Consider the following 106381-nt stretch of genomic DNA (forward strand, 5'->3'; position numbering starts at 1 on the left):
AACCCTAACCCTAACCCTAACCCTAACCCTAACCCTAACCCTAACCCTAACCCTAACCCTAACCCTAACCCTAACCCTAACCCTAACCCTAACCCCTAACCCTAACCCTAACCCTAACCCTAACCCTAACCCTAACCCTAACCCTTACTTTGCTATTTAGCTTTAAATATATTATATTAAATATAATATAGCTAGAATAGGTTTATTTAATAAAGTATACTTTATTTAATATAAGGGAATAAAGGAATAGATATAAAAGCAGTCGATTAATATATAACTTTTAATAAAGTTGCTTATTTTATTAGGTTATTTATATATTTATCTTTATATACTATTATATCTATTTTATTAAATATAGGTAGGGCTTATATATAGTAACCTTTAATGATTAATTTATTATTATTATTTATATTAATTTACTTTTTATTATTATTGGTAATATGGTTTAATGTTCCGTTAAATTTCTTTAAGTTGCTATTTTTTATATCCTTTATAAATATATTTCAACTTTCCTGGTTTTATTATATTATATCTATTAATAGAATTAATTATATTTCGAAACCTTTTTGCTATATTATATATATTTTAAGCAATTTGTTCCCTTTTTATATAGATGTTTAAATAAGTTAAAGATTTAGTATTAAGGGGTTTATATAGGTTTTATAAAGGTTTAAGATTATAAATATATTAATAAGCAATAAAGGTATATTAATACTATTTAAAAAGATGTAGAACTATTAATTATAAGGTATAGGTAGTTTTAAGATTAAGTTCTTATTTAGGATTTAAAGCTATTAAAATACTATAAAAAATTAACTATTTTTATTTAGGCATACGAGGAATTGTATAAAAGGTATAAAATTGGAATAAAGTATATAATATAAGTATATCCCTATTTTTAATGTTTTTCTATATATATATATATATTAATATACCTCTTTAGCTTTTACCTTTAGCTATAGTTTATTTATTAGTATTATACTTTTAACTTTTTATAATAAAGCCTTTTATAATAAATTAAATATTTTAATATATAATAGTTATTTAATAAGGATTTTTTTATAAAATATATTAAAGTAGTAGTATATTAGGGTAAAGAATTTAAACTTTGGTAGGATATTATACTTTAAGCTTTATATATAAAGAAACTTTAACTATTTAAAACTGGAGGTAATAAATATATATAAACCTATATAAGCTTTATTATAATTTAATTAATTATTTATTAATATATAATTAATAGCCCTATTATTAAAGAAGCTTTTTTATATAAAGTATATATAGTTATACTTTTATATAAATGTTTTTATAGCTTAACTCTTTATATTATTTATATTATTTAATATAATATAAATATAAATAGATTAATTATAAGAACTATTTTTATTAAAGTCCTTATTTATAGAACCCTTTTTTAGCTTTTGCTGCTGGGCTAATATAGGCATTAGAATAGCCCCTCCTTTAAATAGCTTTATATGGCCTTTAATTAATAATATTACCTTCCATTTACTTATATATATAGAAAAAAAAGTAAAGTAAAAAAAAAAAAAAAAAAAACCCTACCTTATTTAAAGTATATAAAAAAACCTTACCCTACTTAAAGTATATAAAAAAACCTTACCCTATTTAAAGTATATAAAAAAACCTTACCTTATTTAAAGTATATAAAAAAACCCTACCTTATTTAAAGTATATAAAAAAAAACCTTATTTTATTTAAAATATATTTATGTAGGCTCTGGGTTAGGGTTAATAGCGTCGCCCGCGTTGGACTTAAAAAAAAAAAAGGTTAAATTCTAGCTACTAAAAGCATATAGGGCTAATTAAAGCGTTGGATTTCATATCGCTATCCTTACTATTACCCACTTCTTTTGTATTGCTATCCTTACTATTTTATATCGTTATTCTTATAACATATATACCCTTAAAATGCACGCTTTATAATTTAGCCAATTAATTAATTTAACTATTATAATTATTTTATTTAACTTTATTTTCTTTTTTACCCCCTTATTTAATAGCTATAATAGTTCTTTATTATTAATTAATATATTAGAAGCATTATTAATTAATTAAAATTAATGCTATCCTTACCTTTAAATAAATAACTAATAGGTTAAAAGTAGGCTATTAATTAACTATTTAACATTTAAGCCTTAATATTTATATAAGTTAAATAATTAAGGTATTATATTAATATTTTTAAGTTTTAAATCTTTTAAATATATAAATTTATTTATTATAATTATTATTTAATATAGCTTTAGCTTTAACTTTATTATAAAGTCCTTTAATACTTTAAATAGAAATAAAAGATAATAATATAATTAAGCACTATATATATACTATTTTTCTAATTACCTTTATAGGTAATCTTTATTATTACTTTAATAGGTTTTGTTATTTAACCTGTATTTAATTGTAAAAGGCATTATAATAAGGGGTAATTTTAAATATAGTAAAAACTTTAACCTTTAAATAATTTAACCCAAATAGAATAAACTAATTATAATATACTATTTATCCTTATAATTAAATAATTAATTTTAAAATAATATAATTATTTTAATATTTAAATCCTATATAAATAACTTATAATAAAATAAACTATAATAGTATAACTCTTTTAACATTTAAATTATATATAAATAATTTATTATTAAATAAAATAATACTACCTTTTTATTAATATAACTATTTTAAAATATAAATCTTAAATAATAAATTTAAAAAGGAATATATAAATTATATTTTTCCTATTTTAAAAATATAATATTTATAAAAGCGTTTTATATAAATTATTATTATTAAGCTATTCCTTATTTACTTTATTACCTATTTAGTTTAATATAAAGAATATTTTTATTATATTAATACTCTTTTATAAAATTCTATTAATATAATTCTTATTAATAATACCTTTAATTAATATTAAATAAAGCTATTAAAAGTAAAAGAAAGTATATTTAAAACGAAAAACTATATTAAAAGCAGAATCCTTATAATTTAATAACGAATTCCGTTTATTAATACCCCTTAATTCTTAACGGACATTTAATAACTTTACCCCTCCTATAAAAAGCTTTATTAATATTACCTAATTAAGCCTAATAGTAAAAGCTATTAAACTTATATATTATTTACCGCTCCCTTTTAATAATCTTCTTTATTATTATTATAATATATAATAAAGGAAATAAATATTAATAAAAGATTAACCGTTAAATATTATTACTTAACTATTTTTATTAAAGATTAGTTAAATAAGTTAAATTGCTGCCCCTTTAAATTAACCTACTTAAAGATTTATAAACCCTAGCCCTTATTAACTATTTAAATTGCCTAAATTTAAAAATAATATTTCTCCTATTTATAAAGGATTTATATTATTAATAATTAATAATAGTAAAAAAAGTAATATAAAATAAAATAATATTATAACGAAGAATAAAATAACTATAGCTATTAATATTAAAATAATATTAATTATTATATATAATCCTATTATTACTTTAAATATTAAAAATATAAATATTAATATAAATATAAACGATAAAGTTTTTAAAATAAATAATAACCTTAATATTTATACCTCCTATAATAAAATATATAATATAGGATATAAATAATAATATCCTTAATTAAATTAGCATTTTTTTATAATGCCTTATATAAAATAATAATATATTAAAAGTTAAATATTTATTATATTTAATTAAAACTATTATTATAATAAGCTTTAATTCCTTTAAAAAATAAATATTTAATTTAAATTAATATTTATTTTTTTAAAGTTATACTTATATTTAACGTCCTTTATTAACCATCTTTTTATTTATAAATAAAAATAAATATTTAAAAGGTTAAATATTAAAGTAAATTATTAATTTTATTTTTAAAGGGCATATTATTAAATATTTCAACTTATTAATTAACGTTAATATTAGGAATATTTTATCAAACTATATTAATAGCTATATATTAAGCTACCCCTTTTAATATTAATTTAATAATATTAATAAATTAAAACTCTTCCTATTAATTATATAATAAAAGTATAATTATATTATAAAACAATTAAGCTTTATAAAAATATATAATATTAATAGCTTTATATTTAAATTCCGGTTATTAGCTACCTTTCCTAATAATATTTTTTCCCTTTTATATTTACCTTTTATTAAATTTATAATTATAAATAACCTTTATTACTCCTTTAATTTTATTATATTATATAAAATATATAATATATTCTTTAAAATATTTAAGTTTAGCTATAATAATATTATTTACTTTATATTCCTATATTTAATACTTATTTAAAAAAACATATCCTTATATCTTTTATTTAAAATATAATAACAATTTATAAATAATTATATAATCCCAGTATTATATTAATTATATTTATTAAATATTATTATATAATACCTTATAAGCTTTATTTAAGTTTAAATTAAAGTTAATATATTTTAATATATTTATTAAAATATTAATAATACCTTATACTTTACCTATTTATAATATAATATATTATATAAATATACTTTATTATTTTAGGAGCATTTTAAATTATTATATAATAAATATAATTTTAAATATTTTAAAAACTCTATTTTAATCTTATAGGAATATAAATTAAAAAATATTATATTAAATCTATTAGTAAAGGGGGCACTATATAAATTCTATATTAAATATTTTACCCCTATAAAGGTAGACTACCTATATATAAAGGATATATAGATAAACTTTGCTTTTTACGATATACCTTATATAATTAAACCGTAACCGCTATTAAACGTTAGAAACCTATTATTTTTACTATTCTTTAAATCTAACTGCTTATTAGAAAATATCCAGGGTACCTCCCTTATGTTTAAAGGGTTTATAACTTACCACTATATATAATACCTATTATAAAATATTAGGTTAATAGAACTTATTAAAAAATCTACCGGCTTAAAGGTAAAAAAACCAGCCCTATATTAGGTAAAAGCTTACAATTCGTATAAATAATATATATAAACTCCTAATAAAAATGTAAAATTGTTTAATATATTATAATTTAAATTATTAATTTTTAAACTAAACTTAATTAAAACCTACTATTTAGGTAAAAGTAATAACTTAACCTATAAAAGATTACTACTTATAATACCTTTTATCCTATAAACCTTTTAAGTAAAAAAAAGTAAGCTATATAATATATTAATTAATATATTAAATTCCATTATATTAATTTATTATAACATTTATTATAAAGTATAAGTTTTATAATCCTATCTTATTATAGCTATTAACTTTTATAATATTATTTTTTAAAAAACTATTTATCCATTTATATTAATGAACCTATTTATATATAACCCATTTTTTATTATATTAATATAAAATATAAATAACTTTATTTTAACCTTTATAATATAGTTTATTAAACTAATATAATAATTAATAATATTTATACTACTTAATTTAAAAAGCTTATTAAAACAATTTAATATAAAAAAGCAAGTAAGGAAAATATATATTAATTAACTATTTATTATATTCCTTTATATTAGCTATACCTTATATATCCTATTATATATACCTTAGGTATAAAATATAATATAGAATAGCTATAAATAAGCATTTAATAAAATTAAAAAGCAATATAGCTTAAGTTTAAAAAGCGTTATATAAAAATATAATATATTATAATTTTTAAATAAAATGCTTAAATAATATATACCTAAATTTATAAATAATATATTAAAAAAAATATTAATATTATACCCCTAATTATAATATTATATTAAAACGTTAGCCTATAGCTATATAGAAGGCATTATAAAAAAAGATATATTAATAAAGATAATTTTAAATAATAACCTTTAAATTATTAAAAAGTATATTAATTTACCTAACCTTTATATATAAGCTTAAACCCTTTAAAATAAAACGTTTAAATTAACGCTTTAATAAATAATATATATTTATAACTTTAAATTCCTTAAAGCATATAAGTTATTTATAAAAAAATTAAGCCTTAATATCCTAATATATAAAAAAGCATTATATAAAGGGCCCCTTAACTATATAAATAAATATATAAACATTTTTATATCCCTTACCCTATATATTATTTACTTTAAAGTATTTATATATATATAAAAACTTAACCCTGCTTTGAAAAAAAAAAACTCGACCCTACCCCTTCGTATGGGCTTGGCATCGCTATTTGTATGGAACGGAATTCCGACCTTGCTGTACGGTCGGGTTCTCCTAAAGGGATAGCCTAAACCAGTTTGCCCTAGCTGTAAATTTTAAAAGGACAAGGCTAAACGTATAGTAGGTCCTACATTAAACGTACAATACTTAAGTAATATCAGCTATACTTTAGCTACCTATAACATTTATATATTATATATATTAAAAAATACATTAAAATTAAGGTTTAAGCTATAATAAATTATTAAAGGTTATTAACTACTCTCTTTTTCTAGCTATATATTTTAAAAATATAATATTAATAAAATTGCTAAGTTTTACTTTTCCTTAAGTTTAAAAATCTTTATATAAATAATTTTATTACGTATAAATGTTAAAGGTAATAAAGTTATTATAAAAGTAATAAAATTAAAGAATTATAAAAGTTAAAGGTTAAAAGTTAACTAACAGGGTAGGTATATAGGTGTAGGTAGGTATAGGTAAATAGTATAAGAAAAACGGCTTTAATGGCGCGCTTTAGCCGTTAACAACTGGTAATAGCTGAATACTGCACGTTTAGTGTGGGACCTACTGTACGTTTAGCCTTATCCTTTTAAAACCCACCCCTAACGTATTTTTATATCTCACTTTTTGCCTTACCTATATAGCGGCAAATGGTATTAGCATATAGATCTTAATATTTAATCCTTTTAACTTCAAGCTTAAATAATTAACCGATGCAATCACCGAAGCGTATCCATTTCCTAAACCCAGGTTGTACTATTCTTCTCCAAGCTAAAGCATCGCAATGCCCTAATCTTCACTGGCGGTTTTGATAATTCTCTCCCACACTATTCGAGATGTCTGAAAGTTCATCAAGTAGTACAAAAGCAAAAGGCTTATTGATTTCTATCTCTCATATTGCGTCTAAAACCTCAGTTCCTCGTATAAGAGGTCGAAACCCGTCTTGCAATCAAGTCGGTGGTGCAGCTGTAGCATGGCTGCCTTACACCCTCCGTTGGCCCTGCCTTGTCGCCACCTTCGTCTTTACCTGCCTACTGGGAATAGCGGTGACGGTTGTTCACTCTATCTCGTGGCGAAACTCAGGGCTTGTGACGGACGATGGATCTGGCATTGTGCAAATCGGCTCCAAATTTGCGCCTACACTCCTCGCTACCATATACGTTTTCCTTGCATCGATACTCCTAGACGATGTCAAACGCACGGAGCCCTTTGCTAGACTCTCTTCGCCGTTTGGTGCGCAGGCAGATCTTTCCATATCCTGGACTGCTGATGCATGGTGGGACGCATTGTTCAGCAGCTTGCCCAGTCGTCGTAAAAACACGAGTTGGGCGATGCTTTGCGCAACACTAGCTTTCGTACTTGGCTTCCTCATAATTTCGCCTCCCTCTTCCTCTTTGATCGTTTCACAAACTATTGTCTTGACTCAAGAGACGAAACTACTGCAGCTCAACATCAAGCCCAGCATACCGATACATGCGAAAGCCTCGTCAGAAACTTTCTACCGCACCATTGGAAGCGTTCTGCAAAATGTGACTACGTCTGCTCACCTATACTATAAACAATAAAAATGAGCGGGACGTTACCCATTTCTGGGTCCGCTAAATTCGAATCTTTAGTATATTTTAGATCAAATAATAAGTCTTTCGCGAAGTCTAAGACTGATGTACTAGACTTTCGAAAAGATGCGTCATATCCAAAAGTTAGGACGTGCGAGAGGCACAAGTCTGGCTCTAATGGGAGGAATGTTAAGGGCCCAAAGAGATGCGGATCTCTATCTTTTGACTATGTCCACTTGCTACTCCCGCCAAGACCATGGACAAAAAGTATATCGGCCTTGTGCGCATGGTCTGGAGTATACACGATATTTAGACCTAGAGGCCCTGGATCAGTTGTGATGCCCAGATTTCCTGTGGAGATGCTGGTCAAGGAGCTTGATGCAATTAATGAGGAACGGATAGAGTCCTGAGTAGATTCAAGTGCTTGTCGATTTAGACTGGTATTTCCCGCGTTCTTCTTCGATTTCCATGATACCACTTTCTTGAACTATTGGTCCTTGTCGTCAGCGCCGGATTGTTTGCAGGGCCTATACAGGGGGGTATACCATCTCCGCGAGCCGTTTCAGATTTCTTACGATGATGCTCGTTTCTACTTATGCACGGGAAGGACTGCTGACTGGCTTAGCGCGAAATAAAGGGAACAATAGAGGAGATAAAATCATTCTCAAAGTCTCGTCCTACGAGGACTGGTTAGAACATGTCTCCTCCTAATTGCTAAGCCATATCACATCAAGAGGCGGTTAAAGAAGAATGCCGATTGGATGTACGATGTACATCATACACCCGTAATGATCGTGTTAGCTGCATCATCTCCTAACTGCAGATCTAGCCTCACTCTAAAGATAATTATAAGAACCCGATCGGTGAGGGGATTACTAGCATGGATTTAATAAATGGCGGGGTAGTAGTCATATTCAGCAATATTCACGGTTCTGAGAATATCCCCGTTTCATCACATGCCTATTTAGAATTTTGCTCCGGGACCCGTAGCAAATGATAGCTCCGATTGAATCAAAGCAAGGCGACTTCGCGCTGGATGAAGCAATATTAGAAGGTCCCACTCATCACCTCAATGGTGTGTGCCCCTCTCTAACTATTTCAGTATTACCAAAAGGAACAAGCGTCGTATCGGCAGAGAGTTGGGGTCTTTCTGCTTGCACAAAGACTGCTAAGATAGAGGCTGTACTGGAAGATGGGACTATTAAGAGATACTTCCTTAAAGTAGGTAAATAAGAGAAAATTGCCTCTCGATACATACCCTCCAGATCCTGCAGGGCTTGCTACCACCATAGCGACACTCCACAGAAACTCGAAGTCGCCAAATGGAATGTTCGGGTATCCTATCATTACTGGGCGCGGGACTTTGAATCGAACTAAGCATTGGCATGAAAGCTGGGCAGTTCAACTCACCTATTTACTGGAAGACCTACTCAAGCTAGACAACCAAGTCAATGGTCATTGGCCAGAGTTTGACATAGCATGTAAACAGCTTATAGAAGGTGTCATCCCCAGGCTTTTAGGGGTACTACAGTCCGAAGGCCGTACCATCAAGCCCACATTGGTCCACGGAGATCTCTGGGAAGGAAACGTGGCAACAGACATGAACACCGGCGCTGTGATTGCATTCGACTTTGACGAGTGCATCTACGCGCACAATGAAATCGAGCTAGGAACCTGGCGTTGCCGATGCGCCACTCACTTCAGCTCTCCCATATACCTACAAGCTTACCAACAAGAGATAGAGCCTTGCGAGCCCGTCGAGGAGTTCGATGACCGCAATAGACTTTACGCTATCAAAGCAGCGATCTGCGACTCTGCTGGCCACCGCGGAAGTATCTCTCGGCAAATGTAAGTTTTCTTTCATCTTTGGACAGTATCAAAGCTCAATACTAATCAGTGAAATACAGTGCATATAACGAAATGCTCTTCTTATGCGAGAAATATGTCACGGAACGACATAAGGAGTGCAGTACTATGCCACTACGCCACCAAAAGGTAACGACGAGTTATCAAGTCGAAGGCTTGACGTCTCTGCACTCACTATATAGTACTGTACTGTGACAAAATATGCACCGCTATCAAACTTAGAAAAGTACGATCCGATGAGAGACATTAGTGTGACAGGAATTCAGGAAGCTTATGATGTGATGGCTGGTGTGAACTAGCATGTCCAATTAAGATGTACTCGGAGGAACATTGCACAAATTTCGCATTAAATATATTCCAAGCCGTAGCCTGTTCTATTATCAAATCCCAATGCCTAATTTTCCCGAGTGAGGTGGTGCTTGATTAACTACCACTTTGCAGGTAATAGAGAGAGTTGGGCAGCATAATTGCCGACCTCGCGGCAGTTGATAGTCAGCCATTCGGAGCTCAATATATATATAGTGCGCCAGTTCGTGAGCATACTACAGTGTACGGTAGGTATATGCCGGATAATTTACCCGGTTACTAAATGAGTAACAGGCATGTAGAGAGTGCATACGTTTTGTCTCGTATGAAAATCATATAAGCTGAAAATACGCATATGTATGAAACCGCGTCTTGGTCGTGTTCAATAACCTATCGTTACGGTTTTCATGTGTTTAGTGTGAGACACAAACCACCGTTGCTATTGCTCTCAGATACAGCATCCCCTAGTTTCTTAGCTCTATTATCGAAGAACGGCTACGACGAGACAATGCTCTGGAGGACCGTCACTCTTGCTGTGCTCTTCGCGAAGAATGTGTCCGCGCAAGTGCAAGGGTCAGCGGATTTCTTGAGATTTGGCTGCTCCCAACTTGTCGTCGAGAGGATCGACCCCCTGGTAACCCCGGGATCAAATCCCTCTCCACATACACATCAAGTTGTCGGAGGGAACTCTTTCAACACTACGGTATGACCACATGCCATTTCATGTGTGATGATATCGCTGACAATATCCCAGATGGACCCCGATACTATTGACCCTCCCGCCCAATCAACCTGCACCTCTTGCAGCTATGTCGAAGATACCAGCAACTATTGGACTGCTTCGATCTACTTCAGGTCCCCTGAGAATGGGACGTTGAAGCGAGTACCTCAGATGGCAAACGGGCGTCTGAACGGGACATTGTTAGAGCAGGATGGGGGGCTTACAGTATACTATATGAGGCCGTTCGGCGGCCGTAATAAGAAGACGGTTGTCCCTAAGCCTGTAAGTGCTGATTTCTCACATCTCTCACGCATAGACTCCTAAATTTCACTTATGAAGGGCTTCCGGATGCTTGCGGGAGACCCTACACTTCGCAATAAAGCAGGGAATTTTGCAAATATCTGTCACCGTTGTCTGAAAGCCAGCGAACGCATTTTGGGAGGCAACGGCGCGCCCTGCGACGCTTCCGATACAGCAGCCTTTCCTAGCAAGATGTGCCCCGGTGGCATCCGCGCTACCATCATTTTCCCCTCCTGCTGGGACGGCAAGAATCTCGATAGCCCTGACCACAAAAGCCATGTCGCATACGCAGCTGGGTCAGCGTTGGCAGGTGACAAATGTCCGAGTACACACCCGGTCCGCATCCCCCAAGTGATGTATGAGATCATGTTTGATACAACTCAATTCAACAACCCAGATTACTGGAAAAATGGGAAACAGCCATTTGTCTACAGTTTCGGTGATCCGTGAGTCTATGCAGCCTTTGTTTTATTATCGGGAGCTCTGGCCAGCACTAACATGCGTGCGCTTGCGTGTAATTAGAACTGGGTATGGAGCACATGGAGATTACCTATTCGGGTGGAAAGGAGATGCCCTACAGCGTGCCATGGATGCACTTGGCTCCAAATGCGCAAGTGAGGACTGCACAAAAGTTCTGAAGATACAATCTGGAAAGGATGCTATTGCGTGTACCAAGGCACAACTTGCCAAAGAGGACGTCGGCTCTTCCACATGTATGCCATATCGATCTTCTCACACTTTACCAGATTTGAAAACTAATATGTGCTACAATCTAGGGCTCGAAACTCTGCCTGGAAATATGCCTATCAGGTAATGAAGCACTAAAAGTGACAACTGCTTCCTAGTTGTATGTTCGGTGAGTTATCCTTTGGGTTTCGCCGAGTAGTAATTATACAATAAAGATGCTTGATAACGCACTGGATCTCAATGTATTGTCCCTTTTCCAGCCGGTGCTGCTTATGCGCGCATGCATCCCCGCATGTCTACCACGATCGGGAAGCAGACTGGAGGCAGAGTTGGGTTCTTCCTATCCACTCTACCTTCTTCACGCAGCCAATCATAATGCTTTCAGTTTTCTTTGACACAGCGTGATATTATTCGAGCCTGCAGTGAGTAGTAAATAGAGCGACGCAAGATAATTGCTGTAACCAGTAAGGAAGGATTGCTTCAAACAGCACACAGGTGAGATGATGCTGAAATTTGACCCTGCAGAACCCTGATACCAATTGAGGCTAGAGTAGACCCTAATTTCTGACAGCCGCTGCTGTCTCCACGGTCCCCCCCTAGCTTGGCGATCGCCTGCCAGTGACGATGTTTACTTGCCTCGCTTGCGTCGTTCGCAACGTCAACCAGCAGCTACGGATCCTGTAATGAGTGTCGATCAACGGATTTCGCCTAGAGGAGTATTCGTAAACATCTATGCAGGCTATGCAAGTAGTATATAAACGTCATGTAAACTCCTATGAAGATGTTTTTAGGCAACAGGGGAGAATGAGATCATATTTCCAGGTTCTGCCCAGATGATGGCTCCCCTACCGTCAGTGCAGATCTGGTCGCACGAACCCTGTTTTGCTTGGCATCTCACCTGACGTCACACTTCGTTGCGACATTCAACAAGTAGGTATAAGACTATACTGGAGAACCCCAGCAAACAAAATAATATCATTGACGCATTCGATTGAATGTATTCATTCCTCATCCGGGATTCACTACTTTATTTATCATCGCTCAAGCTACCGATATGCCTCCCAAGAAAAGAACCAGATCTGGTAAGGCAGGCGGATCTAAGAAACAGAAGACAGCCGAAGGGGCCAAATCTTCCCAACCTACAATCCCAATTGATGAGGGATTCAAAGAAGGCGGTAGGTGACAGCGCTTTTGTGCCTTCGAAATCAGTGACAAAGCAGTGTTAACTTGCGTCGCAGGCGATGTACAGGTTCACATTGACGACGATGGTACCATTTGGGATGCATCTCTAAACCTCAGCAACGTTTCTGGCAATAACAACAAAGTAAGCCAATTCCGTCACTTCGAAGACGCGGGTGGTAGTTTTACTCATTTGGAAATGCAAAGTTTTATATGCTTCAGCTCCTCGTTGATGAGAGTAACGGCACGTACTATGCACATAATCGATGGGGAAGGTAAGATAGAAAATCCCATCTATGTATAAAACACTCGGAATCATAATTAAGTTTTCTAAATTGGCTTAGGGTCGGCGAGACTGGTCAAGTGAAGACGATGGGCTTTGATGATTTAGAGTCTGCAAAGGAGGAGTACGACAAGAAGTTCAAGAGTAAGACAGGTCTCAAATGGGAAGACAGGGGCCAGGAGCCTAAAGATAAGAAGTACACCTTTGTCGAGCGTTCCTACGATGATGATGACAATGGGGAGGCTGATGCTGAGTCTGACGAGGGCTACGGCAGCAGTGGCTCTGCTAAGAGCGAACTGGATATCTCAACGCAGAGACTCATGGAGCTCATCTTCAACGAAAATCACTTCAACTCAGTGCTAGAGGAAATCGGATACAACAAAGATAAGCTCCCGCTGGGAAAGCTGGGGAAGTCGAGCCTGCAAAAGGGGTTCGAGCAGCTGAAAGAATTATCGAGTTTGATAAAGCATCCCAGTCTGGCTAAGAACAAATATAACAGGGATCGAGAAGAGGTTTGTGGTTTCTACCTGACGTGTGAAGTATATCTTTATTAACTGAGACTGTCGCAGGTCATTGAAGAATGGACAAACAAATACTATTCTACCATTCCTCATGTCTTTGGTCGCGACCGTCCACCACTCATCAACAACGACGACATCCTACGGCGGGAGGTGGCAATGCTTGACACGCTGACGGACATGGAAGTTGCCAACACAATCATGAACTCAAACTCCAAGTCCAAGGACGCAGCATCAGTGCATAAGCTGGATGCACACTTTCAGAGTCTTAAGCTTAAGGAGTTAGCAGTGCTCGAGCACTCGTCACAAGAGTACAAGGTGATTCAGAAATACCTGCTCGACTCGAGTGCTCAGCAACACAGCCTGAAGTATCGACTACAGGATATCTTCAGAGTCGAGCGGCCCGGGGAGAGTGATAGATTTGAAAAGAGCACGAAGTCAATCAAGGATTCTCGGAGACTCTTGCTTTGGCATGGGTCTCGAACCACAAACTTTGGTGATATTCTATCACAAGGTCTGCGTATCGCACCTCCTGGTCAGTAACCCCCCTTCGATCATCTTCCGTCTATTCCCATAGCCGCTCTATTGGGTATTGGGTACGGTTCTAAATAACAATTTTCTATAGAGGCGCCAGTTAATGGCTATGCTTTTGGCAAGGGTGTATATCTTGCCGACTTGTCCTCCAAGTCGGCCAACTACTGTGTATCATCGCTCAGTGGCGGCGTTGGTCTCTTAATGTTGGTTGAGGCTGAGCTCTCTAACCCGATGTATGAGATTACATCCGGAGACTCAGATGCTGCTGAGAAAGCAAGAAAGAAGAACTGCATTGCGACCAAGGGCGTAGGTCGTACTGGGCCAGCAGCATGGAAGGATGCCAGTTGTGTAAATAAGCAACTGGAGGGTGTCATAATGGTACGTCTGCTTCTAAGTTAATCCCAAAACTTACTTTAATATCATGTTAGCTAACTGCGGAGGACTATTCAGCCCGATGGAAAACCAGTTGACTCGAAGGATCACAAGGGTGGATATCTCATGTTCAACGAGTACATCTCTTATAACGTGGAACATCTAAAGATCCGTTACCTCCTAAAAGTAAGCATGTGATTTAGGGTGCTCTTACATTTAAACGCATTGGGTGCGCGAATCCTAAATAGCAGAATAATCTGATTTGCTCCCACTTCTGGTGCAACTCTAAGGTAGTCTAATTGCGAATGTTCATAATATGCTTGCACATACACCTCGATGAACGGCCTTCACATGCATAGCTATATTATAGTCGCACAGTTGGACATGCTGTTCGTCGTCTAAAGCTACAGGCGTAGGCCTTGCAAACTTTTCGTATTAAGATTAGATAAAACGAGGTTATACAGACTTGGCCAGCATGAGATTGTCACAAAACCAAGGCTATTTAATCAGTAAAGTACTTAACTGTTTAGCGATAAATGGTTAGATACGGAGAGTTACATAGTCTCTTTATAACCCTGGGATAGAAGACAGCGTATTGTAAAACGTGCATCTTTAATACTATCCGGAACAATCGATGAAATGGATTTCAAATGTGCACTGGTTACGGGCGGTGGAGGTGGGATCGGTAAAGCGCTAGCCCATGAGTTGATCTCACAGGGCAAAAAGGTTATCATAGTCGGACGGACTGAGTCCAAGTTGAAGCAGGCATGCAAGGATATTGGAGCGGCTGCGGATTACGTCCTTGACACAGGCGTCGTGTCAGAGATCCCAGCCTTTGTCAGGTACCTGATCTCCGAGCATCCCGAACTTGACTGCCTAGTCAATAATGCAGGCGTGCAGCGTTCACTAAGCGTTTTGGACATGGCACCTGAGGAATTATTAGAAAGGGCCGATCAAGAGATTGATATCAACGCACGCGGGCGTAGGTTCACTTACACCTCATCCAAATCATCGAAAACACTAACTATAGTATACAGCGATGCATCTTACACTTCATCTTATGACTCACTTCAAGCAGAAGCCCCAGGCTATAGTCATCAATGTCTCCTCAGTATTGGGCTTTGCGCCGTTCTCACTCATCAATCTCGTGTATAACGGTACGAAAGCTTGGCTCCATTTCTGGAGCATTAACCTCAGGTACGAAAAAGCCCCTCCTATATAGGAACTTGGGGTGCTAATGGGGAATATTTTCTTCGTAGAGCCCAGTTGGAGGAAACGGGTGTCAAGGTTGTTGAAATTGCCCGGCCCACCGTAGAGACAGACTTTCACCGGGAGCGGGAGAACCCAGATGACAACAAAAAGGACAACAATCCCAACGCCCAAAGTGTAGATGAGTTCATTGCTGAGGTTAGAAGACGACTTGTGAACGGGGATGAAACAATTGGGACTGGGATGAGCATCAATATTATAAGACAATGGGATGAATCAATGGGCAGCGTCTTTACAAAATTAAGAACATAGAGGCAACATATCCCTTATATTCTCATGTATGTAAGTGAGATATCTATTAGTATATCAACAATGACTTGTGATCACGTGTGTAAAGATGCCTAGACTAGTATGCAACCGCCAAGACCGATGATTAACTCTGATTCACTTGGTTGTAGGGGTCTTAGCATGTGGTAGATGCCCGACCTTCCTAAGCTGCGGAATTCGCAGAATACTCCACAGCTGATCGCCTGCGGCAGTCGCTCGAAGCCAAGTTGAACCAATTACGTATAGCGGATTAAGGATTGCCTGGTGACATCGGTATTGAGTCGACAAGGATGCCACAGCAAGTTCTCGGGCAAAACCTGGAGATTGAGTCTAATCGTTGTTCTAGATTACCATAAGACGCGTCGCATATCAACGAGCGATAAGAAAGAAACATTTTCATCTGCTTGAATAGAGTGTATAAGGTGATGCAATCGTTGTTGTTCCCGAATCCTCAAGCACATGTTGGGTTCCTACTAGGTCAAGTACGTTATTGGCATATTTAAACATACAGGGTAAAGCGTGATTCCACACAACTAGTTGCATCATTACTGGAGGAGTGTGTCCACTTGTACGATACATGCATCGCAAGATAGCATTGGGAATGGATACAAAACGCTCTTCGGCCATGCCCCCTGTCGTAATGCGATAGTACGTGCTCAAATGACTGGGTATGTTCGGGGAGACCACCAGATCCCTGAGCGTCTCCGGCAGCCGGAAATGGGGTTTTGTTACTAAGCTCAATTTTGATATGAATATAAGTCCTCAGCGCGCCATCAAAATAGGACAATCTTGCGTGTCTGCCTTAGCTACACCTGTGAAGGGAGTTGTTCCATCGCCCAAGGTTTATGTCAGAATGTCTTCACTTCCTTTCCTCACGGAGCTCCATGCCTCCACCTTTACCCAAGCACAACAATATGTCGTTTTCTTCATTGCGCTCATTGGAGCAGCGATAGTATACTCAAGCTTAAATAAACGAAAGCATCCCCCAGTTATCAACCCACCAAAGCTATTCGACTTCACAGGCGGGTCAAATAAAGTCGACTTTCTCCAACGAAGCTATGAGATAATAAACGACACTTCGAGGACAAACAATGACAGGCCTTATACCGTCATCGCTGATGTGGGAACTGTGATTGTACTACCTCCGAAATTTGCAGAGGAGATAAAGAACCATCCCCAGCTAGACTTTATGAAGAACGTAGAACAGGTGAATCGCCAACCTCTTTAGCATATTATTATTATCTCGGCTGCTAACAGCTGGAGATAGGAATTTCACGGTTCCCTTCCTGGCTTCGAAGTTTTCAATAAGGGCCTAGTGAGCGATGTTCTCATTCAAGTAGCGAAGAAGCAACTCACCAAGAGTTTGAGTACGTGAGGTCATAGTACATTATCATACACAGTCCTCACTTTTCATGTTCTAATACTTTCACAGATAAAATCACCGCTCCTCTCAGCAAGGAGGCAGCCTATGCTTTATATAGAGTCTTGGGAGACCCCTCCGGTAAGTAATATCAAGACATGCGTACTATCTGCTTTAACCATCATTGACTATTTCACTACAGAATGGAAAGAAGTTGGCCTTCAGGGTATGACTCTTTCTCTTGTTGCCCAACTATCCTCGCGCGTGTTCCTAGGGGAAAAGCTTTGCCGTAATCCCGAGTGGCTAGACGTTACCTCACAATACCCGCCGACCGCCTTTAACGCTGCCCAACAGTTGCGCTTATATCCTAAGCCACTGCAGCCTCTTGTGAACTGGTTTTTACCAGAATGTCGGCTTCTGCGTCGTCAACAGGCTCGGGCACGCTCTATGATCGTACCCGTCATTGAAGAACGCAAGGCGGAGAAGCGCAGAGCCATAGAAGCTGGACAGCCGGTTCCAGTTTATGACGATGCGATTGACTGGGCCGAAGAGGAGGCGAAACGTTTCACATACGAGCCAGCCCACTTTCAATTAGCTATGTCGAACGCTGCTATTCATACCACAAGTGATCTGCTCTCGCAAACACTCCTAGAGATCCTAGCTCACCCGGAGCTTATTCAGCCCTTGAGAAATGAGATCACAGAGGTTCTTCGCATACACGGATGGACTAAAGTAGGGCTATACAACCTGAAGCTCATGGATAGTATCATGAAAGAGACACAGCGCATGAAGCCAATCCAAATGGGTAAGTGGACATTGGAGGTTCCAATCGTTGCTCAATATCATACTGACAATAGCCTCGTTTAGTCACAATGCAGCGCGTCGCAGTAGCTGATGTTCATCTATCTGACGGGTCCATCATACCAAAAGGTGCGAAATGCGCTGTTGCTAACACTTCACGGCTTGATGATGGTATATACAAGGAGCCTAAGGAGTTCGACGGCTACCGTTTTCTCAACATGCGCAACGATGCTGGAAACGAACACTCTGCGCAGTTGGTAACCACAAGTCCCGACTCTCTTGGCTTTGGACATGGTACTCATTCCTGTCCTGGGCGCTTTTTTGCTGCAAATGAGCTTAAAGTTGCGATATGCCATCTGATCTTGAAGTATGACTTGGAATTGAGTGCTGGTACCTCGCCTGAGCCATTCTGGTACGGCTGGAATCTAAATGCCAACCTGGGCGCAAAGATTCGAGTGCGCAGACGAAAAGAAGAAATCGATATCGATGGCCTATGAGACTTGTCATAGTGCTGTGCTTATTGCGTTGACCAGGTCGCTGCCAGCGTTGGACGAGCATACTTTGTAGGTTAGGGACATATGGTTTCAGTGGATTAAATGGCAAGCCAATGTAGGTTAAATTATAATATTTGGTTAGTCATCTAGGCTTTACTCTTATTTTGCCGCCCACTTCTTATAAAGTATTAAATTCTTAGATTATATCTAATATTAGTCTACTATCCTATTATTAATGCTGGATGCCTTAACATGAAACTCTTATAAGTATTGATCGTACAAATAATAATAACGTTAAATAGCTCGTTTTGATGTGAGTTTATTTAACCCATGCTTATACAGCCCATATTATTAAACAATATACGAAATATTATAAATAGGATATCAACTTTCGGTATATTATATTAAACTATAGGCATATAATAATTTAGTTTAAACTTTTCTCCTTTAAATATGATTACAATCTACTGGGGTTATTAAAAGTAAGTAGCGCCATTTTACTATATGGTTCAGTGGGAGCTTATCTTTAGTTGAATAGAACCATGCTATATTGGAAGAGAAAATTCGAATTTATAACAGTAAACCGCTCAATAAAGCAACTAACTTGATGTCATACGCATAAATGGCAACTCGGGTCAGCACTTGAATTACATATGGAGAGCTTCTTGTACTTCGGTGGGCCATGAGGCCCGCCCGGGCGCGTAACAGATCACGTCAAATGGCGTGTGCCTTATATACATGATCTTCGGCCTCAGTTGAGCCGCTATATGGTTCCACTTTGCTGTTCCAGAGCTTGTGGATATCTGTCAAGCCATCGGGCACGAAGTTATCCTCATGGGAATTTTCCCCCATGGTAGCAATTTACCATGCAGAAAGGCTGCGCCAACGAATACCTCGTATACTGAGCTAAGGATACTACTACGGCTAAGGGCGTTACAAGTATTAATCGCTCGTTTTATTGATGGACATCCTTAATGCGGTAGAGTGAAACGGTAGGTGGACCTATAAATACATCGTGGCAAATGACTCGAGCAAAAAATTTGACACTCCGCCTCAACCACTGAACTTGTAATATAGCTGATACAGACACCAAGACACTACCTATTTGCAACTAAATATTTTTACCCCATACAGCAATCCGTTACGAAACACGTGTACGCGCATGTGTATTTTTATATACAGTAACGGCGTTGTAATAGTGTATTAAGTATTACGTAATAGGTAATAGGTAGATCTAGGCGTTCTAGGCTGACCCACTAGAAAATCTCAAGCATCATCTGCCAGTCGGATCCTTTGCTCGTGTTTCCTCGGCTCCTGATGCATCTGCTCGTATGGAAATGACGTAGTACTTGATTGCCGCAGCTAACATCGCCAAAATAAGCTCATCACGTCTGTTGATGATATTCAACTGGTGTTAGAGCTGGTGTACCGGACCGATACTCATCAATACTTAACCGGGCAGCCGAATAGGTAAATATTACATACAATGATGCCTACAAGTAGCTTTTTTCGTCACTTCTTTGTTTGTTTTCCTAACGTCGTTGGGCATAGCGATCTGCGAATGCCCACAATGTCTAGATGGCCCGATGGGTCTGCTCCTCATCCAAGTCTAGTATGCTAGATCCCTGCATACCGTAAACGGCGCGTGAACGGAGATGTATTAGTGGGTTGTACTGGTTCCTGACGATCTGATTTCCAGGGACTAAATACAAAAGACCAAAGAGCCTGCCGTATGACCGGCTAGCCTCTGGTATTAGGATATTTTATATCTAATCTCAAAAACCCACATCCTCCAAGGTGTGTGAACAGTGAAAGAGACAGGACAATTTGAGTCATGGAACCTGGTAGCTCAGAAACCCCCCGTGAGCTTGACGACCTCTCACCACTATCTGTTGTGGACTTCGGCACGGAGAAGGCGAGTCCGGTGAGCCGATCCAGCACACCACAGGAGCGTCCCAAAGTCCGCTTCAACAGTAAAGTTGATTTACCTGCCTTGGCCGCAGAAACTGCCGCCGAGCCTTCAGGAGAGCAACGTCGGCCAGCCTCATCGAAACCGCAGGTTTTACGGCCAGCACTGTCAAGGAATCCAAGCTCTTACAACTCTGCTGCTAGCGATATTGGCGACGAGCCTCTCAGCCCGCAAAAACGAGCATCTGCAGCGGCCGCTGCAGAACGTGCTCGCGCTGTTGCTCTCGATACGTGGCATCACTCCAACAGCCCTAACAGCCGAAGATGGTCTATCGAGTCAGACGCAGTGACAGACGCTAGTTATTCCGAAGTACCCATCGCGAATTCATATGCTTCTCCTCAGGCACATGATCATGCGTCTTCGAATGACCAAAATGCTAAACCAGAAGTGGAGGCTGAAGGTCTCCTTAAAGCTCATACTCGAAATCTAGGAAACGTATGGCAGAATATCTCAGGTATGGTATTGAACTCCGGGCACCGTGCTCCTCTGATTACGTCAGTTTCACAAAGTAGAACTGTGCCTCACCAGACAAGTATGGGCTTTCTGAGCCACATCCGAATAAATCATATCTGGATGAAATCAGATCATTTCGTTCGCAATGGCCTTCTAACTCCATTTTAGCAGGTAATTCATCTCAACCGGAACTAGACACGGGTATCATAGATGGAGCCCATGTATCGTCAGGAAATGGAAGAGGTGGCGTTTTTTACCAACTCCTTCAGGCCTATCGAAATCCGATCTCTGATAACCCCCCGGTCCAGCACCACCGGTCATACACGGGTGAAGCTTCAGGCTCCTCGGGCGCAACAACCCCGACACGAAGGAAATGGTATGAGCATGAGAAAGCAAATAGATCTCAAGAGACTATTGCTAGGTTAGCCGGCGCATCTATGAAGTTGGCGAATCCCAGCGGAACAACATCAGCCGCATCCAGCCCCCCATCCGGAGTCCGAAAGCGACCTCCTCACAAGAGAACCACCAGCGGAAGAATAATGTCGATGATGGGCTTGAATCGCGAGGAGGAAGTAAAGATCACGATACATGTCGCCGACATCCTCAAGCGTCAGAAATACATTGTGAAAATGTGCCGCGCCCTTATGCTCTTCGGCGCACCCACCCATCGGCTGGAAGAATATCTCGCCATGTCGGCGCGAGTGTTGGAGATTGATAGCCAGTTTCTCTACATCCCCAATTGCATGATCATCTCGTTTGATGACGTCTTCACACACACAACCGAGGTGAAGATTGTCCGCACAGCCCAGAGCGTTAACCTCAGCAAGCTCAAGGATGTTCATGCCATCTATAAAGAAGTGCTGCACGACATCATAAGCCTCGATGATGCCCTTTCGAGGCTGGATCAGGTAATTTCTGCAAAGCCCCTCTATCCGGTGTGGGTTTGCGTTCTCATGTACGGGTTCGCGAGTGCCGCCGTTTCGTGCTTCTTCAGTGCTCGCCTCCTTGACTTACCAATTATCTTTGCCCTGGGTATTCTTTTAGGCTTTCTGCAACTTGTCGTTGCCCCGAGGTCGAACACATACAACACCGTCTTCGAAGTCAGTGCGACGATCTTACTGAGTTTCCTTGCACGTGCCTTTGGCAGCATCCGTAACGGGGAACTCTTCTGTTTCTCTGCCATTACGCAGGGCTCTATTGCTATGATTCTCCCAGGGTGGCTTGTATTGTCATCCGCGTTAGAATTACATTCTAAGGCGATGGTCCCAGGCGCGATCCGACTCGTGTATTCCATCATTTACTCCCTGTTTCTAATCTATGGAATTACCGTCGGTACTGCTCTATACGGTGCCATCGATTCAAATGCCGTGATGGAGACAACATGCCATAAGCCTCTGGACCCCTATTGGAATTTCCTGTTTGTGCCCCTCTACGTTATTTTCGTCACGTTTACCGTCCAAGCCAGATGGACCCAAATGCCAGCCATGGTTGTTATAGGCCTTGCTGGCTACACGGTCAATTTCTTCACTAGCAAGAAATTTGCCGCCAGTCCTTCTATTGCCTACACATTCGGAGCGTTCGCCATCGGCGTATTAGCAAACCTGTACAGCCGGATAAGACACGGAGTAGCGGCAGCTGTCCTACTCCCCGCTGTCTATCTTCAAGTCCCAGGTAGTCTCGCCTCAACCGGCGCCATCACTAGCGGGCTGGTAATCGCCGCCAACCTGACAAATTCAGATAAGAAATCTTCTGATGTAAGTGCCGTTCATCACCTGATCACGCCAGTTGAATCCGTATACTCAGTAGAGAGATCGAAGCTAACACAAACCTAGGCTGATAACACGGCGCTTAACGCCGCTGTAAGCATACCCCCGCCCAAACTCTTGTGCCTCTCTTCTCCATATGCATGATTATTAACAGCCTTGCTTTTAGGTCTTTAACGTGGCTGCGAGTATGATTCAAATTGCGATTGGCATCACCGTCGGTCTGCTCATGTCTGCCTTGATTGTATACCCCACAGGGAAAAAGCGAAGTGGCTTATGGACTTTGTAAAAACTACATCGCAGGAACACTTGATTTTGCAAGCAATATATAGCTAGCGCTATTCGGTATAACTATAAGATATTAATAAAACTGCATGATTAGGAGAACCAGCAGTTGATCCATGTCTAAAAAATTCGGCATCAGCCTTGAAACTGGTTAGTCTGTATAGAAAGTATCAACTGATAATCGACTCAAAACTCGAGTTGATTCTCTCGGGTCAGTGTAGCTGTGGTTGGACACGACATGATATCATCAAAGAGAGACCACGAACTACGAAATCTCGACGTTCTTGTCAAACGAACATAGTGATAGCTTTCACTATAACGTACATCATCATTAAGTATAACGACAACGTCTAGGGGAAACAAACGATTCCCTCTTTATACAAGTGCGATATCTCAAGCCGCGCGTGTGTTGGAGATTGTGGATCTCATATCCAACAACTGAGGGGAATCTCGGAAAGGTCCCTATTAGCTCTCCGTTTTTCGGCTCACGTCATTGGGTATACCAGTCTCTTCATTCGCGCACTTCAAAATCCGTAAAAGAGTATACATTTTCACGAAAACTCGCAGCTTTATTTCGGGATTATACTCATGCTCAAGTCGAATGGCGGGGCTCACAAACTACATCGCCTTCGTGGACCCAGAGACGGGCCTCGACCGGATTGGACACCTAGATATAGAGCAAGACACAATCCAGCCTCTAAGCTTCCATTCGGGAACTCCAGTAAAGAACCTCTATCAGGTAATCGAAGTCGGGTCTCGTAATGTGATAACCAACGCAGGATCCGCGATCCCAGTCTCTTCAGTCAAGATCCTACCACCACTGTCAGGCCGTGATGTCCTTGCCGTGGGTAAGAATTACACGGAGCACGCGAAGGAGTTCAACAGCTCGGGCTACGACAGTTCGGACAAGGTAGATCTGCCTAGCCATCCCGTGATATTCACGAAGAGGGCGACTTCAATCATTGCGCATGGCGAGGAGATCCAGCTCCACGAGGATTTCACCTCGACGGCGGATTACGAGGGTGAGATCGGTGTCATCATCGGGAAGGCAGGACTCCGCATCGAGCAGGAGAAAGCGTGGGAGTATGTCTGGGGCTACACCATCATCAACGACATGACTGCGCGAGAGAAGCAGCGGGACCACAAACAGTTTTTTCTCGGCAAGTCTGCTGATACGTATTGTCCCATGGTATGAAAGGCTGAACTCCCTTCTCATGCCACACTCACCCCTAACCTATTTTGCGCAAGAACTAGATTCTCACAACATGCATAGGGCCCCATAGCAGTGCCAAAAGAGGCACTTCCGCAGACCCTGCGAGTGCAGACACACGTAAACGGTGAGCCTCGCCAGGACGCAACGACATCGGACCTTATTTTCCCGATCCCGCAGCTTCTCGCAGTGATTTCACAGGGACAGACTCTGCAACCAGGCGACGTCCTAGCCACAGGGACACCAGCAGGCGTAGGTATCGGGAAACAGCCGCCAGTCTTCCTCAAAGCAGGAGATGAGATATCCATTTCCGTGACCGGTCTCAGCACGCTCCGGAACAGGATCTCGCAGCGAGCGACGAGCAATATCTCTAGATTTCGCTCATCTCCTCCTTCAGCCTTCGAGTTGACAAACAGCGCCAGAACAGCTGGTGCCACCAACCTAACTGATATGATTAACGGTAAACCAATGTCATATCAAAAGCGCGGATCGGGGAGCGATGAGAACATGATCTTCGTTCACGGTCTGGGCGGCACAAAAGAGTACTGGACACCACTCATCTCAACTCTCTCTCTGTCCGACCTTGCAAACCTACATCTCTACGACCTCGAAGGCCACGGTCTAAGTCCCACACACCCACTAAGCCAAATCACCATCGACTCGCTGGCGGTCGATCTCTCTGCCATATCTCGCGTGGCCGGTATTTGGCCTTCGCGGCCCGCAACATTCTTCGCTCATTCCATGGGTTGTCTAATCGCTCTAAAATTCACGCTCGACAACCCAGGTCTCGTGAAACGGCTGATACTCCTCGGCCCGCCGCCTCTCGCCATACCCAAGACAATGCGCAACATATTCCACTCTCGCGCGGCGCAGGTACGGAAAAAGGGGATGTCGGGCATCGTGGATGACGTTATAAGCAGAGGATTTTCTCTATCTTCTCTCGCGCATGATCCCATCGGCGTCGCAGCCGCTCGTCTAAGTCTAATAGGCCAGGATCCCGAGGGCTACGCGAAAGGGTGTCAAGCGCTCGCAGACGCCCCAAATTTAAATGTAGAAGATCTCCAGAAACTAGATGTGTCAGTCACATTGATCATCACCGGCCAGGACGATACATATTCGACGCCTGCGGTCTGTCAAGTGTACAAAGAAATGATCCGCAATTCGCGTGTAGAAACTTTAGATAATGTCGGGCATTGGCATATCTTCGAGGATGCAGTTGGTATTGCTGCAGTGGTCAAACAGGTGCTGGCAGAATAAGTTGGATAAGGAAAAGGGGTACCTTGGAATGTGCATGGGCGCATACATGAGAGATTTGATATACACACGATTGCACGACGTCGCAAAACGCTGGTCTGAAATATATTTTCTTCCTAACTGATCATAGAATACATACCTATATAAAATAGAAAGAAAAGTTAAAAGCACTACCTTGTAATCGGAAACTAACCCCCTATTCAGGCAGTACTACCACAACATCTCACAACAGCATCTTCCCCTGTAATCCGATACAACCCAATATAACCAATATTTATCCAATACAAGCAAGCACGTGAGCGTCAAAGTTATCACAAATAAAGCTCTTCTTCCAAATTACACCATGCGCTGCTATTCGAATATTCAATAATTATACCAAACCCACATTTCACGATGAAGCGCTCACATACATACATACATACCTAAGTATACAATCCCGCTATGAGCTAACACCCACACAAAAATTTACTCGCCCAGGTCAAGAAAGATACAAGTTATGTGATATTATCTAAGTAGGTATCAAGTGAAGGCTTAGATCAGTCAATCAGCCTTAAAACCTCCCGACTCTCACTAATCCAATCTCCTTTCGTAGACTGACCATTTTGGTCAAATCAAGGCCGATGGGGCAGAGGTCTCGGCCCAACGATCTGTCTCCTACTGGCGCCGATACCCGCCGAGCCCCTATTCTGGGAGTCGCCACCCGTATAGCCAGCCCATTGTGAAACGTCCCATCGTCCGCCGAGTCCGCCTCCGATGCCGTCGACGCCATCGCCAGAGCGGACAGCCTGCGCTGTCTCTTTCTGCGCCTCCTCCCATTCGCGCTGGCGTTGGCGTTCGAGCTCCATCTCACGTTCCAGTAGGGACTTGCTCGCCCACCCGCCGGCCTTGGTCTGGTTCTGAGACTGGGCGCGGCGTTTGTCTTCGGCGTCGTGTTCTGATGTGGCGTCTAGTTCGCGTGAGTACGACTGCTGCGGCGCCTGTCGTACAGGGGCTGGATTTGAAGCTAGGAAACGATCTGTTCGGCTGGCGGTCTGGGGAACTGGAAGTGGCCGCGCGAAAGGGGCGGGCCCGCTCGATGCCCCAGGAACGGGTAGGGGCCTAGCCTCCCCATTTCTTGGGATATCCGCGGCCGCCGGCGCTGATGGTGTCTCACCAGTACGATGAGATTTAACTGATACCGCGGTAGGGTCCGGCAGAGGACGGGGCGGCACTTGAGGTGCTGTTTCCTGCTGCTCTGCCTGCGCTTGGTGATGGCTCCATTGGGTGCGTAGATAATCCCTCTCGTCACGAGGTCTCCAGGAATCCTGTCGACTAGGTGGCCGCTCCGCTTTGTTGGGCCGACTGCGAGAACGCGCTCGACTCTTGGACCTATCCCGTCTCGGTGAGCGCCTCTGACGCTCTTCCTCGTACTCGTTTTCCCTTTGACGTGCAAGCTCTAGATCTCTCAGTTGTTTCACATAGTCTCCTTCTCCCGTTCTTTGGGCTGCTATCTTCTGCTCAGCTCGGTATTGGCTGAGGAACTGACCACGTAAGCGACTGTCGTTTGGGCTGCGAGCTCGCTTCCGCTCCTCGGCTAGTCTTGCTTCCGCCTCTTCTTCGTCTTTCCGCCGTTTCTCTTCTGTCATCCTCCACTGACGTTCCTCGTCTTCCCACTTCATTCTTTCCTCCTCTGCCTTACGCTTTTCCTCGGCCCGCAGTCTTCTCGTCTCGTCTTCCCACCTCTTCTCTTCGTCTAGTTGCGCACGTTTCTCCTCAGCTTCGAGTTCCGCTTGACGCCTGCGCTCTTCCTCCTCCATCTGTAGCTTCTGCTGTTCTTCTTGTTCTTTTCGCTTACGTTCCTTGTCTACGCGAGATGGTACGCTAGGGCTGGCACTGGTGATCTGTCGTCGTCCCCCAAAGGCGATGCCCAGATTGCCCTGACTGGCGCCACCCATGTATCCGTATTGGGCAATGTTCCATGCCGGGCTAGTGACACCCTCGTGGTCTTTCCTGCTCCAGCTAGACACAGTGGGCGAGCCAACTCGTTCGCTTGTGGGACTTCTCGCTGGACTCCACCGACCTGAGGATTCCCCTGTCCTCGTAGCTGCGAGTCCAGCACGTGAACCGTAAGTAGGCGACGTGGCACTCACGTTGGAGAGTCCTCGACTTCTGGGGGTGCTATAACCTCCGGTAGGTTGTGGGCTCAGCAGCCCACGACTCTTAGGTCCTATAGGAGAAGGGAAGACATCGGGCTTGGCAGCATGGGCGGCGCGAGAAAAGGCACCGATACACTGTAGGACCTGGGCCGGGTCCTTTTGTTCGTAGAGATCGACGGTGAGGAACATGTCGTGTTCCTGTAGATTGAGAGGAGGGGATTGACAGGCGCGGAGAAAGTGCGAGATGTTCTCCATTTGAACGAAAGGCATGGCGGATTGCTTGAATTTGACCCCTGATGGCGCCACGGCCAAGTTGACGAGCCTTTAGAGTTCTTGACGTTAGCAACTTATCAAGCAGCCTGACGGCTCAAACCATTGGTAATTTGAAGAAGAGCTGAGCATGCGTCATAGTGCCGATTCCTAATGCCATGATGTAGAATTGCCAGGACTTACTTGCATAGCGCGACACCATCCTTGAGACCTTCGAGGAGGTCAGAAGAGGGTAATTTGGAACCCAAGATACCTTCAATCCAGGATTGAGCCTCGGCCGCGGCGGCAGGGGTATATTTTTCGAGGCGCGCCTTTCGGAGGTCCTTATCCAAGGAGGTTACGGACGCCATCGTGGTTGAACAGCTACCTAAGCACCCAAGTAACGTAGGGCTAGACAAATATGGATTGACTAATGGCTGTGTAGCTATTCGGTCTCAGAGGCACCGATGCTGAGTATGAGATAGAGATGGGATAGAGAGTTGGTCGGTAGCAGGTGTATTCGGGGAGGAGTATTCGCACGAAGGTTGATGGTGATCGCATTGAGGTATTTACACACACTGGGTTTTATTTTACGAGAGTTGCAGAATTGCACGGGGTGTCGTTGTCGTCATGTCGCCGTCGGCGGTACCATCTTTCTCGGTGTTGTCGGGAATGGGAATGGGAATGGGAATAGGGGCTCTGGACGGCAATGTAAATGTGCCTGAATGGCCCGACCAACGAAGCAAGACAGCGAACAGCAGCAGCAGCAGCAGCTGATAATAAGGTGTACAATAGGTAGTTGTACGATGGTTGCACCACAGGGGAAGTGACAGCAATGCGTGGCGTCAGCGGCTGTCGAATCTGCACAAGATGACGAGTGTCGATTCTCTAGAATGATAGGTGATCGGCTAGGTAACGAGATTAGCGGCGCATATGTTCGAGAAACAGTTGTCAAAAGCCAAGTCAAGAGTCAAAGGGGGGCGGCCAGAGGATTTCGGGGATGTGTACCGTGTCTGACTGTGTAAGTTAAGTGAGTGGGTGAGTGAGTGGGGAGAGGGGAGAGGGGCCAGACAGAAAGAGAGAGAGGCGAGGAGGATGGGAGTATTTGCACCCCCAACGTGTCAATGCAGTACAGCTGTGCAAGATGATCTGCCAGATATCTGCCTACCTAACCTGCGCAGCCCAGGTGGGAAGATTGAGATGACGTCTCTCTCCGCCCGCCTGTTCCTCTCTTGTCTAGGTAGGTACCTAAGTACCTTAGGTACTCAGTAAGGAGCTCCTCTGGTAGCTACCGGTACCCGACGTGTACCCGAAGCTCATGTACCCGAAGCCAGCCGCAGCAGCTATTCGGCGTGGAGCTATCTAGACCAGATACCTCACCTCAAAGTACAATCTAGACACTGGCACATGATCGCATCACTCCCAAATTTCTACTACCAGAAATTCGCAGCTAGAAAAGACAAGACAGACAGACATCCCATTCCACGGTAAAGCGCAGTGACACACATACACATACAATGTCACAGCAACAATCCAACTTCGTCCTCAGGGCATGGTACCAGTGGAAATCCCTTCGCCTACCATGGCGGAAACGATTCTTCGTCGGTCAGTTCACTCTCAAAAAGACACAACACCCTACAGACCACCCTACACAACAATTCTCACCATCACTCCCACTCCCATTTATGTACTCAAGTGATATAACTAACACACGCCCAGGCAGTGACCCCCAAGGCAATACCTACTACGAGCTCCGTCAACCCCGCGGCGACGCTGCCGAAGGCTCGCCGCACAGACGTCTAGTCCACTATCCGCGCTCAACACAACACAGTGAGGTAAAAGTGCCGCCGGCATGGCATCAATGGCTACGCCACCAACGCTTCGAACCACCCACCATGGAGGAGCAAATCGCCGAGCTACAGCGCCAGGCGCGCATGAAGCTCCTCGCCGCCGACGCCGACGCGCGGTGGGCCGCAAAGCCGAGTTTGTTGGACATGCCGCCTTCTTCTCCTCCTCATTCTCCTTCTTATCCAACAACGACGCAAACAACACAAACGGCGGCGACGACGACGACGACGACGACGACGACGACGACTACGGATCAACACACGAAACCTGACGTACAGGGCCATGCACAGACTTCTAATGCCAATCAGGAAGAAAGTAGGGACCCCGCAGTGAAGAAGAAACCAAACCCTACTACGCAGACAACAAAATCCACAAACACCAAGGCCGAGATAGACAACGACCCGTGGAAACAAGCTCAGCAACAACGGGGCGCACCTGGCGAGACATGGCAGCCTCAAGCCTGGACACCTACATCGACGCCAGCTCGAAAGCGGTAGTAGACCAGCCCCGGCCTCATGCAATGGCTACCTAACCTATGTATGATAATAGTACATGTATGAAAATGATCCATAACATCTTGTAGGATAAAAAAGTCAAAAGAACAGCTTAATAGACTTGTATATTATCATGTATGTAATCCAGGTAGGTGCATAAGTTACCAGCACGACTTCAACCACCCCGATAACCATGGATCGAACTCTATACACCTACTGCAAACAGCACTCTTTATTAAGAAAACGCCAGGGTATACCCCTTTACTCCCTCCTTTTGAACATAACATGACGAGTACCTGCTTACCATGATGAACGCCACCAAGACTATACATAGATAGACCGCCTATAAACGACTCATTTCCACACATCCAGAACGCCGTACACCCCCCTTTAGACATAGCCAGTCGCACATAAGCAAGTATGCATCAACTTTTCATCCATCTTCATCCATAGCGTCGTCATCGTTTCCTGCTTCTGCAGCAGTGCTGGTGCTAACCACAATCGCTTCCGAAAGCCACGCAAGCCTAGCATCCGACGCCTCGAGTAGGGCCTTGGCTTCTCCCTCAACATCACTAAACCCCTTTGCTGCAGCTGCCCCGCGCCCACCACGCGTCTTCTTCTTATTAATCTTATCCCGTCGCGCCTCTATTCCCGTGCGGGCAGCCCGGGTAAGATTCTCGCTAAAGCATTCCTCTCCATCTCCATCATCTATGTGCCTCCAGACGAGCATCAACAGATTTTCGAGCAATAGGGACATTTTAACATTATCCTCCACTTCGATCGTATTGGCAGGATACGGTAGAAAACAGCGTTCTAGTATGGCGGGGGAGATTCCACCGTCCTCAAACCTCTCACGGTCGACCTTGCGAGGGCTCAACGCGCCGGGTGGCAAGAAGAGAAAGAGCACGCCTTGCAACATCTCGATCTGCTGGTCAACGCGCAACATAGAGGTCGCGTGATTGATGAAGGACGAGAAGATGGGCAGGGGAAGCTCCTTGACCTTTTGCTCGAATCTCTTATAAAGGTTCGAGAAGTCCATGGGAGACGTGTCGTTCAAGGTATAACACAAGTACGACATCTTGAATAGACAAAGGTAAGCTTAATAATAGTTGGGGCAAGGTGAGTGAGATTCTTGTGTATATATATAAACACTTACCAGCGAGAACAAACGTTGCCTTAACGGTATGGTTTCGCCATAGGCTGTCTCAAGGATATCTGCGTCTGCCAAGGTCGGCAAAGAGGATAACATGGCCTTCCTATTCTTTTGTGGCGTTGGCGGTTCCGAGGCTTGTGACGAGTGCACAGACTCATCATCCAGGTAGCCCCCATATTCGCCTTTGTCGATGTTGACATTTTCCCGTTTCCGCTTGTTCGGGGTACGTTGCTGTAGCGGAGAACGACTCTTGTGTTCTCGGGGCCACACCTCCTGAAAAACAGATGTCGAGGGTGTGTCGCCATCCGCAAAAAGCGCCTTCATGGCCCACATAGTAACGTCAGCTGTGCGACCGGATCGTTGAGCAATATAGGACGCAAGGATTGAGCTCTGGAGTAGAGGCATGTCGTCAGAGCCATTCTTCATGTCAAGCCTATGCCGCTCTTCGACATCTTTCTCCAGCAGGTCCAACATGAACCCGAGCCAACGAGCCCACCACTGCCAACGTTCAGGATACAAGACACTACAATTGAATGCCCAGCCTACGAGGCTGAAGAAGTCGCGGCCCCGTTGCCAGACACTATCGTTCCCATACCGAGGGGACAGGCGCACCAAGCCGCGCTCGTCTGCATCTAGGCCGTTGCCATCACCATCAGGTGCCATGACGTTCATGTCAGGGTCTAGATCCGATGTCGCATTGGTGCCAAAGAGGACGGACTCCTTGAAGCCGGCGTGAAGGGGGCCAAAGACGGCAAGCAGGTCGCGCAAGTATGCCAGAGATTGGAGACTAATCTGTGGCCAGTCCGGTTCTTTAGGTCGCGTAGTGAAGTCTGGGTGAACGATATTGGAACATATTAAGGAAATTTGGCTCGGAGGAGGGCAGTACGCTGGAACGTAGGGGTCCGTGGGCCGAGTCGATAGAAGACTGTCGAGGAGAAAGATGGCCTGTCGCGCTATCGGGTAGGATGGCGATTAGCAGGTGCAGTAATCATCCACCATAATACGATGATGATAATAATGATGATGAGAGAGAATAAGGCATGTCTGTTGTAGTCTAGGAGAATTGGAACATACGGAGCGCTTCTTCGAGATAGACTCGGCAGTGTTCCTTCAGCTCGGGTGGCAGGTTTTTTGCCTTATGGTACTGTGGCGGATCACGGCCTTCGTCACCAGTGCGGTCTCGGCCATTATCGCTAACAACGGTGGCTTCGTCCCCTCCAGACTCGATTTCATCTTCTGCTCCTCCACTTCCTCTGCTAGGGTGTCCATTAGTGGCGTTAGGGGAATCAGCTGTAGCCGTGGCGAAGGAGGAATCGGTAGGCAAAGATGAAAGAGGCGATGAGGTGGGAATCGGGTTTTGGCTCGGCGAAGGCGGCGGCGGAGTTGGTGTTGGTGTGCGGGTGTCCCGGGTGTCCCGGGTGCGGGTGCGCCGCGGCATGTCAGGCGACGAAGGGTTAGACGAAGGGGTAGACGAAGGGGTAGAAGTGGCTTCGTCGTCGCGACGCGTCCAACCTTTGAAGGCGTTCCGAAAGAGATTCATTGTCACGCCTTAGGTGCCTGTGCGCATAGGCAGGCAACCTAAGGGTGTAGATAGGTAATCAGGCAACATGAGACATTAGGCAAGGTGGGTAAGTAAGCACTGCGGTCGAGATAAGACACTATGCTCGCACCGAGCTGTATGTTCACCGGGTAGATTGGATGGTTGTAGCGTTGAAATGGTCGTGATAAAGTCAAGTCAAGCAAGCCCACTGTGGGGTTCGTCGTGCGTTCCGCGCTAGATGGACATTAGCAGCAGGGTGAATCCCCGCTATGCCCGCTATCCTTTAATAGGTACCTGCCCACCCAACTACCGGTGCTACTGTAAGTCCCTACACAACTGGCCGCGCGAGAAGGTGATTTGAGTACAGTCACTCTGAGTTGCAAGCTTGATCAACTTTATACCTTGGAAGCCTATATTATCCCTGTTCTCAACGTGTTACAGGGTCTAGGTTCCGCATGGTAGGCCTTGAGCGGATAGATTGTATGACGATGAAGCCCGACATGACTGACTGTTGTAGATACAAGCTGACTAGTCTGGGCCACTGTGAATCATTTCGACAAGTTCGAGATTCGATATTCCAGCCAGAAAGCATACATTTCTCGCCCAGAATATCTCATTCTAGGCAATTTCACGCCATATTCTCCTTATCGTCTTCGTCCTGCTGCACTTCGGGACTCTGCTGCTTCACCTTCCGCTCACGTTCATGTCTCGCCGTGAAATACGAAAGGCCTGCTGTCCAAATCACCAAGGCGATAGACACTGCGATCATGGCCCACATACCTCTCTAACAAACATGCGAATGTCAGCCAGTCAGTTTTTTCTAAACCCATAAACCGAATGACGAAGAGGTGCATCTTTTGTATCAACAGAAAGAACGCTAAAACAAATAGACAAGGAAAGAAGAGGAATGTGAGACGAAGGGGGGATTGCTCAGAAGCGAGAATGAGCGAGTTAACACTCATCGAGTTTCTTCCACTTAAGACATGCCAAAGAAAATAAAAGAAAAAAAAGAAGAAAAAACTTACCCTGAACCAGGGTGCCATCGAAGCTCCATAGAACACAATCGTCCACCACGCATTAATGACATTACTCCCAAGATTCATGCCCGCGAGCACGACAGCGCGAAACATGTGCTCATCATACCTCAAGGCATCATTCGCCCACGCAAAGAACGTCGCCTGACAAGCATACACGGCGCCCGCCCAATAATACGCGCCGAACACGGTAGGCGTAGACCGTGCAGGGTTATCACCGTGCGAGGCCGAGAGGATCAGAGCCGAAGTCACGATCCCCGTGATCCCGATGAAGTACCCCACAAGATACCTCTTTCCCCCCAGGAAATCCGTCAACGTGGCCCAGAAGAGCGTCGACACGATACCAGCCGCGGGGACGCCCGTAGGATAATTGTTGAGCTGGGCCACGGTGTAGTCGTATACGGGGTGGCTCTTCATGTACAGCGCCAGGAGGGCGTTGGAGGAGAACGATTCGGCCTCGCCCGCGATGATCCAGAGGATCATGAAACCCCAGAAGAAGCGCGACGTTAGCGCCTTTCGCAAGAATGACCAGGATAAAGGGGAGTGCTCAGGTACGGGCGGCACGCGGGATTGCGCAAGGGCTTTCTGCTCTGGTGTTAGGTAGAATGCTTTTGTGGTCGCTGGCGTGTCGGGGAAGAATATGAAGCCGTAGATGGCGATTGGTAGGGTGACGATGCCGTCGATTCTTATAGGGATGTGTTAGTGTGCTGACTTGGCCGTGTGGTGTGGTGATGGGGTTTAGGGGGGAAAGCCAGGCTGTGGCCTGGGATAGGCAATTCACTTCAAGAAGGTAGATAGGTATACAACCCTTGAAAATAGTAGAGAGAAAGAGAGCGGCAGTCAACCGCACCAAAGATGTCAAGACTTACATGAACAACCACCTCCATCCGCTCAGCCCATGCCGCATATGCAGAGACGACTGAATCCCCGTCTGGATATACCCCCCAATCATAGTCCCCGCCAACCCGGAAGCAGTGAAAATACCCGAGCGCTTCCCCAGCTCGCGCTCCGTGTACCACGACCCGAGGATGTAGTGTGTGCCGACAAAGGTCGTGGCCTCGGCCACGCCCTGGAAGAACCGGATGGCGGCGATGCTGGCGGCGTCGTGCGCCGACGCCGTCACCATGGTCAGACCAGCCCACACCACCATGCACGCCGGGAAGAAGATGCGCGGCCGCACATAGTGCAGCGATAGGTTCGCCGGGACCTGGCCGACTACGTAGCCCGCTGTAAAAGCGGCTTGGATCTGGTTCAGCTCATTGCCGACGAAGTTCAGCTCTTCCTTCAAGCCTGAGACGTAGGCATTGTTTATGTTGGAGCGGTCGAGCTGCGTGTCTTGTAAGTATGTAGGTAGGGGTAGGTTTGTTTGTTTATGACTGTATTGAGCATTTCATATTTTGCCCTCTCAGTCCTACAACGAATATGTCATTGGCAGGATTGATGAAGCTCATGGCTAGGATCTAGGTCCTCTCTATACACATAAATGATTGAATATTAGGGTAGGAGCTAGACTTACGTAATTTGTGAAATAGCTCAGACAGCAGAACGTGAGGATGAAAAAATCGATCTTGCGCACCAAAGCCTTTTCGCCCGGTCTGTACTCGGTATGGAAGTACTCGCGCAATTTTTCCTTGAGTGTCGCCGGCATGGCTACGACGTGACGAGTGTGTTCGCAGCTCTATATGGTGTCACCAATAATGGTGGTATTCATACATGCTTGGCGATGGATGATAGGATGACGGTGAGGGTATGATTGGTAGGATTCTATCTTTCCTCAGCTTGTAAACCGTGATTTGATACAGATGAGGAGATGGGAGCCATGCGAATAAATTTATCTCGGATTATCTACCTGACCTCGGGTATACTTTTGCTTACCTAGCGGTTGTTCTACTATAAGTAAGATACATATGCTCCCACTATCGTATCTTTCAATTATCTGTGCTACGGTCCACTAGACTCAGATAGTGTAGGTAGACAAGAAGTGTAGATAGGCTTTTGCGGGGTTGGGGACGGGGTACGAATCCCTAATCCTCGCCAGATCCCTAACTTGTTCCAAATACCTAAGTAATCGCACGTCTTGACATTTACTCTATCTACCTGTATGGAGTGTATCGGCTCAGTCGACGACGATTGGTCCCACGACTTGTCCATACAGTGACTTCACAGCGAATGGCAGCATATCCGTGTTCCGACAGCTTGGAGATGGATGGTTACAGTACTGATTTACCTACATACCTATGCTACCTTCTGCTCGACGGCCGAGCAAACCCGGTAATCATTGATTGATCATCTAAACCACGCCATCTCCTTCCGAGAAAGATATCCAAGCCCGTATTTGTTGATAAGCTCATCTGATCAAAGCGCAAGCTACATTCTGCAAGCATAAAGTCTGAGCAGATAACCGGCCAAATAGCCTACTCCATTCGTACTAGAATACTAACACTGCCATAGACACGCTATCTCCGCAGCCGGCAGATATCCTCTGTCATACGCCGCATACGCCGCACCCGCCTCTTTTCGGCAACGTAAGGGTGGGCTCGGGATTGGGGTGAGGTGAGGGGGAAGTGGATTTGGGGTCGAGTCGTTGGAAATAACAGAGACCGTCCAACACTATGTATTACATATATAAATAGTAAACAGATCAACAGACGAAGAAAGGAAGCTCGAATTTCACCGATCCCGGCGGACGGGCAGTAACGCCCTGTCCTCCGTAGGATCAGGAATGTAGGTAGGTAGGTACACATACAAATTAGACTGCGGGGGAGTCGGTCGATCTCGTTTATATAAGTGACAACTATTTACGTTTGTGTTCCTGGGCATGCATCGGTTTGTTTGCCCATGCATTGCTTAGGCCAACACGCCATGTCCCTACATTGAAACTACCGTATTCCGATATAAGAAGTTATTCCCTAAACTTACAACAATCAAATACATTCACGCTCACTTAAAGTGAAGAGGGAAAAAAAAAAAAGGAAAGAAAATAAATATGGGAGGAACGTGGGAGACAATCGCAGCCCAGAAGCGCCAAGCGTTGCTGAACTCGATTCCCGAGGAATGGCGCATCCCAGACCATCTCCTACCCCCAGAGAGCCAGGTCGACGTCACGGGGTTTCCAGAGATCTCTGGCTGGTTCACGCAGGAAGAGCTAGATATCACCAATGCCACCGCGCTGGAGCTGCTCCCGAAGCTAGCGAGTGGAAGTCTCAGGTCGGAGACGGTAACAAGGGCTTTCTGCAAGCGAGCAGCCGCAGCACATCAGCTGGTATGCGATAATCATACACATCAGTCTATACATATCCTTTCAATCTTGAATAAGAAACATAGAGAGCTTATACGCATTGTTAGGTAAACTGTCTTTCCGAGACATGTTTTGACCGAGCCCTCACAACGGCAAAGGCGTTAGACGAGCGTCTAGCCCAAGGGTTAGGACCAGTAGGCCCTTTCCACGGTCTGCCCATATCCCTCAAGGACAACTTTAATCTGCGAGGGCTTGATTCCACCGTCGGCTTCACGTCCCACGTGGGCGATCCCGCGCAAGATGACGCCGAACTTGCCAAGATTTTGGTCGCCGCCGGGGCTGTCGTCTACGTGAAGACGAACGTGCCGACAGCCATGATGATTGCCGAGAGCGTGAACAACACTTTTGGCCGCACCGTCAACCCACTCAATAGGCGGCTCACGAGCGGCGGGAGCTCGGGTGGCGAATCGGCGCTGATAATGTTCAAGGGCAGTCCCATGGGTGTTGGGACTGATATAGGGGGCTCTCTGCGCATCCCTGCCGCCGTACGCTTTGCCTCTAGGCCTCATTTCCTTCCTACCTCCTTCTCGTAGCCATTGAGGGCATAGTTGCCTGTAAAAGCCATAAGCGCGTGTCGTGAGGATACGGCGTCCCCCACACTCCCTCACAAAGTCCCTCGGGTTCCTGCTCGCTCACAGGAAATCTAAGCAATTGCTGACGCCATCCAAATTATCATAGTGCACAGGTATCTTCACTCTTCGGCCGTCGTTCGGCCGCTTCCCCACACTAGGTTGTCGCTCGGGCTTACCAGGCCAGGAGGCCGTACAATCGGTCAACGGCCCAATGACGCGCACGATCGAGGATCTGGAGTATTACAGCAGCTCGGTAGTCAGATCCGAGCCTTGGCACGCCGACCCGCGGTGTCTGCCCATGCCCTGGCGGCCTATCACGTTGCCACAACGACTGAAGATCGGGGTCATGTGGCACGACGGCATCGTGCTGCCCACGCCTCCCGTGACGAGGGCGCTACGACAGACCGTCGACAGACTGAAGGCCGCCGGTCACGAAGTCACGGAGTGGTCTCTAGAAACTCATGAAACGGGCCTGAAGATCCTCCTACGGATGTTCGTGGCCGATGGCGGCAAGTCAGTGGCCCGCGAGCTCGAGAAGACAGGGGAGCCCCTGAGGCCGGAAATGTCGTACTTTGGAAATATCCCCGAGCTGGGAGCCTTCGACTACTGGCAACTGCATCTGGAGCGCACGAAATTCCAGAAGGAGTACCTGGACCGGTGGCGGAAAGCGGGCATTGACGCCATCTTGACGCCCGTGTCACCCTTCAGTGGTGTTGAGAATGGGAAATTCAAACATGGTCAGTTCAACACCTACCTCGCCTTCGTTGATCATTCATCGCACCTTTTGAGTATCAGGGGAATGAAAAAGGAGGGGAAGAGCGCACGGGCTAACAGCTATTCTCAGTTGGATACACCGGGGTTTACAACATATTAGACTATTCTGCTATGTCGTTCCCCACGGGATTCACGGCAGACGCAGCGGTTGATATATACCAAGATGATGCACCGCCACCGTTTTCCGACGATGATAAGGCGGTTCGAAGCGAATGTACTAAACCCTTACCACGCCCCTTCCCACGTTAACTTGGCAGACCTTCTGACGTTTTGATTACTTAGATAATGGAGAAGCAGTTCATGGTATGCCCGTCAGCCTGCAGTTGGTAGCACAGCGGCTTGAAGAGGAGAAGTGTATAGAGATGTGCAAAGTCATTTTGAATGCCTTAGATTAGACGGCCTGCTCGGTCCTATGTAGAGAGTATCTATGAGAATAAGTAGTTTCGTCATACGGCTTGTCTATCTGTGCCTTCTTCTCCCGTGACGCCGCGTTCACAGTCCCGAAACGGATCCTGGGGCACATCTGACGATATTCTCTGCGCTGTCCTACGCTCCTCCATCCTCCGTCTCCAGGGGCGATATATGAGCACCGACCCAACTCCAGCTAAAACAAAGACGCCGACAATGCTCGCGCCAACGATTTCGAAGTGGTCACTGATCGCGCTGAGCCCGTCCCAGAATCTCCCCTGGGGCTCCGCGACGTTCTGCACCAGGGATAAGATCTGTATTATCCCGATGAAGGCCGAGACGACAACGGTGATTCCCGTCAGCACGATGGAGTAATACAAGATGGCGACCCTGTCGCGCGCGAATGCTTTTGAGGTGTATAGTGTCATCATCAGTGCGCCGTCGGAGGTGTCTACTAGACACATACCAGCTGCATGTTCGGTTAGAAAGACTTGATCCAATGTGTCCAGCGAAGCAGCAAATCCAGCAACGTAATATTGAAAACAGAAATAGAGCTTAAAAAGCTCCGACTTACCAGTAAACAACAGAGGGAAAATGAGAATTACCCAGAGACTAGTGCCCTGCGCGCCCTGCACGCTGGCGATGCCTAAAATGGCGATTTCCGAGCTCGTGTCGAAGCCGAGGCCGAACAGGACGCCTAGGGGATACATTTTCCAAGGCCGGTCGACGATGCGGAAGAAGCCGCGCAGCAACTTGACAAGAAACCCCGGTCCATCGAGCTGCAAGTCTCGCACGGCCTGGCCGTCGCTATTCATCGACTCGCCGTCACCGACTTCCCCAGGCTCAATGTGCGGTTCAGGTTCGGCGAGGACCTTGCGCAGGGTGCCGACGAGGCGATATAGCACCCACCCGTTGCCCAGGCATAGTAAGATGAGAACGGCGGCGCTCACACTCGTCCCGATGATGCCACCGACGTACTGGAAGCCTTCGAACCGGTCGCGCAGGGCGCCTGCCGTGGCGGCGACCACGATGCATGTTATGATGACGATGGTCGAGTGGCCCAGGGAGAAAAACGTGCCGACCGTCACGGGGCGCTGGCCTGCGGCGACGAGGCGCCGCGTCATCAGGTCAATGGCCGCGATGTGATCTGCGTCTAAGGCATGGCGGAGACCTAGGGTATACGAGAGCACTGCGGACCCGACGAGCGCCGGGTTGAAGTGTAGTACTACGGCTACGGCGGCCCAGATTGCCGCGTTGACGGCGAGCAGGAGCAGGATTATGTATACCACGGGACCCGGCAGGCTCTTGAGACGTCCTGGCAGAGCAGGGAGGCGGAAGGATCTCGACGATCTGAGAGGCATGATGTGTAGATGAGAGAGGTACAAGCCAGCGAGCGAGACCCGAGTTCTGTGTAGATAGAATGGATGAAGCGAACTGCTCGATATTCAACCAGACTGGTGACGGGCATAAATCTACATCTATCGACTGCAATAGTCACTCATCTATCCATTCCCGATTCCCATGGATTTATCTGCAAAGAGCACACTTTGGTGCATCTTGGCTTTTCCCTCGCAATCAACCCCTCACCACACACACACACAATAGTAAAGCACCCCGCGTTAGGTGAGAATTCCGCACCCCGCCTAGCCCCCCACTAGAGAGAGATAAGGCCTTTCAGACTTGAACTAAGGAGAAATCATGATGCTGATAAGACTTGCTTGCCTGGAGGACATACTTAGTAAGGAAGTTATTCAAGCCGTGTTGAATAAGGTCTTATATGATATACAGTGCAGATCATGGACGTGAAAGTGAGTCTGAGCAGCAAACTCACGAGTAAGAGCTAGAAAGGAAGCGGCTCTTTTGATCCCTAGGATGGAGAGGAGGGATAGGCAATCAGAGTGCTTTATTCTTTGACTAAGCGGAATAAGTCAGCCAAATCGATCAACAGATATTATTATCACGTGGGTCTGGGATGCTCCAAGGAAGACAGGTAGGTAGGTAGGTAAACGCAGGTCATCGCCCACGGCCAGCTCTCTATCATGAAAAGAATGAGCAGTGTTTGCAGCCTGATTAAGAGATGTTATGTATGCTGTGACAATCTTGTAAAACTCCCACATTCCGTTTCGTGTAAAATGCAAAATCGACGCACGCTACCAACACTCCGCTGCCCATGCTATATAATAAATAATCTCCCACTAAGCCTAGTATAATCCAATCCTTTCGTCTGTAATATTCTAAATGAGAAGCGTGGTATCGTAAAATCAATGCAGCAATCATGTCCCACTATGGAGCAGGGACTTAACGACGCGACTGGGGACTACACTCCGTCATCGAATCCGGTGTGTTGATGGGAGTCGAGTCTGTCGAGTCGGTGATGTCCGACTTGGCGGCGTCCACGAGATCGTCCTCGTCATCCTCCATATCATCAGCGTCGTCTTCGGTATCGGCAACGTTGCCGTCGTCCACAGTAGCAGTCTTCTGTTGTGTATCCTCGCCCTTTACATCCTTGTTGTCCTCCCCTTGCTCCTTCTGATCATCGTCTTTCTTCTCATCTCCTTTGTTGTCCTCTTCGATCACCACCTTCTGCTTGCTTACAGCATTGCCATCAACGATCTCAAACTCGTCAGTGACCTTGTCCGCCGCTTTCTTCTCTTCACGCTCGCCGCCTGCGTTCATCTGCGCGTTGTCAATGTCGGCGGCGCCCTTCTGACCCATACCGCCCTCAGCGAGATCACCGCCTTCAATGACCACGCGGAGATCCAAGTTTTCGTCTTTGGAATAAACTCGGAAGCCAACGATGCAAATAGCATTCCAAGGGTCTGGAAGGCCAGATTCGCCATCACTCTCCACTACCTCTGTGGTAGCAGTTGCCGCAGGTGCAGGCGTGGCCATCCTAGGCTTCTTCGACATGTCATCTGATGAGTAGAGAAGCTCCCAATCCTCAACCGGGCTATCAGATGAATCGCAATCAGACGAATAAGTCGGTGTTGCGACTTTCTTCTGCGTAACCTCGGATACTGGTTTTGTAGGCTGGTTAGCATCGCCCGTAGCCGATGTCGAATCCTTGTCGTTCTTTTCCTCATCCTTCTTCTCGTCAGTAGACGCAGATTTCTCGCTTTCAGCTGCACTTGATTTGCTGTCAGCCTCGTCCGACTGGGTGGATGAATCGGCTTCGCCAGCACCTGTTTGGCTGCTCTTATCCTCGCCGCGCGTTGGCGTATCTGTTTGCACAGCAGCATCTTTGGGTTTTTCTTCCTCTTCCTTCTTGCGCTCGACCTCCTCCGCTTCCTGCTTCTTCTTCTTCTCTGCTTCTTCAGCCTCTTCTTTCGCTTTTCTCTTAGTGTCCTCGACTTCTCGTCGCCGGTCTCGCTTCTCCTGGTTCTTTTTAGACTGTTTCTTGGTAATTTCTCTGTTGAGGTGGCGCTTCTCCCACATCTTACGGCGCTCCTCCATGCGAGACGTGCTGGCTTTCTTTTGATCTGACTTTTTGCGAAGTCTTGCAACATGCTCCAAATGGGCAACACCCTTGCTATGAGCCAAATCGTATGCGTAGCCGACTTGGGCGAACTTATCATTCTCTTCCCGCTTGCGGCATTCACGCTTTACGATATCCTCAACAGAGAGCATCTCGGTGTCTCTTTCAGCGATGATGCTGAGAAACACCGAATAATCACCCGGCTCCATGGAGGGGATCTCAATAGCAACCGAGCGGCTCATCAGATAGTTGCCATGAGACCTAACAATGTAGTCCTCACTGCCAGGCCGACCTTGCTCATGCACACGGAAATGAAGGCGGAAGGTGTACTGTCCGCGAAGGCCCTTAAAGTAGCGGTTGTCAAGCTGCTGAAGGACAAGGACAAGGGGTGATTCCTTAGTCAGCTTGAAGTGAAACTTCTCATTCCACTGTGGCTTCCACGGTACCTCTACACCAATCCAGCGCTGTGAGCACTGCCAGTCGACATCCCGGAAGAGACGAGTGCGGTCAAAGTGCAGATACTTTTCTACCATGTCTTCGAATCGTATCCAGAAAACAGAGTCGTTGCCAAACTGATGACCAAGCTCCTCCTTGACATCCTGGTTCCACTCCTTGGACCCGTCAGACCAGGGTCCCTCCCAGACACCTTTTCGAAGCTTGCCCCAAGGGTTTCTATGAGTTGTTAGCGAAGGAGTAGCTTTTCGTAGGCTTTCTCGTCTTACCGGAGCTTCACCAGTCTCTCACCACTCTTCAGTGTTCGGGCGTCCATGACGACGTATGCATGACCCTCACGAATACCATTCCGATCCCCATAACCACCATCCAAAAGGCCAGTAGAACAGCCAAAGAGGAACTCTTGGTTGACCTTGCTGACCTCCTTCTCCCAGAATTCATCAAGGTCCAAGATATCTGAAGCCAAAAGCTCAGTGGTAACACCGCCAGTGAGATCCTCGAGAGCTTCTCCAATCCAGCCTCCAGCTAGTGAACCGAAGTCACCATGAGCCTTAGCATAGGCCTTTTCGAACAAGGCCACCCATGTCTCGCTCTGGTTCTTGCACTGTCCGAAGAAGAGGGCCTTGGAGCCAGTCTGGTAGGTCTTACGATAATCCTTTTCAGGACTTTCGCGGTCAATCTGGTTCATAAGATCACGCTGCATGCTAGGAGAATCCCAATTCGGGGAGGTGAGATAGAGCTTGTCGTCGATAATTGAGTAGATCCATTCACCATCCCTATAAAAGACGAAGCCGTAGATTCCGATGCCTATGCTCTCATGTTAGTATGTTCCTTTTAATTCGGGTTTGGCTTTTAGGCAGATTCCAACGTACGAGTGTCATACTCGACACAGACGCGCTTGACGGCATCTTCAACGTTCGCTAGTGCACTGAGACCAGCAATGTACCAGCAATCGCCAAGGCCACCTTGTTTGATATCAGCCCCGTCAATATCTTTCAGGAACGTGGGCTTTTCAAAGATCTCGTGGACACGCTTCACCGCCTTGGGAACGGATGTCGTCGTGCTATAGCGAGTATTTAACATGTCAAACTTGCTAGAGCCTAGATAATTGAGGCAATTGCCCCGGCCCATCTTCAGGTCCCAATCCTGCGGCCTGTCGTTAGCATGCATTCAGAAAATGACGTCCCCAAAACTTGGGGAGCGGTTGCACATGGAACCTTACCAAGTCAAAGCCAGGATCCCTATATCGAGTATTGACTCGCTTGCATTCTTGGATAATTTTCTTGACTCTACGCGAACACTCCTCCCTAGCCCGCTCGTAGCCGGCCGAGAGCAGTTCATTGGGCCCTTCAGGGTTGCTGGGCAGCGGGACCGGATCAAAGGGCAAGACGGAAAGCGCCTTGGTGGACTTTTTCGTTGCAAAGCGTCTCCAAATCTTGTTGATACTCTGCTGTGGTGGTGGCTTCCTCTTCTTCTTTTTCTTCTGATTGTTGTTGTTGGTGGTGGTTGATTTTGTTTTCTGGGGCGGTTCGTCGGAATCGCTCGAGGAGCTGTAGCCAAATCTACTCAAATCTCGCTGGATGGCGGGGCGAGCCATAGTTGAGGGGATGGTGTCTTCAGCCATTTTTATGCTAGGGATGGCAGATCAAGACAGGATTCGACAGTTCAAGAACAGGCAATGTACTTTATTTCATGTATTAGCAGATTCCATTGATCGGGAGTTATGAAAGCAGAGGGCCACGGACAGCACTGAAGGCTGTCGACTGCTAGAATTCAGGCGAGGGGGGGTGAAGGGCAACACTCACAACTATATTGGCAATAAAACAGCACATAAGGCTATAACGACGAGGAGATCTAGCTAGGCTGAAGCGAAGAGGGAAAGACCATACTATAGGGGGGGTGTAGCGAGAAACGTGGAGGGAAGAGGGTTAGCTACAAGAAGAGCAGAGAGAGACGAGCAAAGGTCAGAGGTTTAAATATATGGCAGGACTTGCTGACACGGGGAGGCCAGCAAGTGCCGTATTATATACTCGGTATGCCATTGGCAGAAAAAGGCTTCAAAGGCGTGCAGGCGCTCCTTGCAGGAGAGGCTATCGTGCCGCGCACGTCGGTAAGCCAATTGAGGCCGGGACCGCCAGGAAACTGACTCCATTCCTGACCGTCTCGACGGTCAAGTGGAACACCCTGGGCCGTGGGAGGGTGAGTGGGGATAGTGGTACCCATTTCGAGCAGTCGATGGACCCTCGGATGGACCCTTGGATGGACCCTTGGAGGATCCCTTGGAGGGACCCCGGCCGTCCAGGTGAGTGGCTCAGGGCGGCTTTGAATCAGTCATGCAAGGTAGGGCCGTCCGTAGATAGGGTCTGATAGGGATCAAAGGAGCGGGCTGGGCGCGCAAACGAGGCTCGACGGGTTGTGGTGGTGATGGAGTCGTAGTCATGGTCATGCTGAACGGCGGCGCCAGCCAGGGATGGCGTGTTGGATGTGTGGGCGGAACTGTGGGCACCGAGGCTTACAGTAGGTAGGTACATACGAAGTAGTACATACAGAATACATGGCACTAACTTATAGCAGCCAATAACAGCTAATAACAGCCAGGAGGTACCTACACTGCCTACGGATTGTCCAGTACAGCGCTATACAGGGCCATTAGCAGCGCACATTCAGCTCGCCTAGCGTCCCCCGTGCCCTCCCCGGGGCTCAATCAGCAGGGTCCACGCATTCCGCACCCGCCTACCTACTCTTGTACCTAGAGAAATACCATCCCGTACATTACTACCTATGTAATACATCCAAATATACATGTATGCATGTAGCATTGGCATTGGCATGCAGATGCTCACCGCACCGGCCGTCGACGGCGAAGCATCAAAATACGTGAGTGCCGACAGGTCACCGTCAAGGTGCGTGACAAGGTGCGTGGACTGCTGAACATGTCGTGGTAGGTTGCACCGACATCCTTTACCTCTGCTCTTCCCTACTACCGGTATACAGGGTCATGATGGTATTACATAACTCGGGTTACCTACCGCAACTGTCGCTCACCTTCCACAACTTACTCGGTAGTTAGGTACCGTGCATGTAAGTGAGATAGGTAGATGCTCTTGTCAGCACAGGCTCGTATCCATATCGTATCCTGTCGTTTGTCTCCGAATAGGGGATCGTTCTCCCAAGAAAATTCGGCTTGCCTAGATTTCAAAGTGAGGCGGCAAACAAGAGTCAGTTCCCTCACATCCCACCCAGTACACGTGCAGTACACGTGTAAGTATATCAGCTACCCTAGGTACCTACTCAATAGCTAGTCAGCACAATTCGACCTAGACCAACTGTCAAACTTCTACTAATGTAAGCTAGGTAGGTATTCATAACTGGCCCCCCCCTACCCATCCTACATACTTAGATAGGCACCAAGATAGCTACGACACTATCTAGGTATTCTCGAGAATATATCTCTTACATACCTAGTAGGAAAGAGAATATCTCACTAACATCTGGGACTCTCTAGCCCCAAACAGCGATGCCGGAGACCGATCAGTAGACCGATATTCAGGGTCTGCCCCAGCTACACTAAATGGGGACGCTACGTTTACTACCTTAGACTACCTAGTGTGCTGAGGTCCCCTCCCCCTTCTTTCTTATCTAACCTAGGGTGGGCTCTGGGCGGACCTTAGGGCTGTGTTCACATTCAGGGTCCTGGGTCCAGCGAAACATTCTCTTATCCCGTGCTATGTGAAGCCTACTTAGTGTAGTTCCAGGCGTCTACTTGGTTATTACTGTGTGCTTACGCAGTAATAGGTAGGGAGGATGTTACTACCACACTTCTTCGGTGGTCTCCAATGGCAGTTGAGGTGTGGAATGGTAATGATGTATCAATTTGAGTTGTCATCCTAGCTTTGGAGAACGTGAAGCATTGTGAATACCTACATACATACCTAAGTATCTGCTAAGTAGGTAACGTAAATAGTTTCCCACCAACAAATAGTTACTTAAACCCCCGCCCTTTTCAACAGCTACCTATCTGATCAACAATGAGAATGGGGGCCAGATCGACACTCCAGGTTAATAAATTCCACACAGCTAAACTACACCCAGATATATATTCTGCATCCATCTAGGTACTGTACGTTACATCTCCCGCTGTCCGGAATTACCTAGTGTATGCAGGAGCTCAGTTGAAATACCCAGTTTGCGTTGAATGCAGGATGTATATAAGTAAGTGTCTTGAAGTTTGATCGTTAGACTTACTTATATTGTAAAGCTACCTACAGTAAGTACATATAACTACTCAAGTGGGCAATGCCTCAGCTGTTCATGGTACAAATCTCAACAGAAGCGTTGCCCTGTTCCACAGCTCAAAGGATTTAGGCCCCCAACCAAACGCCTTCTTGATCGGGAGAGCCGGCGATCGTTCCCTCGGAGCGGGCGAGCGTTATACGTTGCGAATCCCGGGTTAAAACAATTATCCTAGCAGTATAGAATACCGAAATAATTCTGCCTGCCTGCCGAGCCTGCTTACATAGTACACTAGGTAGGCAAGTGTACTTACTTACCTACCAACAGCCTGCTTGGAATCTTGCCAACCTACCGTATTAGCCTGGTTGCCTGATTACACTGCACAGCTGCTTACCTTTTACCTACACGGATACAGTAGTACGCACAGTTATCGACTTCATTCGGCAGTCTGTTCGCGAGACGGCTGGCTGATGAAGTGCCATGCGTCATGCGTCGGCTGCGAGGTAACGCCGAGGAGCCAATACTCAATCAGCATCGCTTTTGCCGGCATCACCATATAACGTAGGTATCTGTAAGTAGTTGAACCATCGTGCGTAGGAGATGGGGCGTCGCTAATGAAGCGTCTATCAGATCGACGCCACTGATAGCTAAGTACTGAAGAGCAGCGATATATCGTCATGCGACGCCCTAGCAGCAACGAGGCTAATCAATCGGGGATTGCCACAAGTCGGACGCGGGCGCTCAGAGATCTCGAGATGCCCATCTCGTAGTCAAGACCGGTAGCTAATGTCGTCGTGGCTGTCCTGCCTACTACCTTGGATGCATCAGCATGCGTTACTACTATGCGTCGTACGACAAGACAGTTTACATGTAAGTATAACCACAGACCACATACTTCCCGTACTTAGCGATTCGCATCACGAGCCCTAATATTCCACCATTATTCCGCCAATATTCTGCGAATACCACACATGGGCAGTCTGGATCGCTCATACCCCAGAATCCTCCTATCGCACGTCCCCACCATCCCGGCTCTCAGAAAAAGTCACGAGTCTCCAGTCTGCCTCGTCGGAGATACAAGTCGTCCCCCGAGAACTGCAAGCTGCTGAGGTGCCGCTGAGCAATAGCACGACGGGCCGCGTCTGATTGGAGCAGGCAGCAGTGCAATGCATACTCGGTAAGGCGGACAATTGGGGTAATGGACTGCGAGGCTCGACTGTCCTCGACGAAGTAGCTAGAATAGCACCATTGCCAGCGAGGTATTGCTCTAGGTATTGCTCTAACTCCAACGATCCGGCACACCGCCAAGGCCAGGCTTCTTCCTAGTCTACGCTACCATCTGCACTTGACAAGTAGAGTATCGCGTAATCTGATCAACAAAAGACCAAGCACTCCTGTGTAACCCACAGTACATGCTTAGCTCCTCGGGGAGATATGAAGGAGGGACCCTGAAGGGACCCTGATTAGACCCTGATCTTCATTCACATCCCTTATCCGTACTCTGTCCGTACATTTCGTGGCCGGAACACATGGGAAGAGGGGAGAGAACGACAAGACAGAGAACTCGAGAGACTGCAGGCGAGCAGGCTACGCCTCACGCTCTGTCGACACAGCTGGCACTGAGCTGGCTATCCATTCCTTCTCTATCCCCCAGCCAGGCAAGATCGGCAAGATCTGCTGCTCCTTGAACCCGAGCCTGAATCTGGAAGTACGTATATCAAGACAAGTCGATGGACATGCCAACTTGTGTCCCGTGTGACCCGAGCGGCAAAGTCGCCTCCACTAACCCAGGGTAGTAAGACATTACTTGCTACCCCGAACAGTTCCAGTCAATCTTACATTACTTACTTAGTAGGTACCTTGGGAGTGAGTGCAGTTTTCCGCATTCTGTTTGTACAAGCTCTCCCAAGAGCCCAAGCCAAATAAATTGGAGACACAAGAAATGTTGCCGACAACGGCGCATCCTATCAACCCTCCAGTTTACCAGGGTGGCCATTCTTACTCAGACAAACCCTCGAACGGAGTCATGGGCGCAGTCGCTGTCAGCTTATTAATGAATCCACTCCCGTCTCCTGTTCTTATCGATTCGTATATCGGCAGGCACCCCGAGGCCGTCTCTGCCAGACGACAATCCTCCGACAGATAATCATGGCCCGGTTTTGCTCCCACCGCTTCTACTGTGCAACCTATCGCTATAGATTCGCCACTACCTAGGGAGAGTCGCTATAGCGCCTCTACATGTACAGTATCCTTGCAATTCCTTTTCTGGACGATCAGTCCTGCAGACACTTGCCTGAACAAATAATCGTGCGGCGCTCTTGCATGCGCTAAGTTAGTAACTAACCCCCGGTCTCCTGTAAGGGGTCGAAAGATCCAAGTCAGACTACCGGTGGCTTAACAAACACTGAGTGGGTTACATACTTACTCAGTACAGCCTTCACATTTTCAATAGGAGAGATAAACATTTCAATACTCATGAATACACATTGGTAGATTCATTAGACACGCGAGGCACGATGATTGATTACGCGACTGTAATTCCTGAAATGCACGTCAGCTGCTCACCTTGCAATTAGCAAAAGCCCCTAGATCAGGGCTATATATGACCAAATCATCTCGAAACTGATATGTGATTCCCTTGTCCTCAAAAGGCCCGTATTCGAATCAATCTCGCAATTAACAAACAATCCGGAACTCCAATCAACAAGAAAAGCGAGTGAGTCTCTCCTGGGAAGGGATGAAAGCAGCCACTTTGTGTTTCTATTGATAAACCTACTTATGACCTGACGAACTGTATCTATGTTAGTAGAATGATCACTCGGTACGTAGTTGCACTATCCTCCATCCTTATGGAAGACATGATATGTTTGCGCAGGCCATGTCGTAATGTCTATACGGCCTATGTCCAGGTTGGGTCATGTAATTATTCTTACTTTGGCCTAAAGTGCGGTACATGGGGGACTTCTTGAGATCTATTAGTACGAGACTTCTGCAGATCGTCGATTTACGTCAGATTCGTATATCGAGAGCATCTAGTAGATGTTATAAGTTATTACATACTTCTACTGTAGAAATGTTTTTCACACATGTTAGACCAGAGTTGAGCTGCGTTTCACATAAGTGTAGACTCCTTCTGTCACAAAACTAATCGAGTTTAATTTCCAATATATAGGAATATTGTATATATCTTTATAAAAGCCAAATAAAAGGGTAAAGGGCAAGAGTTCGAATCTTTTCCTTGTGCGATAAGTCTACTTTGAAGTACAGCAGGGCAGCACGGTGACATCTTCGCTAGAAATAACTGCATAGATTGACTCGACCCACAAACAAACTACACCTAAACCCCAGTCTTAACCGATTCCCTATTCGCAATAACTTCAAATGATTGTATATATCTCCAATTCAGCCAACGTTTCAAATATCTTTTGATGGTAAAACCTACGAATAGCAGAGCGAGACAAACACCGCTTGCTGCGAGAAAGGCGGAAACCGTTCCGACTTGACGGGATAAGCGAATATAAAAACCAACAGCCCAGATGAGGACGTAGATAACACCCAAAATAAACACCGCAAGCGAGCCGAATTGTTTGAGCCACCTTCTGCGCGTTAAAGGCTTGAACTTGGGAAGAGGGTCTACGTCTAGGTTAGCTCCGCATCTGGTGTATGTTGAGATGTGTGAGTGTTACCATATTTGATAGTCAGTTCGCATGCGGCCGTCACAAGCTTTATTATATGAAACTGGGCTGCCCCTTCTGGCATCAGGTCTGTGGTTTTGACCTTTTCCAGATGCAAGGGACGAACGTATGTGAGCTCTGGTTTAGTCTGACACCATCCCAACCACTCTAGAGACGTGGCTTTGGGATTTTGGAGGTAAAACAAGGCTCCGCGATATTGGCCTTTCTTCATCCGGGATTTGGCGTTCTCGATTAATATCATTGTGGCACTGTAAAGGTCAATGTTCATTTCGTCTTTGATAGACATGGATGGGCCCACGACGTATGTGGTGCCGCTCGTGTTGCAACGGAAGTACACTTGCGACTTTAGCGACACAACTCTGTCTAAAGAGTAAACCAATAGCTCGTTTTCTTTGGGATGGTACCGGTAAGAAAGATGTGATCGATGAACTTTCATCCAGGGTTTGGCAGAGAGTAAATTCGCACCAACACCTCGTGGAATCCATCTGTTCTTGTGGTCGCAATCTTGATCGTGCCTAGGCCCGGTGTTGAAAAATATTGAAATGGGAAAACTCAGAATTATCACTTGGAACATTTCATGAGTTGTATGGTATTCAAGAAGCGGCCGGTTGCTTAGATCCATAACATTTGCAATGATCGAGGGAATGTCGTGAGGCTTAGTCGTTGATCGCCCTGAAAGCTCATTCCACGCTGTGACAAATTCGTAGTCCTTCGTGAGGAAGAATGTGGTGTAAAGCGACTCCTGGAGAGCTATGTCGACACACTCGCAAACCAAGGAAGAGCCCCTGTTAATTTGTCGCACTTCATACACATTGGTTGCTTCAATAAGTATTGCTTCTACACCATCTTGCCTAGTTATGATTGGCTGTCCAGAGGCTCCATAGACGAACAACCTTTCAGAATATGACCCATCAATTCTTCCCAATACTACCATACTGTTGATGAATGCTATCGCGAGCAAAGGCGGGAGTTGGCCCTCCTGGAATGTCCAACAGCGCGGCATCCAAACGCTGCAAGCGATCTGAGCACGCACCTTAGTACTCAAACTGATCCGGCCGTGGTCTGTAACATGCGTAGATTTGGGAAATAATGGCTTAGTGTTAATGGAAGTCGTCATAAGTTCGGCATCCAATACCAGGCTAGATGTCACCCCTTTAAATATAGAAGCCATATTGTTAATCTGCGTAAGACAAAGAGAAGTATCCTCTGGGCGGACGGGTATGCAAAGTGTATCCATCCAAAATAGCAAGGGACCTGAAGATTGATGAGAACTTCGAGACTGGAGAAGTTAGCATGAATTACCCCGGTAGCTAATGTTGAACGCCGAGTATATGCTCACCATGAAGAGTTTTAAACTTCTCTGCAATGATTTCAGAAGGGCATCAAGTCGTCGAACCTGGTGTCACGGAACGACATAAGGAGTGCAGTACTATGCCATTGCGCTACCAAAAGGTAACGACGAGTTATCAAGTCGAGGGCTTGACGTCTCTGCACTCACTATATAGTACTGTACTGTAACACCTGGCACAGAGGCAGGGCATTCTCTTTGGGGTTTCCGAGCCCATCTGCGCAGACATGGCTAATAGCAATGTATTCGGAATTTTTAGAACGAGAGAAGACCCGTAGTCGGGGTCTGGTGTTTAAGTCTGTTCCCTTTTCAATTGAAATGAGTGGTGTCTTTCCTTGACTAATGAGATCAGTGAGTTCCTTGTACGGTGTTGAAACCATGGAAAAAATACAGTCGGCATTGGTATGCCGAGTCGTATACGTATCGAGGTCGGTATTATAGGCAACGCAAGTTGGGTACTGGAAGCACTGTTGATGATCAACAAGCCGATTCTTAGACACGCCGACTGTTGCTAGATATGCAAAGGTCTCGATGTCACAGGCCTTTGATAGGTATTCGACTTGGTGACAACATCTACCTTTAGCGAGCATTTTCTCCTTTGCCAGCTGTAGACGTGTGTTCCAAATGACTTCATGCTGCAGTCGAGGGAGCAATGCCACAGAAGAAGTGACACCAACCCGGTTTTGACCCTGGTTTTTATGCACGGGACACGATCTCGAAGCAAGCTTCGGGGTGGGCTTAGAGCAATACCTAGAAATTAGTTCAATGGCAAAGTGTAAAGGAGCACTTGGAATTACATATTTTGGTGCAACCACCACGCTTAACAGAGGATTTTAAGCCTCAAATTTACACCCAATGGAGAATATGCGTAGCTGGGATAGAAGGTTATTTCAGAGCCTTCGTCATAAAGATCGATTATGTGACCGCTGCTCCGTGAGTATGAGTCTAGTATAGCACCAGTAATAGGGAAGTCTAGATGGTTGGGAAATATTTTGGAGGTGCGTGATGAAATAGTGTGCTGTTCAATTTCTTCATGACGGTTCTAATCTGCCTGCCTGCCACGCCATGGTAGCATTGTAGTTCCAGTGCGACTTGGCCCCAGTCAGAGTCAAACTGAATAACATCTAATGCGTAACTAGTTGCGCCCCCAATACAAGCAGCACCATCAATACACGATATTTTAAGCGTTTGGATGCTCCTACAGAGAGCTACGGTGCTATTAAGCCCCCATGTGGTGCGGCTAAATTACTCATAATATCTTTCTTATCCACACCGAAGTATATGAGCTGAGATATTACCTAATGTATAAAAATAGGTAATACAACCTATCTAGGGCAGGAGAATACAACCAAGATACGAGGCTGTCATGAGTGTGCCTTGCGTTACAAGGGGGAAATGTCACTTAAAGTGATAGGAAATGTATCCGCTAGGTAGGTTTGTTTCTATTAGGTCTCTCATTCCATGAAGACCCGGATCTCTACTAGCAACGATAGATAAGCAGTAGAAAGCGTCCGACCGCTTAGTTATCCGTTGATTGATTGAAGAGCTGATTTAACTTTTGTTATATCAGAGACCCCTGACATATCCCCTAATTACCCTGAGTCCTGTCGTCGTCGAAGGCGGTTGCGGCTTCATTGAGTCGCATCTAGTCAAGGGTCTCTGCTTCAGTCTGAACTCAGTTGTCGTATTCGCGTCATTGACTTCAACACTAACCAGAATCGCGTCACAGGTGCTTTCATATCACGTATACGACATATCGTTAGCGAACGAGGTTGATACCGTCTTTGCAGAGGCAAAGCTGAAGACCGTATTTTATTTACTAGCATGTCTCAACTTTGCTATAGCAGCTGATAGTATTACAACATGTCTTGATATTCATCTTTCAAAGGTTATTCGATGTATGTATCTTGTTTGTAGCGTAGATATTCATCCAGACAACCTAGTTTTTCACGCAAGAACAGGTCTCCAGCTTCAAGGTCAAGATACCCTCTTTCCCCTTGTCGTAGATGTGTCTTGATTATTACTTGCTATCATACCGTGAAGGCTGAATTCACCAATTATGTCGCACCTTGGAAACCAGTGTAGATGATAAATCCACGAAGTATGCTTTACTATTGCTCTACTTCAGATGTTCCAACTTCCTTTTAGAATGACGCTTTGAGTTCTGCTCAATGGTTAGCAAACCCAACGCCACCCAGGGGACATTTGTCTCCGCGAGTAATCGTACCGAAGCTACATTTCTATTTGATGACGTGCACTTTGGACCTAGAAACTATTCTCACCTATGAATGATCACAGTCCATTGTCTCAGCGATATACTGTAGAAGAAGGGAAACCTCAAAATAAATAAAAGAATATCGTAACAAAATAATAACGTACAACACCAAGGATTCGCCGGTCGTCACCGACCCGACTACTAATTTGGCGCTCTCGGGTTTATCTAAGGGAGAGCAGACGGGATCCCGAGTTCTCCAGAGGCTATGGTCGTACGTGACAGTCTTTTGTTCTAATGCAAGTTATGTTGAGCTACGCATGTAGGACACTATTACGACCTTAGTCATCAAGCTGATGGCTTAGGAGCAACAGGCTGCGGACTTGAAGGAAAGCCTTAACTAATTATAACTCAACAATTCAATGTTAGTGTGGACAGGTAATCGGTTAGGAATGGGGTGTAGGTAGAGTTTGTTAGTCGAGTCAATAGATATATGCTGTCGTTTCTAGCGGAGGAGTCAGCAGAGAGGCGAAACGAAGTTTAACTCTTATAAAGAAGTGATCTTAACATCATCTCACAACTCCAAAGCTACGGGTGGCTAAATCTGGCCTACTATTTAATTCCGCTACTAAACTAAGAGAAGAATGATCAAGTGTGTTGGTGCATGGCATATCTCATCTTCGACGGAGTATCGGCGAAGAGGCCTACGATTCTCAGAAGCTTTCGTAATTGTCGCTTTCTGCTCACAAAACGTCAATGCATAAAAGATCCTTTTACAACTTTCGAACTAGGCTAGCGGCTCAAGCTACCTACCCAAAGCTACCTGGTCCCAGTTCTGCCCGTCCAAGCCCAGCTAACCCGAGCTGATACTTCGGTGCATTAGTGTACCGTGGTCTACCCAAGTAGGACAAGTCCGAATGCCCAACCGTTTGGGTTAAAATCGTATCCGTAGGTATATAGGTATGTAGGTAGGCCGGTCGGTCGGTCGGTCGGGTCGCCATGTGGTGATACCAACAAAGTACCAATTAATCGTGAGATTCCGACATATTCAAAGTCCATCTTACTAGATTCGGTCGCCTACTAGGTGAATGCCTGCAGAGGAGGGGGGATTTAGATAGAGTAGGTACAACTATACGCTCTGTAAAAGTTACACATTGTGCATGCTGAGATGTCTGTGAATACGATGTCGCAGGCAAGACACTGACCACTCCTTACATCAGGCTAGGCGCTGTGAATGTGTGGGTATCACGCCGTTATACTAGTCGTAAAAATGCTAGAGTAGTCTAGGGCTTTGTAGGTAATCCGGGCATGGTGACGATTCTTTGCCGTGCTAACTTGGCAAAGTGAACCGCGTCATATTTACATAGCTTGAAGGTCTGGATCTCTTGAGAACCAATTCCCATGGACATGTCGTGGTGTGATTGGTCCCTGTGAGAAGTTGACCACCACCAATGTTCCTGTCCAAACCAATATGAAGAGGACCTTTCGAAGCGGGTCGGTGTTGACAGCGGAACGGAAGCGATCCTTTTGACGTTGACAGGACGAACCTACCACTTGCTCGCTAGCGCAAGTGCCTGCACTAAACGAGGGTCGAGGATGTTCGGCCACATCCGCACCGAGTTGTTGCGATTGGGGATTGGGGAGGGGGGACTCACCCCACGAATTCTCGGACGATTCAGTCAAGTGTCGAGGCCCAAATGCCATAGGCATCTTGCAATGGGGGGGGTCGGCAGAGAGTTGACTCAGGCGACCGGGATGCTCCTACAGGCATATCCATGCGAGAAAACGGTGTCTGTCTCGATGAGAACCTGTTCTTGCGGCTCTTGGCCAATCCGCTCACGGCGCTTGACTCGTCGTCTTTTCGGCTCCTGATAAACCACCACCAACCCCCGCCTGCGCCGCTTCACCACTCCTGTAGCGAGATCTGCGCTGACGATTAATCGAGGTCTCGCATGCTGGTTTCAGCTGGGGGACCTATGACGGATCGAGATGACAGGTCGATTGTTGGGACCTGGGTTCTGGCATGGTTGGAACTGGCTGCGATCCAACCAGCATTGTGCCGTACAGTGCCAGGGTGAGACCCGAACGGTACATACTTCGTAAGCTACGCTTTCCGGTCTGAAAAAAAGCAACGAGGCTTTTGTTGTACGGATTTTAGAAGAGGTTAGATCGGCTACACCACAGTATTGAGTCGTGTCATTACGAGCTTATCCACCCTGGAAGAGGCAACTGGGCTCCCGTGCCACAAATGCCAAAGCAGCCTTCGAGTGCTTGAAGCTGAAACCACCGCATTGGACCTCGCTAAGGTGCTGCGATGATACTATGTATACCTCTTCTCGTGTACGAAGTAAGCGTCACCCCTGGTCTATCTGCTCAGGCCGTTGATGGGTGAAGGAAGTGTGCGAATAGTAAGTTGGATCGTAGTAATTGAGCGAATACGGGGGATTTGCTATATCAAAACCATTATTAATATAGAATTCTACGAGGGTACCATGCCGCCGCTTCGATTTCGGCCGTCCCTGCATTGGCTTGGTCGCACATGGCTACTACGATCAGGATAAGAAAAAGCGCCCAGAGATCAGAGCGAGGAGCCCCTGAGCAACCCAGACACGCCCTTCCCCCCAACCCCTCATCATGCGATGCATTATGATGGCGCATGGGCAATGCGTGGCGTGTCCAATGAGTCTGGCGAGAGCAATAACTGGCCGAAGAAGTGAGTTGAACCAAAAAAAAAAAAAAAGAGAGACAGTGCTCGCCTGTTATCATCGGAGATTTCCTCGGCTCACAGCGTCGCACTCACTAAGGAAATCTCTCCGATGCCCATCGCCTTCATCCCATCATCACTATAGGTAATCACCATCGCTCTTATTATCTTTCTTCCCTTGGGACGCCATTCCGGCACATCTTCAGCAGACCAGTCTGAAGTGGCTCGACGACGTCATCAGCCTGGCCCCTCATCTCATCTCATCTAATCTCATCTCGCCCTTCCCGTCATCTTTATTTCCCGACACAATACCGGCACATGGAACTGTAGTAGCGCGAGGTACAGATCGTGGATAGATCTTGTATGACTACCACTTCCAAGGTATACCGTAATCCACTTTAAACCGGGATCTAGACAGGGCCTTGTCTGGTTTTTCATTGGCTACCGTTGGCAAAACAAGCACGTTAAACTAACTAGACCGGCGGAGCGCAGACGAGTCTAGTCCTGAGTCGTCTTGGAACATTGGAGTTTTGCTCGAGTCTACTTCGCTGGGCCCCTCGGCATATGGACCGGCGCCACAGAAAATAAAACGTTCGTGTTGACGTTTCTTTAGTCTAGTCTAGGATAGGCACCTAGTTTGTTTCAGCGTTGAGGAGCTTAAGACCAGGCGGGCAGGGCACACGACGAGCTGCCTATGCCTGTCCCGTCAACCTGTTTGCTTCTTGATTCTATACCTACTACCTGTATACGTATCTTCATCTTCTCCTTTTTTTTCTTCTTTCTTGCGTCTTGAGATCATATCCTAGTGTGCCTAGATTAGTCAGTTATTCGCGATCGCTTCCCCGGATTTGTTGCCGTGGACCAGGGTTGAGCTGGGACTGGACTGGACTGGACTGGCCAGGTCTGGGTTTAAACGCTGGAGATTGGAGATAGACTGGGAAGTGCCCGGAAAGTGACTGGGAAGAGACGGGAGGCTCTCACCCCCCTGCCTTCGCAATCTTCAGCCCAAGCCGGATTGAATCTCGCGCGACTGTCGCATCTTTTTTTCCACCGTCTCCCCCAGTCCAACTAATTCCCATCAAGCATTTGTCTTCGATACCCGAGATCACTAAGATCGCGTCCCCATCATACCCGGAACGCCGGGTCGAGCTCATCCCGTCGTCAGACTATATCCATCATCAAAATAGTAGTATAGGTGACGTATCATGGATTCTTACTTGCAGAGTGTGTCGGACCCGTCGTCGCATTCGTCGTCTCCCGAGATGTATGCGCCCGCCGTCCCTCAAACGGCGCCGACCATCTCACCACCGGGAAATCCCGACTCGCGGGGACCTACTCAAACCGTACCAGCAGCTTGTCTAGCTTGTGTAAGTTGAAATCATTCGTGACTTGTTGAAGCTTTTAACTTTTTTTCTTTTCATGCTTTTCTTTTTATAATCTTGTCATGTTTCTTATCCTATTCGCTATGTGCATTGTGCTGACGGGTCGTCTTCATGACCAAAGAGAGGCAAACATCTCAAGTGCGACGGCTCTAATCCATGCTCGCGATGTCTCTCTTCGAGTTCTGAATGTGTCTACATAGCTTCCCGTCGCGGGTACAAGGGGCCGAGGAAGAATTCCACAGCCAACCCGAACAAGCGACATGCTTCAGATTCGCCGCCCTCGGCTGGCTCTGAAAGCTGCCCCATGTTGCTGGGTGCTCAGGTTCGCACAACTGTACCGGCAAGTATGGCAACCTTCACTAGGGCCATGACCATACCAGATGCTCCAGTGTCGCCGTTTGTGGCGCCACCCGTGACCAACAGTCTCCAGGTATTTCGGACTCCATATGCCCAAGATATCAATGGGGTTGTGGCCACCGTCAACAGCCAAGCACCGCAGAGATCGATCCCAGAGCAATGTATCGACGCCTTCTACTTCTACTTTTACCCCGGACACCCTGCTGTTCTGCCCAAGGCACACATTATGAACATGGCCAAGGAAAGGAACATCGAACATCTCCTCGCGGCCATGAGATGGGTGGGGTCCTTGTATCTTCCGATTGGCCCGGCTCGTGCTACCTTCTTCGAGGAGACGATGCGACTCCTGTACGCCCCCGAGACCCCTAAAGATGGCTTCCTAGTGCAGGCTATGATTATCGCAATTATCGGCCTCGACGGTTGTCGCCAGAACGACAAGGCGAGAGATATCCTCTCCGACGCAGAACGAATAGCCATCGAGCTTGGTTTATACACTCGGCCCTACGCCACGACGCACGGGTGCGGAAATCCGAGACTCGAAGAAAGTTGGCGACGGACGTGGTGGGATTTATTCGTCGTAGACGGGATGATTGCCGGTGTCCATAGGCAGACTAACTTTCTCCTATATGATTTCACGGCGGATGTCGGACTTCCATGTGAAGAACATGAGTATCTTTCAGGGGTAAGTGTTTTTTCCCTCATGACGGGCAAGCCAGAGCTGATTCTCACCTTTTCTCTTTGCAGAAAATCCCCCGTCCCATGTATCTGGAAGACTTTGACGACCAGCTCTTCTCAGGTGAAGACCGAGAGTTCTCGTCTTTTGCGTATCGTGTTGCCTCTATTCGCAATCTGGGCCGTATGATGCGTTTACCAGGCAGTGGCTTCTCACCCGAGGAAAGCGTCGACAGAATCGAATCTCTTCTGTCGAACTGGAGACTCCATCTACCCAAGTCGAAGCGAGACTGTCTGAATAAAGACGGACAGCTCGACGAGATGATGTTCCAGGCATTTATGATCAATCATGCGTGAGTTTGACCGATACTTCGCAAAATGTTCAACGTGACCAACTGACGCAATCCAAAAGCTGCACCATCATCCTCCACCAGCCCCTCTCGCAGCTAGACTCCTCACCAACCCGCGACGTAACAGCCTGCGCGCCTCACCGCGCAGTGCAAAGCGGGGATAACTTCAACCTGCACACGCGGCACATCATCAGCGCAGCATGTTCCATCAGCAAAATGGTAACGTACAACGTGCCGATCACCAGCCACACGCACTTCTTCACCTGCGTCTTGACGCTATCGTCGATCGTGCATTTGAGCAAATGGGCCGCGGTCTACTTCATCCAAGACGAGGAAGACCTACGACAACAGATCCGGCTGAACATCGGGGCGCTGAATAAGCTGAGCAGCGTGTGGCGCGCGGCGGAGACAGCAGGTGGACAAGTAAAGGGGGTGGCGCAGGAAATTTACCGCTCGCGCAAGGCGCAGCAGAACAATCCTCAGTTTTGGGAGGGCCTTACGCACGAGCAGATCCGGAGTACCATGTCTGTTGACGAGGGGATCATGTCTGAGATCAATCTTTTGCCGTCGGCGCCTGAGCAGGTGATGCCCCCTCCGTAGTCGAGATTTAATCATCCGACTGAGCAAACGACAACATGCGAAGCAATGATCTGTGGCCATCGCACTCTCCACATACCACTCATTCAACAGCATCGCGTATCACTTCGATGTATCATCAAACAAGCAAAAAAGGGGTTTCCCTCCAGGCAAGGCAGGAAACGGGAAATCCCACTCGGGAGGAAGGAGTCAGGCTATTCATTTTCCTCATCTCTCTCCCTCTCCCCTTTTCCAATCTAACCCAATCAATCTAAAGGATCTTAAAAAAATTTTAAGAAAAAAAAGAGACATAAGAAAATCGGACTCTCAGCGTTGTCGACATAGATGCATGGACTGGACTGGCCTGGAATCGCGTTTGATATTATAAGGAGGAAAATCCATGTCGCTCTCTCTCTCTCTCTCAGGGCCCAATTAGCGGGCGGGCGGTACTCGTCTCTAGCAGAAAAAAGGACGATCTGCCCGGGTTAATAAACGAGAGCACATTTGGAGAGTGGTGCTTACGTAGCAGCGAATGACTTGACGTCGCCATATATTACTAATGATAAGAGAATAGACTTCTTTTGAAACTGGCCATGTTTCTCCCATTTGTGACACTTCGATCGATCTCGCGGGCGTATTAGACATCTAATGGTTATAAGAAGCAATTCATCGCTGTTTTTCCAGTTCTCACAGTCTCACACATTTAGTCTTGGCCTGCCATTTCTTTTCAACACGAGATAATCATTTCCTTTTGAGAGTAACACCAATACCCCTGTTACCCGTGGTCCTAAACTAATTTCACTGCATGACAATCTTCATTCTGCCATAGCCTCGCCATGCCGTCCTGCTAGTAGTACCTACTTGATAAAACCCCCCAACTAACGTGCTCCAAAAGCTCCTTTATTAAATATTCGCCTTAAGCACCTTGAAAGCATCCTCCCGACTCTCCGTGAACCTTGCCTCCGCCGTCTTCCAATTAATGACCTTCCAGATATTCTCCACGTACGCCGCCTTGCCATTCAGATACTGTAAATAATACGCATGCTCCCACATATCGACGCCAATGAGCGGGGTATCCCCCTGGACAACAGCCTCCTGGTTCGCGAGAGTCACGATACGCAACTGGTTCGTCCCGGGCTCCTTCACCAACCAACCCCATCCACTCCCCTGGATACCCAGCAGAGCCGTGCCAAAGGTGGACTTGAACTGGTCTAGGCTGCCCCAGGTGTTATTGATCGCAGCCAGGAGCTTCGGTGCTGCCGAGGGCTGTGCGTTGGGGGACGACGCGGGGGACAGACCCTCCCAGAATAGAGAGTGGTTGATGTGGCCGCCGCCGTTGAAGCGGATGGCGGAGAACTGGGCAGCTGCGTCGTGAAACTTGCCTGCGGCGGTTGCGGCTGCGGAGGCCTCGAGTGCCTTGTTCAAGTTGGTGACGTACGTCTGGTGGTGCTTGTCGTGATGAAGCTCCATGATCTGCTTGGAGATGCTTGGCTCGAGGGCCTGTCAAACAATACGTTACTACGTGTTACTATATGTATTCAAACTTACGACCTCTTCTCACGAGAGAGTAAAATGGAGGGCAGACATTACTTACATCGTAAGGGTAGGGTAGCGGAGGAAGCTTGTAGGTTGTTGCGACCATTGTGGAAGTCTGGCGTGATTCAACTCTTTTCTCTCTGTTCTTGTCTTTCGTCTAGCCTACGAGTCTGACTTATTTGAGTCTGTATCAGCGTGGTGAAGCAGGTTTCGTGGTGTGGGATTGAAGAGAGATGATGGGAGGTAGGAAATGAGAGAAGAGGGGACAGCACCGACCTGTTGTGTCATTAAACAGTCTCCCAAGTTTCTCCCCTCAAACAAATGACTGGCCCAAAGTTTCTTCCTTCCCCTCTTCGCCGGACTAAGCAGTTTCCCAAGGGGTTCTCAGCAGCGGCAGAGGCGCGCGTACCGGACCGTGCCTATCGCAAACACCGGCTACATCCGGCCGCCCGCAAGGTCCTCAGAGTTACGTCAACTGAAATGACGGTATTCGCCCCCTCGGGCTCTGTCATATCTTGTCACATCATGTCATGTCGCTCTCTGGACCCTGCCTTCTCATTAGCTGTGTAGCGTGGGGAGAGCAGCACTGTTGTGGTTTGTGGTGTTTCTTTGTGTGGGCCTCGATCGCGCAACAAGCGCAAACTTGCTCAAAAACCGCCTCGGAACCTCTCAAGAGCCTCTAATCTGCTCTTCGCTTTAGGTACTCGAATATGCATTGTCAGTGCCTATTGTCTTCCAGACGGGCCATGGATGCGAAACAATTGACTCGTTTCTTTCTTGGCTTCGATGTATAGGTGTATGGGTGTCCCAGGATAGGTAGCATAGAAGAACAAACGGGCTGCTCTTACTTAGGACCTTGATGGACACTGCAGAATACCAATGACACCACGCCAGTGAATGACAGAAACCGCGTCGTGGTTTTCTTGTTTCCTCTTTCTTGCCAGTCCAACTTGCGAGTTCCAGCACGAATTGCTCCTGTAAACAGCTTCGACTTAGTTTCCGTGGTCTACTTCTCGCCGAAGCCATCACCATTTCAGTGATGCTGAAAAAAAGCACCAACATCTGTCAACAATCAGAAAACTGCATATAAAACCTCTACCATGTGCGGAGACCATCACTCCAGGGACGTCGCGGGCGGCGCTTTGGCAGTAATGAGTCCGTCACCCTTCACAACCACTGCCTCCATACCAATGGCCGGCCGCCTCGTCTTCTACAACAGAACAGCCGAGAATCCAATCGCTACGCATGCCATGCTCACAGTCGACTCATCTCGGCCCAGTACCAAGGAATCCTTCCTAGTGAGAATACAGTAAGATCACACCAATCATCTGATCTGGAGCGATCACATTGAACCCCGCTTGTTAATCATGCCTTGTAGTGAGACCGGGGATTTGACAAAACCCGCGTCGACAAGTCCTTCATGGGCATCATTCACATTGCAGCCCGTCATTGGAGAGAGCACGATCGACGATAGAACGCATGCGGGGTTAGAATTAGGCCAGCCCTTCAAGATAGAGGTTGGGAGTGATGGTATCATTGGGCGCAGAGTATCAGTCTGGACGCAGAAAGGCGTGGGTCCCATCGCAGAAGGCATCGTTGGATACAACTAATGAAGCGACCATGTTAAATGAGGTTCGTGGAGGGATAACTAATGGTATTGAGCGTGTTAATTGATGTTTAAAAGGGAGGGACGTCACGCCCGCTCACTGGTGTGCTCCCCTGCACTCAATTCCAGAGTTGGCATACTCCCTCCTTAGGCACCCTTTCAAGAAAACCTCTTCCATTTATCATCTTCACGGACAGAGAGTCAGATGTGTGTGAGCACTCCATGTTTGGTCTATGGAGCAGGTGGTGCAACCTCGCACAGTTGAAACACGGACAACAGCTATATACCTACTATGTAAACATACGACCCGCTGCTTTATTCAAGGTTGAATAAATTAACTCCGACAACAATTCGCTTGACAGCAATCAGAGTCCATGCTGGCGAGAGCTCCGACTCGGAAGACTAGCATTAGATAGTAGAAATTGATAGAGAGAGTTCGCCCCCGAATACCTCACGCCCCTCGTTATTGGCAGACATCTAGATTAAAACATCCCTTGCAGCACTGCGTGATTGGACCTCACGCGACTATAGATATCGAAATAAGCACATTGTCTACAAACCCAAGGAAAGGAGACAAGTCACATGTTCCTCGCTAAGCACACCTGACACAGTCCAGGTTTTCCGCGAAGCTTCCTAACCCCCTCCACACATACGACAAGGCTGAACGCTAAGGCATATAGCTGGGTATTACTTTATCCAAGATAGTCAGTCATGTAATCGAACAATAACAACGACAACCACGCTAAAGAATCTACAATACCTAAATCATCAGAATAATCACATCATAAAGCCCTACTATCCTTACACTTGACATCAATCGCCGTTTTTCCCTCCCTCACTCCCTAACTGAACGGCGTAATACCCACCAACCAGTGTTATCCCCACTCCCAGCCAGAGCGCAAATAGTATGCATTCCTTAGTTCATTCACTCGTTATGGGAAGGTTGTTTGCTTCAGAAATAATACTGTTGCCCCGACTGCCCAGGAGCTGCACGGGGTAGAAAATCGAAATTCATATCCGCGACATTGTAAAAGGGGTCAGGTGATTCTGCGACTGTCATCAACAAATGCTGCGGGGTAACGGAGGCGAAAGAGAGCAACTCACCCCAAAAGATGGAGTCATACAGCTCCATTGGGGCGAGCGTCGATGGGTCGATCTGGCTCAGGTCCGGTAGACCAACGGGCGTAGCCATCGTTGTTGGCTGGTACGGGATCGGACTTGGCGATAAAATTAGCCAAGGATCATGCTGAGACCCATTAACACATGATGACTTACTTTGGATATTCTTGGATAGGATTGCTGTTTTGTAACTCCGTCATAGCTAATGCAGCATCTTGATGCCTATCATATCCAGGTTGTGGACGGGCCTGGGTGTTATTCACCATCTGGGAATTCTGTGAATTGGTGAAATTAACTGGCGTGCGCGTTCCTGATGCGCTCTCGCTCTTGATTCCAGTCAAGCCATGAAGGGTACCATAATCGTATATGTTTCTCAGCGCGGCCAAGGCTCTCGAAAGCGGCCCTGAAAGTTCAATGTCTTTGTCCGTCTTTCGGATATGCTCGGGTGAAGGGCTGTCTTGTTCCTTTGCGGTTGCTGCAGACAGAGCTGCTATCAAGTCGCCATGTAGCTGTCTAATCTCACGGTCTTGTTTAGTTTCGTTTAGAATCCCAAGAAGAACAGCTGACGACAGGCCGTGGTAAGTGAATGCCCAGCTGCGAGTCGGGATGAAGGACAGTTGGTGCATGGCTAGAAACATGCGCACTGTTTCTGTAAGATTCGCTTTACACTTGTCCGATAACGTCTTTTGCTCTTCAGCGCTTAGCCTGGTACAATCCCGACGAAGTGCAGGTCGACAGCACACTGAGACGACGAAAGAAGTGTGAAGACGAGTGGCATAATGTTGTAGTTTGTCAAGAACACTCTTGCAGGCCTCCTTACTCCGAAGCTGGGGGTATACCATATTACGAAGGCTTTCAACGGCTTCGCAACTGTTGATGATCGATTGATACGTGTAATCAGCTATGGCATCGGGGTTGAGACATTTAGAAATGAGTTCACACAGATGGTACATCATTTCGAGATACGACAGGCCTTCGACTGCGGCATTGGGTGAGATGGGAATCGGACAGCATGGTATGTTTGTCATATTGGGACTAAACCATCATAATGAGTCTCGGATCAATTGGATCTTCTGGAGAGCACTTACCGATCAAAGGACAGTGATGTCAAAGTATCATGCCATTGGCAAGTCCACCTAGAGCACTGTCAGGTCGATAATATGGGTAGATGGTCATATGGTCTTACCACAGCTTGCGGCGAACAAAGGATTTGAGAGCCGTCTCATTCTGAGCGGTATCATCTTGTGTTATGGTCCTGTGAAGGCCAAGAGATTGCGCCAGGCGACACGTCATTCCAATTATGGCCCACGAAGCCTCAGCTTTCATGTCATTGAGAAGTACAAAGCCCGTAAGGAGCAATGCCTGTATAGAGTCGAAATTCGGCCTGGGGACATGGGATTAGAGTTGTAGTCTAATGAGTGAAAGGCAAGGGCTCACCTCAGAAGAAAGTTCCCTATCCTTAGAAAATGAAATGATATCTGAACGTATTTCTGCGAGTCGCGTGTCCTTATATGGTAAGGCGAATCGCGATATTGAGATCCGACGGCCATTACAGCGAAAAGAATGGCTAGCCATGAGGCCGAAACAGGTCGACCAGGTTTGTTCGTGTCCTTGGCACTCTTGGCTCTCTCCTCAAGATAGATGATGATACGTGATTCGAGGTCGTCAATGTCCGCGACGAAGCCCCAGAACGGGTGCGCGATTTCCTTGTACGCATTGAACAAACTATCACCACCACATCAGCTTGTGCGAAACGACTGGGGAATGTGGTGAGCTAGGAGATGAGCACATACATCATGACCTCCCGATCAGGTGGAAGTTCGGAGAATATGTCTTGCGTCATCATATCAAGATGCTTGGCGGACATGAGAGGAAAAGGGGCAGACGTGTCAAGCCCAAAGATTGGGCGCATGTCTCGACGAATATCGATGCCGTCCTTGGTGTCTATCGGTGATGGCTGATCCCGTAACAAAGCCGGGATGCTGTTCTGACCGACATAACGGTGCAATTCACCACTGGATTCGGTTTGGTCTTGGAGAAGGAAAGCTAGTTAGATAAAAGGAGGCATATATAATCAGTTGATTCCATACCAATTGCTTGTCGCCAGCCGTCAGGCTGGTGATCCCCTTCATGGGCATGGTCGGCATTGGCATCGGGAGAATGGGCTCGCTTTCTGCCCAAAGCAGCGCCCGAGGAGATGGAGGTCTGCTTAGAGGCACTCGAGCGGTTTGGCTTATAATTGCATAATTGCGGGTGCTCTCTCTTGATGCAGTTCTCGCAAGGTAGATCGTTGGTGCATCTCACCTTGCGCTGCCGACACGGCCAACAGGCAGTCCCTTGTAAACTTTGTAAGCTATGTGGAGGCGATGACATTCGACAAAAGGAGAGCAAAAACTACATGGCAAACCCTGACACCACTCAAATGTCGCACCAAAGCCGCAGCATCACTTCATAAACAGCCAGGCTAGACAACGAAGCGATACGGCGAAGCTAAATCACGGGGCTAACTCGGTATGGTCGAGAGGTAAGGAACGGTGGTGGGGATTGGTTCACGTACCATATCTCACCTTGCGATGAGAATGAATTATATGACTAGCCTGCTCGGGCGTGAGGTCCTCAACAGGGACTTGGTTAATGTCCTGTTCCGACATTGCTGGTAGCAACAAGACAAGGCCCAGCCCCCCGCCTTGGGCTCATGGACCTGGGCGTCGAAGCTTGGCACGGGTGAGGAGGCCTGGGGAGCAGCGTCAGGGCGGGCCGGGCCGAGACAGCAGCAACAAAGCCCAGAGGCAAGGCGGAAAGGGACCTGGCGAGCCTGGGTGGACGCTACACAAGACAGCAAGGACGGTCGGTTGACGGCAAAAGCGGGCTGTGGTGAATGTCTGAATGCCGAAGCGCCGAAGGGTCCTGACGATTGGGAGGTAGGTAGGTATGCTATCCACCGGACTAGGTACGGCGCAAGTAGCTAAGGCTTGATTGACCTGACGGGAACCTGACCTACGGGTCGGTCGGTCGGTTGGTTGCACGCGTGGCAGAGGTGATGGGGATCCTGCTGGATAAGGACTCTGATAAGGGACTATAAGGCTGAGAACCAACGGTGCGTGTGTCTTGGCGCATGAAGGGGACTGGCGGAACCAGGACAGAAGCCGGCGAGGGCAGATCGAGCTTCTCGTGGAGAGAGACGAAGATCCCGAGAGGGCCGAAGTGCGAGAAGGGGTGGAAGTTCTCTTAAGCCATCATGAAGCATTATGAATGGTAGTGGGAGCCATCTGGTACTTAGTCAGACCACGAACAGACACGAAGAAGCCGGGGGAGGGCAGAGTGGCCCGCCGATTCTCCAATCCGAGATAGGTAATTGGATAGATATTAGAAGGGGAGGAGGCGAGGGTTCGAGTTTCTACATGTACATGGAGTGAGGGGTTTGTGAGGGGGGCGGCTGTGACGGATGTGATGGTTGTGATAGGTAGCCGTGATAGCTGCGATAGCAGTAACTCTAAAGGCTAGAAGGGGCTAGAAAGGGCTTGGGATTCAGCATGCGGATAGGGGACTTTACAGGCTGCCTACAGCATGCAGGTGGGGATCTGGGGTTCTAAGATAGCATCCCCAACGCCATTAGGTACCTACCTACCTAACCTACCTACCTACCTACTTGAGTATGTACTTACTTATTTCTACATATGTCCCTGAATCAGCTAATGCAGGTAGATGGGGGACTTGACGAGGGGAAAGCAGATGTGGAAAAACAGTAACTACATGCAGATAGGTAAGGTACTTAAGGGAGAGACTAAGGGAGAGAGTTCATGGTTGCTCGTACATACCTACATATATGTACCCAGGTTAACCTACCTTAATTCAACATGCAATTCTTACTATTTGATACCTAGGTTAACTATGTAAGTAGTTAGTTAATAGGTAGGTACTTAATAGGTAGTTGATAGGTACTTAGTTGATAGGTAAGTAGGTAGGTAGAGTTATCGTGAACTGTGTGATCTATCACAAATTCGGCTGAGGGGACCAAACAGGCGACGGGTAACACAGCGTCCCTGCCCTTCAGCCCGTTACAGCTCAGGCATTCTTCACTGTCTGTTTTGTGTTAGGCAAACCCATGAGGGTCCTCTGCCAACCCGGGTTCCCCCTCCAACTCCCTTTCCTCCCGCCCCTTCCATGTTGGTGGTAGTATTCACTGCCTAGGTTAGATATATCCAGGACTACAACCCAACCGTGGACATCAACCAATATCATCCAAGTCCTTCATCCTCACTACGCTTCATATGGCCCTCTTCACTTAGCTATTACTCACTCACTCACTCACTCACTCACTCTCTCACTCACTCATTCGCCACGATCCGGCCTGCTACCTGTAATCGTGCTAGATACGACGCACTTATCTGCTTACCTAGTCCACACGTCCCAAACACTACTGCTCGCTGCTTAACTGGTCGACTGCCTTTACTTGACTCAAACTCTGCCAACTACATAGTACTACTAGCTAGCTAGCTAACTAGCCGACTTCGACAGCCAACCTAACGGGAATAGGGCGTGCCACTGGAGCTGCCTCCCCGGTTATTTCTGTAGTCACCCGCAGACGGCAGATCTGCATCATTCCAAGCCAGCCACTGCTCCGACCATTCATTGGTGGCCACTGTCACTCGGGCCCGGCCCGGGTCTATATGGAGCCTTTGCCTGTGTGGTGCGTCTACTGTATGTGCGCGAGTGCGGTGTGTGCTGTGCGTGGACAAGCCTTGGAAAGCCCTTGGATCCCTTGGATAGCCCTCGGACTGAGGCATGGACCCGAATCGCCGCCATGGGTCTAGGCGTGTCGAAAGCCCCGATTTGGCTGCAGACCTGCCAGACAAGCCCAAGGATGATGGCTGTTTCGTCATCTGGTTCCTGGAATTCTCCAATGCTTACAATCTAAACTTACGTAGGCCTGATTCTGGCTTCTTATCAAACGAACCTTCAACCTCATCCTATTACGACGATTCGCATTTCTACGAGCGTTTGCAGTGCCAGTATGAGCAAGGCAATGCCAGAGCTATCCTGAACGCATTCGCGAAAGCCGCTCGTGCGGTACATTCGCAATGGGTGAGGAAGCCGAGGGGGGAAAGGGACGTCACCCCTTCCTCAGGTCACCTGCCCCGCGCGTCCAACGAGACTGAACGTCTCAGCTTACTGGAAAAACTGGAAAACATTCTTGATCTCCTCGAGAGTATGTATGAACCCCGCGAACAACGTTCGAAACGCCCACCGGCTGGCAGAACTAGAACTTCTCCATCCCCAAAGCGTTCTCGAGGCGTTATCGACATCCAGAGACCTCCAAGCGTTGTCTCACGCCTGGATGTTAGCGAAGTCAGGTCTTCTTCCACCATTCCTGAATCACCCGTGTTGTCTGTGGCCCGAGATCTACAGCCTAGCCCGCAGCAGCATGTATATGGCTTCCCCACCTCGTCTAATACAAGCAAGTCATCCCTCGTATCCAAGGTGTTTACCGACACCGAGGAACAGGTATTCCCAGCATCCCAGGAGAGCGAAGTCACCAATGTCGCAGAGAGTTCGGGGCCAAGGCTGAAGCGGCCGCCTTCGTCTTTGGTAGATTCCCTTGCTCCTTCAACAAGTACGGAACGTCTCCTTGCATCCTCATTTGATGAATATACTGCTCGTGAACGGGCTGCTAAAGAACTACCCACACAAGTCGTGGGCCTGAACCGCCCACAGTCACATGATAGCCTCAAACACTTGACCATTGACCACCATGATCATCCTATTCCTTCTATGGAGGATGATGCTTCGCATGATTATCCATTTGATACACCCAACAAGCCAATTCTTTCCCAAGAGCAACCTCCGGAGGTCCGCAGCACTACTACTACCAAACCCCCCGCCAAGAGCTTCCAGCAACGACTCGAGGATGTGTGGCGTAAGTGCACACACCAATTTTACTTATTATAACTAATCATGTTTAATCAGCTATCTTTCCCGCCCACCTGCATCATATACCCTTAGCTGTGCGTTGGGAAGTAATGCGCGTAGCCTTATATTGCGGCGTTCCTATGGAAAAGCTGGATTTCGAATACGAACCCAGCATGAATGATCAGAACAACCTGTGGGCAAGGCTCCATCATCTTCAGGCGTTGGAGGGCAAGAATTTTCCAGAGAGGTCAAGACTAGAGGCTTGGAACGCAGCGATAAACGACCACTTTTGCTCGACCGATCAAGTTGTAGTTCTTACAGCATCGCTGACCCTCAATGAAAAGAAAGTTGGGCCACTGTTCAAACTCAACCTCCAGCCCCTTAGGTTAGATCTTCCACACAGACTTAATCGCCGCTTTGGGTCTGACCGTTTCCTTGAAATTATTATGCCCTCGCCACACGAAAAAAAAACAAAAGATATCAGCAAAAGTAACAGGCTTGCCATCATAGACGCCGTTCATGTCTGGTTGGCTGAAAGTTGTCATTTCATACTTGGCCGATCATGGAGGGCATTTAACACGAAACAAGCTACCGCGAAGAAGGTCCAAAGTGATGATATTCTCAGACCTGAAACAAAAACAATAATGCAAGAAAGAATATACTTGTTCGCCGAAGATGGCAACGACTTTCTTCGTGCAGATGCGACACAAATCGTGTCCCCTAAGTTTGAGCCAAGCAACGGGCATACAAAAATGAAGCGGGAACATCTACTCGACTGGCTTTTGCAGATTCAAAGAAGCCAGAAAAATCAGAATCAATCGATCTACAAACTATTCTCGAGGATCGCGCTAGGTATGACTGATTATTTCTATAGCACTGATTGTCTTGACTAATAACCCCCAGGACTTAGTCGGACCCGTCCGACCGTGATACTCCAGACCAATCAGATCCGCCATCGTGATGAAGACATCTTATCGCCGGAAGGTAAAGTCATGAACGATGGCATAGGTCGCATGTCAACGGCCCTCGTGAAAAAGATCCGGGATATGATGGGTCTTAGTGAATTACCAGCTGGGTACCAAGGTCGTTTCGGTAGTGCAAAGGGATTTTGGATCCGAGACACCGAAGATCCTAGCGACGACATCTGGATTGAGACTTTCCCTTCTCAAAGAAAATGGGATTGTGATTATGAAGAGGAGGACCATCGGACTTTTGAAGTTCGCAACAATCCAGGAGAGCTTAGATCCGCGGCCTTGAATCTCCAACTACTACCGATTCTTGAAGACAGAGCTATCGCCGCATCCGGCATGAAGAGGGTAGTTGGAAAATTTATGAAGGAGAGCCTTGAGATGGAAATGGAATCGCAGAAGCAAGCGATGCAAGACCCTGCCCATTTCCGAGTGTGGGTTCACGAGAACACCGCTCCGCAACGCCGCCAGGAGCGGGTCAGACTTGGCCATGTGCCATGGGTGGCTGGCCTTCCTACCAGTAGAGAAGACCAAATGGAACTTCTCTTATCACAAGGCTTCGATCCGACCAAACTCGAGTTCTTGCGTGAGATTTCGTATAAAATACGCAAACAAAAGTGTGACGAACTCCAGACTAAGCTCAATGTTAAGGTTGGACGATCTACATACGCTTATATGGTCATAGACTTTCAGGGCATCCTGGAAGAAGATGAGGTGCACCTAGGCTTTTCATCTAAGTTCACTGACGAACAGTCCGGTTTCTCGGAGACCTTTTTACACGGCATGGACGTACTAGTTGCACGTATACCGGCGCATTATCCAAGCGATATACAGCGAGTCAAGGCAGTGTTCAAACCAGAGCTTGGTTCTCTAAAAGACGTCATCATTTTCCCGTCCAAGGGAAACATCCCATTAGCCGACAAGCTTTCAGGAGGTGACTATGATGGTGATATCGCCTGGGTCTGTTGGGAGCCTAATATCGTAAACAACTTTGTAAACGCACCGCCTCCCGACGTGCCAGATCTTTTTCAGCAAAATGTATTGACGAAAAAGAAAGACACCTACAGATCACTCGCTGAATCGTGTGAGTCGGTAGATGAAGCCACGACGAGATTCCTCGACGAAGCGTTTCGTTTCAACATGGAGCCGAACCTCCTCGGCACTTGTACCAACTATAAGGAGAAGCTGTGCTACTCAAGAAACTCTGTTAGTGATGAACATGCTATATTCTTGAGCACCCTTATCAGCAACCTAGTCGATCGAGCGAAACAGGGCATTGTTTTCACAGACCAGGATTGGCATCAACAACGACAATTCCTCAACTCCACGCAAGCAGATGCGAAACTGGCCAAACAGCGCTTGGACCCACCAATGCCTGTGTACAAGAAGGATAATTATCCCGGTGATTCACCAAGCCACATCATCGACTATTTGAAGTTCAAGGTAGGCAAGCCGACGGTCGAGCGAGAGATGGAGAACTTCGATCGATGTCTCAGGGGCGCCCAAAAGTATGACGTGGACCTGGTCAAGTATTTCGAATCCTTCGAGAGACTCAAGCGACCCTCCAAGGAATCTACCTGGAACAAGGTTCTCGAAAAACTTCAACAGGATATCCACGATGTAGCCCAGTATTGGAAAGATTTTCCTACCGCAGAGAAATTTGATGCTAAACTCACCAATACATACGAGAAATGGCAAGCAATCGAGCCTGAAGCCAATACCAGATCGATACGGGCCTTCTTCGACAATGGTCTTGCAGGCGTTGGCTTATCCGGGTTCGACCTTTTAAAGGCGTCATACTGCTTCAAACTATATTATAGTCGAGGGACCTTTGTGTGGTTCATGGCTGGCTATCAGCTAGGCTATCTAAAATGCGTTGAAGTCAGTCAGGGGATAAGTGCGCGGCCGGTGCTTGTGACGCCGCAGATGTATGCTGGGGTACGGCCTGACGCCAAATTCGTGCGTGCTGTATCCGCGTTGAACGATGGGCGCCGGTATGAGCAGCCCAGTGAAGAGCGCTCTGTCATCGAAGATCTCAGTGATGAAGATGACTTGTTTGGGGCATAACAGCCCTCGGAGCTTATAGGTGATTCATAATGACTTCTCGATGTCGCGTGGGATATTCGAAGAGACTTTATCAAATAGGTGGTGCGCTCTACTTGGAGCCACATGGATAAGTAGTTTACAGCGATGTTCAAACAGCGGGAGCGCTAGACTATCATGTTCAGCTATACAGCCTTTCGAATAGCTCTGCTTCGTGGCAAGGTTGACATGATAAGGCCTAGAATGAGGATACGATCTAGACATGCAGTGAACAACAGCACTGACGACAATTCAAAGCGTAGCGCAGATAACATGCGATTTTCGGGGAGATGCCCCCTTCTACCTTTCCTAAAGTCCCACCTCATAACCCACACCGCCATTATTGCTCGGACAAGTAGATTTCTCACTGAAGCCTAAAGGAAGTGAGTCCGGTGGCTGAGACTCGGTGACTAGCGGGGCAAGTCCTACGATTACGAGAAACACTCCCAACAGTAGCATTGCATCGCAATCGTGAACAGCCAACAATCACATACCAAAATGAGACAAAAAAACGAAAAACACTTTGACAGAGGTGGTTTGACTGAAGGTCATACAGCGTTTCATTGACACTATAACTACCTATATTGCAACCCTTCTTTTTATAGCAACTAGGCCTGATACTGTAGATAGAGAGCCCATTTCCCGAAGTATCATCGCTCTCAGAGTTACACTGCCATACATATCTTCCTTCCGACTTTCTAGCCATTGGCTGCCGTCTAACCAATACATACCATACTTTAGTATGCATGTCGCAGTACTGATATAGGTACACGATTGACGGGGCCAATACGAGAAGAAACGGGGCGTGTGTTGTATCTGGATGCGGTCCAGGGATCGGCAAATACGAATTCGCCAAGATCTAGTACAAAAAAGACGCGGCGAATCACGGTACTTGATCCGCACCCCCATCAATCACATTTTTCCCGATCGCTGGGATATGCGCGAAAAGTTGTACAAGACAAGACAAGATGGCTGGAAAAGGAGGGAGGATGTATGGATGGAAGGATGGGATCTGGTGTAGCCGACAGCTTGTCAGGCTGTTGAAGTGAGACAACTACCGTTCACCAATTACCTACCTACTTACCTTACTAGTAACCGTGACGTAGGTATTGAGATCTTGCAACAGTTCGCCGTCGTGAATTAAGCGCTAAGCTTGCCCAACGGTTCCTATATCTCCCACCGTTATAACCAGGCAAAGCCAGGGATTAATTATCTAGACCCGTCTCATCTTCGCGGGATAAGAAAGAAAGAAAGATCACCGTCCGTGCTGACGTCGGTAGGTTTAGTGTACAGGATAGCTAGCGCACCAACTATCTAAGACAGCAAGCAAGCAGCATTATCCCATCTGTTCGCTCAATGGGGCAGAAAAATGGACTGGGCTGGGCAATTCAGATACGTAGGCGTATATCAACTCCCACGTTCTGAACATGAGTGGGAGTTGGTCAATGCCACAATTATTGTCCGGGTCATGCCCTGCAACGACGCCTTGCTTTAGGTAGTATGGATTCATCCACGCATTTCCAAATTCCCTCTCTGGGCCGATTCCGTGAACACCCCCTTGCCTGTATCTCGTAATCCCGCCTGCCCTGCCCTCGCGTGCGCAGAGTAGTATCTAGACCGTACCTGCACGGCAGAGCTGTCTGTCGACATGTCTGTCTATCTATTTGTGCAACGTCATAAGTGCTCCTTCCATCTTATCCGACAGCCGAGTCTGAGTCTAGGTCCATGTTGGTAGTAGTGGTAGTAGTCCTAGGTATCATTCATCATCATCATCATAATCATGCGGAATGCGCAGCTGGGGCCGTTGGGTCAAATTGGATGGATGGATGGATGGATTGTTTGTTTGTTGGGCTTATACAGGCTATGCTATGCCCATACTAACAGGACGAGGAGGCTTTCTATATTAAACAACCACTTCCGACTCTCTTTCTCGTTCTTGATGTACATACACATTCCCTATTCTTTCCAACCGTTTTTACGCAGTCAGGACTTATTATCACTCGTTACAAATCGGGAATACCTTTTCAAGTCCTGCCTATCTACTGAAAGTCCACCAAAAGCCTTACCTAGACATTTTCACCTGTGCACACTCTAGTAATAGACCTATATCAACAACCATGTATCTCGTCTCAACTATCGCGACGTTCCTCCTCGGTACCGCTCTATCGGCGCCGACAACGACGGAGATGACGAGAGATATGGCGCGGGTGTATTTCACGTGCAATTCCACATCGGCGTCTGGATTCTCGCCTAGTTGCTGCACGGATATCAATGGACAAGTCGGGGTAAATTGTAAGTTGTTACTTAGGGCTCTGTCATTCGGCTCGCAGGGACATACATGCCTACATATACAAAGACTCACACCCATCATCACAGGCATCGGCGCACATCTAATGGGCGTGTACGACCCCATGTACAGCTGCAACTTATACGTGTACAACATCACAGGATGCTGCCAGACAATCGTAAGTCGCGTTCTCCCTTTTTCTTTTCTTTCTTCATCCCATCCCACCTCGTTCCACTCAGTATCCCAAATCCATTATATCCTCTTCATTTCATGCCTTCACACCTCCCCAACAGTGCTGAAAATCTCAACTAACCACAAACAATCAAACAAACAGGGCTACAAGAACCCTTACACCAACAACTCACTCAGCGTCTGTGCCATGAGCATCGATCCTATCTAAGGCAGGCCAAAAGACGTATTCTATATGAAAGCAGGAAAGCAGTGTAATGTTTATACTAAGTTGCGAGAAACATAAGATCTGAGCATCCACAACTATGAATATTCGGTGTTCATAGGTCCAAGCCAGATCTTGCCGCGCTTTGTCGAGTTATATTAGAGACAGAGGGATTAATGAAGATGAACGAACGGCTTAGTGGCATGATATGAGATGCGCGCGACGATATCTCCCTCGAAGGGAAACAAACACAAAAACACGAAGGCCGGCGCTTAATATATATACTACCTATGATGAGTAACGATTATGAGCGGGCGCTGGTAGGATACGGCTGGTTCCTAGAAGAGACAAACGAAAAGACGGCACAGATACGATACGATACGATACGGTTTTCTTTATAAATAGAGATGTCTGAATTGCTATATGAGAAAAACATCAGCGAAAGCGATGTGATGATATTATGCTGTTCTATAATATGCAGATTACCGCGCTACGCCCATGGATAGAATAAGCAAGGCTCACAGTGAATGGTTGAGCTGCCCCCTCGAAGCAATTGCTTTTCATCGCGATGAAATAAACGAAATTGCCTGTTGGAGATGTATTGCCAGTAGGTAGGTAGCTAGGATGTGTGATGATCGAGGACATGTAGCAACAGCTTATAAGCATGAATGTGAATGAAGATGAGGGGCTCAGTAAGGATGTGACTGAGATGAGTAACAGTCGACCTCACACAGGACATTCTCAAGGTACATGATGCATACACCACGAGAGTCATCCCGCTCAACGTCTATCTCATCTCACAACCTGCCTCGTAAACACCCGCCCTGCGATATCCAAAAACACCCCTACTCAGCCACAGACCTAAGCATCAACCCCCCGATTTCCCCCTCCCACCCTTCGCCTCGAATTTCAGCAAGCGGTGCCTCGACCGCAATCTCCGCGTCAACAAGGAACATCCCATTGACACCCACCACAGCGCGAAACTCCTCCTCTATTACATCCTTTCCCCCCATCTCCACAACCCTCGCAAACGTCTGATTTCCCTTCGCGATAATACTCAATTCCACCCACGTCTTCACAGGCAGCGTGACATTCACCAGCCGATAATAATTCCCCGAAGCGAACAACGACACAGTAGGCGTAAGCATGAGCGCCGAGTCGGCGCCAGAAATAAGCGTCGCATCCCGTCCGGCAGCAACAGCATCAACATACACGATCATCGAAAGCGTGTACTCCCTCCCTTTCGACTGCAGCGGCGTCTTGAATGCGCAGGACGTATTCACAAGCAGTGTATTGCGCGGTGTCCGCGGACAGTCCGTGGTAGCGTGGTACTTGTTCCCCGAGAGATCCCGAATCATCATATTCTTATCCTTTGCGATATTCTCACTGATTACATCCACATCTGTAAAGGAAGTTTCGCCGTAATGAACAATCTCAGAGCTCTTGGACGGGATAGATCGCGCGAGATTCTGCCCCGGGATATAGTCTTGCAAAGCCTCTAACACCCCCTCGAATTCGTCCTCGCGCAGGTCGCCGCCCCATTGCTTGTCCGCGAGCGCGGGTATGCCTTCTCTCCACGCGTAGTACGTCTCGCTGTACACGGTCGCGTTAGGGCCGAAGTCGTTCCACAGGGGCGTGATGGCGCCGAGGACGTGCTTGTTTGCTCGGTCCGGGTTATTGGTAGCGTTGTTGGTGTCGAAGATGTAGGGCTGCCAGGGTCCTCCGCCTGGGTTTCCGTGGAATGTCTTGGCGATGTTGACCGCTGGGGGATAGGATTGCGAGTATTTGTTGACGACGTAGTAGATGTCGTCGGAGTTGACGACTGAGTAGTTGTTCTTGATGTAGTCGAAGAGCGGATTGTCTTCGAAGAACTCCCCTGAATAGTCTTGGTTAGATCTGGTCTGGTCGGTCTACCCACCAAAGCATTGATGTGTATAAGAAACACTATTCATGTCTAAGTGCTTCAGGGGTAGTAGATAGGATCCAGCGAGGTAGAACACGACTTACAGTGTTGGATAGAGACGTCAGTCGTGATGTTGTCATATTCAGGCTTGGGTGGGAATGTCCCCCATATCCGAATCGACTTGGAGCCGTTGATGCGTATGAACTCGGCCATTTCGTTCACGAAACGATTGTACTCTGTGACTCCAGCAGTGTACTCATCGGCGCCAATATGCACAGTTTTGGAATCAAACCAGCTCAAGAACGTGCTCCAAATAGTCTTCATAGTCGGGATAGTATCAGGGTGTGAGATGTTCAGGAGTGACAAGTCGTCAGCCAGTCCCAACTCTGGTTTCCACTGTACAATAGGTAAAGCGTGTCCTGGTGCCTCTAGTTCGGGGATTATGGTGACCCCTCGGGCTACACATTCTGATTGAATGGACTTGAATTGGTTCTTCGTGTAAGACTCATTTTTGTATCGAGCGAGGCCCTCAACCCCGGGTGCATCTGACCATAGTCGAAATCGAGCATAAAGACTTAACGATTGTTCTCGCGTATATCTGGGAGAGTTGTATAGGTTGTCGCTAAGGTGCAATTGAAGGGTGTTTTGTTTGAAGAAACTCATGTATGAGCATAGCTCGATAACAAACTAGAATTCCAATTATGAGTCCTAGTTTAGGGAGCTGAATAGGCTGTAGAACAAGATTGCCATCTTCCGAGGGAGAAAGGGAGGAGCTGACCTACCTCGGGAGGGTAGTAGTGGCGTGCAGCATCGAGCATCATACCCCTTGTCTTCCATCCAGGGGAATCAACTGATTTCCCAAGAGGCAGGCTCCCGTTGGAAAGAATGGCCTGTTGTATAAGTGAACGAGTTCCCCACCACACGCCTAACGGCGATGCACCGTGGACTATGATGCCCGAGGTTGTCACCTCAAAGGCATAGCCTTCAGGAGATGCCACTCCATTGGCATACCGTGAAAAGGGTGTTTTCGCAATGCTGAGGTATATGGCATGAGGCTCGGGCTCCGAAGCCACGGAAACACTGACGTCAAGCCTCCAAATATCGTGAAGGTCTGAGGCAAAAGTGCCAGCAAAGTCGCGTAGCGTTGGTGGAATCAGGGTCTCTCCAGATTGGTCTACATGGTTTGCGAATGCACGATCGACTAGTATCGACTTGATGGCCGAAACAGGATATTGTCCAACGGCCGAGGCATTGAAAGGAAGAGTTGGTATTCCTATCAATCTGGCCGATGACACCACAGCTAGAATTAACTTAGATCAGCATCCACGTAGTATGAAGACCAATTGAGTGTCGTTTCTAGAGTTGACTCACAACCCAGAATGGCCACTGCAAACAGGTAGTTAAGACGAAGACAGGCCATTGCATATCCGAAATATGTCTATATACTGCTATGGGCTGACTAGAGATGCTACTCAAGATTTTGAAGGATGGGAAATTGGCAGCCCATGCTTTACACTACATGGTCCTTTCACACGCATGCACAGAATAATGTCCGAGGGGCTTGGGGATGTTATACGCGGAGGCATGATGCGCGCAGACGACACAGGCGGAGAATTCCTGTGTCGTATTGCGAGCGGGGAGGACTGATATCAATGAACCCCCACAAAGCCATGGTTACGATGATGATGCCGAGAAGCATGAAGGTTGATCCTACCAAGTAGGCAGGTCGACAATCAGAGCTGTAGGTGCCTGTGTTGAAATGGAACCGAGAATGTAATACACATTGTAGGTTACTATAAGAGTCATTGGGTATGTTCACGAAACAACACGCATACGTTGTAGGCGAGTAGATGAAGGCAAGGTAATGATCTAGGTGTGGTGTCTGGTGTGGTCTATCGATAAGCATACCTAGATAAGGATCTGGCAGTGATGGAGGGGCCAAAATTAGGGAACTCATTGTTAGGTAAGTAGGTACTCGGCCACCCATGTTCTTAGTGTCGGTACTTCTACAAGTGCTGGGATGGCGGGGTCATTCTGTGTCCGGGTGGAATTTTCCAGCTCTGGTGAAATTTATCGATGATGGGGATTTGCCTATGAATCATACTTAGTCACTTCACTTAGCCTTCAGTCATACCTCATACCTACTCGATCGACATGTGCTGACTCACCAATTCTCAAATCACTGCCTCTCTCTGGCGTGCAAGTTAGTTCTGCCACTCGCATATATATTCACCGACATATTCACCATAACGAGTTGTGTCCTACCCAGTCAAATATTCCCCCAACCCTAAGGATCTCGAGCTTCACTGCTACAACCACACATTTCAACCTTAAATCGCAAACCGCCACACTGAAGATTTCCCTTGCGTCGATAGTGCAAACTACCTTTCAGAATATGGAGTCTTCAGCGTCTCCTGCGGCTCCTCACGAACCGCCTCACGTCTATACAAATAACAACGGTTACGATGCTTCTGTAGAACAAGAGATACCACGTGCTCTCGCCACCACAGCTGGCGCCCATTCAATACCCATGGCCGAAGACGACGATGATGACTTCAACGACATTTTCGACGATGACGATGATGATGCCGACTTGCTTGGCCCAGACGGCGAACCTGACCTAGCGCGAAACTACAACAGGCAGAAGCCTCTTCATTCAAACCAGCAGCGACCCTCTGCCAACACATTCAACAGTGTCGACGATCAAATAGCCACCCTTTCGAAGCATGCCGCCAAGATTCGTCTCGACGATGTCAAGGAGGGCCAGACAAGGGACAAGGACAAGGCTGACCGCGCCACGAGCGAGCAGGTCTTGGATCAGCGCACGCGCATGATCCTCTACCAAATGATCAACCGTGGTGTGGTCAGCGAGGTCCACGGTGCCATTAGCACAGGAAAGGAAGCCAACGTCTACGGCGCTGTTGCCATTCAGGATGACTTCTCAAAGATCCAGCGCGCTGTCAAGGTCTACAAAACCGCCATCCTGAGCTTCAAGGATCGTGAGAGGTACATTACCGGTGAACATCGTTTCAAAGCCGGTGCCGACAAGGGCAACAACCGAAAGATGGTAAAGCTGTGGGCCGAGAAGGAGTTTCGAAACCTGCGCCGAATCCACGCTGCAGGAATCGCCTGTCCAGAGCCCATTCAGCTGAAGCTTCATGTTCTTGTCATGGGCTTCTTAGGTGACCGGAGGGGATGGGCTTACCCCCGGCTCCGCGACGCCGCCATCCCCGCCGATGAAGCTGAACAGGTATGGAGCAACTTATACATCCAACTCCTCGGTATCATGCGACGCCTGTACCAGGTCTGTAAGCTGGTTCACGCCGATCTGAGTGAATACAACATCTTATATCACGACAAGCAACTCTATATTATAGACGTGTCGCAGAGTGTTGAACACGACCACCCGCGGTCTCTCGAGTTCTTGCGCATGGATATCAAAAATACTGGCGACTTTTTCCGGAGGCAAGGAGTCGATACACTGGCTGACCGAGTAATCTTTGACTTCATCATTGCACCCGAGGGTCCTACTGAAGAGCCTGCTTTGAAGAGGGCCATTGAGCAGTTGTATAGGTCGCGAGCAGAATCGGCAACTGATGACAACGCAGTCGCTCAGCAGGAAGTCGACAACGAGGTGTTCAGACAGCAATACATTCCCCAAACCCTTGAACAGGTCTATGATATTGAGAAGGATGCGGAGCGGATCGGGCACGGTGAAGGCGACAAGTTAGTGTATCGGAACCTTTTAGCTGATCAGGTAGTCCTTCCCAGGGCGGAGGGACAGCCTTCAGAAGAGGACCAATCAGATGAAGGCGCAACTTTAGAGAGCGACAGTGAAAGTGACGAGGGATCCGATGATGAGAGCAAATTCGAAAAGGGCCCACCTAGGGGGAAGAGATTCGAGGATAAGGAAGAAAAGAAGGTCAGTGCTGAAATGAACGCGACTAACATCCCTGACAAAGTGCCCCGCATCTTCTCTTTTGCTTTCTTCCTCCCCCCAAAAATCACTATAACCAACTAACGACAATAACAGCTACGCAAACAAGCCACAAAGGAGGCCAAGAGCGAGAAGCGGAAAGAAAAGATGCCAAAACACTTGAAGAAGCGTCTAGTAGCTACTACTTCTAGAAAGAAGAAATAGACAATAGGAGAATCCAAGTATCTGACCGCACCAAATACCAACAACCTGTGTTTGGCTACTTCGTTCGACCTTTAACCAACCGAAGCTGTTAGTTGAATGCAATGTCTTCAATGCATCACTCTACTCACCCCGACAGTTTCAACCCGCTTGCGAATGTCTGAGCCCTGCTAAACAAACCTGCTAGAATACACGGCGGCAAATGTCTCACCATGTAAAGCTTAGAGATACGTTATCTAAGTCGGGATGTTTTGGGAGGTGCTCGTGATAAGACAATCGGATGACGAAAGCCTACGCGATGACCATCATGCCTTCCTTCCGTGTTTTCACCACACAGTGGTGATAACCGTAGTGAAGGTCTGGTGAGTCGCGCTCCGAGGCTGCCCTTAACGGGGGTAGCATGAGGATCAAAGAGAGCCCCGACGATTGCACACACAGTCTACATTGGTGATGGCGAAAATCCGCCCATATACGCCTACTTATCTAGGATGGATGTATTGGCTTAGTGTAATTAGAGCTGAGGCGGATATTCGAATAAAAGTTAGCTCTTGGGAGTAGCCTGCGCGATCTTACCTAGTAGTTATCTACATGTACGCGTACGAAGTACGGTCTGCGCGCGGGCATTTAGTTTTATGTACAATGCCATTGCTTACTTACCCAACCCATCCACCACCCCTGTTCAATGATGATGTCCTCTTCCAGGTAGTCTACTGCTCACTTGCATATTACCATGCCGTTGTGAAGATGAGCTACTAAATCACTAATTCTGATCAAGCCTATCAGCTAACCTCTCAGCTAAGACCCGACATCCAAGTCAATCTTGGAAGTGTTTAAAAAAAGAAATTAGCAAAGGTCTCTTAAGCCGAGACGTTCCCATTGCAGGAAAGAGGTAGCTTAGGATCTCCAGCAATAGTGCGCAATACCCCGCTCCAACTCGCTCCAGTGACTTACCTAGGTAGGGGGGAAATAATAGGCAATATTTGTGTGGGATAGGCCAGCCTTACTGTACCCATACCGCTGATTCCAGCCGATTTCACACACCTTGTCTCACCGACTTGCAAATCACAAGGGAGGGAAAGGGAAAATTAAATAAAAAAACGATAAGGCTGGGCTGCTGTCCTCATGATGTCTGTATACATGTACACTCACTTCTGCCATCAGACACCGTGATCGGTGAATAATTAATACTAATCATTAGCGAGCGATAATATGACGACGACAGTCGAGGGCGCCCGGACCATCGAGACAGGATACGTGGGTAATCTCACGCGCGAGCAGGAGACGAAGCTGCAGCAGTTATGGCGTCTCCTTTTCTCCGCCTTTGAATTCGGTAGTGCCAAACATCGTGAAGAACCTTCTTCTTCTTCTTCTGCACAAGAATCATCAGCGACTAGCTCGCTGAAAGAAGGGTCTTCATCATCAGAGCAGGCTGCCCAACTCCACCAAACATGGATGAGCATGATCAAGCAGGAGAACCCCGACGCGTTTCTCCTGCGATTCCTGCGGGCGCGGAAATGGGACGTGAACGCGGCGTTCACGATGCTCAGGAACGCATTGATATGGCGGCGCGACGAGCTGCACGTAGACGAAGAAGTCCTCGCCAAGGGCGAGGCGTGGTGTGCGAAGATGGAGAAGAAGAAGGAAGAAGGCAAAGAGAAGAAAGACGCGCATGACTTCCTCGAGCAGCTGCGCTTGGGCAAGGTGTACCTCCGCGGGACGGACCGGCGCGGACGGCCCGTGGGCTACGTGCGCATCGCGCTGCATAAGCCCGGGGCGCAGAGCGAGGAGACGCTAGAGAAGCTCATCGTGCAGACGATCGAGACAGCGCGGTGCCTGTTCGCGGCGCCGTCGACCGAGTCGTTTTGCGTCGTCTTCGACTTGACTGATTTCTCGTTGTCAAACATGGTATGCTTTTTCGTCTAATGTGAACACGGTAAGCGGGACAAATCGACTGATATTTATATGTGTCTTATGAGTAGGAATGGCAGCCCGTCAAGTTCATCATTCGTGCCTTTGAGGCCAATTACCCTGAATGTCTAGGTGCGCTGCTGATTCACAACGCTCCGTGGATCTTTTCTGGTGCGTCTCTCACCCACTCACTCACTTACTCCCTTACCCAGTCACCTCACCCATATAAAAAGCGCGTACTAAATTAAATTTCACATGAAGGAATATGGAAAGTAATCCGCGGTCTTCTCGATCCCGTAGTTGCCGCCAAAGTAGATTTCACACGCAACACAGAGGGACTAGAAAAGTACATCCCGCGCGAGAACATCATATCAGACGTCGGCGGCGGCGACGACTGGGCGTATTCCTACGTGGAGCCCAGCGAAGATGAAGACATCAAGATATCACTGGGCGGGGTCGAGCGCGAAGAAATCCTTTCAGAACGGCGCGAGATCGCCGAGCGGTTCTTATCCGCGACGCAAGAGTGGATCAAACACGAAGAAGTCGGTGAGCACGAGGAGGCCGCGATCCAAGCGCAGCTACGGATCAACGCTGTGGAAGCGCTGTGGTCTAATTACTGGAAACTCGACCCGTACGTGCGGTCGCGGACGAATCTCGATCGGACGGGGGTCATTGGGGCGGAGGGCGAGATCGAGATGTACCCTGAGAGGAGGAAAGAGGCGGATGACGGTGGTGGTAGTGAGGAAATAGTGCCGACGAGTAGTAGGAGGTCAAAGAGGAAAGGGACGTAGATGAATGGATAGTGAGTTGGGGAGTGGTACTGGGCATATCACAGCTAGCTAATTATTTAAATCTAATTACCGTTCGATACCAATATTCTGAAGATCATGATTCGCTAATATTATCCTGACGTGAAGTTCCTAGATACTTTCTCTCTGTCCACCTTCGCAAAGAGGTGACTGACTAGATAAGCAGGCAAACTATCTTCATCTCAGAACCAAGGCACTACTGCTCTCTCACTCCCTCTAGGTCCTCAGACCTTAGAACTGAGTCCACGCGTATTTCAAGCCCTCCCAAATCTCAATCCCGCTAGGCAAGATCTGTTCCGGCGGCAACATGAAGCCGTACTGCGTATCTCTGAGCTCGATACCCCAGCCAAACTGAGCCTTGCCGACATCCGTTACATAATCCCTGCCATTACCGCTGGACTGGTACAGAACCACTAAAATATCATTCGGAATTAGTTACCATATCAGATCTATAGAGTTCCCAATCATCTCATATGCGTATATCTACCCCAGATGAAAGACGAAGTAAAAATAATAGGGGCCAAGAAGAGAATCACTCTAGATAAAAAGGGGGTAGAAAAAGAAAACTCACAGCATCCAGACCCATACTCAAAAGCAGTCCCATACACCCCCTTAATCGCGCTCGCAATACCCTGCGCAAGATCATACTGCTCGTCATAATTGCCCGGGAAATCCGTACACGTGTACCCGTACGAGAGGAGTATAGTCTGCGCATAACTATGCCAGTCGACATAGAGCTTGATGCCGTGTAAATCCCTCAGCTTCCGCGTGTACGTGGCGAGGGCCGCCGTCTCAGGGGCATCGAAGGGCGCGAACCCGCTGAAGGTCTCCGAGGACGGGTTCGGCGAGGATCCGTCGCCGCCGAAGCCTACGGCCCAGTTGCGGTTGATGTCTGTCCCGATGGCCGTCGTGTTACTACGGATTTGGCGGTTTTTGCGCCAGAGGCGGTTTGTTGTTTGGGTGTAGACGAAGCCTTGCGTGTAATTAGTTAGGTAGGTAGGTAGTTAAGGGGTTTGATTGAGTTTATATTATCGTGATAGTTGGAAGTTCTCTCGTGCTAGTTCATTGAGGATGAATGAATAGGGGGTGTGACTTACCGTCGGGATTAACGACAGGTAAAACGTAAAAGTCGTAGTTATCCAAAACTTTCTGAACCAACTCGTCGGTTTCATACCCAGTGACGATCTGGTAGAGGATATACTCGACGACCTAGTAACACAAAATACATTAGCTCACATTCACACACAACAAAATCTACTCTCACCCCCAAGGTTCAACCCACGAAACCACACAAATACCTAGAATACGACGGAAAAAGACAAGGAGATCATCTCACCATAGAAGTTATCCACTCCCTAGCATGCACATTCCCATTGAAGAAAATCGCCTCCTTCGAATCCTTCCCACCTTTCCCCCAAAGATGAATCCCCTGCACAGGCCGTCCCTCAAACGACGTCCCCGCAACAATGAGTTCCGAATTATTCGGAAAGGCAGCATGCAAGTCCGCCCAGTACGTCACATGGTCAGCATACGGATGATACGCATCGAACCATTCTAGACCAGGTAATCGTCTCTCTCTTTCTCCTTCTCCCTTTCCCTCTCCTTCTTTTCCTTTCGAAACAGACTCAACACTCTCAGCCGCGAAATCCGCGCCCAGATCGTGCGATAAAACGGACACCGCTACATTATCACGTCCCACGACTTCGAAGAAGGCGGGGATATCCCGCGGCGCGACAGCGATATCGACGGCCCATGTCCCGCTTTTCTCGCGGCGACGGTGTAATTCGATGAATGACGTGTCTTCGTCGTCGAAGAAAGCGTTATCTGCATCAGAGGAGGAGGGCAGGGAGACGCGGTAGGCTTTATACCCGTCGTAGCTGACCTTCTCGGACACAGCGGGTTTGTCGATGGGGGTTGCGAGGGCAAAGCCCGCGAGTACGAGGAGGGAGAGACCTCTTGTGAGTTTCATATTTGCTGTTCTGATTATTTATGAATAGAGGCTCACATGTATAATCACAGGAATCGGGCGCAGGGCATTAAGTTGCAGAGGAGGAGGAGTAGGAGAGTCGATATATCTATCTCGCTTTGACTCGAATGTGATCGATGTATAGATATATTTATACCCACTGCCTACTTACTTATTACTCACAACCCTATCACATACCTCATATCAAGTAGCAATAGTAAGTAATGTCTGCATTTCATCTACTCCCCTCCTCGCTTGGGGTCAACATCTCATCCGAATCCGACAGTGAATGCGACGCAACGGGATTTCGCCATTCGAGCTATGTTCTTGGCTCCTTCCTGAAACTGCAGTCCTCTCACCTCTGTCTGCATCTGGATCTGCGTCTGTTCGAGATGAGGTGACATGGCTGCAAGATATCGACATTATCTAACGCACGAATCTTTCAACCTATACTACCATACGTTATGATGCGAACTGACGCTACGCTTCATGTGCCTCTTGTCCTCTTCATTCATCTATTCCCCGCATGCATGCACGGACGTTGTAATAGGTAATGTAAACAGCTGATTAACTCAGCATACATATAATTTTTCTACTCAATTATAAACATCATTCACAATTCAGGTCCTGACACACATATTCATAACGTCCCAGATATCAATTACAAGCGGAGACTTTTCTTCTTCTTTTATTCGCTAACTCGCGCAGCCAACTACAGGGGATCAAAGATAAGGGAAGGGAAACAGGAGTGAAGAACTGGAGCCGCCAATACTGTCGTCATCATCATTTCTCAACCTCTAACCCCGTGAACCCTGCGCCTCATAATCACATTCCCATTCACCCATCACCTTCTTCAAGTTAAAGAAAGCCACTTCCAGTTTACCCTGAATATAGATTTTATTTATTTCCAGGTCTTAACTCAACTCCAATTTTAAGCAAAGGGGAGTGATTAGGGGGGAGTGGGGGATAGAGTCAGAACAAGAAAAAGAACTCGACATAAAAAACAATTGGTATTATAACGAGTTGCAACAAAAAGCAATATTTTGTAACCAAACGCCGCCTAATGCCTGTTTTGTCTGCTACCTGCGTGTCTCGTTTCGATATTTTACGTTTCGTTCCAGATATACGTTTCATTCTTCATGCTATTTGCTGCACCTGAGGATGAGCGTCGAGATCCACGTCCGCGACAAGCGTCCTTTGGTGTGCGCTGTTACGGACCAAGTTGCTGAAGTACTTGAAAGCAACCTCGCTCTCGGTTCGCGTCTTCAGCGTCTCATCTCTGCGCGAACCGAGCTGTTCAACGGATCGCGTCAGGCCGACGCGGAGATTGTCGGCAGGGAATCGCAGCACTTTGCGTACCGAGCTGGCTATGCGTGTGCTGTTTGCGTGCACGTAGTCCATCGAGTTCAGCTGCGCCGAGAGCTTGGCGGATAAACGGTGAGGAAGCGACTGTGGGATCTGTTGGAGAACATATGCCGCGGCAGAGACAACTGTCATATACGTAGTTAGCAAATCTGTCCAGCTTATAGAGTATCCCGCGTAGGAGAATTCATACCTGCAATAGCCACGGCAGGAATGATCAGTTTCCTGAGGTTATCGTTTCCAACAATCTTGGCAGCACTCATTGCATGGTCTACCCAGCTAGATCCGCTAATCATTCGTCCACCTACGGCAGTTGCCACAGTCAAGGCCATACCAGTGCCGGCCACCTTTTCCTGGCGTTGCATGAGCGTAGACCAGTCGACGAGATCCCAGAATTGGGTCTCCAGGTTGATCTCCTTTGCCAAGAGGTCTCGTCGTCTCCGGAACATGACATCTGATCGGAAACTCAGATCGTGGTATTCATTGCCAAGGTGAAGGATGCCTAATTGCTTGATGGCATTGACTCCACCGACTGTATTCGTACGAGCATGTTCTTCGCAATCTGTGACAGCAGATGAGATCTGGTCGAGCATCGCTTCCTTGAGCTCGTCGGCAAAATCAAACACGCCAAATAGCCCCGGGTATGGAACACCCAGGGTGCTGTCACCTGCATGGCCTATAGCTTGGTTGAGGGTGTTTCTCGTGTGGTCATAGATATCCTTGCAGGTAGCCTCAATAGTTTGATCGATCTCATCGCCTACTTCGGCCTTAGCTTTCTTGGAGGATTCCAGCTGCGGCTCAATCTCTGCCAAGTCTTTCGTTACACGATCTATCTCGGACTGCGCAACCTCTGCGTTGACAGTGGCGAGGGTATAAAGATCATTTAGGATGTTCATAAGGTAGGTCTTGGCAGGTGTAAGCTTAGAGCGTGCACGTTTCTCCAGAACAAATTGTCTCAGGGACTGCTCCAGCTTATGGAAGTCTTGAATCTTTTCCTTCTCCTTCCCTTTCCCTTTGGGGTCATTGCCTGGCTCGTCCCCTCCGCCACCTCCGCTGGAGCTGCCACTACCGCCGGCTCCGCCAGGACCACCCGGTGGGGAGTGCGCCATTGGAATGGCATTGCTCGACACGAAATGTACCAATTCCGTAGACTCCTTGTACGTGCGAGGGCTCAGGCCATAGACTTGCTCCAGTATCATCTTCTGGCATCGTTCTTTATCTCGAATCATATCAAACCCGTTCACAACCATGAAGATATAGGCCTTCTCTGCTGCCGCAGCCCAGATAAATTCCTTGGCCGATTGTGTGAAATGGTTAGCAGCAGAAACGACAAAGACAACAACATCAATCTCTTCTTGTCGAGCAAAAATGGCAGTGGTTTTGGTTGTGTCCGAGTTCAAGCCGGGAGCGTCGATGAGCGCGATGTCCACCACACCGTTGTTGAGCAACGATTCATTCACGTTACGTACATCCTTGACGTACACTTTGCATTGTATGTAGGTCGAGTTGTCGATTACGATTTGTTCAAGCTTGGAAAGCGGAAATACATCATAGGTTGATTCGTCATGCCGGTTGTAGATAGCGTCCTTGTGTACTGCGTGCACTTCTTCCAGCCCACCGTTTTCCCGGGCATCCAGAACCTCGCAGAAGATACTTGTACAAGGTTGTTGATCTTCAGGTAGCACCTTGCGTCGGAGCAGGGCATTACAGAAGGTCGACTTGCCAGCATTAAGGTCTCCAGTAACTAGAACCTTGCTGGATGTATCGTCTATTCGTTCTCGTAGTGATACCAAGTGCTTGATGCTTGTACGTATCTTGCCATCCAATAATGACGCAACAGAGGCCTTTTCCAGCGAGTGAACGAGTTCTGACTGATGCAGAGCCCCCAGCTTGAGGTCGAGTTTGAGAATAGAGAATTCCTGAGCGATCTGATGTGAGAATAACCGCGGTGCCTCTGCTGACGATTTATTCTCGGCTGATTTGCTAGACTCGGCAGACTCATCGTCAGGAGCCGCTGTCATTGAGCGTCGCAGAGAGCGCCGATGGTGGGAAGGTTCGGGAGCAGCCGAAAATGTCCGGTGCAAAGCGGGGCCCGGACCATTTCGTTCGGGGCTGCTGACATCGGGGCGCTGGACGGAAGGGTAGTGAGCAGGCCAGGTGGCGTTTGTTTCTTGAAGGCTTTGAAGAAGATCTATGACTCTGTTGATGGAGCGGCCTAGCGCAACTCGCTGCTGATTGTACCATAGCTGCGAAATGGCGGTGACGTGGGCTCGCTGGTCGGTCTCGGGATTCCCAGCCGACTGGCGCGGCAACACTATATCCCCGGCAAGACTTGGGTCGGTTCTTGGAGAACCCAAGGGCAGCTTGGATGAGCCGATATCATCGCCACCTATGCTGCTTCCACCATAGCCGGAGTCATGATCGATGAGGGACTGTAACCTGGTTGCATGGAACGAAGTAGACCCACTGCCGACGGTCATGTATGCAGGTCTCCCACCTCCATTTGCGGCTCCGGACTTGGGGGTCTTTGGTGTTCTACGACCCGATGCATCATCGCTGTCGTCGTGTGCGTCTTGGCCGTCTCGGTCGTCGCAGGCCGGGGACTTGCCCTTGGACATGGGCGGGAAGTATTCCTGGCTCATGGCAATTGCAGCAATGGCTAGATCGCTAGATGTCGGGATCCATGAATAGGGACAACTGGTATACACAGGCGGGCGCCGGAGGTTCGCGGCGTCAGTTGCAGGTGTGCTCTAGGTTTGTCGTCGTCGTCGTCGTCGTCGAAAGACAGCGTGTGGGCGAGTGAGTGAATACTTAGGTAAGTATGGTGGCGGAGGTGGTGGTGTGGTTGGGGAAAAATATGTCAGTGACGCGAGAAGTGTATTGGCTGTATCGAAATCGAATTCTGGCGGCGGGATGACCACTAGACCATCGCTGGACCGTCCACTATAACCGCAGTGGACCCAGCCAAAACTACGTGTGCATCGCATGTTGGGCTATAAAGTACCCGCTAGGTAGCTTTCGGACACCAATGACCCAGTTTCTGCCCAGCGCTATGCTTGAAAGATTCGTTCCGCCACTTCACTGTACAGACTGTATTAAACTGCTGCCGCGGCTACCAGGTATGTAGTACTTACAGAGTCCATATATCGGCTTTAATAGCGGCAGTACTTGGTAGGTACAATGCAAAGCACGAGTTGAGGGCTAAAATACAGTGCATAGCACCCTATGCGTAGTAATATTACTGTATCTATTCTCATCTCATAGTGCACGCTGGAGTCCCAAAGAACTAACTGCATATGGGCAATTAACTGTCAGCGGGGAACTTCCAATGTTCCTCAGGAAGTACCAGGAGGGAGTACCAGGCAATCATATGCTTCCCAACCTCAAACTGACGTAAGGACCACTGCTCTAGTACAGTAGGTAGTACTAGACAGAAACCCGTACCTGGAATCAGGCTGCCTAGCTACATGAACCAACCTTTATCTCTTTTAGAATCGAGGAAAGCCGAATGCGCATCAATTGACGGCGATATAGGCCTCTTTTCCTAGATACATTGGCCTTCTCGTTCTGCTCTGGATTCTAGATAGACCACGCACCTTGCTGAGCAACCTACCCAGTATCACAAGCGACCATGAACGTATGTAAGAACGAACACGCCAAACCCAGAGTCACCGTCCATCATCATCACCTTCTCCATCTATATCTGCGCCCCCCCACCAGATAGCCACTGACAGGTACATGTGCGACAGATCCTAGAATGGGCATTCGGCAAACGCATGACGCCAGCCGAGCGTCTGCGCAAGAACCAACGCCTCCTCGATAAGGCCATACGCGAGATCGATCAGCAGAAAGTCAAGCTCGAGAGACAGGAGAAACAGCTCGTCACCCAGATCAAGCAGAGTGCCCAGAAGGGCCAGATGGGAGCGGCCAAGATACAAGCAAAGGACTTGGTGCGCACACGAAGGTCGGCCGCCGCGCGCTTTGTGCAATATTGAATGAATCCTGCTACACGACAGGAAACCCCATGACTGACCATGATCCGTCATTACAGGTACATTGAAAAGTTCTACGGACTCAAGAGCAATCTGCAAAAGATATCCTTGCGGCTTCAGGTATGCTGATGTTTCTCCTCTATATCATCATTTGCTAACGCGTGGCACTTGCAGACCCATCGGACCAACGAGCAGATGATGCAGGCCATGAAGGGCGCCACCATGGCTCTGGGAAGCATGAACCGAACCATGAACCTCCCCGCCTTACAACGGATTGCCATGGAGTTTGAGCGCGAGAACGACATAATGGAGCAGAGGCAAGAGATGATGGACGACGCCATCGACGACGCCATGGATGTTGGTGTCGAGGAAGAGGGTGACGAAGTCGTAGAGCAGGTGTTGGAGGAGATAGGCGTCGATCTGAATCAGGCCGTAAGTATTAGCCTAACGATCTCGTGTAGAGTGAGTTCTAACCAGACTGTGCAGCTCGGGGAGACGCCCACAGGTCTACAATCCGATAAAGTTGCCGAGAATAGAGTGGCCCAGGCCATCGGAGGTCCCAGCGGAGGCGGTGATTCTGCGGATGACGACCTTCAGGCTCGTCTTGACAGTCTAAGGAAGTGAAGACGCCGCGCCATGCACCAGCACTGTATCTCCCCTATGCTAAATCAAATGCTACCTGTTGTATTCCTTGGTTTGCTTTCCGAGCGAGGGCGGCTTGCTACGGGAGCGGGGATATGAGAAATGTGATGACTGCTACCCCGGGATCAGGAGGCGCCATGATACCCCTTTAATACCGCGAACCTTGCTTCGTTTTTACCTGTTCATGTCTCTATCTACCAATACGTTGGGCACAAAATCACCCGAGCAACATCTGAACGCCAAATCACTCCTTGAGTTAGGCGTGCTCAATTTGTGTACACCCCTTTTATCAAACGGCCTGTTGTCAGATTCTGTCTACATGCGACTGTTCCCAGATGCTAAATAAATTCCCCTCAGCGTCCGCTCAGACACTTGAGCACGGATGATGGCAAGGGTTATCATTTGCGCCAGCCTCAATTATTATAAAAATATAGGCATCTGCCTACTTCTCATAATTGTGCTTTCATACACCCGGGCTGCGAAAAGTGTTCTCATCCTCCGACTTTCACTCCATGGGTCCTAAGAGGCATTTGAAACCGTGGCTCTCACCCATAGTCCCGGGGTTGTTCCCTTCATAGAGGCATCTCGACTCAGCAAATTGTTCAGCTAGTTTGCAAAGCCATATAGGACTTCTTATATCTCAAGATACCTCGAGAAGCCATATGAAGCATGGCTTATGGCCGTAGACGAGACCACACTATTGTGCACAGAATCTACAACCCGACTGAATGTCTGGACCCAATGATCAACACAGTATCAGCTATCTCTATCCGCTGTTCCGCGCTTGGTGATACGATGGCCTGACACGCAATCTGTGACCCCAAGAGCAAACGCTACTGCCATTTATTGCTCGGGCGAACAACGGGCAATTTTAGCATGAAAAGAAGCGTCGGCATAGGAACCAAATAGAATGGGAGGTCAGCGAAGGCGTCAGAGTCCGGTTACCTGATAGAAAATACAAAGCCGGCGACAACCTGTGTTGCAGATATGGTTCGCGTTATGTGTACAATGTATATGATAAGAAAAATCAATGTGTTATACTCTATGACTATACTCGCATGAACGATTATATTATTCAAATTTGATGGGCTAGATACTTGCGCTTGGGGTTGTATTTCTTCACGGACATGCCCATTGTAAAGTTCTCCGGATGCTAACTTGGTAAGGTAAGCGTAATGCTTGGGGTAGGTTGAACGTTCATGGTGATCTGGATGTAGAGAGAGCCCTTCCGTTGAAGATAGAGTTCTAATCAAGTTCATCACAACGCGAGAGTCCTATAAGTTGTCTAGACGAGTAGGTTCCTGGGCCAGCCACACGATGCGCAGTCAGCTGCGAACCAACCATGGACTTTTCAATGTGCCTTTGCCAGACCCTAGACTGGTGACTATAGGCACTATGATATCATGGACCAGAGAACTACATCGGTATTTGACTTATCGAACTCATGAAACTCTATGTAGGCACTGTACTTTACATGGCAGGCTAAACGCGACACCCAGCTACATCATAACATACCTCAACGTGCATTCAAGAAGTTACAGGAAGAAGGGTAGTGATTAGGTAGTTTACTTCGTAGACAGGTATTTGCAAACACGTAATCAAGGAGCTATTATTAGATCAAATGGAATTCACCACATGTGCTCAGTTTACCTCATGTACCTAATTATTCTCGCGTAAGTACTTACATACCTAGGTAGTACTTGCTATAGTGGATGAACCCCGCCATTCCTCCAACTCTGCTGCCCCTTCTCCACCACTCAGAGAAAGCGCTGAGTTACTTACCTAGGTACAAAGTTAGTTAGCTACATAGTGAGGTACATCCCCTGCAGGCGGCAACCCAGAGGCGCGGTAGGTACCCAACTATCGCCCTCAACCCCACGATTTATCATCCGGTCACCCTACCAGTTCCTTACCACCTACCCCTACCCTACCTCCATGCTTCCCCGTCTTGTCTTTTGTCTTCTCGACTTTCCCCTACGAGACAAGAGACGACGGCAACATCAACGACACCCTCCTTCACACGTCGAGATATCACCCGAACACGGTCCCTATAAAGGCGTTCCTCGGCCACCTCTCCGTGTCACTGCCACATGCTTCTGCAGTCTGGGCCACTGCGTCATCTCGTTTGCGCCTCACAAACACTCCCTCCCATGACGTCGGTCTGCTTCCCGTCTGCCGTTTCTTGACCTGGTCTCTCACCCGTGTCTCTCGCCCATATTCCTCACCCGTAAGTACTTGTATAACACCGTAGCTTGAGAATGTCGTATCATATTGTTTGTCTTGTACCGACTACACACCTCGCTACTCCCATTCTACCCCCCTCTTACCAACCTATCCTTTACCATCTACACACATATTCCTAACCACCTACCCCCCTCCCTCCTTGCGTATCCGAGACAAAAAACTACCTTCGTGGATTATTGCCATATTCCATGCTTCTACTATACATCCACTTCTGCGTGCCTCACCATTTGCAGCTACGGTGTCTGCAACATAAAGGCCGTCCGTCACAAGTAATTGCTGCCTCCTTGCCCGGTTACTGTGGTGTCACCTTCTTTAAAGAACCCTAAATTCACAACCCAAGGCAGAAAGACCTGCCGACAAACAGCCAAGGCATACAAACAAACATAGATACCCGTTAACACGGCCTCATCTGTCCGTGTCATGTCAATCCTGCATTGTCCTGTCCGTCTGTCCATCCATCCGTCGACCCGTCCCACTGCCTCCGTGTCCCACCATCCCGTCCTTTGTGTACCGTCCGCTCTCCCCTCACTTTGCCCTTTGTTATCCATTCTATTTTAATTCTTCATGTGCTGCTTTGCATTCGCGGCCCGTCCTCAAAGAACATTTACGCCCAAATCTAACGCTGTGACTAGCTCTGTTACTTTTTAGGAAAGATAGCAAGCACCCTGTCCCATTCTACGACTGCCTTCTCCATAACGACCCCTCTACGCATGACGACAACCCAGACCACCCAGACCACTCACACACCCGTCCATATACTCCCCTGAATTGGCTTGCCATTCCCAGTAGGCACCTATAGCCTCTTGTGGTCTCGCTCCTGGTTGCACTTCAATCTCCAATCTTATATCTCATTTTTGACACCGTCTAATCTTCTTTATTATTATTTTTTAACTATTACTGTAAACATCCCCACGTGCTACGAGCTGTGCGCAACAGTTGTTCATACCATTCCGCTCTATTTCCGAAACCCTGGCAGGAAATATACGTCGCAGTCTCTCCTCTCAAGGAGGTCTGCTGAATAGGATGTTTGGTGGCAGCTCTAATTCCTCGGGCGCCAAATCCGACACCCCCGCGGCTACTGACCCCATCTCCAAATCCGACATCCCTTCCGAAGATTCCAAGACGTCTTCGTCCCCTGACGGCGCGCCGAAACTTCCCAACCAGGCCGCAAGCGGCGAAAAGCGAAGTGGAAATGGCAGCCCTTCAGGTCGACAGAACTCTGACAACAGCGCCGCTGAGAAGAAACGTAGGAGTAGTGGTGTGGGAAGCAAAGCGAGCAACTTTATAGCCAGCGCAAAAAATACCCTCAACTTCCAGTCTAGCCGGTCTAACAGCGATTCGTCTGCACGCACACCTTTGCAAAAGCTCGGCAAACAGGACCAAGCACTAGCCGTGCCACAAGGCCAACACAACAACTCGGCAGGCGAATCGCTTCCCGGTCCGAGATCTACTTTTCGCGTGGGTGTTTGGGAAGATAGGAATAAGAAATGCCGACGTACCATGGAAGATACGCACGCTTTCTTGTACAATTTCTTGCCTACACCTGCTCCTCTTCTGACCGGAGATGCCACGGACAAGATCTCAAAGAGGCCAAGCTCGTCAGAGGATAACGACACCGAATCGGCATCTCAAGATATGATTGAGACCGATAATGGATATTTCGCCATTTTCGATGGACATGCTGGCACTTTTGCTGCTGACTGGTGTGGCAAAAAGCTTCACCTCGTCCTTGAAGACATTATCCGCCGCAATCCCAACGCCCCTATACCCGAACTTCTGGACCAGACCTTTACTAGCGTGGATACGCAGTTGGAAAAGCTCCCGCTTAAGAACAGTGGATGCACAGCGGCGATCGCCGTTCTACGCTGGGAGGATAGAGTTCCTAGTTCGAGCTCTGCTACCGGTTCCCAGGCCATAGCGCCGGCCGCTGCAGTGGCCTCCAAGACTTCGGACACATCAAAACCAAAGGATAGTAAGTCCGAGGATAACGGCAAGACCATAACCATCCCAGAATCAACTCACGCAAGATTAAAAGGTACCGCGACGCGACAACGAGTGCTCTACACAGCCAACGTAGGCGATGCACGCATCATTCTGTGCCGGGCTGGCAAGGCATTGCGGCTTTCTTACGATCATAAGGGAAGCGATGAGAATGAAGGAAAACGTATCGCTAATGCTGGGGGTTTGATACTCAACAACCGGGTGAATGGCGTACTAGCTGTGACGAGAGCGCTTGGAGACTCGTATATGAAGGATCTTGTAACTGGTCATCCTTATACCACAGAGACAGTCATTCAGCCTGAGTTAGATGAGTTCATCATCATTGCTTGTGACGGGGTGAGTTTACACATGTCTAAACGGCTTTCTAGTCTCGTTACCCTCTCTCTCTCTCCTTTTCCTTTCCTTTGTTTTCGACGTGCTAACATCAAACCTTGAAGCTCTGGGATGTATGTTCCGACCAGGAAGCAGTCGACCTCATCCGTGACAAGCCGGATCCTGTAGCCGCCTCTAAACTTCTCGTAGACCATGCCCTCGCTCGTTTCAGCACTGACAATCTATCATGTATGATCATCCGATTCGATAAGGCTGCCCTACTCGACCAAAACAACAAGGACCGCCATATCGGGGTAGAAGGCGATAGCACGGGCGAAAGTGGGAAAGTCAGTGAAGCGGACAAAATCGTCAGCTCGACCAAGCAGAAAATCGCCGAGGGCGACACACCGGCTGTGGGCATCTCGGCGAGCAACAGTGGTCGCGGCCGCGATCCGACACCCATCGATGACGGAGGGGAGACTTTCAAGCCTACGATAATCAAGGAATCTGTCGAAGAAGAGCCTAGTTCTATCGAGGAGGAAGGTGGCGATACTCCTCCCGCTGCCAAGGATAACGACACGGCTGATGTCGATGGTACCAAGACCGTCTCGGCGGAAAGAATATTGTAACCATAGCCGTTCTTACATGAATTACATGTTTTTGGTCCTTTTCATGAAGCAAGGTGGGATGGGTGAACGATGATGATGACGATTATGCTATGCTGTATTATTCAAGCTTTTCGGCTTAGGGTTTAGTTTACCTTACCTTACCTCTTTACCTCCTCTACCTATCTACCTACCTACCTACCTTCTCCCATTTTCCTCCATTATCTGAAGGTGGTCAGGGTTGGTGGTATCCGGTTCGGTTTTACATGTGCTTACTCCCTACTTACCTACCTACCTATCTTATGCGAGAGAAATCAAGTGCGGAGATGGAGGTGTTGGAAGATGGCATAGAGTACGGAAGGGTGAAAAAGGGGAGCGTTTATGAAATGAATACTTTGGAGCGGGTTTTCGATTGATCGATCGATTGATGAATCGAGCAGCTGGGATCTTCTATTATTTCCATTCGTCGGGGCTTCATTGCTTCTTTTTTTCTATTTCTGAGGGGAGTGTAATTTTTTTTATCTTGGGATTTATATTCTATTCTTTAGTACTTAGACTAGGGCGCTTCATTGCTTGCTTGGTAGCTTAGTTATATTCGTTTTATTTTCATTTATGTTGGGGTGATGGTGATGGTGATGGTGATGGATATAGAGTGGACGTATATTATATAAGTTACTTACTCACTTACTTACACATATTCTGACTGATGCATTTATGGGTTTTACTATCTGTTGTGTTTTACTGTTATGTCCTAGGTAGGTCTTTGTATGTATGTATGGATGGATGGACGGATGCATGTATTTTGTGGTTAGCTAGCTGTGTGAAGATCGGATACAATAGGAGATTTGTTGATTTTTTTTAATCACTTTTTAAGGGTGAGGAAAGTCAGGGATGGGATGTGTTGGATGGAGTAAATGAGATAAGATGAGTCGAAATACCTACAATGACAGGAGATGAGCGAGCTACCTGCCTACCTATCTACCAAAACAAATGGCAGGCAATAAAAAGAAAAGAAAAAAGAAACAGAGAGACAGAGAGGGAGAGAGAAACCAGCAGAGCGTCCTGCCTACCTATGTATGACTGTAGTTTTTGGCTGTCGCGATGTTTTCATACTACAGTAACATGATGCTCCATAAAGTTTCTAACGTACTCAAGCTTTAACTCGGCTGGGTAACCATGATTGATTCCGTTAACGATCAATTCTCACATTAAGTTGTAAAATCGGGAAAAGTCACATTGGCGATTGGGAACGTTCAAGTGATTTTCTCAAAGATAGTCGATACCAGGGCCGAAGGGGCTCAATGGACCGATTGAATGTATTACAACTATATACACTATATACTTACGGCATCGACCTAGCTAGGATGTTGAAGGATTTTTCAACAGAGCTTGCCAGGGCACAAGTGAAAACATTGTATTTCGAATCGATTCTCGATCACACCGTGGTGCAAGGCATGGCGAGTATCTGCCAAGAACCACTGTTGCCGTCGAATGAATAACCAACCAGGAACCAACGACTAGATGGGATACAAGGCCAGCCTCTATCAACATCTCTCGGAACCAAGCAACGCCCATCGGAACGAGGTCATGCCATCCTCGCACTGCTAATCGGACATGATAGCGAATCGCGCGTTGTTACCTGAACGACCAAACACATATTAGCAAACCTGCGTCGAGGAGTAGATCGAATCAGAAAGACAAAGACAAATATTGTTGACGTCCAAAGTCATACATCCAAGAAAGGCATAATTAAAGCGCTCACAGCACGTCTAAAAGGGCTTGAAAGGCGACGGCTAGCGTGGAAACTGCGAATAGTAGGTTTGGAAAATTGAATCATGTTGGACAAAAAAGGCAAGCAAGCGGTGGTCGCTCGCTCGCATTGGAAAATTGCGCTGGGAAAGGAGAGCTTACCTAGCACACGCGCACCCTCTCTCTCATACAGATTACATATGTGAGAGAGAAAGGGATGGAGAGAGGACGCAGATCTTTGATTCTGCGATGATGCAGAAGAAAAAGATTGGGACGTTCAAGGATTGGGGGAAGCTTCTACTTTATAGGAAGACAGAGAAGGAGAGGAAAAGGAAAAAAAAATTTGGAAGAGGCTACCGTAGCTAGCTAGGCGATAAGAGATAAGAGCTCGTGGCCCACCATCCATGCGTGACAGGTGGGGCTGTATTACCTAATTAGATTGATCTCTTGCAGACATCTTTGAATGAGATAGGTATTACCTTACCTTAGGTACATAAAAACCCTACATAAGTTGTCGCTTACTTCTTGTTACATCAAAGAGATATGAAGAAACTGTTTATCAAATTGAGATTCTTAAGATTGATAACCTGTTCCCCAACCGTCTGCACACTCTCATCGTTGCAGGACTCCAAGCAGAGACGCCTACCTACCTACCTAGGTATGCAGTCAGTTGCCGCTGACTTGTAGATGTCGAGTCATCGCGACGAAGGCACGTTTTCGACGGCAATATCTGAAGGATTCCCACACGTTGTCCAGTTGACTTCATATTGACCATTTCGCTGCCACGATATTCCGGTATATAACGAACAATTCGCGTTACGCCTCTAGTTTGAATTTTGAATGTTGAAACAGTGAAATGCGAATTAGCTAAGCAAGGGATTCATACTGCTCGCGAGCTGGGCTAAAAATGCAGTGAAAGTCAATAGCTAGAAGCATCGAGTAAACCATGGATACCCATACTGGAGATGCAACATTGCTCGCGAGTTGGGCTAAAAATGCAGTGAAAGCACAAGGGTAGATACTACGGTAGATCTTCGATCAACCGATCCCCCACCGTAGTGTACTTCGTAAGTCATGCATATCCATGCTAGGGGTATGACGTTGCTTATAGGTCGAGTACAACTGCAATTCTGGCGAACAAATCACTAATGCCGTACGTCGTTTACACGTATACTAGGGATGCAGCATGCACCTGAGGGTAGGCTAAAAAAGCAGTGAAGATGGGGGCGATGGTGGCAATTCCAGCACCTTCCTGTCAATCCTGGCGAGCTGGGGATACAACATCGCTCCCGTGCTGGACTAAAAATGCAGTGAAATATCGCTCCACCTGAAACATCCCCTGGTCCGCCTGGAGATGCAACATCACTCGCAAGTTGGGTTAAAAATACATTGAAAGAAAGCCTCGTGCACATTCATAGTACATGGTGGCAAAGAGGTAAATACACCCGATGGTCTACGCGCCCCGGGCTAACCCGCGATAGATAGACATGATATTGGCATGCTTAGAAGGTTCCTGGATTACCAGCGCCCAGTCCCAGGAAAACTCAGCGTGCCTAAAGTAGTATAAACAATAATACCATAAAAGTCGGCCAACTCATGTTGATTTCCTACTTCCTCAACAGTGGGTACCGAAAATGTGAGATCAATTACAGCGCCAGGATGTCATTAAAAAGCCCACAGATGCTGAAAACAATCTTTAAATAGCTATGATAGAAGTAGTATACGCAACACTAGGTTTCGCCATACTTAGTAGATACAGAAGAATGTTGTTGGACATGAAGTGATATATATTAAAATACAAAAGCCTCATATATAAGAAATGCTTTTGAGCTGGGATAAAACTGCTATGTAGGCATGGTAGCCTTTAAATATATCTAACGTTGCTATTATAATTAATTCAAGTACCTCTGAGTTTAAATTCAATGTTAACTAATGTAGGCACTTTAAATACTTCAATATCACCAACGTAAGTTAACCCAAAGATGAATAGTGTTTTATAAATTGTGTTCCTTAAAGTTCTTCCCTTTTGTCTCACCCCCTATACCTAAAAAAAAATTATCCAAAAAGTAAAAATAAAAATAAAATTTTCAGTTACTACATGTAAAGCCAGTAGACAAAATACCAAGAAAGCTAAAAGCGTAAGCGGAATGGCGACAGCAAAGTAGATACCGAGGAGCCGAGATCCCGGAAGAAAATCGCCTTCCATGCCAAAAAGACTCGTGCTGTATGTAAGCGGGATAAAAATCAAGGCGATCCATAATAGCTGTCTCGAGAGCGCTGCTTCTTTCCTGGACCGCTCTACTACCTCGAACGAAACCTGTCCCTGGATAGTTCCTTGTATACTGATGACGCCTGTGGCGATCGAGTCGAGTCCCGTTTTCAAGCCTTGAAGCCGCAGGAGAACGAGACCATAGTCCTGATCTGGTTGAATCTGAGATTGGCCGCAGACTCCTAGCGTTTCGAGACTCCATTCAACGCCTTCTATGAAACACGGCACATTTCTGCACCATTCTGTGGCAAGTTGGATCGTTTCTTTGAGGTGGTCGACTAGGTCTTGTTGACTTCGATCTTCCTCGTATTCCCACATGTTTATTTGAATTTCAAGTACTCTCTTGCCAAGGTAGTCCAGGGCTATGTTCCACTCAGCAGCAGCGAATCTTTGAAGGCAGATGGCACATTTACTTGTTCCTTCGAATAGATCAACTTCGAGATATGTCAAAGTATACTGCTCGGTTGGATTCTGCATTGAAACTAGTTTCCGCGATAACCCACTTCGCTGAAATGTTCTGGAGGATTGAGCGGCGAACAGGTACGATTCAATGGGAAAGTGAGATTTGAGAACATCCATCACGTCTTGGTCGAAGGGCATCCTCGCAGCAGTACGAGCTCTTTCCTCTTTCCACCATCAGTCAGACTCATTTCATCACTGATCAGTCGTCATCTCAACAGTATAATTGTCGTTAAGAGCAATGGGGGTTCTCAAGCCCTGGACAAAGTTTCGCCCCTTCGGATCGTCAACTTCTCATTCGTACGGACTCGAAAAGCTCTCTGAACCGCAGAATCCTCTACAAGAGTATGCTATTCTCCAGGTCAAAATTCGGCTGTGATCTCATTCATTAGTTCCTGATTGCGGTATGGCTGCTTAGTATTATCCTCATTCCCAGTTTCACTTCAGACCGAGACAAGAACTGGAGATGGCCCAAGGATCTCACTACTGTCGAAACTCTCTGAAGCTCGGTTAATCAGGCTAGAATGCGATATCATTAACGCTGTCTCAATGGATAACATTGAAAATTTGTCTCGAGATTTGCTGAGTTTGCTGGAATAACATAGGAAGGTTCATAGTACTGTAGTAATCCCTGGTCACACACGTTCTAACATCTGTAGGACGACCGCCCGATCATTTTTGTTGCTCATGGACTGGGAGGGTCTGTTTGTCAGCAGGTAATTATGATATTTGACGCACTACCTAATGATTAGGACTAACTCATCCATCCACATTCCTGTTGGGGAGCATCTAGGACATATTCAGAGAGGATTTGACAATATAATACGCAAGCTGAGAGAATCAGAAACTCAACATGTGCGGGTTTCCTATTTTCCCGAAGAAAATCCCGTCTTAGATACCAACAAGGTAAGAAAAACATTACTTTTTGGTATATTGGCAGTACGAAAATCTAGCCCGTTGTAACTGGGCCCGAGTGTACGGTATGTGGCACAGCTAAAGACCATGCTACTAAGAGATAGGCAGTCTTGAGACGATCGGTCAGCTATCTGCTACATACAGTCGGTATCTGATGAAGCATCATGAAATCAACCCGAACTCGTCGTAGCAGTCATGAAAGTATGTTACGAATGACCAGATCTAGTATCGGAGCCATGGATGTACCACTAAGATACGCCTTGAATCTCAATTCATTCACTTGCTTGGAGCAATGCGAAAGGGAATGAATGGCATCACATGTAACAAATCAATGATGAGACTAGAAGGCGCTTCCGGCGGTAACATGAATATATGTAACCTAAGTCCTGTTACCTTGCGGGGTTCTGGCCACCATACTTACGGAACCTATCTACATAGTGTGCGCTTGGGGATATGAAGAGAGACTACTTGGCAATTGGCTCTCCGTAGAGAGGTAGCATCCTAACATCACCACGGCAGAGAGGGGCTGGGCGAGAGAAGTTGCGAGAGGGGAGAAGAGGGAGGGGAAGGTCAAAGCGTGGGGATGCAGGGTATGGCATCACGAACAGGTGCCTACACTACATGTAGGGTGCACCGTGGACTTCACGTTTCAATGCAGGCAAAGGCAAGGGGGATCTGTGCAAGAGCGTCGGGCTCGAGAATACCTACGAAGAAGTACATAGGTATAATGCCGGGGATGATGGAAGAAAAGAAGAGGGAGGGGGAGAAAACGGGCTGATAGGTCGGCAGGTTTGATAGATTGGACGGAATTGGCTGGCTGGACATGACCGAAAGCAGATATGGGTTACGACAGCCCATTTCTTACATTGCATTTGCTCGTCTCGTCCATTACCTCTCAAGCTATCACACCACAATCATACTTATGCCCTCTGGGATCTGTGGTTGGACTTTTTTTGAGTTCAATGTTTATCAATACTTACTTACGTGTAGATAATGAGATTGATTAAGCTTTCGGTCATCCGTATTGTGGCCGCCATGTACCTGGACATTGGAGCTCGATGGGAGAGACGTGTAACTCGTACGTGTACTTATGGCTTAAGTAAGTACCTACACATCACCGTCCGGAGTTGTACTGAGATGCAGGTGGTTTACATGAATCCTCACACGCATGCACACCACGGCACATGTGACAACTCAAGCGTCATGCTGTATGTGTATACCAACCATCCATCAACCCTTCAGCCAGTTGTTTTCTCGTGACGAAACTGCAAAGTACAACAATTGATGGAAGTACTTATTATACATAAATAATAAACATACCTATAGTTATACGATCATGACCGGAATGAAGAGAGTACCTAGTGTAGGTACCGTACATGTAGAGTAGTCTAAGTAATAGAGGGGACAATTAAGATTAACACCACAGCTCTAGTACTTTTTAGCATGCGAGGAGGGTTCCATTATTAATTTCCAAGTCAGGGCAGTCATCCCATGCATCCCGCGTCTGATCGATTTTCCAAGCTTCGCGCCAGTCCACATCCAGACAGTCCCACCGTGTTTCATATGTACTCCGTATAAGTATATGTGTGTATATATGTAGGAGGCGAGAGAAGACGAAGTTGAAAGACGTGTAGATACCAGACCACCTATATGCGTTTTATATTGAGTGTGCTGAAGGGTAGGGTTGTAGGTTCATGTCTGAGGTCGATCTGAATCAAAACTAGCTTGTCTACGCTACAATGCATGCCTAAAGTTAAGGAACGTGTCTGTCGTTTTCAAGGAACACAATGTTTTTTCCATTCTCTGTCGAACTATAATTTACACTAGAGGGGGAAAAGGGTCTCGATCTTCTCTCTCTTCTCTCTCTCCCGTCGTCCCCCTCTCTCCTTTGCACCTCTCTCTGGCTTTCCTATTTTCCTTTCCCCTGCCTATGCCCTTCTCAAGTCCTTTTTATCTTGTGCTATTATCTAATGGGTACGATCAATTGAGATAGTTCACGATGTAATAGTATGTAGGCTGTAAGGTTGTACCTATGGCGAACTTGCAGTACCGTAGTATCTAGGTATTATTATGTGAAAGGCCTACCTACCTAATCAGGTTAGGTAACGGCCTGTCTGAAATCCATAAAGTTTGGATAAAGTAGTATGCTGTATTGAGTGCATGAAGACCCCTATGGCTTCCTCAATTCTTCTAGCGCCAGCTGTCAACATTCCAGAGTGCCAGATTTCCAGCGCGACAATACTCCACCATTAATAATACCTACCTACCTACGTAGTATATATGGAATACATATGTACCTGTCACTATACCTAGGTAGGTAACTGACCCCCCTACATGCCCGGCCTGGTTACTTGGCCATCTTTGCCCCTATATATTGATACATGACGGGATATCCCTGCGCTCCACTTTGTATGTACCTGTCCTGGGATGTTCTAGCCAGATATACCTCTCTCGATCGGGGCACACAGGCACGAGCAGGTACCTCTCCATAGCCAAGCCGACTGTCGCTCCCAACGTGGTAATGCCTGCAATCCCTATTCTGTGTACCCGCCCCTGTGGAAATCGATCAATCATCCATCCC

At 47.1% G+C, this 106381-nt stretch overlaps 32 protein-coding genes across 32 annotated transcripts; 18 read left to right on the top strand and 14 right to left on the bottom strand.

Moving 5' to 3' along the window:
- Positions 1-6966: 6966 nt before the first annotated feature.
- Positions 6967-7888, top strand: F5B22DRAFT_15 (uncharacterized protein). Its single transcript, XM_047969133.1, has one exon. It carries the CDS (start codon positions 7052-7054, stop codon positions 7778-7780), a length of 729 nt encoding a protein of 242 aa, XP_047836101.1. The 5' UTR covers positions 6967-7051; the 3' UTR covers positions 7781-7888.
- Positions 7889-8663: 775 nt separating this feature from the next.
- Positions 8664-9925, top strand: F5B22DRAFT_5 (Fructosamine kinase-domain-containing protein). Its single transcript, XM_047972439.1, has 2 exons — positions 8664-9619; positions 9679-9925. The coding sequence occupies exons 1-2, from the start codon at positions 9099-9101 to the stop codon at positions 9830-9832; spliced, it is 675 nt and encodes a 224-aa protein (XP_047836102.1). The 5' UTR covers positions 8664-9098; the 3' UTR covers positions 9833-9925.
- Positions 9926-10194: 269 nt separating this feature from the next.
- Positions 10195-11883, top strand: F5B22DRAFT_582000 (uncharacterized protein). Its single transcript, XM_047973269.1, has 5 exons — positions 10195-10646; positions 10698-10946; positions 11004-11410; positions 11487-11677; positions 11741-11883. Exons 1-5 carry the CDS (start codon positions 10299-10301, stop codon positions 11776-11778), a joined length of 1233 nt encoding a protein of 410 aa, XP_047836103.1. The 5' UTR covers positions 10195-10298; the 3' UTR covers positions 11779-11883.
- Positions 11884-12705: 822 nt separating this feature from the next.
- F5B22DRAFT_640693 (PARP-domain-containing protein) lies at positions 12706-14735 on the top strand (the record flags this gene model as incomplete). The annotated part of the gene is made up of 7 exons (XM_047977878.1): positions 12706-12826; positions 12890-12975; positions 13038-13105; positions 13175-13625; positions 13683-14166; positions 14257-14543; positions 14616-14735. The coding sequence occupies 7 exons, from the start codon at positions 12706-12708 to the stop codon at positions 14733-14735; spliced, it is 1617 nt and encodes a 538-aa protein (XP_047836104.1).
- Positions 14736-15176: 441 nt separating this feature from the next.
- F5B22DRAFT_652895 (NAD(P)-binding protein) lies at positions 15177-16058 on the top strand (the record flags this gene model as incomplete). The annotated part of the gene is made up of 3 exons (XM_047979672.1): positions 15177-15519; positions 15575-15734; positions 15797-16058. 3 exons carry the CDS (start codon positions 15177-15179, stop codon positions 16056-16058), a joined length of 765 nt encoding a protein of 254 aa, XP_047836105.1.
- An 814-nt stretch (positions 16059-16872) lies between these two features.
- On the top strand, positions 16873-18897 carry F5B22DRAFT_582005 (cytochrome P450). The gene is made up of 5 exons (XM_047973270.1): positions 16873-17280; positions 17341-17440; positions 17506-17574; positions 17636-18238; positions 18301-18897. Exons 1-5 carry the CDS (start codon positions 16927-16929, stop codon positions 18729-18731), a joined length of 1557 nt encoding a protein of 518 aa, XP_047836106.1. The 5' UTR covers positions 16873-16926; the 3' UTR covers positions 18732-18897.
- A 1164-nt stretch (positions 18898-20061) lies between these two features.
- Positions 20062-23298, top strand: F5B22DRAFT_582015 (uncharacterized protein). Its single transcript, XM_047973271.1, has 6 exons — positions 20062-20198; positions 20280-20340; positions 20428-21151; positions 21319-22904; positions 22983-23009; positions 23083-23298. The coding sequence occupies exons 3-6, from the start codon at positions 20563-20565 to the stop codon at positions 23200-23202; spliced, it is 2322 nt and encodes a 773-aa protein (XP_047836107.1). The 5' UTR covers positions 20062-20198; positions 20280-20340; positions 20428-20562; the 3' UTR covers positions 23203-23298.
- Positions 23299-23559: 261 nt separating this feature from the next.
- On the top strand, positions 23560-25832 carry F5B22DRAFT_582018 (uncharacterized protein). Its single transcript, XM_047973272.1, has 2 exons — positions 23560-24387; positions 24472-25832. Exons 1-2 carry the CDS (start codon positions 23800-23802, stop codon positions 25663-25665), a joined length of 1782 nt encoding a protein of 593 aa, XP_047836108.1. The 5' UTR covers positions 23560-23799; the 3' UTR covers positions 25666-25832.
- Positions 25833-26273: 441 nt separating this feature from the next.
- F5B22DRAFT_632333 (uncharacterized protein) lies at positions 26274-28417 on the bottom strand (the record flags this gene model as incomplete). Its single annotated transcript, XM_047976680.1, has 2 exons — positions 26274-28119; positions 28251-28417. The coding sequence occupies 2 exons, from the start codon at positions 28415-28417 to the stop codon at positions 26274-26276; spliced, it is 2013 nt and encodes a 670-aa protein (XP_047836109.1).
- Positions 28418-28990: 573 nt separating this feature from the next.
- On the top strand, positions 28991-30606 carry F5B22DRAFT_313 (uncharacterized protein). The gene has a single exon (XM_047970630.1). The coding sequence runs from the start codon at positions 29564-29566 to the stop codon at positions 30389-30391; it is 828 nt and encodes a 275-aa protein (XP_047836110.1). The 5' UTR covers positions 28991-29563; the 3' UTR covers positions 30392-30606.
- Positions 30607-30821: 215 nt separating this feature from the next.
- On the bottom strand, positions 30822-32979 carry F5B22DRAFT_632334 (uncharacterized protein; the record flags this gene model as incomplete). The annotated part of the gene is made up of 3 exons (XM_047976681.1): positions 30822-31466; positions 31545-32494; positions 32616-32979. 3 exons carry the CDS (start codon positions 32977-32979, stop codon positions 30822-30824), a joined length of 1959 nt encoding a protein of 652 aa, XP_047836111.1.
- Positions 32980-33395: 416 nt separating this feature from the next.
- On the bottom strand, positions 33396-35909 carry F5B22DRAFT_197 (major facilitator superfamily domain-containing protein). Its single transcript, XM_047969558.1, has 4 exons — positions 35632-35909; positions 34985-35442; positions 34107-34800; positions 33396-33865 (listed from the first exon to the last, which is right to left on the bottom strand). Exons 1-4 carry the CDS (start codon positions 35761-35763, stop codon positions 33710-33712), a joined length of 1440 nt encoding a protein of 479 aa, XP_047836112.1. The 5' UTR covers positions 35764-35909; the 3' UTR covers positions 33396-33709.
- A 1192-nt stretch (positions 35910-37101) lies between these two features.
- On the top strand, positions 37102-39154 carry F5B22DRAFT_640702 (amidase; the record flags this gene model as incomplete). Its single annotated transcript, XM_047977879.1, has 5 exons — positions 37102-37377; positions 37461-37898; positions 38092-38722; positions 38830-38973; positions 39042-39154. The coding sequence occupies 5 exons, from the start codon at positions 37102-37104 to the stop codon at positions 39152-39154; spliced, it is 1602 nt and encodes a 533-aa protein (XP_047836113.1).
- F5B22DRAFT_465 (high-affinity nickel-transport protein-domain-containing protein) lies at positions 39035-40919 on the bottom strand. Its single transcript, XM_047972099.1, has 3 exons — positions 40903-40919; positions 39742-40821; positions 39035-39636 (listed from the first exon to the last, which is right to left on the bottom strand). The coding sequence occupies exons 2-3, from the start codon at positions 40526-40528 to the stop codon at positions 39206-39208; spliced, it is 1218 nt and encodes a 405-aa protein (XP_047836114.1). The 5' UTR covers positions 40529-40821; positions 40903-40919; the 3' UTR covers positions 39035-39205.
- Positions 40920-41465: 546 nt separating this feature from the next.
- F5B22DRAFT_640704 (uncharacterized protein) lies at positions 41466-44719 on the bottom strand (the record flags this gene model as incomplete). The annotated part of the gene is made up of 4 exons (XM_047977880.1): positions 41466-43314; positions 43365-43902; positions 43968-44241; positions 44318-44719. 4 exons carry the CDS (start codon positions 44717-44719, stop codon positions 41466-41468), a joined length of 3063 nt encoding a protein of 1020 aa, XP_047836115.1.
- A 5800-nt stretch (positions 44720-50519) lies between these two features.
- Positions 50520-52477, bottom strand: F5B22DRAFT_582065 (uncharacterized protein). Its single transcript, XM_047973273.1, has 3 exons — positions 52363-52477; positions 51015-52302; positions 50520-50961 (listed from the first exon to the last, which is right to left on the bottom strand). Exons 1-3 carry the CDS (start codon positions 52363-52365, stop codon positions 50666-50668), a joined length of 1587 nt encoding a protein of 528 aa, XP_047836116.1. The 5' UTR covers positions 52366-52477; the 3' UTR covers positions 50520-50665.
- A 10-nt stretch (positions 52478-52487) lies between these two features.
- F5B22DRAFT_582066 (uncharacterized protein) lies at positions 52488-53361 on the bottom strand. The gene is made up of 2 exons (XM_047973274.1): positions 53169-53361; positions 52488-53108 (listed from the first exon to the last, which is right to left on the bottom strand). Exon 2 carries the CDS (start codon positions 52959-52961, stop codon positions 52521-52523), a length of 441 nt encoding a protein of 146 aa, XP_047836117.1. The 5' UTR covers positions 52962-53108; positions 53169-53361; the 3' UTR covers positions 52488-52520.
- A 4676-nt stretch (positions 53362-58037) lies between these two features.
- Positions 58038-60864, top strand: F5B22DRAFT_1458 (uncharacterized protein). The gene is made up of 4 exons (XM_047969080.1): positions 58038-58654; positions 58791-59708; positions 59771-60051; positions 60111-60864. The coding sequence occupies exons 1-4, from the start codon at positions 58493-58495 to the stop codon at positions 60646-60648; spliced, it is 1899 nt and encodes a 632-aa protein (XP_047836118.1). The 5' UTR covers positions 58038-58492; the 3' UTR covers positions 60649-60864.
- Positions 60865-61199: 335 nt separating this feature from the next.
- F5B22DRAFT_582072 (manganese superoxide dismutase) lies at positions 61200-62431 on the bottom strand. Its single transcript, XM_047973275.1, has 2 exons — positions 62219-62431; positions 61200-62124 (listed from the first exon to the last, which is right to left on the bottom strand). The coding sequence occupies exons 1-2, from the start codon at positions 62264-62266 to the stop codon at positions 61528-61530; spliced, it is 645 nt and encodes a 214-aa protein (XP_047836119.1). The 5' UTR covers positions 62267-62431; the 3' UTR covers positions 61200-61527.
- A 564-nt stretch (positions 62432-62995) lies between these two features.
- On the top strand, positions 62996-64430 carry F5B22DRAFT_1062 (uncharacterized protein). Its single transcript, XM_047968710.1, has 3 exons — positions 62996-63469; positions 63539-63792; positions 63845-64430. The coding sequence occupies exons 1-2, from the start codon at positions 63261-63263 to the stop codon at positions 63768-63770; spliced, it is 441 nt and encodes a 146-aa protein (XP_047836120.1). The 5' UTR covers positions 62996-63260; the 3' UTR covers positions 63771-63792; positions 63845-64430.
- A 288-nt stretch (positions 64431-64718) lies between these two features.
- F5B22DRAFT_640710 (fungal-specific transcription factor domain-containing protein) lies at positions 64719-67536 on the bottom strand (the record flags this gene model as incomplete). The annotated part of the gene is made up of 9 exons (XM_047977881.1): positions 64719-64813; positions 64871-64983; positions 65042-65920; positions 65974-66021; positions 66072-66269; positions 66323-66610; positions 66679-66916; positions 66976-67221; positions 67443-67536. The coding sequence occupies 9 exons, from the start codon at positions 67534-67536 to the stop codon at positions 64719-64721; spliced, it is 2199 nt and encodes a 732-aa protein (XP_047836121.1).
- Positions 67537-69226: 1690 nt separating this feature from the next.
- On the top strand, positions 69227-74020 carry F5B22DRAFT_1597 (uncharacterized protein). The gene is made up of 3 exons (XM_047969231.1): positions 69227-70802; positions 70853-71647; positions 71699-74020. The coding sequence occupies exons 1-3, from the start codon at positions 69671-69673 to the stop codon at positions 73828-73830; spliced, it is 4059 nt and encodes a 1352-aa protein (XP_047836122.1). The 5' UTR covers positions 69227-69670; the 3' UTR covers positions 73831-74020.
- A 1942-nt stretch (positions 74021-75962) lies between these two features.
- Positions 75963-76532, top strand: F5B22DRAFT_640712 (uncharacterized protein; the record flags this gene model as incomplete). Its single annotated transcript, XM_047977882.1, has 3 exons — positions 75963-76137; positions 76222-76310; positions 76467-76532. 3 exons carry the CDS (start codon positions 75963-75965, stop codon positions 76530-76532), a joined length of 330 nt encoding a protein of 109 aa, XP_047836123.1.
- Positions 76533-77281: 749 nt separating this feature from the next.
- Positions 77282-80131, bottom strand: F5B22DRAFT_1371 (beta-hexosaminidase). Its single transcript, XM_047969007.1, has 4 exons — positions 79801-80131; positions 79212-79729; positions 78534-79116; positions 77282-78402 (listed from the first exon to the last, which is right to left on the bottom strand). Exons 1-4 carry the CDS (start codon positions 79847-79849, stop codon positions 77372-77374), a joined length of 2181 nt encoding a protein of 726 aa, XP_047836124.1. The 5' UTR covers positions 79850-80131; the 3' UTR covers positions 77282-77371.
- A 464-nt stretch (positions 80132-80595) lies between these two features.
- F5B22DRAFT_2086 (RIO1 family-domain-containing protein) lies at positions 80596-83242 on the top strand. Its single transcript, XM_047969658.1, has 4 exons — positions 80596-80632; positions 80684-82351; positions 82463-82657; positions 82755-83242. The coding sequence occupies exons 2-3, from the start codon at positions 80825-80827 to the stop codon at positions 82568-82570; spliced, it is 1635 nt and encodes a 544-aa protein (XP_047836125.1). The 5' UTR covers positions 80596-80632; positions 80684-80824; the 3' UTR covers positions 82571-82657; positions 82755-83242.
- Position 83243: 1 nt separating this feature from the next.
- Positions 83244-85391, top strand: F5B22DRAFT_779 (CRAL-TRIO domain-containing protein). The gene is made up of 4 exons (XM_047980561.1): positions 83244-83479; positions 83527-84472; positions 84547-84646; positions 84737-85391. The coding sequence occupies exons 2-4, from the start codon at positions 83777-83779 to the stop codon at positions 85264-85266; spliced, it is 1326 nt and encodes a 441-aa protein (XP_047836126.1). The 5' UTR covers positions 83244-83479; positions 83527-83776; the 3' UTR covers positions 85267-85391.
- On the bottom strand, positions 85003-87820 carry F5B22DRAFT_1138 (uncharacterized protein). The gene is made up of 4 exons (XM_047968802.1): positions 86621-87820; positions 86382-86493; positions 85856-86257; positions 85003-85697 (listed from the first exon to the last, which is right to left on the bottom strand). Exons 1-4 carry the CDS (start codon positions 87251-87253, stop codon positions 85516-85518), a joined length of 1329 nt encoding a protein of 442 aa, XP_047836127.1. The 5' UTR covers positions 87254-87820; the 3' UTR covers positions 85003-85515.
- Positions 87821-88720: 900 nt separating this feature from the next.
- On the bottom strand, positions 88721-91487 carry F5B22DRAFT_582124 (uncharacterized protein). The gene has a single exon (XM_047973276.1). The coding sequence runs from the start codon at positions 91252-91254 to the stop codon at positions 88774-88776; it is 2481 nt and encodes an 826-aa protein (XP_047836128.1). The 5' UTR covers positions 91255-91487; the 3' UTR covers positions 88721-88773.
- Positions 91488-92243: 756 nt separating this feature from the next.
- Positions 92244-93228, top strand: F5B22DRAFT_632349 (Snf7-domain-containing protein; the record flags this gene model as incomplete). Its single annotated transcript, XM_047976682.1, has 5 exons — positions 92244-92249; positions 92362-92576; positions 92664-92724; positions 92779-93036; positions 93091-93228. 5 exons carry the CDS (start codon positions 92244-92246, stop codon positions 93226-93228), a joined length of 678 nt encoding a protein of 225 aa, XP_047836129.1.
- A 3027-nt stretch (positions 93229-96255) lies between these two features.
- Positions 96256-98634, top strand: F5B22DRAFT_2275 (phosphatase 2C-like domain-containing protein). The gene is made up of 2 exons (XM_047969807.1): positions 96256-97827; positions 97929-98634. The coding sequence occupies exons 1-2, from the start codon at positions 96514-96516 to the stop codon at positions 98430-98432; spliced, it is 1818 nt and encodes a 605-aa protein (XP_047836130.1). The 5' UTR covers positions 96256-96513; the 3' UTR covers positions 98433-98634.
- A 1032-nt stretch (positions 98635-99666) lies between these two features.
- Positions 99667-100461, bottom strand: F5B22DRAFT_582136 (uncharacterized protein). The gene is made up of 2 exons (XM_047973277.1): positions 100320-100461; positions 99667-100047 (listed from the first exon to the last, which is right to left on the bottom strand). Exon 2 carries the CDS (start codon positions 99981-99983, stop codon positions 99768-99770), a length of 216 nt encoding a protein of 71 aa, XP_047836131.1. The 5' UTR covers positions 99984-100047; positions 100320-100461; the 3' UTR covers positions 99667-99767.
- Positions 100462-102134: 1673 nt separating this feature from the next.
- F5B22DRAFT_582138 (uncharacterized protein) lies at positions 102135-103577 on the bottom strand. Its single transcript, XM_047973278.1, has 2 exons — positions 103107-103577; positions 102135-103036 (listed from the first exon to the last, which is right to left on the bottom strand). The coding sequence occupies exon 2, from the start codon at positions 103024-103026 to the stop codon at positions 102202-102204; it is 825 nt and encodes a 274-aa protein (XP_047836132.1). The 5' UTR covers positions 103027-103036; positions 103107-103577; the 3' UTR covers positions 102135-102201.
- Positions 103578-106381: the final 2804 nt, after the last annotated feature.

This window comes from Xylaria bambusicola, assembly GCF_022495145.1.
Source record: "Xylaria bambusicola strain CBS 139988 unplaced genomic scaffold F5B22scaffold_1, whole genome shotgun sequence".
NCBI classification, from domain to species: Eukaryota; Fungi; Ascomycota; class Sordariomycetes; order Xylariales; family Xylariaceae; genus Xylaria; species Xylaria bambusicola.

Excerpts from the sequence above, each read along its gene's own strand:
- F5B22DRAFT_1458 (XM_047969080.1), top strand. The coding sequence starts at position 58,493 with ATGGATTCTTACTTGCAGAGTGTGTCGGACCCGTCGTCGCATTCGTCG. Across the intron at positions 59,709-59,770 it reads AACATGAGTATCTTTCAGGG|AAAATCCCCCGTCCCATGTA; the intron begins GTAAGTGTTTTT and ends TTCTCTTTGCAG. Across the intron at positions 60,052-60,110 it reads GCATTTATGATCAATCATGC|CTGCACCATCATCCTCCACC; the intron begins GTGAGTTTGACC and ends GCAATCCAAAAG.
- F5B22DRAFT_582015 (XM_047973271.1), top strand. The coding sequence starts at position 20,563 with ATGGAACCTGGTAGCTCAGAAACCCCCCGTGAGCTTGACGACCTCTCA. Across the intron at positions 21,152-21,318 it reads CGTATGGCAGAATATCTCAG|CAGGTAATTCATCTCAACCG; the intron begins GTATGGTATTGA and ends ACTCCATTTTAG. Across the intron at positions 23,010-23,082 it reads ACACGGCGCTTAACGCCGCT|GTCTTTAACGTGGCTGCGAG; the intron begins GTAAGCATACCC and ends CCTTGCTTTTAG.
- F5B22DRAFT_1062 (XM_047968710.1), top strand. The coding sequence starts at position 63,261 with ATGTGCGGAGACCATCACTCCAGGGACGTCGCGGGCGGCGCTTTGGCA. Across the intron at positions 63,470-63,538 it reads TCCTTCCTAGTGAGAATACA|TGAGACCGGGGATTTGACAA; the intron begins GTAAGATCACAC and ends CATGCCTTGTAG.
- F5B22DRAFT_465 (XM_047972099.1), bottom strand. The coding sequence starts at position 40,528 with ATGCCTCTCAGATCGTCGAGATCCTTCCGCCTCCCTGCTCTGCCAGGA. Across the intron at positions 39,637-39,741 it reads TTTCCCTCTGTTGTTTACTG|CTGGTATGTGTCTAGTAGAC; the intron begins GTAAGTCGGAGC and ends CCGAACATGCAG.
- F5B22DRAFT_313 (XM_047970630.1), top strand. The coding sequence starts at position 29,564 with ATGTCACAGCAACAATCCAACTTCGTCCTCAGGGCATGGTACCAGTGG.
- F5B22DRAFT_5 (XM_047972439.1), top strand. The coding sequence starts at position 9,099 with ATGTTCGGGTATCCTATCATTACTGGGCGCGGGACTTTGAATCGAACT. Across the intron at positions 9,620-9,678 it reads GGAAGTATCTCTCGGCAAAT|TGCATATAACGAAATGCTCT; the intron begins GTAAGTTTTCTT and ends AGTGAAATACAG.
- F5B22DRAFT_582138 (XM_047973278.1), bottom strand. The coding sequence starts at position 103,026 with ATGCCCTTCGACCAAGACGTGATGGATGTTCTCAAATCTCACTTTCCC.
- F5B22DRAFT_15 (XM_047969133.1), top strand. The coding sequence starts at position 7,052 with ATGTCTGAAAGTTCATCAAGTAGTACAAAAGCAAAAGGCTTATTGATT.
- F5B22DRAFT_582124 (XM_047973276.1), bottom strand. The coding sequence starts at position 91,254 with ATGAGCCAGGAATACTTCCCGCCCATGTCCAAGGGCAAGTCCCCGGCC.
- F5B22DRAFT_2086 (XM_047969658.1), top strand. The coding sequence starts at position 80,825 with ATGGAGTCTTCAGCGTCTCCTGCGGCTCCTCACGAACCGCCTCACGTC. Across the intron at positions 82,352-82,462 it reads AGGATAAGGAAGAAAAGAAG|CTACGCAAACAAGCCACAAA; the intron begins GTCAGTGCTGAA and ends CGACAATAACAG.
- F5B22DRAFT_1597 (XM_047969231.1), top strand. The coding sequence starts at position 69,671 with ATGGACCCGAATCGCCGCCATGGGTCTAGGCGTGTCGAAAGCCCCGAT. Across the intron at positions 70,803-70,852 it reads ACGACTCGAGGATGTGTGGC|CTATCTTTCCCGCCCACCTG; the intron begins GTAAGTGCACAC and ends ATGTTTAATCAG. Across the intron at positions 71,648-71,698 it reads ATTCTCGAGGATCGCGCTAG|GACTTAGTCGGACCCGTCCG; the intron begins GTATGACTGATT and ends AATAACCCCCAG.
- F5B22DRAFT_582005 (XM_047973270.1), top strand. The coding sequence starts at position 16,927 with ATGTCTTCACTTCCTTTCCTCACGGAGCTCCATGCCTCCACCTTTACC. Across the intron at positions 17,281-17,340 it reads TTATGAAGAACGTAGAACAG|GAATTTCACGGTTCCCTTCC; the intron begins GTGAATCGCCAA and ends AGCTGGAGATAG. Across the intron at positions 17,575-17,635 it reads AGTCTTGGGAGACCCCTCCG|AATGGAAAGAAGTTGGCCTT; the intron begins GTAAGTAATATC and ends ATTTCACTACAG.
- F5B22DRAFT_1371 (XM_047969007.1), bottom strand. The coding sequence starts at position 79,849 with ATGGCCTGTCTTCGTCTTAACTACCTGTTTGCAGTGGCCATTCTGGGT. Across the intron at positions 79,730-79,800 it reads TGCAGTGGCCATTCTGGGTT|CTGTGGTGTCATCGGCCAGA; the intron begins GTGAGTCAACTC and ends AGTTAATTCTAG. Across the intron at positions 78,403-78,533 it reads TGACGTCTCTATCCAACACT|GGGAGTTCTTCGAAGACAAT; the intron begins GTAAGTCGTGTT and ends AAGACTATTCAG.
- F5B22DRAFT_582065 (XM_047973273.1), bottom strand. Across the intron at positions 50,962-51,014 it reads CGAACTGACTATCAAATATG|ACCCTCTTCCCAAGTTCAAG; the intron begins GTAACACTCACA and ends ACCTAGACGTAG.
- F5B22DRAFT_1138 (XM_047968802.1), bottom strand. The coding sequence starts at position 87,253 with ATGAAACTCACAAGAGGTCTCTCCCTCCTCGTACTCGCGGGCTTTGCC. Across the intron at positions 86,258-86,381 it reads ACCTGTCGTTAATCCCGACG|GCTTCGTCTACACCCAAACA; the intron begins GTAAGTCACACC and ends ATTACACGCAAG. Across the intron at positions 85,698-85,855 it reads TGAGTATGGGTCTGGATGCT|TGGTTCTGTACCAGTCCAGC; the intron begins GTGAGTTTTCTT and ends ATGATATTTTAG.
- F5B22DRAFT_582018 (XM_047973272.1), top strand. The coding sequence starts at position 23,800 with ATGGCGGGGCTCACAAACTACATCGCCTTCGTGGACCCAGAGACGGGC. Across the intron at positions 24,388-24,471 it reads CTGATACGTATTGTCCCATG|GGCCCCATAGCAGTGCCAAA; the intron begins GTATGAAAGGCT and ends CAACATGCATAG.
- F5B22DRAFT_197 (XM_047969558.1), bottom strand. The coding sequence starts at position 35,763 with ATGCCGGCGACACTCAAGGAAAAATTGCGCGAGTACTTCCATACCGAG. Across the intron at positions 34,801-34,984 it reads GGATGGAGGTGGTTGTTCAT|AATCGACGGCATCGTCACCC; the intron begins GTAAGTCTTGAC and ends CATCCCTATAAG. Across the intron at positions 33,866-34,106 it reads CGATGGCACCCTGGTTCAGG|AGAGGTATGTGGGCCATGAT; the intron begins GTAAGTTTTTTC and ends CATGTTTGTTAG.
- F5B22DRAFT_582072 (XM_047973275.1), bottom strand. The coding sequence starts at position 62,266 with ATGGTCGCAACAACCTACAAGCTTCCTCCGCTACCCTACCCTTACGAT. Across the intron at positions 62,125-62,218 it reads CGCTACCCTACCCTTACGAT|GCCCTCGAGCCAAGCATCTC; the intron begins GTAAGTAATGTC and ends ATTGTTTGACAG.
- F5B22DRAFT_582000 (XM_047973269.1), top strand. The coding sequence starts at position 10,299 with ATGTATGAAACCGCGTCTTGGTCGTGTTCAATAACCTATCGTTACGGT. Across the intron at positions 10,647-10,697 it reads GGAACTCTTTCAACACTACG|ATGGACCCCGATACTATTGA; the intron begins GTATGACCACAT and ends ACAATATCCCAG. Across the intron at positions 10,947-11,003 it reads AGACGGTTGTCCCTAAGCCT|GGCTTCCGGATGCTTGCGGG; the intron begins GTAAGTGCTGAT and ends TCACTTATGAAG.
- F5B22DRAFT_582136 (XM_047973277.1), bottom strand. The coding sequence starts at position 99,983 with ATGGGCGTTGCTTGGTTCCGAGAGATGTTGATAGAGGCTGGCCTTGTA.
- F5B22DRAFT_779 (XM_047980561.1), top strand. The coding sequence starts at position 83,777 with ATGACGACGACAGTCGAGGGCGCCCGGACCATCGAGACAGGATACGTG. Across the intron at positions 84,473-84,546 it reads ATTTCTCGTTGTCAAACATG|GAATGGCAGCCCGTCAAGTT; the intron begins GTATGCTTTTTC and ends TCTTATGAGTAG. Across the intron at positions 84,647-84,736 it reads CGCTCCGTGGATCTTTTCTG|GAATATGGAAAGTAATCCGC; the intron begins GTGCGTCTCTCA and ends TTTCACATGAAG.
- F5B22DRAFT_582066 (XM_047973274.1), bottom strand. The coding sequence starts at position 52,961 with ATGCTCGCTAAAGGTAGATGTTGTCACCAAGTCGAATACCTATCAAAG.
- F5B22DRAFT_2275 (XM_047969807.1), top strand. The coding sequence starts at position 96,514 with ATGTTTGGTGGCAGCTCTAATTCCTCGGGCGCCAAATCCGACACCCCC. Across the intron at positions 97,828-97,928 it reads TCATCATTGCTTGTGACGGG|CTCTGGGATGTATGTTCCGA; the intron begins GTGAGTTTACAC and ends CAAACCTTGAAG.